The 143,007-nt window shown below is 49.3% G+C and overlaps 1 protein-coding gene across 7 annotated transcripts; it reads right to left on the bottom strand.

Moving 5' to 3' along the window:
• Positions 1-27,039: 27,039 nt before the first annotated feature.
• On the bottom strand, positions 27,040-126,272 carry PAX7 (paired box 7). 7 transcript variants are annotated; one of them, XM_061367819.1, is made up of 11 exons: positions 126,159-126,272; positions 125,797-126,057; positions 123,734-123,969; positions 122,982-123,111; positions 121,846-121,980; positions 78,052-78,251; positions 63,971-64,136; positions 63,387-63,589; positions 38,794-38,859; positions 31,529-31,775; positions 27,040-27,564 (listed from the first exon to the last, which is right to left on the bottom strand). In XM_061367819.1, the coding sequence occupies exons 2-11, from the start codon at positions 125,879-125,881 to the stop codon at positions 27,449-27,451; spliced, it is 1,584 nt and encodes a 527-aa protein (XP_061223803.1). In that variant the 5' UTR covers positions 125,882-126,057; positions 126,159-126,272; the 3' UTR covers positions 27,040-27,448. The 7 variants fall into 7 exon arrangements, with proteins under 7 accessions (XP_061223803.1, XP_061223805.1, XP_061223804.1 ...); XM_061367821.1 differs by having other exon boundaries at positions 121,846-121,974; XM_061367820.1 differs by having other exon boundaries at positions 122,982-123,108.
• Between the last annotated feature and the right edge of the window lie 16,735 nt (positions 126,273-143,007).

The following is a 143,007-nucleotide window of genomic DNA, read 5'->3' as shown; positions in this document are numbered from 1 at the left end:
GTTGGAAAGGACATTAAAGCTCATCCAGCTCCCTGCCTCATATCCAACCTGAACCTCCCCTGTTCCAGTCTGAACCCATCACCCCTTGTCCTGTCCCTGCAGTCCCTCCGGAGCAGAGCACCCCCGTTCCCAGGGCATCCGGGGACACCGGGGCCCCATCCTGCGTGCCCCGGGTGCTCTGTGCTGGCCCGGGAGGTGCAGGAGCGGTGCGGGGAGCTCCGCAGCCCCGGCTCAGCCTTTCCCAGCTCACCCCAGGGAGCGCTTGTCTGGGAGCCGGAATTACCCCGGAGCCAGGCTGCTTGAGCACAGGAACAGGTGAAGGCTCCGCAGCCGAGCCCGGCTCCAGCCGCGGCTCCGGGGGACCCCGCGGGGCATCAATCACCCGCTGCTGTCTGACAGCCCCGCAGCAGCGCTGGCCCGGGGCCGCCTGGATGGGGATTAGGAGCCAACCCCTGCATCTGCCCAGAGGCGGCTCCGCAGCTGCAGGCTCCGATCCCCCCCCCCAGCACGGTCACATCGCCCCCCCCACCCCGGCACGGGCAGGGGCCGGGATGAGGCTCAGGTCTCCCTCCTCCATCCGGGCCGTTTGCATGGATCAGAGGAGAGGGCTCCCGGGTCCCCCCGTGCCCGTCAGACCGGTCCCAAGGCTGGTCCTTGCCCTCCCCGCCGTCCCTTGTCTTGCAGACAAGCAATATCCCCATGTCCAGCCGCTAAATGCCTCAGCATCCTCCTCCTCCTCACGCTCCAGCCCATGTCCACAGGGACGGATGGTTTTCCCTTTGAATTTCTTCACACCTAACTGCACCCCTGTCTACTGCAGGGGATTTATCCCCTAAATCCTTCTCCTGTCCCTACAAACTCCCATTCCTGCAGAGCCATCCACCCTCCCGTTTTCACAGCGCATCCCCCCTTCCCTGGCCCTGCGTTCGGGTGCTTAAGATGTATCTGCAGTACCATCTCAGCTGCTATTTTTCATCCTTCAGCGATAAGGCATCTGCATGTACACAGCACCCAGAAAATGACTTACAAACAGCAGCTCCCCCCTGCAGACCCCCCTCCCTCCTCGTACCAATTGCTATCATCACCACAGAGGCAGCCCCGCTGCTGCTGCTGCTGTTTTCAGTGAAGACCTTTCCCCCCATCCCACCCTTTGGTGGTTGTTTTACCCCCACCCCACGTCGTGATCACAGACTGGAGATCACAAACCTGACATTTGGGTGCCTGTTCCGCAGTGCCAGGCAGGCAGAGCTGCCGGGGACAATCGATTGGCCCCGCATCATCTACGGGTGCCGTCCAAAACACCGCATCCACCCGAGCGCAGCCCTTCCAGCAGCTCCCCGCTTGCTTTTCCCTTCCCAGCCTGGGGAAAGATGCAGTTCCCCAGAAATCAGGGGCACCATGAGCAGGGCTTGGGGCTGGGTGGGAGCATCCCTGCTCCGGGACGGTGGGAAAGATAAACCCATGCACACACTGTTGTCTGTGGGACCAGTCTTCTGCTTGTCCAGCATCACATCTGCAGCACAGGGAGGGTCAAACAGTGCAAGCGAAGTGGATCTCAGCCTGATGCCTACCTAAAAGAACATGGTGGGGTCTGCGGGCTGGTAGGGAACAGGGTTTGTTTGATTTTGGGATCCCAGATTTGCTGGATCAAAAGGTTCCTGAGTTTCAAGATGCTGCAGCCTGGTCCTTAGGCCATAGCTTGTGCTCTGATGAGGTCTCTCATCAGGCTGGATGCAGTGACTGCATCTATAGCTGGTTCCATATTCCCTTCCTGCAGGGAATCCCTTCTCACACAGGGATGTGTGGGCATAGAATCCCAGCTTGGTTTAGGTTAAAGGGAGCTTAAGGTTCCTCCAGCTCCAACCCCTGCCATGGGCAGGGACCCCTTCCACTGGAGCAGCTTGCTCCAAGCCCCTGTGTCCAACCTGGCCTTGAACACTGCCAGGGATGGGGCAGCCACAGCTTCTCTGGGCACCCTGTGCCAGCGCCTCAGCACCCTCACAGGGAAGAGCTTCTGCCTAAGAGCTCATCTCAGTCTCCCCTCGGGCAGGTTCAAGCCATTCCCCTTGGTGCATGGCGGTGCTGCCATCCCATTTAGTGGATGGGGATGCTGAGGCACAGCACTGAGAAACAGCAAAGCAGCAGCAGGCTTCCCACTTGTCTGCTCCCACCATTGGCCAGTGTTAGGCATCTGAGAGGGCTCTGAGAAGGGGGTAAAAGCCCAAAAGCTGGAGGGTGATAGCACTGATTGCACCCCCATTCCTCCTTTGCAGGTCCCTCTGCACCCAAACAAACTCCTCTTGGTCCCACGGTGGAACAAGTTCGGGGGGCTGAGGTACTGCTTGCAGGGGGCACATGGCTTCAACCCATGGGGATGCAGAGGCAGGAGGGCAGCGCCGCACTAACGCCCATTCCCCTGGAATGCGGGTCCCCCCCCGCTCCTCCCATCCTGCCTGGCCCTAATCCAGAGGTGGCAGCGGGATGTCTGGAGACAGCTGTGCCTGCCCCCCCGCCCTGACATCACCCCCTGGCTATGGAGCCGCTTGCCTTGGCCAAGGGCTCCTTCTCCAAGTGTTTGCAGAGGAAGGGGGGGTAAGAGACCCCCTGGGCCACCCTTAACCCTCTGCTTGCAGAGCAGATCCAGGCAGCGCTTGGCTCCCAAGGAGAAAAGGTTTCACACATGTGCAGAGCAGGGATGCTCCTGCATGCAGACCACTGCTGGGACACAGGCAGTGTGACACCACGCTGCTGCATCCACCCAGTGCTGCTGCATCCACCCAACGCTGCCGCAACCACCCAGTGCTGCTGCATCCACCCATTGCTGCTGCATCCACCCAGTGCTGCTGCAACCACCCAGTGCTGCTGCATCCACCCATTGCTGCTGCATCCACCCAGCGCTGCTGCAACCACCCAGTGCTGCTGCATCCACCCAGCGCTGCTGCAACCACCCAGCGCTGCTGCATCCACCCATTGCTGCTGCATCCACCCATTGCTGCTGCATCCACCCATTGCTGCTGCAACCACCCAGTGCTGCTGCATCCATCCAGTGCTGCTGCATCCACCCAGTGCTGCTGCAACCACCCAGTGCTGCTGCATCCACCCAGTGCTGCTGCATCCACCCAGTGCTGCTGCAACCACCCAGTGCTGCTGCAACCACCCAGTGCTGCTGCATCCACCCAGTGCTGCTGCATCCACCCAGTCCTGCTGCAACCACCCAGTGCTGCTGCATCCACCCAGTGCTGCTGCATCCATCCAGTGCTGCTGCATCCACCCAGTACTGCTGCAACCACCCAGTGCTGCTGCATCCACCCAGTGCTGCTGCATCCACCCAGTGCTGCTGCATCCACCCAGTGCTGCTGCAACCACCCAGTGCTGGTGCATCCACCCAGTGCTGCTGCATCCATCCAGTGCTGCTGCAACCACCCAGTGCTGTTGCATCCACCCAGTGCTGCTGCATCCACCCAGTCCTGCTGCAACCACCCAGTGCTGCTGCATCCATCCAGTGCTGCTGCATCCACCCAGTGCTGCTGCATCCACCCAGTGCTGCTGCAACCACCCAGTGCTGGTGCATCCACCCAGTGCTGCTGCATCCATCCAGTGCTGCTGCATCCACCCAGTGCTGGTGCATCCACCCAGTGCTGCTGCATCCATCCAGTGCTGCTGCATCCACCCAGTGCTGCTGCATCCACCCAGTGCTGCTGCAACCACCCAGTGCTGCTGCATCCACCCAGTGCTGCCATCCCTACACACACAAAGAAAAGGCCTCAGCCTACTGATGTCATGGAATAGCCCCAACGTTCCCCCCACAGAACCCAGCTGTGAGCTCTGTTTCCTCAGCCCCAAGTCTCTGCTGCTGGTGCCTCAAAGCAGGGAACTGAACTAAACGAACCTGAAGGAAGGGAGTATGCAAGCAAGGTGCAGCTGCTGCACCAGAGCAAGACCCAGAAATGGGCCTGCTGCCCCTGTCTCTGTTTCCTATGCAGCTCTTACCTCTGTGGCTGCTGCTGCTTAGGGGTTATGCATCAATATTGTGTGGTGAAAGGAGGCCAGGGTGGTCTGGATGTGCCTAAGGATGATACTGGCAGCAAGGGAGGTGTGCTAGCATCCTCTGCTTCATCTAATAGCCCCCTTGCTCCTGGTAACTCATATAGGTTTGTATGTCAGCATCTCTGCAGCTGGTTACAGTCAACTTTTCCCTGTACACTGGATGGGTTTGCTAGAAAGGGCTTTTTTAGACTATACACCACAGTGCAGCTACCCATAGAGATACTGGGACCACCACTGGGATGGTCCTGGGGTTAAATAGGAAGGCAGCTTTCCATAGCAGGCTGACTGGTACCCCAAATATGCTGCAACATAAGGAGGTTTCCTTTAGTATTTCCTATGAGGCAGGGCTGGACATCACAAAACCTTCCCCTAAGCTGCTGGCTCGAGGCTGCCCAGAAGAAACTCATGTGTGCATGATCTGCAAGCCCTAGAGAGATGCTGATTTGTCCTCTATCCCTGACTGGGTAACCAGTGAGGCAACCACAACTGGTCCCAGTTTGCTGCTGGGCCTGCAAAGGGGGATATAGGATGTCAGGTGGCTGCGCCCTTGAGAACGTGATCCCCTCTGGGCTGATCTGCCTGATGTGTTCACTGGAACCATCAATCAGTGCAGGAGACACGATCATGTTTTATAGCCAGGGCTGCCTGTGAAACTCAAGCTCACCATGGCAGCCACTGCTCTGGACCCAGCTTTAACCCCTTGTGATGGGTCCTTTGAGCTCAGCTCTGCAGCAGCCTCAGCTATTCTGCTTGTGTGGCTCTTTCCATCCTCTATCCTCAGCATCCGATGCTGCAGACGCAGCTCAGGGTGTTAACAAGACTGCAACCTCTCCTTATGCTCCTGAGAAGCTCTGCACAAGCAACAGACATGCAGGGAATCACAGATGCACAGAGATCCTCCTTCCCACACTATTTACAGCTACACATGCCCCTGAGTTGCTAACACCAGACAAGAGCATAAACCACAAGCAGGTCTGCCTATTCTCCTTGACTTCCATGGTACCCTGCCCTGCTTCAGGTCCCCATTTATCCCCAGTGCATTTACAGACTTGCAGCTACAATAGGTATCGCACAAGTTGCTCCTTCTTTGTGCACAAACACAAGCAATTCTCTACCCTGGAAAAGCTGCTCTGTGAAATTCCTACCAGGAATGCTGCTGGGATTGAGCTCAAATCAAAGCAACGCTCTGGCGGCAGAGCCCCGCTCCGGCTGGGCTGGAAGTTTATCCTGGTGTCCCAAACCCTTTGTTTCCCCTCTCCTTGGGGAGCTTGTTCCTGGCCATGGTCCCACTGTGCAAAGCTGTTCTCTGGGAATTGCTCTGGTGGCTTCGGTTACGCTTGCCCAGGAACAAAGCGGCTCTCCCCGACGGGCGAGCATCCTCCCCGCAGGGCAAGAGGAGCCTTGCTATTGAGACAGGGGCACTGGAGAGGCCTCGAGGATGTTTTTCCAGCCCAGCCATGCCAGGCTGATGGATTGATGATTGGAAATTACATTTCCAAAGCTGGAAGCAGTCATAAGAGTTGGAGAAACGACGGCTCCCACAGGGAATGAATGCAGCAAGGGCAGGACGTGGCTGAGCTGGAGACAGGTCACTGGGAATGATCGGGGACAGGCACATGTGGAGATGCTGCATGGTGCAGGGTCTCTGCATCCCGGAGGCAGAGGGATACAATAGTGATTGCTTGATCTTCTACACAGGGTTGTTTAGTGCAAGAACACAGAGCAGCTCCAGTGACCTTAAAGCAGAGCCCAAAGTACACACATCTGGAGAAGGCTCCTGAAGGGGAGACCTTAGAGCAGCTCCAGTGCCTAAAGGGGCTGCAGGAAAGCTGGAGAGGGGCTTGGGACAAGGGCCTGTAGGGACAGGCCAAGGGGAATGGCTTGAACCTGCCCGAGGGGAGACTGAGCTGAGCTCTTAGGCAGAAGCTCTTCCCTGTGAGGGTGCTGAGGCGCTGGCACAGGGTGCCCGGAGAAGCTGTGGCTGCCCCATCCCTGGCAGTGCTCAAGGCCAGGTTGGACACAGGGGCTTGGAGCAAGCTGCTCCAGTGGAAGGGGTCCCTGCCCGTGGCAGGGGTTGGAGCTGGATGGAGCTTCAAGGTCCCTTCCAACCCAAACCAGGCTGGGGTTCTGGGATCCTATGAGATACCCTCCCTGTAGCAAGAAAAGCCCCTTTTGGCTGTGTTCACCATGAGCTCTCCCCAGCAAACGGTGGATTAGGACTGAATCACTGTGTCAGAGGCAGCAGTGGAACGCACACCGCGGGGCCGAGCTGGAAGCTGTTTGCACGCTTTCAGAAATAGGAACTGATTAAATCAGGTCTGATTCCCGAGAAGCTGACTCCAGGACCCTGCAGCCTCGTGCCCAAACGTTCCATGGACTTGCAAAGGCACAAGCTTGTGGCTTGGGGAGCTGAGGTGTGAAGTGATTGGGAACCAGTTAAAGGACGGGGAAGCAGCTAAAACCCCAGCACCAACCAGTGCTGGCTCAGAGGAGCTGAGAACCAAGGGGTTTAGTTTACACCCACAATAAAATATTGCCACCTACATCCAAACTGCTGCTCTCTGCCTGCTCCATAGCCTTTGGGTGCCATCCTGCTTGCTGTGCCAGCTTGCACAGGGTTTAACATCAAGTGGGATGGCACTTGAAGCAGTTCCCTACTGAGGGGAAAAGACTGAATATAGGAGAAAAGAGGCAAGAAGGAGGCAAAATCATTGTCTTTTCCTTCTGCTTTGGTTAACTAAAATGGGAGCTGCCCGGCTGTTTTCCACAGCTGGTGTGTTTTGAGCCTCTCAAAGGACACCATTGCCTACCAAGCCCTTGAATCCCAAGTAGGACATGATCTATGTCAAGCACCACAGCTTGGGATCTGCTCCTTAAGCCCATTCCTGGACCTGCTGGCTCTGAGCATCCTCGTCCCCTAACGGCAGGGTAGCAGGGCTGATTTACTGCCGCGGGGAAGGCGCTAAGTCCCGGGGAACACCTGCATTTACAGCCCGGGGCTGCCTCCCCACTCAGCTCCCTTTACCCACTTGCCAGAGGCTCTGGCCGTTGCCTCCTCCCCAGGCTGGGCAATGTGGTGAGCAGCTGCCTGCGGGAAGGGGCTCATCTTTCTGCTCCAGCCAGGGAGAGCCCGGCCGTAACCTCCGCACCTCCCGTTTCCATTGGGAAGCACTAAGACTTTGGCACCATTTCAGAGCCTGCCTCCTGCCCCGGCTGAGGGGAAGGCAGCTGCGATGCCTCCTCGCAGCCTGGGAAAATAGCTGAGGGCTCTGCTTTTCCCCGAGAGCCCTGAAATCCAAGCGGCCCCCTCGCGCCTTTGCTTTTCCCTCCCCTCTCCTCGCGCTGACCTACACAGCCCTTGGGTCAAATCAAGCACTCTTCCTCCCTCATTACGGGGGGATCAGGCCACCCATCCCATCCCCTACAAGGAGCCTCAGCGCCCCATCCATCACACACCCATTGTCCCTAGGACCGTTAACCCATTCCTTCCCCATCCCTATATTTGGGGATGGGAATTCCAACCATGCCAAGATAGATGTTAAATTATACTCTCCTTTTCCCTCTCACTGCAGTCATTACCTGTATAGTGAGGTGGAGGACATCACTGCTGCTGGGCATATGTTTTTGTACCTCTTAGGGGTTGCAGCTCCCAGACAAAGGCCCCACATCTGTGAGCCTCTGGGGCCTCCCCATTACTCATTAAATCTATCAGTGCATCTCAGTCTTAAGTGTTACCATGCTGTTGCCCCATAACAGATGAAAGTTGGATTTATCCCTGTATTATAGATAAGGAATTAAGGAGCAAAAGGATTTCACAGTTTCCCAGTACAATAAAGTAGGGCCAGTGGCCACGAGCCTCATTCCTACAGCTACCCAGGACTGCTATTTCAGTGAGCTTATCCCTGTTTTGCCACTGAGGAACTCTACCAATGCATCACAGACAGTGATTTCTGTAGTTCAGGCATGAAACCATGGTGGAAAGCCACCTATTTCCCCAAAGGGGAGCCAAGGGACCCCCAGAGCTGCTGGTTTCAAACCGGATTCCCCAGTTCTGCAGATGTTTGGATGCTTGTGGCCAAAATAGGTCCTGAAATGGACTGAGCACACGGTAAAGACCTTTGGAATATCTGTCAGCACCTCCAGGCAATGCCCTTCTTTGTGTGGAGTAATACTTTAATGCTTCTTGGCAAACAAAGCCCCAGTTCTCTCCCAAGGCTATTGCTACTCCTGCAGAATGCCACCGGATCGGGGTTTAATGGTTTAGGCTCATTCTGTACTACAGAAAGCTGCAGCACAAGTTGCACTCAATAACCAGAGTATGGAAATGGAGCCTCCTCGTGCAGACACCACAGTAATTCCTGCCCAGGGTGCACTTCACATCAAGAAAGAAGGGTGGCTGCATCCCACCAGTCGGAACAGAGGGTACAGCTGGGGAAGGGAACACGAGTGTTAACACATGCTTTACTAAGATAACCCTCCTCTTCCTCAACCTGTGCTCCCCTTTTCTGTCCTACAAGAGGGAAAGAGCTGCTTGGGGGGCCAGAGGATCTCTCCAGGTCTGAACAAAGGTCAGTCCATCAGGGACTGCTGCTGGAAGCGTTGGATCCCAATCCTATGCAGTGGATGATCTGGATTAGTGATTTGTCACAACACCCTCAACTCATCGGGTTTCAAGGGTGGGAAAGGCACACAGATGTAAAGTCTCACTGGTGTGGCTTTGATTCGGGGTTGGATTGACAACCGCATGGAGCCTGGGGTTTGATTCAGGTTTAGGCACAGCTCAGAGCCGTTATCCCAGAATTGGGACCCCGAACAACCCATACGTTTGGTGGTGGGGACAGAAATGGGCAGACAGGTTTTCAGTCCAGGAAAGTGAGGATAAAGCCTGAGCTCCTCCGAGAGCCCCGTCTCCATTTGCCAACCGTTACTCAGACCAAATTCACCTGAAGTTTGGGCAGCAGAGATGCTGCAAGAGGCATGGTGCAGATGTTGCAGTGGAGCTGGATTCTGTTCTCTCCCCTGCCTGCACTCACAGGAGCCTCAGGGATTTGGGGGCTCTTGTGCCCCTTCCTCCAAAGGGAGGATGCCAACGCTTCCAAAGCACCCCGCCGGGGCTGGGTACCTCCTTCTCCCACCTCCTGGCAGGGCAGCAGGGGTGGTCCCTAGCCGGGATTCTGCCCTTCTGCCTCATCACTGCAGCAGGAGGAGGCAGCTTTAGGAGCTGTGGAATGCTGCAGGATGGGAGCAGCGATGCTCTCGCCAGCTCCCTTCTTCTGCCCCGACACAAGCTGTTGATTTATTCACTTCTCGCCTCACCTTCCTTCTGTCTGTCCAGTGCCAGGGAGAGGCAGAAAGGGGATCAGACCAAGGGGGCTGGATGCCACCAAACCACTCCAGAAAGGAGGAATCCACTTGCGGTGTTTGCCATGCTCAACACACAAAACCCATCTGACCCAGCTTATCCCCTCCTTTCCCTTCCACAACTTACTGTCTAGGGAGGCACGAAGAAGGTAGCAGGATGCTGTGAAGGCTGAGCTTGGCTTGGGAAAGGTGGGTTGGAGAAGGTTACAATACACACCATTTCATTTAACTGCATTCACATCACAGCAGCAGCAGCAGAGATGGAAGCAGCTGATCATGATCTGGAGCCCATCCCCTGCCCTTCTTAGAGGTCTTTATACTGGGCACAGGAGAAGGGATGGATTCCCCAGATAGGTCCTCAATGATGGAGATGATTTTTTCCCTTCCTTCTCCCTGCAGACAAGGGAGAGATGTCGGGTTAGACAAGGGAAGTTGCCAGTTTGGGGAGATAGAACCAAAGGGTCTCAGAGCAAGGGTCTCAGAGCAAATGTCCCTGGTTTTGGCTGGAAGGGGTTTCTAGACCCTTCCTTCAGCCAATGGCTTTCACCAGCTGAGTCCTGGTTGAGCACGCAGCTGCTCGTTTTGGGTTGACCTCCCAGACATAGAGGAACATGAACAGGGGGTTTAGCTCCCATGGAGACACCAAGAACATGGAGCAAGTTTGCTCTTAACAGTGAGACCTCAGGGTCCCATATTCCCCTCTTTTACACCCATTTCATTTCAGGCTGAGTCCATCACTATTAACCTCAAGGCAGGCAGAAATCAGGCCACCCTGCAGCCCTGTCCCTGTGTACCTGGGTGCAGCTTGGTCTCCCCATCCCAAGCAGCGCTTTCCCAGCCCTGTGCACCTGGAACAGGGAGGATGGAGTTAGGAGGCGATGGGAAAGATGACAAACAAAGCAGAACAGCACATCTGACACCCTGTGAATTAATCAGAGCAGGGCCAGCATGCTGGGCAAACAAGACCTGGAATTGCATCTCTAACCTTGATTAAATTAGAAAGCTCTCCAACTAATACAAACGCCCCTCGGTAAACAAGGGAGCGGGGGCTAATGAAGTGGATAAGAAGCAACTTGACAAGTGACGGGGCTGATGAGGCAGAGGCAGGGAGGGAGTGAGGCAGGGCCAGAGATTTAGAGAGGAGAAAGGGGAGGAGGAGGTACAGAGGGCCAGAAATGGGCAAAGGGAGGGATGGAGAGGAAAAAGGGAAGGTGATTTCCTCCAAAACCATTTTCCTAAGCCACACAGAATGTGTCTGTTTTCTGCTAGAAGAGACGCAGGCACTGAAGAGTCAAAATTCACCAGCAAAGGCACAGGATTATGGCACCATTGCTGCCCCTTCACCCTGTAGTAACACCCATTTAAAGGCACAAGAAAGCCTCAAGGCTGTGATACAGTCGGAATCCAAACCAGCTCTAGACTGACCTTTGTTTTAGCAGGGTCTAAGCCAGCACCAACAAACTGCACTTGACTGAGATGCTGATTCAAACTCAGGAGCTGCAATGGTGCAAACAGGCAGGTGGTTTTGTCCTGCCAATGCCAGGCTCCCCCGCATTGCACACCCCACTGATGGGCTCCTGCCACCCCATCCCTTATACCTATACCCTCCTTACGCCCTCTTTAAGCTGTGCATCCCATTCAGTTAATTTGTATAAAAATCATGGGACCAGCTCTGGGGTACCCCAGGAATGACCTGGCTGAAGGCACTGGAGATGCAGCAGCATCAAGGGATGCCAGAACAGAACCCAACAAGCAGCTTCTCCTTCCATTTTGAGGGCATTTACCCTCCGCATCCAGACTTAAGGAATAATACAAGCACTGTGGAGACCCTTGTCCCTCCCCACACCTCCCCAGGGGCCAGGTTAACCCATGGCTGAACAAGTACTGTGCAGCTATGATGAAACCTTGCAGAAAGCTCCCAAATAGAGCTGAGAATGGGAAAAGGAGCAGCCGGGATGGGGAATGAAGAGGCAAAGCAGTTTGGGATTAGCTTGGATCAAGTTTAGCTCCTTGCTGGGTGCATGGCAGAGGTCCTCTGAAGGGATGAGGAGTTTTCTATGGGTGATGCTGAAGCAACGTGGCTCCAAACACACATCACCAGCCACAGAGCACAGCCAACGCCGAGCAGGCATCCCATAAACTGGCTGGGAAAGGGATCTGGGGCAAGATAAGAGAATGCAGTTTCTTTCCTAGCACCTTGTCTAGAAGAACCAGTGCAGAGGCAGCATCCACAAGGGCTGTGAGCCGATGCGGAACTGTGTCCGCTCACACTTATCCCTGTCTCCCATCCCTTCTTGCTCCCGCATCCTCCACCGTTCCCTGCTGGCTGCTTGAAGAGAGCTCAGCCTTGGGGGGTTCCATTCTTTTCCTTCTTTCTTTCCCTGTTCCTTCAGTGGCAAAGCAGGAGGCAGAGCGCCACGGTTCCCAGCCCTCCCCACTCCGCTATGGCAGCGCATTCCCAATTTTCAGCTAATCTCAAGGTCGCGAGGAGCAGCGCAGAGGCCCTGGTAGGACATAATGGCAGGAGAATTGTAAATGTTGCTTTTAGTGAATGCAGAATGAGGAAGGGCCAAGGAGGGGAAATTTTCCATTCAGCGCCGGCCTCGCAGCAGCGAATACATTTTCTCCTCCAGTGTGTCGCATTAGATTTCCAGAGGTGCTCGGCACCAGGTACATGTCATTAGTAACAGTTTGCGTGGTAATGAATCCTTTTATTTCTCTTCCACACAGCTCATGAATACATAAAGAGGTTGGGTTTAGGCGCATCTGGTTTAGCTGCAGGAGCCTCACATAACTTAATTTCGCAGGCTCTTCAGGCCGGTTGCAAACCCAGCTGGGGCCAGCCTTAAAGGCACAGGGAGGATTTCCAAAAACCCAAGTGAAAGTCTGGGCTCGGAGGTGAGGGTTTGCTTGGAGATGCCTCAAAGCTTGCTCTGGTCCCTGGTGGCCTTCCTAGAGATGGAGCATCCTTTGTTTTAATGGAGAGGAAGGGATGAGCTTGAGTTCGGCTGAAAGTTTGCCTGTTTGGGGACATCATAGAAAGGTTTGGGATGAAGGGACCTTAAAGCTCCTCCAGCTCCAGCCCCTGCCACGGGCAGGGACCCCTTCCACTGGAGCAGCTTGCTCCAAGCCCCTGTGTCCAACCTGGCCTTGAGCACTGCCAGGGATGGGGCAGCCACAGCTTCTCTGGGCACCCTGTGCCAGCGCCTCAGCACCCTCACAAGGAAGAGCTTCTGCCTTATCTCCAACCTGAACTTCCCCTGTTTCAGTCTGAACCCATCACCCCTTGTCCTATCCCTACAGTCCCTGATGAAGAGCCCCTCCCCAGCATCCCTGTAGCCCCCTTCAGACACTGGAAGCTGCTCTGAGGTCTCCACGCAGCTTCCCTTCTCCAGGCTGAACAGCCCCAGTGTTCTCAGCCTGGCTCTGTACAGGAGGTGCTGCAGCCCCTGCTCATGGGAGGATGGAGGAGTTGCCATCACTGCAGGTCGCTGATTCCTTCCTGAAGTTAAGACTTGCAGCCAGGAACTACAGCAGCATCAACACCCTTGCTCTGCAGGCAAGGAGCTGCTGCCAGCACCCATCAGCGTCGCTGCTGTGCTTCCCCTTTTGGAGCGTTATCATTCTTAATTACCATTAATTGCTATGCCCTTTTAATAATAACAGTAATAATCCTCTCTTGCCTTTGGCTCCCTGTACCCTTCAGGGCCACGCTGCAGGAGCTGCTGGTGGTGGCAGCAAGGGAAGGATTCCCCAGCCAAGCAAAGGTGCCTGTGGAGCACGGCTGGAGAACAAATGGAGCCCAAAGCTCCTCAAGCACCCAGCAAACCCCCCGAGGCCAGACCTGCCCCATGTCTCACTCACAGAGAACCTCACTCAGCTTCTGCCAGCCCCCGATGACAACAGAGCTCAAGAGCATTGCTTTTAAGCTATTGGAGCAACCTGGTCTAGGGGAAGGTGTCCCTGTCTTTGGCTGGAGTTGGAACTGGAGGAGCTTTACTTTGTACCAAGAAACCTGCTTTATATGTGTGTTTTCTGTTGTTTTTTTTTGCCCAAATCAAGCCAACACATGTCTACAGATAGACATCCTGAGGAGCCCATGGGCACCTTGTGATGAGGATGCAGGAAAAGCAGGTCCGCATCCAGCTCCAGCTGTTGGCAGAAGCAGTAATTCATTACCAGAGATGCCATCATCCAGCTGGGCTTTCACACACCCAACCTGCATCTTGGCCCTACCCTGTCACAGACACCTCTGCAGAGCTCAGCTCTTGGTTTAAAGGCAACTTCCCAGGCAGCTCCAGAGACCAGCATGGGAGCTGCTCTCATTTTAGCCTTCACCTCCCTCTTGTTGTAGGTCCCTGGACATCTGAATGTCCAACATCACCCCAGCATCTTATTGGTATCTAGGAGTGCACCCACACTGCAGGCAGAACCTTGTGGGAGAAACAGAATCAGCTTCCCAGCTTTCCTGCTCAGCTCCACTGGAGCCAGGTATCGAGTGGTTTGGTTCTACCTGGACAGTTTATAGGAGCTCAGAACCTGCCTGCTCCCAATCCGTGAGGTGACAGACAAGGGGGTATTGTGGCTGGGATGCAGTGGTGATGAGCTGCTGGCATACAAACTCAGTCCAGTGGTGACCTCAGCAGGACAAACCCCAGCCCACAGGAGCTATTGCAAATGAGGTCCTCAGTGTAAAACAACAGGTCTAACTACTGTTAAAATGCTTTTCACCTAATTCAGAGTCATTTCTCAGCTGAAGTGATTGATGACATTAAAACCAATGCTCAGCACTCTTCTGCTTGGGGTAACAGCTTCTGATTTGGCCTTGGGCAACGTGGTCTAGTGGCAGACAACCCTGCCCATGGCAGGGGCTTGAAGCTGGGTGATCTGAAGGTCCTTTCCAACCCAACCCAATCTGGGTTTCTATACTAGGTATTTGTTATTAAATACAAAGAACTGCAGTTTTTCTAAAAGAAGATGAGAAAAGTAAAAGAATATATTAATAAAAAAAGAAATATTAGGATTAAAGTATTTATAATGGAGGCAGGGAATCATTTCCTGGCCAATTCTAGCATCACCACATTGCTCCTGCCAGATGTAACTGGGCAACAAGAACTCACAATTCTCCACTTCCCCTTATCCATGAGCACCCAAATCACCAAATACCCTATTTTCCTCATGGATAACTTACCACGATTCCAAACGCCGCCCAAATATCCCACTTGGATAATTCAGGAGCTGTTGGCTGTCTCAGATCGCCCGAGCCCCCCATGGTAGGACATGAGCAGCTACAGAGGATGCTCACTTCTGCCACCTGTGGCACTTGGAGACGTGGTTTAGCGTTGGATTTGGCTGTGCTAGGTTAATGGTTGGACTTGATGATCTCAAAGGTCATTTCCAACCTGAATGATTCTGTGATTCTTCGCCATAAAATCATTTGAGTTTACCAGTTGATAGGAGATTCTTGGACTTTATTCCCAGCTCCTTCCTTCCTGACATGCTGTTGTGCTGAACACCGATCACAGAGTGGGAATGTTCAATAAGCAACTGTTGTGCTTGTGATTTTGGGAGTAAAAATAGCTCAGGAATGCGAATCAAGGTCAAGAAACCTTGGAGCAACAAAGACTGGAACTATGGCAACAAGATCCCCATTGCCTATAGGGGTGCTGCAGCTGTGGAGAGAGGGAGGGGTAGATATTACAAATGAAAGTTACTCTATTACACCCAAAGCAATGGTTATGGGCTGCAGAGTGATCAGTGAGAAACCTGCCTGCCCCACAGCTTGGCTATGGGAAGCTGGTGGGACTGAGCAGGGGAGGACTGAGGAGGAAGGACTGGAGCCAGGCTGAGAGAGCTGGGCTGGGGCAGCCTGGAGAAGAGAAGGCTCCTGAAGGGGAGACCTTAGAGCAGCTTCAGGGCCTAAAGGGGCTGCAGGAAAGCTGGAGAGGGGCTTGGGACAAGGGCCTGTAGGGACAGGCCAAGGGGAATGGCTTGAACCTGCCCGAGGGGAGACTGAGCTGAGCTCTTAGGCAGAAGCTCTTCCCTGTGAGGGTGCTGAGGCGCTGGCACAGGGTGCCCAGAGAAGCTGTGGCTGCCCCATCCCTGGCAGTGCTCAAGGCCAGGTTGGACACAAGGGCTTGGAGCAAGCTGCTCCAGTGGAAGGGGTCCCTGCCCGTGGCATCATCCATTGGAGCTGGATGGGCTTTAAGGTCCCTTCCAACCCAAACCATTCTATGATTTCTAACACATTATGGGTGGACGGAATATAAATACCTGGCTGGATGAGGCAATGGAACATCATATTTCTTAAACTCCAGTCCACTACAAAACAGAACTAGAGAGTTAAGCCGCATACTCATTTATACCAGTGCACTCCTTTGCACCCGAACAGCCACCCAGCTCCTGCCAACTTCCCTGCTGTTATTCCTTCCCTTCTCCCTCCCCCTCCCACAGCAGGTCACCATTTCTCTGAGTTTTGCAGCTCCCACTATAAAAAAAAAAGAGAAAATAATGGCAAAATAATTAAAAAAATAAAAGAAAGGAATAAACCCCCCCTCATTTTAAGGGAGCGGGGGGGGGGGAGGTGCTGGTAGATAACCAGCAGATGTGATTTTTGCAGATAAGCGTAGTAATTTAGATAAATCTGGAGGCTTTGGAGCCTTTCGCTTGCGTCCCTTTTCTTTCTGTCTGATTCTTCTTTCAATTTTATCTCATGAGTCAAGAGCAAGGGGGGGGGAGCTTCATCTTTGGGTAGTTTCTCTTCTCTTTTTCATGTGTTTTCCCCCAGAAGGTGGGATGCAGCCCCCCCCATCCCCACACCCACCCGCGCGCGCGGAGGAGCCGGGTTTGTGTATTTGAAAAGCAGCGGCCCCAAAATCAAAATATTTGAAAATGTATTTCATGGTAATTATGTCATATTTCATGGCCTGATGCCACTACTGAAAGAGCGCCTCAATGCCTTAATTTGTATAGAAATTGTAATCATTTGTTCATTTCAAGGTGAAAATTGCATTTTTTAATTTAAATTGTATCCTGCGTGATAGTCTATTATCTAGTAAAATTGTCTCCATGTCTGAATGCCTCCTCTGCAGCTGCAATGCTTGTTACAAATCCACTTAGACTCATAAAAGCTTTGCCGATGTCTCGGGAAATGGGAACACTTTCTGTGGGCATCTTCTGGCTCTTTTCTCCCTTTTCCCCCCCTCTTCCCTCCCATTCCCATCCTCCCTCCCCTTCCTCCTCGCTCCTTTCTTTGCTCCCCAGTTGAAATAAACCCCGATCTGCCATTAATAATAATTAGCCTGGGTAGATACAAAAGACGTGCAGAAAGCAGGCAGGAGTCCGCCTTCTTTATGTCTTTGGGAGCGAGCCACCTCGAGGTTGCTTATTGCTGGGGAAGAAAGGATGAGGGAAGGGAAAGGACAAGATAAAGGAAGGGAGAGGTTTTGCGCTGCAGCTCCTGTAAATAAACCTCATCCCAAAGGATGGCATGGGCAGGGATGAGGACAGGCTGGCACTGACTGAGATTTAAGGCACTGGGTGCCAGAGGTACAAGGTCACTTTGCTTCCAGCCCCTGCTTTTGGGGTGTCCTGTCCTACAGTGAGTCGCAGCTTTGTCTCTTCTGTTACCTGCTTTGATCCCTGGTGTGATTTAGGGATGCCCGGAGTCTGCAGGAGGGGAAATAGAGTCCAAGAAGGTAACAATGGTGTCCAAGGTCTGGTAACAGCCCAGACCTCCTCACTTCCTGTCTTTTCCTGTGCTCACTGCGTATGGGAGCTCCCTTTGCAAGAGGGAACTTGGATGGAGGGAATCACAGCCACCCTCTGGGCAGCCCAGCTGCATCACACAGCCCTCCACGGCCAGCGATCCTTCCCCCTTGGGCTCCCTTTCCTGGGAAGGCAGAGATGGATGTGCCTGCATCCAGCCTCCTCACCTTCCACTCCTGCTTCAGCCCCGGAGCCGAGGACACCCCCAGCCCCCAGAAAGTCAGCTCGGAGGAGAAACGCTGGGAATACCGGCCCGAGGATGCGCAGCGTTAAGGGAGGACTGTCAGGAATGCCGCAGGAATGCGGGATGAGCTCGGTGCTCAGTGTAAATCAGCACAAGCAGTTAAAATTCCAGGCTGGTTCGCACCGGGTGAGGACGTGGCCTGCCCGGGACAGGATATTAATTACATTAATCCTTAAAAAAGAAAGAAATCGGCCTCTGAAGGAAATCCTTTTTTAGTCATTTAATTCCCTTTCATACACCTCTCCCTGCTCAGAATACCCTGATTTGATGCAGGTCCACAGCCCATTACCATAAACTCCTCTACACCTATTCTGAAAAGCAATTGCTCCTGAAGCTGGAGGCTGCTGAGCCAAATTCACCAGCACAGCCGCTGCCTGACAGGAGCTGTGGCCCCTGGGACCAGCAACAAGGGATCCAAACACAGGTCATGGGATGGGCCTGGCCTCCAGGGCAAGCAAACACCCCCCAAGGATTAAGACTTGGGAATGGGGGGAGCAGGATGCTGTTGGCACGGCAGGGATGCACGTGTGGGTGTCACAGGCTTTCTGCAGCTTGCTTTGTAATCTTCCCTGGTGCATCAGAGGGATTTAGTAGGTGTGAATACCTGGAATACCTGGGAATTCAATAGCTGGAATACAAGGTGGGCCCTCCATCCAAGGGGACATTGCAGGGCAGGAGGTATTGCCTGTGGTAAGGGATGGAACTGGGAAGAAGCAGGTATAACACAGAGCATGGAGGAATTATCCTCCCAAAAGAGATGTGTCAATGCACCCGCCGCCCTCTGCCTCGCTGTCCAACAGCTTGCCTCTGCTATACACAGGAATTCATTTCACCAGGGACTTGGATTTGGAAGGGAAAGGCTGATGTTTCCCAGTGATCCGGATTCCTGCCATAAGCAGGACCCAATGTGCACAGGATGGTACCAACCGTAGTTGAGCAAAAACCAGGAGCAGGTTCTAGGCCTTGGTGTGATGCTCAAAGAGCAGGGTCTGGTGCCTGGGAATATCTTCCAGGTTTCCCCTGGGGCTTTCCCAAACTAGGCTTCACCTGCACACTTCTATGGTCCCAGGACCATCCTTGCAGTGAGTTTTGAGAATCAATACAAACCAGAGTGGTAAACCCCATGGAAAGCTCTCCCAGCATTCCCACCTCGCAGGGCTCTTCTCTCATCTTTAGCACACCCCAGTTTTTATAAGAGGGACCTTTTCCCAATGATTGCAATTATTCCATTTCTAATACAGAGAAAGGAAGAAAATCTGCAGTTCTTTTCATTTCAGCTAAAAAAAAAAGGTTTAAATCTCTGTTTAGAAAGGTAAAAACGTTTTGTTTTGCATCCAGGTTGATCTCTTGTCCTTCACGCCTTTGAAAATGAAAAAGGGAAAAGCAGAAACAACCCCAACAGTTAAAACGTTTGGATCTATTTCTCGTATTTCCTCTGTGCAAAATATTGATGAGAAAGTCTGGAAAACAATGTAAATCCATCCAACTTCTTCTCTTTGGAGTAATTCAGAAGAAAAGGGTCAGTTATCATGCAAGGTGCTTCTGCTCTCCAAACCCACAGAGCACTGAGATATGTAGATACAGATCTGTCTATCAACGAACATAGGTTTTATAGATATGTATTATGCAGATAATAGATATATATTCTGTATAGACTGGATAGAGATGTAAATTATATTATATTGTATCTATATATTTAGATTTATATCTATATTTAGATTTATATATATGTAGGTATATAGACTTATGGATATGTAGATATGTGGATATATGGATATATAGATATGTGGATATATAGATATACAGATGTAGATGAAGATGAAGATGTAGAGGTAGATATATAGAGTGGGAATGGAGACAGAGATGATAAAGAGATAGAGATAAGAGATAGATACAGATACATGCTCTATGTCTCTGCTCACTTGGAGTCCCACTGGTGCTGTGCTTTCTCCAGCAGCTAACTGCAGAGCCCCAGAGGAAGATGCAGTGGGGGCTCAGGAGGGCTGCAGTAAGAGCGTGGGTGATGGTTTAGATGGCACTGGGCTGTGAGGGGTTTGCTGGAAGCCAGAGAGAGTAGGTGTGAAACCACAGTTAAAGAAATAAGCACCAAAGTGAAGAGCAGAGATGGAAACGTGCACATTAAACCCCACTGGGATGGAGGAGCAGCCCCTTCCTGCCAAGTGCAGGAGGCTGCGTCCAGCACCTCAGGTCAAGTTCAATGACATGGGACCGGCAGGGATGTGATGCAGCCACCGGGGTCAGCCCCAGCCTGCAGGATGCAGAAGTTAGCAGCTGGTGTTAGATTGACTTGAATTTGATTTATCACCTTCTTATCAGCAGATTAAAGCTGATGACAGCTTAGAGCCGTAATTGACCGGTGATGCTTGTAGCAGGAGCTCCATCAGGCTGAGCACCTCCCTCAAGGGCTTGCTTGCGCCCTTGATGTCTTTCAGAGGGCAACGGATCGGCTCTGGCAAGGCCTGGGAAATATCCTGCGCTCCTCAGATAAGGTCTGAGCCGTTAGGAGGGAGGCCGAGGAGCCCAGGGAACGGTTGAGGGCAGTGTTGAAACGCTTGCAACAGCGACAGAGCCTGGACGTGGCCGCTGCTGGAGCAAAGTCATTCCAGGAGGGCTGGTGGGGAAGCACAAAGCTGGTACCTTCCATCAGCGGGTTAGGATGCGTTTAAGAGCAGGGATGCGGCTGGGAATAGCGTTGTCCTGTTTTAGAGCTCCTGGAAAGTGATGGTCCCTTCCTCCAAAACCCCTCCACGTGTGAATGCGCTGAGGCTTGGCCACTATCAAACACACCGGCTCCGGGGTGAAAATCAGGTGCTGATGATGAGTGCAGGTCCAAGGTGGGATGGGGGGCTGCAGCGTGGGTTAAATTTGCAGATGCCCAATGTCATTCCCCCAGGACACAGCGAGGACACTGGGCTCACGCTGCTGCTCTGAGGGCTGCAGTCGGTTACAGCTCCTCCACAGAGAGAGACTCCCTATTCCACATAACTATCCATAGAATTCTCACCAAGAAAGGGGTTTCTGACAGCACAGTGCCCTTGGCATGATGTAGGAGCTGTGCATCCCAGCCTTTCCCTAATGCAGGAGCTGTGCATCCCAGCCTTTCCCTGATGCAGGAGCTGTGCATCCCAGCCTTTCCCTAATGCAGGAGCTGTGCTTCCCAACCTTTCCCTGATGCAGGAGCTGTGCATCCCAGCCCTTCCCTGATGCAGGAGCTGTGCATCCCAGCCCTTCCCTGATGAAGGAGCTGTGCTTCCCAGCCTTTCCCTGATGCAGGAGCTGTGCATCCCAGCCTTTCCCTAATGCAGGAGCTGTGCTTCCCAACCTTTCCCTGATGCAGGAGCTGTGCATCCCAGCCCTTCCCTGATGCAGGAGCTGTGCTTCCCAGCCTTTCCCTGATGTAGGAGCTGTGCTTCCCAGCCTTTCCCTGATGCAGGAGCTGTGCTTCCCAGCCTTTCCCTGATGCAGGAGCTGTGCTTCCCAGCCTTTCCCTGATGCAGGAGCTGTGCTTCCCAGCCTTTCCCTGATGCAGGAGCTGTGCTTCCCAGCCTTTCCCTGGTGCAGGAGCTGTGCTTCCCAGCCTTTCCCTGGTCAGGAGCTGTGCTTCCCAACCTTTCCCTGGTGCAGGAGCTGTGCTTCCCAGCCTTTCCCTGGTCAGAAGCTGTGCTTCCCAACCTTTCCCTGGTGCAGGAGCTGTGCTTCCCAACCTTTCCCTGGTCAGAAGCTGTGCTTCCCAGCCCTTCCCTGATGCAGGAGCTGTGCTTCCCGGCCTTTCCCTGATGCAGGAGCTGTGCTTCCCAGCCTTTCCCTGGTCAGGAGCTGTGCTTCCCAGCCTTTCCCTGGTCAGGAGCTGTGCTTCCCAGCCTTTCCCTGATGCAGGAGCTGTGCTTCCCGGCCTTTCCCTGATGCAGGAGCTGTGCTTCCCAGCCTTTCCCTGATGCAGGAGCTGTGCTTCCCAGCCTTTCCCCATCTGCAGAACTGGAACACTTCCTAGGGGCACCCCTCAGAGCAATCAAAGCTCCTGCCTGGGCTGCCCCTGCATGCCCAGAGCTGCCCCAGCCCTGAGCCAGGCCCCTGGCAGCGCCCGGCTGAACCTGAAGGCAGCTTTGATGGGCACTAAGAACGGCTTCTGAGTGCTGCTGGGCCCAGGGGACTGCAGAGGACACCGCACAACTTCCAGTGGAGGTCCCTGCCTAAACCCAGGCACTGGCTCAGGATTGCTTCAAATTCATAGAGCCAAGGGGAGCAGGGCAAACACGACAGGCTGAGAACACTGGGGCTGTTCAGCCTGGAGAAGGAAGCTGTGTGGAGACCTCAGAGGAGCTTCCAGTGTCTGAAGGGGGCTACAAGGTTGCTGGAGAAGGGCTCTTCATCAGGGACTGTAGGGATAGGACAAGGGGTGATGGGTTCAAACTGAAACAGGGGAAGTTCAGGTTGGAGATAAGGCAGAAGCTCTTCCCTGTGAGGGTGCTGAGGCGCTGGCACAGGGTGCCCAGAGAAGCTGTGGCTGCCCCATCCCTGGCAGTGCTCAAGGCCAGGTTGGACACAGGGGCTTGGAGCAAGCTGCTCCAGTGGAAGGGGTCCCTGTCTGTGGCAGGAGCTGGAGCCGGATAAGTTAAGGTGCTTTCCAACCCAAACGATTCTATGATTCTATGAAAGATCTCAGCCAGTGCTTGGTAAAGGCCTAACTCTGAAGCTCACCATGACCAGTGAGCTGGAATGAGCTGGAACACTGGAATGAGCAGAGTTTTAATGCCAAAGTCCCTGTACCCTGCTGAGCCTTTTTGTGCTGGTGGGATCCTTCAGGTGGACAGGATGCTGCCTCTTCTGCAGCAATGGGACATCATCTCATTGTGTGTCTTATCTAGGGGGGATCTCAGCTGGGTCTGGGCAGCTGGTTAGCTCCCATGGACCTGTTCCTCTGCTCAGAGGCAACCAGAAAAGGAAACCCCAGCATCTAATTTGTTTTTGCATGTGGATATTCATCCAGCACAGCTTGGCTGAAAATCAACTTATTTTACAGAGAGCCAAAACGTCTTCAGATGGGAACTTCAGCTTTTGAATTCAGGGCTTTGTTTCAAGGCAGAATGCTTTATTCCCGATCCCTGGAGCCCGGAGCCATGTATTCCTCTGTGGAGTTTCAAACCAGTTTGCCGTGCTCTGGCGTGTAACGAAAGCCAGGTGCCCGCCGAGCCGGAGTTACCGCGCGGTACCAGCCCGGCCCATGCATAAAGAACCAGTTGTGCTTGGAACAGGCCCGGAGATTGTTCTCCCCTTGTGAAAAGGCACGGGGAAACTGAATGTTGGGTTTATTCATGTGGCTTTTCCACGTTTTCGGTCGGGATTGGAGCACGCAGATTTGCTTCCTTAGCAAAACCATCTGTTGTTTGTATGTGCGTGTGAACAGTTTGGGTTTCCCGGCTCCCCCCCGTGCTCTTGGCACGCTGCAGAGCGAGTTAAAGCAAGCAAAGCACCCAAAGGCACTTTTAATCCTTTTTTTTTTCTTCTCTTTTAATGTGTAACAGTTATGCCTGAGTTACAGAGAGACACCTACAGGCAGCAGGTAGTTAAAGCAAAACCAGTTTCTCTTCCTACTAAGACTACTCCATATAGCTGAATAAATTATGGTGCGATTATATATATACACACGCACGCACGCAGGCACACACGCACAGGCTCACGCACAGGCATACACATGGAGCAAAATGGCTATGAGTCAAACACAGAAGCAACATATCCGCAGTTACTAGGAATAAGGAATGTCCTATAGTGCTATGTAGATACTCCCCAGGTGGGTATATGGAGGTGTTAGGGATGACGAGTTAGAAGCATTAAATACACAACGTCTCTGAGCGACAGGAGCCAATCTGCTGAGTTACTGGACACAGTGAGGAGATGTCCATTGGGCGGCCTCAGGATGGTGCTGAGAGGTGAGGGCAGGGGCACGGGGAGGTAAAAGGAACCCACTCGGAGCTTTCCCTGTCCCCCAAGGATGCCAGTTCTCATCTGCAGGCATGGAAGAAGTGTCAACCTGAGAGAAGGTCTCTGGAGCACGTCCCTTCCCTTGGTGGTTCTTTTGGATGAGGTGCAGAGGGTTCCCAGGCACCCTCAGAGGCACCCTCAGAGTCACCAGTAGTTGAGTATCTGCTCAGTCCCCATTTGGTCTGCTTTGCATCCACATGCTCTTCCGGGTCCTGCTGTCCAACACTTGTCCACTGCTGACTGCTACTTTTCCATGCATGGTTTTGTTTTGCCTTCAAGGCACCTCCCTCTGTTCTGTCCCCCCTCTCCCCATCCCACCCTACCCGCTGAGTTTGTCTCTTATCAGCAGAGCTGAGGCTGGCAATCCATAAACCAAACCAAACCCAATCGAAAAATACTTTGACTTTCATACATGAACGTACCTTAAAACAAAACAAAGAAACAACCAAAACCAAAGAATCCCCAAATCAAACCCATCCCACCCCAAAGACTCTGGAATGTATTTTGAAAACACACGATAGGCAAATTTCTACAGTTCCTCCCCTCCCTCCCCCTTATTTTTGTATCTTTTTTTTATAACTAGCACGGCACTCACTGTGGGGTTTAGTATAAAAAATGTCAACTTCCTATAAACATACAGCACATGACCAAAGTTCCAACTAATGTACAAAGTGCGACCACGAGGGAAAGGTCAGAGAACAGCTATTTGCGCTAGCACGGGGTGGTTTCCATAGTCCTCTAAGAACTCTTATTTACAGCAGTGCCCGGGTGGTCATGGACTTCCTGGTGAAGGTAACTGGCAAATAGGTTTCTACAGAGCTCCCTCTTTTTTAATGCTTTTTCACTTTTGGGGTCCTGTACTCAGCGCTGAGCTCAGCTCAAGCTCTCCTTGTCCACACGCTCGTGGTGCGGACCAGATATCTGCTGTTGAGGGATGCTTGGGAGATGTGTGTGCACGCAGAGGAGGATGGATGAGATACCAGCAGGGAGAAGAGAGCAGGAGCAGCAGATCAGCAGTTCTCATGACAAACTGAGCTTTCCTTCTAGTTTAGCAGGTAGCTGGGAATGCATTTGGTCAGAAGTTTCACTATGAAGAAGAGACTGCAACTGTCTGGGGTAGATACAGGGTCAACACTCACCATCTACAACCTCCATCTTCCAGTGGTAAGGGGGAATGTGGATCTGAAGGTGCTCCCAGATTATGGCCATTTGGCCTCTTAAATACTATTGAAAGTGGCACACAAGAAAATTGTGTGCTGCAGAATGAGACTGAGAGACAGGAGCAAATTCAAACAGGTACTTCAGTCATTAATCCTTAATCTCACTCTCAATCCCCCAGTTCAGGTGTGGCTGAAGGTTACTGGTATTGGGAATGACATTTAAGACAGTACTGGAATTCAACAGGGATTTCTTCCTTCGATCAGCTCTCGCTTGCTGAGATCTCAAACTGGCACAAAGCAGGGAGAGCTCTGCAGGGAATGTGACTGGTCTGAGGCACTCAGCCACCTCAAGAAATCAGTACCTTCAGCCTCACCCAGCTGTAGGTGCTACATACTGCCCTGAGAAAGGATGCGAAGAATCCAAGCTTCAAGTTCTCCAAAAGCTTCATGATCCAAGAAAAGTCTTTCACAACTAAAGAGTGAAGCTGTACCTGTGATAGAGCTGGGCAAGCAGAGGCTGAATTGGGATCTCTGGAGCATAAAGGATGGCAACACAGCCTCTAGATGCCCATGTTGCCCTGCACAGAGCTCCTGCACAGAAACATGTGAGAGGTCAAGCTGGTGTATTAGTACGTTTTAGGAATGTTGAGCAGGCTCTGTCACAGCCATAAAGCACAGCTGATGGAAGCCAGATGTGGCTCTGATAGGATGCTGAGCTACGTAAGCAGCAAACCTCTGCTTTGGTCAGAACAGGTACTTGCCCGTATGGCTCAAGGGAAAGTGGCTTGGTGGCTCACGATAAACGGTGCTGGGGAAAGGCAGGGGAGAGCTCCCCAGAAAAACGTTGTTGCAGCTGCAAAACCAAGGGGAGATTATATGAGAAGAACAGAAGAAGCAGCAGCAACAGAAGAGAGCACAAGGGAAGCATCTCCTTTAACAACCCAGGAACATACGCTAGACCGTAACACGTGGTCCCCCATTACCACCAGTGGACAAAAGCAGACATTCATTATCCTAAAGCAGACATATAAGTGTACTATAAACCCTTACAGTCTATAGATGACTTTAAGTACTGCCTGTTGCCACTGGACTTCACACATCAGATCCTGGCTGGCACAGATTCTCTGCATCAGGCTGTTACATCAGGGCACCTTTCTTTGACTTCTCCAGGTCACATTTTAGCATGTTCTTGAAGTCTCTCAACACAGGAAAGTGAGGAGGGAAAAGTCCGTATTAGACATCATCTGCTCAAGAATCATCAAGGATCATCACCACATGCAAAAGAGAAGCAATTTCAAAACTCATGTGGGTCAGGCCTTAGCAATAACCTCTTATTGTTGGCTGCTTTTATCTGAGCACTGTGCTGAGCAGACTTGTGAGGCGATACAAAAGCGAGAGCACCGGCTGCTACAAGAAAGTGGGGTGATAAATCCAGAGAACAACATCTGGCTTAGAGAGAGAGAGAAATGCTCCACCACCAAAGTGAAAAGCAGAAGGGAGAGTCTGAGTTGTATGGAATAGTACATGGAATGAGAGGGGTGGGGGAAGAACTGGGAGGATGGCCAGGGGCACACATTTCTCCTGCTGTTGGTACAGTAAATCCTTCCCTGCAGTACAGATAGGGGCAACGCTGCAGCTGAGAGCACCCTTCCCTCCTAGCTTGTGTTAGAAAGACTCATCAGACATCTCCCCTCTAGCTCCACAGCTACATCCATCCCCCAGTGAGAGGCAGCTGTGGAAAAGCACCTCGAGAACAAGCCCCATTTTCTTTTGGTTGGCCCTTTACTTGTAGAAGAACCTGGCTCTGTGCACTGACCCCTCCAAGCAGGCAGCTAACAAACACCTCTGACTCTTCCCTCTCGTCTTTGCTCTCATGGCCAGCTTCTCTCCTGCTGAGTGAAGGAGGGGCCACTGACAGTCCCTGCCCTTCCCAACTGGATGGGCAGAAGCTCCAAAGTGATCGGGTGTATCTGATGCCCTTCCTCTGTGTGTGCAAGGCCAGCGTCCGCTGTCACATCCCCTGCTGCTATCTGATGCCCGTGTCTTTTCAGTGATAGTCATAAATTGGTCCCTAAAAGGAAAAGTAAATGTTGTCTCGTGCCTGTGCCCATAATCTCCAGTCCTCATGCAGCAATTTACATTTACACTTTCCGAAGGTCCCAGGCTGGAGGGACTTACACCCTGCCCCTGTGTAGCAGCAATCTGGCCTTCTTTAGCCCTGCTTTGGGAAGCCATCAGTGAGAACAGAAGGGTAGAGTTGGAAGGGGGGAATTTGCTGTCACTTTAACATATGTTTTATGGTTTTCATTTGTTTTTGTGGTGTTTTGTTTTGTTTTTAAACAAGTTCTTATGTTTGGTCCATAGGTCTTCTGTGGTCCCGAACTACATCACCCTTAATGATCAGCTTGGTTATTCTTTCCTATACAACATTCACCAAATTTACAGCAATGGAAAGAAAAGGAAACAAAAGGAAACATTTCATTTTTACAAAGAAAAAAAGATCATTTTGGCTTTGACTATGCCAACTACCTAGATCAATGGAAAGTCCTTAAGCATGGACAAAATGCCATGGCCAGGTAGGTTAGAGGGAGGGTATGAACTTGGGGTTAATAAATGTACCCAGCCCATTGTCTCTGGCCATAGGAGGAGTCAGGTCACAGAGGCCAGGCTTGCCTCTGGAATGAGGAGGAGCTGGAGACTTGGAGAGCCTTTCCCCTCTTTCCCGTCTCCTTCACAGCTGAAGCTGGTGCAAGGTGGAAGGGAATTGGGAAGGAGCAGGGTCTGGGTACAGGTAGATCCCTGGAAGGCTGGTGGTGTTTCTCCAGTGCTACCAAGTTGCTGGAGTGGGTTGTTGGCACAGTCGGACTCTTCAGTAAGCTTGGCCTGTCTCTACTGGTAGGAGGCCCAGAACAGCTGAATGTTCTCCCAGCTTCATCCTGCGCTGTGTGGACAGACTCACGTTCTTGGCCAAATAATCAACAGCAGCTGAAGAGGAGGAGAAAAAAGAGGAGGGTGAGAAAACAGCACAACGGTAGCATGCAGTGGACAGAGGCTTTCAGCATCCAAGGGTGTGTAACCAACAGAGCTCGCAAACAGACTCATACGAAGAGGCTCAGTGCAGTGGTTGTCACAGACATGAGGGTCCTGCAAATGGGTGATGGTCCTGCCAGAAATACCTGATGGGACAGATGCTGCTGGGGTTAAGCTGATGTGCAGTGTTTTCTGTGTGTGCTACTGCAGCCCCTCGAATCGCTCCATGAAAAGAGCTAAAACTCTACTTCTGCCATTGAAATGGTGTTTCCAAGGCAGTTGCCTGAAGATGAGCCTGAGCAGAAAGCCAGTGGGATAAGCCCTCCAGCCTCACCTCCCTGTATCATCTCACAGTGGCAAAGCCAACTCCTGCACTCGGTGTAAATGACTCCAGAGATTCCAGTGGAAACTCAGCAAGGCTGGTCAAGGCTTGAATCTGACTCACTGCTGTGTGCTGACTCATCTCTGCAAGCTCTGCTGCCTGCCTCCATCCACCCTTCCTAAGAGAAAGTGCATTGCTTATCTCCATCTGGGTGAGAAACAGCAGCCGTGATGCTTAACCTGTACCCCAGCTCGCCTGACTGCCCCCTGGTCTGAGGGGGAAGAGGACCAGGGGCAGGATGGTGACATTGTTCATTAGCTGAGCTTCAGTCAAAGTCTTTCCCTTTCACTAGCTTTAATGTCTCAAATTAGATTAATAAGGAGCTGGCAGGAGATGTACAATCGGTGCCAATGAGTAAACAAATTTCAGCCATCAACGTCTTGTCAGGCGCCTGCCCCAGAGGAGGTCCCTTCCAGACACAAATTCTTATTAGACTTGTCATATCTATTAGAATTCCTTTCACGCTTCTGCGTTCCATCACCGGCATCATTAACACAGCTCCGGCCTTTGGGAACTGAGAGGACCACATTAATCTGGCATCCCTGCTCCTCACCGGCTGGGACAGCGCAGGCTCGGCTCAGGGTGAGTTCTGTGGGGCTGAAGGGAGGTGGGCTGGGGAGCTTCTGCAGGCAGTAGGGTCTGGAAGGAGCTCAGTGAGGCAAGTGGAGCTGGTTGTAGCTGGGGTAGCTCAACTTGGGTGCTGGGCTCTGTGATGTTGCGTTATAGTGCTTCCAGCTTCAGGGGTGGGGTGTACACAGGACTAGACCCCCAAACTATGGTTCTCATCCAGACCTTGGTCCCCTGATACGTCAGGAAACCCCATTAAATATATCTTTGAAAAGATGCAGGTAAAGAGGAAATTCACTCCTCAGCCACACCATCGGTGGGGTTGGGCCTCTGTTGCTGTTGTCACCCGTGCTCTGGCTGAATTCAGATGGGTGCTTGGGAAGGGAAGGAAGTAAACAGACAGAGCCCTGGGAAAATGGGAATTTGATGGCAATCCCACCCTTCTATAACAAACCTGCTAACCTCCCAGTAATTGCTTTTTGTGGGAAGAGCTCCAAGGCACCAGGGTATCCCCTGCCAGAAGTCAAAATACAGTTTGTTGGTTTAATACAGTGGAAGCCAAAATAAAACCAGAAATCCACCAGAAGTACTCTGGGTGTTTATTTGCTTATGTGAGAGAGAAAGCGTGTCTGGGTTCGGGTTTCTAAAGCAGAGAATGAGGCGAGAAGTAGGGGGAGAGACTCCCTGCAGGTCAGTTCCAAAGCCTATCAAAGCTACAGAGCTCTTATTTACCAGCCCTGGTTAGTCCCCTGTCATACAGAGCCTAGCCCAAATTATAGTATCCCCCCATTTTTATTGTATCAGCATTCATTAAAAAGAGTTCTGATACTTCTTCGCTGCATCATAAAAGGAAGAAATATATGATTTGAACTGAACATCAATAAATGGTTTTGTGGAGGTCAGCATTTGAAAAGAAGCAGACAATTAAAAAGCAGGAAGAACTGAAGTATCTGCTGAACACAACATGCACCAAGACAAGGAAAAGTGTTGCTATATCAAGGGCATCTTCATGTAAGTGATTGCTCTGACAGGACTCATTACCAATGAAAACTGTTTCCACACACAGAGATTATTGTAAATGGGGCTCATTATAAGAAAGTTTATAGAGGAACAGACTTACATATTGCCCTTGCAGAGTTGTAAATGCAAATATCTATAGGCAGATGTGTTCACATGTGGGATTTCACAATAATCTAGTTCTCACCTTAGAACAAGCACTGCTGGCTTGTGCTGCACCTGCAGTGCAGTGTTGCTCTGGCTTTGGCCACTGTGCTGGGGAGGACCCCAGCTCCTGGCACTGGGAAGCACTGGCACCATGAATGGTGTGTGATGGTTTCTCACCTACCTTCCTTGCCCCAGCAGGAAGAACTCCTTCATCACTAGCGACCTGCATGTCTCTAAGCACGGGACATGGCTGGACTAACACTGTCAACCACACAAAGCTTGCTGCTGGGCTCTCCTGACTATTAATAGGAAAACATTCCTGTTCCAAACTGAACCTGGTGGGTTCTGAACTGGACTAGCAAATAGAACGGTGTCCAGCAGAAAAAAGGGAGCACTGGGACAGCAATCAGGAAAGCGGGGCAAATAGCACCGTAAATAGGGCTGCTGAACAGTTGTTCATCAGTACAAGGAGAGGCCCAAGTGAAAATTCCTGCAGCAAAGCAAGACAAACCCTTCTTTCTCTTTCCTCCTCCTTTGCTGGAGAAGGAAAACGTCGCTCGTCCTCCTTACTTTATTTTTTACACACATGGGTGTGACTAACGTCTTGCCCAGGGGAATCTTTATTGGAAATCCATGGTATTGGAATTTGTTTAAGATTTTTATCAATAGCACGTGTGTCCAGCCTCACATCCAGAAGCGAGGGGAAGGTCAAGGGGTCACAGATCAAACTCCCGAAAAGCAAAAAGAGGGGGGCTGTGGGGAAGCAGCTATTGATCCCGTCTGCCGCCACAGCCGGTTCTCATTTAGCTGGAGAAGTTAAAGACATTAAAGGGCTGTGACGGAGAGGGGAATAAAAAGCCACAGCCAAATGGAAGGAAAGGTCACTGAGGACAAGCTATGGGCAAAGCAGGAGTGCTCCCGGAGGAAGAGGATGCACCTTTAACCCTCCGCGGATCACTCTCTCACACCACCACACTTATTATTAGTTTAACACCAGCAGGTGAGCCCTTTGCCAGGCTCACTGGTGTTTGTGTGACCCAAGCATTGGGGAGCAGAAACAGACCCTCCCCAGGTCCCTCTGCCTTTCAGGGCTGAGGTTTAGCTTCAGGATTACAATTCCAGGCTCACTTCAGCTTTTGCAGCAGCACAGCCCAGTTGACAGGCATTGCCTTGATGTGTTCTGGAGCAAAACCTTGGGGTACGGGCCCAGCCCTTGCCTGATGGAGGGCAGGGGAAGAAGAGATACATACACAAAGAAATGGCATTAAAATCCCAGCTTTCCTTTGGCTGAGCAGGGTGAACATGCTGTAGGGCTTTTGGAGAAGCAAGAACTGGAGATGGAAGGAGACAGGTCTGGAAGTTGTCTTTTTCTAATAGAAACACTGTACCTAAAATATTTCAGTGGGGACTTTTGAACTGGACTGTGAGGGTGCTGGGGAGGCTCTGTGGAGCAATCTCTATCTGTGTTTGACGAGCACATTCCCTTTTATTCTCCAGATGGACAGATTTCTGTACTGGTCTTTACTGTGAGGGTGAAGAGGCATTGGAACAGGCTGCCCAAAGAAGTGGTAAATGCTCCATCCCTCGCAGTGGTCAAGGCCAGGTTGGACAGGTTTAGTCTGAGGTGCCCCTGTCCATGGCAGGGGGTTCGAACTAGATGATCTTAAGGTCCTCTCCAAACCAAACCATTCTATGATTCTATGATTTCTATAGAAATCCCTTACAATACAATATCTATAACTTCTTACATTCCCCCCCTCTCTTCTCCTGCTCCCTGTGCAGGCGGAATGAAATCAGAGCACTTACTTTGTCCATACTGTCCATACTGGTAGCCAGCCACTGGATCCACGCTGTAGCTGGTGGTGCTGTAGGTGGGAGGACAGTAGGACTGGGAAGTCGGGAGGCTGTCCACGGACTTGATGGAGTCGCTCCGCTGGCTGCAGCTGGCAGAGATGGAGTTGGTGGTGTCCAAGCCACCGTGAAGGGGAGAGATGGAGAAGTCAGCCTGGGGCTGTGGAGGAACCCCGCTGGGGTTGCTCAGGATGCTCATCACCTGCAGAAACACAGGAGACAACATGTCAGTGGCTGGAGGAGAAAGGGGGGGTGTGCAGCTGCCTTCATGCATACTAGGGAGCAACAGTGCACAGACGATGGTGCTCTATCATTGTAAGAGACAATATCAAAATAGGTTTGGCCAGCCTGGAGAATGAACGTCTACTTCCACCAAAACCAACACATAGACCCCAGAGCTGGCTCTAACGCTTAGTCCTTAGGACTAATGAGAGTCCTTAATAGGGATAACTGAGAAGCTCCTTCAAAGTACACTCAATCTTTGGTCTTTCTTTGCTGACCTGACAACAATGTTAACTGTTGTGTTAGTCCTGTTACAGTGTTAGTGCTGTCCAGAATGAAGACTGGAGAAAGGAAGAAACTTGGGACAAACCTGTTTAGCAGATACTGCCATGAACTGAGGACAAGCATCCCTCCCTTTGTAAGCACTGCCCTCAGAGACACAAAAGACAGGGAGCAAAAAATCCCTATTTTCCAAAAGGGACACTGAAGACAGCTCCTTTCTTTGGAGGACTTTGTGCCTTGGTTTGTAAAGGTCCCCGATCAAACTAGATGCAATCCATTTCTGGCCTTGATGCGGATTCAGCTTTAGGAACTAAAAAGTCAAAGTTCTCTTTCCCCTCCAATGTTAAAGGAGAACAGGTCCTGGTTCGGCTCATTTCAGTGGAGTGCTTGCTTGGAAAATGTAATTAAATTTGCACACAAACGCTCTTCCTGCTTTGAGACCTAAAAACAGATGAACTTTTTTCCTCGTTTGCAACAAAAAATGCCAGATTTGTTCCTGCGGGTGACTTTGGGGTAAGCTGCTGCCCACTGGCCTTCACACAAGGACCCTGATCCGCCAGCGCTCTAATGCAATTGCCTTCTGCAATCAGCCAAATTACCCCCGGGCTGCCAAGTTAAAAGTGGAAAGAGTTTGCAGGAGCGGGGCCGTGGCGAGGGAAGGAAGGGAATTCCTGGTGCCTCTTGGTTGATCTTGCTGGAGTTGTGCTGGGGAAGGAGGGGGGAGCGGGGACAGGCCCTCACCTCAGGGGGCCAGGCCTGCACTCAGATGCCGAGCGGCTGAATCCCTCCGAATTGAGCATAACCTTATTGACATCAATTAAAGTGGCAAATTGGAAATATTTGGAGCCTGGCAAGTGGTAAAATGAGCCCTTTATCCCCCACCAGAGGCCTGGTGAGCTATTGTGCAGAGGATACATTCTCTGGAAGGACACAAGCGGGGTTGTATAGAGCCGCGTCTCCCCTTCCTGCTCACCCCGACACCTTCCCCATTCCCTCCTCCCTCACCTTCCTGCCGGAGTTGGGGCTTAGCCTGAATACCCAGCTACGTGCTGCCCTTTGCTTTCTAAAGCTTCTCCTCCCCCCGGAAGGACTCAGGAGCCCTGCAAAGATGCTTTCCCTTGATGTGATGCCACCTCCCGACTTGGCCGGCCTGAGATCCATCCCAGGCATTTGTCTGGGAGGGGAATTTGGGAGCAGGGGTGGCTGGACCCCTGTGGAGGGGGAGGCAGTGGGGAGGTTCTGGGGAGGGCATTAGTTGAAAAGCCTGGAAAATCAATCTAACGCTGACTGCTGGGGTTGTCTGCAACGTGGTACAGAGACACGGGAACAAGCTTTGCACCAGCAGCGCAGTGCCGGCAGCAGAGAGCTCAGAGGGCTCGTTTCACCTCTCCTCCTTCAGGGTTTTCAGCCTGCACTGAGCTCAGAGTTTGTTGCTGGTCCCCAGAAGTTAAAACTGGCTGAGCTGACTCTACCCTGCAGGGCAGATACGTTCCAGATAGAGCCTAAGCTACCTCCAGCTCTCCAGACCCTCTGGCACAGCTCCTTAATCACAGTGATTAAGCCTGGAGGTATCTAATGAAGCTGTTGAGCCATAACACTGTGCAAAACGTGCCCATGGAACTCCCTGCCCCATAACAGCCCAAAGACTGGAAGGGGTGAAGAAAGGGCATTGCATTTAAATATGCAAGACAGAGTGGATTAATATGAGAATAGGGGTGTCCTGCTTTTCTGTGGGTATGTAACACAAACCTCCCTGCCCCAAGGCTTATGCAGCAGGGCAACTATGGGAGTGCAGCCTGAAGGGGGGGTTTCCAGCTGCAGAGTTATTTGTAGCCTTCCACTCAAGCCAGGTCATGAACTTTGATCTGGGTCCACCATGCACCCCCTTGAATGCCCCTCAATCCCAGTGGCTGCAGACCTCAAAGCTTCAGCATCGTCTCAGCTGTAGGTGTTACACCCTGCACTGCTTTTCCTGATGGACAACCAGGACACTCACACATACAGCAGCCACAAGACATTATTGGATTTCAGTCACAAGCAGAATCAGATGTTTAAAACAATAAACATCCTTCTGGAAAACACAGACATACAAATGATGTGTTATTGTTGGAGAGGTCCAACTTGGGAAGCACAAAGGTTTCTCCTCTGCCTTCCAGAGCTGTCCAGGTCTGGCAGTGCTGCCTGACTGCGGATGGGCTGAAATAAATCCTGCTCTATCAAATGAAGGGCAACTGGAACCATTCACAGAGCAGAGGGGTTTCTAGTGCTCTCCCTCCTGGCTGTCTCCCCAAAAGAGTCAGCTGCTTTATATTACTCAAGGCAAAGAAAGGCTCTTAAAGCAAGCAGAAGTCATATTAACACTTCCGCTATGGCCCTGCTGAAAAGAACAGAGGATGTAAAGCAGCGTTGGTAAATGAAACCCAGATTCACACTCTGCAGATTCAGACAAGACGCTTGCACAAATCCTACTAAAGACAGTAATTGGCTTTAATCAGTCAGAATCAGGACTGATTTCTAATCCCAGCTCTGCCACTGACTCACCAGGGCTTGTGCAAGTCACTTAAGCTAGGACTCAACTCAACTAACCTTAGCCATGGGAAGTTAAGTTTCTGATCAGTGCTAATCCTTTAGAATCCCTCTATAGAGAGACTGACACCTCTGAAGGACAATTCAACCCATCCTAAGATCCATTTCTGGACAAGACAGGCTGAATTTCCCTCTCAAAGTTCATGGTGAAATACAAGGATGTCAGTCTTTCATCACCGCGATGCCATGATGAGGAATGGATACGGAACTGTACAGAGGTTGGAGAGGGGAGATGCTGGAAGGTGACTACAAGAGGAACATCCCTGCTGGATGCTCCCGTGGAAGTAGGGTGGAGGAGTCCTGCAGAGGAATCCTGAGGGCGGCTGTGGGGTTCCAAAATCACCATTCCCTCCAGCAACGCTGACCATGGGAATGCGTTTTCCAGGCACTGTAAGGCTGAGCCCTCCTGAGATGCTGTTTGCACAGGTTTATCAGAGGACAACATCTGCTCTTCCCCACCTCAGGACACGAAGGTGTTAGAAATAACAAGTGTGAACCAGAGATTTCTATCCCCCCTTCACTATTCAGCCACCCAGCACAGATCACCCTCCATGAGCCCTCCAGCCTCAGCGGGCCCTCTTGTTTCAGGTGGATAAACTCATTTTCCAGGCAACTTTTGAACTTAGTAAAGTCTGGAGCATCTGGAGAAATCCCTTCTTCAAGAATGCAAAGTCCTTTTACCTTTTCTTTTTGACCTTGCTTGCTTATAATTTATTACTTCTTGGTGCATTATCATCACTAACTAAAAATCAATAACCTCTTCACATCTGTAAGGTTTTATCTGGAGGGAAATCTGCTCCCTGTCCATCACAGTGATTGACAGCCTTCCCTTTCCCCTCCTTCTCATCACTTGTCTCTCTCCCTTTCCCTATCTCCTTTCCCTTTGCTGCTGTCCCAAATCAGTCACAGGCATGGCGTGGGCTTGCACTTTGGGCTAAGTCAATAACAGCCATGGTGCTGGAAGGAGCCTTTGGCCTTGTTTCTACCCTTTCCAGAGGTCATTTGTCATGGGGGAGAGGTCCTGGTGTGTTGGGGAGACCAAGGTTAATGCACAAAGACCCTCCTGGATGAAAGAACCACCCCCCCTCACCTCCTGCTGCTGCCTCCCTCCTCACCCTCATGTCTGCAGCTCCCCCCTGTGCCCCCCCGGGATGTTTCATCACTCTCTCCCATACTTTAAAAGAAGGGGAGTTAAAAAAATGTAATTAATTCCCTCCATTTCTGAGCTGGCCTCAGGGCCTCTGGCCATGGAAGCTGCAGCAGGGGAAATGTGCACCCTTTATGATAAACCAGTGTGGCTTTGGGAAGGGAAGTGCAATTAGGGCCTTCAATGTGGGCAATCAGGCCGTCAGATTTTCGGGTTGGGGGGGGTGGTTGGGGCTCAAGGGGCAGACAATTGATAGGGAGAGATATCGTAAGCTAGAAAAAAGGTTTGTGACAGAACCTTGTTCCAGCACTGATCTTTGTGGTCAGGAGCTCTATGGGAGATACCAGAGCAGCCCAGACCATGCCATACATCCTCAGAGTCCCTCCACCTCCTCAGCTTGCTTTAGGCTTCCTAAGATACCCAGCTGATAGAGACATCAGGCCCTGGCTGCAGCAGGCCTCATACCTACACTCAGTGATGCTCCAGGAGGACACTGAGGTGTTACAAGGAGATCAAACTCCAGCAAACAAAGCGATGGGGAGGCAGGAGCCTATGGATGACATTTTCCAGAGTGACCCCTGCTTCCGTGGTGTCTCCATTTGTGGACACTTGATTTGACACAGTACAAAGCGTCCAGAATCAGAGGCTGCCTTAGAGAAATGCTGCATTTAGAAACTGCTGAGCCTGGCTAAGTCCTGAACCGAGGGAAGCTGAAATGTTCTGCAGTAGCTGAAGGGTGTTAACTCCAGAGAAGCCGCTGTGTGGTCCCCAAAGAATGTAAAGGAAGGGTCTCCTGGCAGCAAGGAGCATTTCTGAGGCTGTGGTCCTGCTTTCCTAGAAATGGGCAGAGATCCTCTTGCTTTGGGAAAGGCTGCAAATGTGATAAGTTGGAATATTTGATATTTCATCAGGCTAAAAAGAACTAGGAAATTGTGTGTGAAGAGCATTTGTAGGCTGAAATCTCTTTGTTTCAGCTTTCTGTGGTGTTTTAACATTTACACTGCTTCCTAGGGAATGGGAAGTCTGCCAGGGGCCTGATGGCCATGCTGGGAAACATGCTGGATCTTATGGATTTATTCACAGCATGGACCAAGTTAGTGATTCCCTCCGAGTTCCTCCATGAGGACTTGGTCTCTGCCATTTGTGCTTGATTCAGCTTCATGCTCCAAGACTTTTCTTACCTACTTGGTGGGGGGACACAGCTTAATCTTTTCCATCTTTATTGTGCAGCCTGTTCAGCTAATCTTTCCTTTCTGTCTTGCAGAAGGCAACCCTTCCTTATGTTAATGCTTTTTGATCTCTGTGGATTCATTTACACTTCGTGGGAAGAGGAAGAGTTGATTATTCTATACATACATTAAATGGAAACAAAATGAAGAGGTGACTGTAGGACTACTGAAAGCCAAAGAGAGTTAGGAGGAGATAAATATGGTTTCCCCAAAGATCTCCACTTGAAAGGAGGATAAATATATGCAAATATGCCCCTAGGTAGGACTGAAGTGACTTATGTAGCAATCACTAACACTGCACTCCCAAAACCAAGCAATTAATTTTGAATATGTTCTAAATCATTCCATGCAGCTGAGTTGTATTCCAATATACCAAACCAATGCAGTACATCCATCCATCTGATCTGATCCTGCAATCAGGCCAAGGATCCAGACAGTGCTTCACACTTCTTGCACACTTCTGAGCCAGGTAACAGCAGTTCCTTCCATCTAAAGTCATTTCGAACTACGTTTTGGGGCCCAGAGAGCAAACTTCACATTAGCTTTCCACAAGGGTAACTTCCCTGACTCCCAGAATAGTCTGAATTCACACTGGTATAAATGAATATGCGGCTTAACTCTCTAGTTCTGTTTTGTAGTGGACTGGAGTTTAAGAAATATGATGTTCCATTGCCTCATCCAGCCAGGTATTTATATTCCATCCACCCATAATGTGTTAGAAATCATAGAATGGTTTGGGTTGGAAGGGACCTTAAAGCCCATCCAGCTCCAACCCCTGCCACGGACAGGGACCCCTTCCACTGGAGCAGCTTGCTCCAAGCCCCTGTGTCCAACCTGGCCTTGAAAACTGCCAGGGATGGGGCAGCCACAGCTTCTCTGGGCACCCAGCGCCTCAGCACCCTCACAGGGAAGAGCTTCTGCCTTATCTCCAACCTGAACTTCCCCTGTTTCAGTCTGAACCAATCACCCCTTGTCCTATCCCTACAGTCCCTGATGAAGAGTCCCTCTCCAGCATCCTTGCAGCCCTTCAGACACACTGGAAGCTGCTCTGACATCTCCACGCAGCTTCTCTTCCCTGAACAGCCCCAGTGTTCTTGGCCTGTCTTTTTATTAGAGCTGCTCCAGCATCATCCTTGTGGCCTCCTCTGACTTGTTCCAACAGTTCCATGAGCTATAGGAGCTAACACAATCCCTTCCTCAGCAGGAAGGACTCTAGGGCTGATGTGGCTGCTGCTGCTCCATTGCTGGAATGTCTCATTTTCCTGACCTTCACCATTTCCTGGGAAAACATGTGGATGCCAGTGAAGAGCCTTTCCAAAGTGTGTCAGAAGCACAGCTAGGAGCAGAACACCATGTGCCTGAATGCCTTCCGGTTTGTATGGGACAGATCATATGAGATCCCTTCAAAGTGGTCACAGTTACTGTAGGCCTGTGCCTGAACAGCTTGACAGTCACCAATCAACACAGAAATATTATCAATGCCTTTCAATGACTTCAAACACCTGAAGGATGTTTAAGCGCCATAGGGAAGTGGTCTAGGACACAGCAGGTGAAATGGAGGTGAGCATCTGTATCCTATAATGAACCTGTTCACTTAATAGATGAGAAACTGCCACACACTTATGATGGAGAGGGCTTGGGGAGGTGCTGGGGATGCGATGGAGCTGGAGATGCAATGGTGAGCTGCAGCAAAGCAGACCAATGCAGGCTGCACGAGGGGAGGATTAGCAAAAAAGTCGATGGGAAGTTATTACCTGATTGTTCAAGGCTATGGTGAGGTTCCACCTGGAGCACTGCATCTTGTTTTGGGCACCCTGCTTCTGTAGAGATGTACAAATTATAGAGAAGGTCTAAAGAAAAGTTTCTAAGCTATACAAAAGAATGGGAAGGTCTTAGCTATAAGTGTAAGAGAAATGGCTTAAGTCTGGATAGTCTGGGAAAGAGGAGTGGGCTCTTCTTGCAGTGAAAATATCATCAGGAAATCAGAAGCACCACGGGGTTACACATCCAATCAGGGCCATGAGATATCCTGCAGGAGACGTGTAATTTGGAGGGGAAGGGCAGAGGCATCACTGGGAATGGGAATTACTATGTTAAAAGCTGCTTGATCTAGAAACACGAGCTACCATTCCTGGCATTAGGGCCCCCAACTCTGCTGTCACTTAGATAAAAGCAGATGGCAAAGGTTTTAACAGTCTGGATAACTAGAGAGGAAACCAAAAGACATGCTGTGCTAGTATGGGCTGCTAGAGGCAAAGGGCGGCCCAGTTCTATAGGCATCAGTGTCACCAACAAGCAAAATTGAGCCAGAATGGGAGAGACTCAAGCCAAAAGGCTAACTAGCACCTCGCCATCCAAACTGTCCAAAGGGGCTGATTTTCATGCACTGCTGAGTATCTCCCCTCTGAAAACAGGCAGTTTGCACTTTCCTAACCGTCAATATTGTTATTCATCTTGTGTTAACCAAGCCTGAAGTGTTTTTTTCCTGATTAAATTGGAATTGCTAAGACATTTTGTATAGAATAGCCAAAAGAAGGTCAATGCTTCCCAAACGTGCTGGTCAGCAAACTGAGCCACTCCCTCCTCACTTCTAGGCAGTAATCGGCCTTAACAGAAGCCACCACAAGCAAACCCTATGCTGATGCTGTTTTCCCTCTGAATATGCTTCTCTGTGAAAATCAAGTGAATACACTGGAAAGGAAACTCTCCAAGGGAAAATCCCTTTGTGGAGGTACGAAGCATCTCTGAGCAACTTTACACCTAATTGTAGGAATACATATCTTGCTTGTGGCATTTTGGAACTCACTAGGTCACCTGGGATGAGAAAGCAGAAAGGCACAACCATGGAAAACTGGAATTCCTAAACACTTCCAAACTGGCAGAAGGACTCAGGTTAGGTCTGGCTTTGGAAATGGACTGGGCTTGTATCTTCTACACCTACTTGGTCATTGTTGGGTTAAGTGGGGAACAAAAAGCTTTTGGGGCTTGGTGAGAGATTCAGAATACCTAGAAAGAAATAAAACCATGCTCAATCGGCCCTAAATCTATGGCTGTGCATCTGCCTGATGTGGATAATGGCAGAGTGGGGCGATCACACAGCAAACCCAAGTCCCAGCGAATTCACACTGGTTGATAAACTTGTGTTATTCCTCTTTCCAACAGCCTCCTGCTGACAGAGCCTAACAAAGACAACCCCAAATTCACAGAAAGGCCTTTCCTTCCCCTCCTCCCTTTTCATTTCTCTCTCTCATTTGATTATTTCTCTCTTTTTTCCCCATTTCTCAGCTAAGCTCCTCTGTGCTCGCTCACTATCGCAACCCCCCGCGGACACTGGTAATGGAGTGCGGGTGCTGACTTACTGCTTCCAAACAAGATTTCCTGAGATCCTTTGAGTCTGCTCCATGCCCCCCCCTTCTCCTGCTTTTCTCTCTGTGTCTCTCTCTTTTTGGAGAGTGGAGGGGAGCCTCTATAAATGTGAAAGGAGCTGCACTACAAAGAGTCCCCAGAGTGGCATATCCCAGCCCCAGGCGAAGCTGCTTGGTGCACTGATAGTCCTGGATCTGCTCTAGGACTCCTCTTTCTCTTCCCCTCCCTCTTTTCTCTGATCAATCACGGGCTGTAATCAGTTAAGGTCCAGCTTAACTGCAGTGTAAGATACACCAGTTAAGCAAAGCCAATGCCTCCAGGGTTCCCATGGTAAATACAGAGAGGTCATGGGGAGATGAAATAACCCTGATAGTTCAGCAGGGCTGGCTGGGCTCGCACCAAACACTTCATAACTTGGGCAGCAAAAGAATGGAAGAAAGGGAAAAGCAGAAGCATTTCCCGTTGCCAGCTCCTCTGCTGCTTGTTTCCCTGCTCCCTCAGTTCCCTGCACTCCTGGGGGAGCTTGGAGCATTCTTTAAGGTGAGGGGTTTTCTTTCCAACTCACCCTAATGAATGAACAACACAGACCCCAGTCCTGTCTGGGTCCTGTTTGGATCTTCTGAGGCTACCACAGGGATGAATTTTAAAGACAGGATCTCTTTTTCCCTCACCCAAAGGAAAATGGCAGCTCCTGAATCCCAGGAAATGCTTTCTGCAGCCCTATAAAGCACCATGTGCTCTTCCTTCGGACTTCTCTCTGCTGCTAGGGAGCACTGTGGTATTTTCAAAGACAGGGTGCTGCTTGCTTTGGCCAAACATGAAGCAAAACCCTCATAGGATCTGAACTTCGGGATAAGGGTGCTGCATCCACCCAGGTGCAGCGTCTGTGTAAACAAATAGTAGTAAAGAGAAGAGAAGAAAGTGTGGATCTGTGCTGAAAACACATTACCCTTATAGCTGAGGTGTTCTGGCTCAGCAGCCTCTGCCCCTGCTTTTCCACACTAAAGCTTCGCCCCTCTCTCCAGAAATGTCCATTCTCAGAGATGGTCCAGGGAAAAATAAGCCTTTTGTGGTCATTATTTGTGATCACCTTTACACTGAGTTCATGCTGTGCTGGATCCAAACAGATCACTTGCAGTTTCATAATGCACTTCTTGAAGAGGAGGCTTGGGACTGTCGAGGGGACTTTCATGTGCAGGACAAGCTCCTGTCTACTGCCATTCCTGAAACCCCAGAGCTCCTTTCTGCCCTTCAGATATGAGAACTCTGGCAGTATTTGGTCCCCTTAAATCCACCCCCAAATTCTACCCAGTCTTAATCCCAAGCTCCTGATCCTAACTGAACACAATGTGAGACTGGGATCCAAACACCACTGCATCCGCTCCTTCCTAATTGGACACTGGCCCATTAGACATTAGAGATGGGGGGAAAACATACAGGATTTATTAAAAATGGTGAAGACACATAAAGAGCAGCACAAAATCTGTCACCAGAAGTGATAAAGCCCTAAAGGATTTGAGTTTCCATAAGTATCCCTCTTAGAGTCCTCCAGCTCTTTGAAAGCTATTTGGAGTGGAGATACCCTGTGGTGCTATAGACGCTTACTTAAGCAGGGGATGACATGAATTCTTCCCTGGGTATTTTAGTACTCCTGAACCCTGGGGTGTGCTGAGGAACCTCAGTATGTTTGTGATGATGATCTGAGTGGACAACACAAACAGGTGAAGTCTTTGAAGTGAAGTGTAGAAGCAGAAGCTCCTGGTCCAGTAACAGTGCTTCCTTCTTACTTGTCCAGCACGGTTTGATTTTGGCTAAGTCTGAAGGTAAAACACTTTCTAGATATATCATATGAAGCCACCAAGAAGTGATCTCGAGCACAGGAGCAACAAATTGCATGGATTTCAAACCTTGCTTGCTTATGAACACCATTTACTGCCTTGAACTAAGTGATTTTTAAGAGGAATAAGATGCACTGATGAAAGGGAACTGTCTGTTGGCAAAGCCGTGTCTGTGCCAAAGGTAAGGGTCTTACCTCATTCAATTCCCAAGGGAAACAGCACTACATTTACTAAGTGGGGATGGAAACCAGCACATGGCTGTACAAATGCAAGCAGAGAACTTCAGCCATTAACTTCCCAACTCCTGGCTGAGCTACAAGCTCTCTTTTATGAAGATACCTTCAAACCCTCTAACTTGCTGCATAGGGCTGTATCCCCCTCGCTGCAATGTGAAGGTGTCATCACACCCCTGTAGGACTCGAGCACAGTTTTTCTGGCATCTCCTGCATGCAAGAAGTTTAAAAGCATACAAGTCACTGCTGATCCTGAGATAACTGGCGGAAAAGGGATTAGAGCTCCTTAGCAGAGGAGAGGGAAGGCTCAGGAAGGGCTGATTCTTTTCAAGATATGACTATTTAAAGATAATGATTGCATAAATTTAATTAATGCATTTTCATGCTGCAAATGGCCGTTTTGTAATTAATGTATCTGGCCTCGCTAAGCATGGGAGATCACATCTCCCAGCCCCCCCTGCCTCCTCAATCCCCCCCCCCCGCCTCTCCTTTAATGAAAGACAGAAAGCAGATGACAGAAACAATTTGTCACCAGTACGGGTGTCAGATGCCTAATTGGTTGCGCTGAGTTAGTGGAAAGTAAAAGGGGGAGAGGGTCGAGGCTGGGGGGGGGGTTCTTCCCTCTTTATCCCAGGCTGCAGGGTGGGTGTCTGTATTGGGAAGGGGGGTGAAAGTGTTTCTTGTTAATTGATGGAGATTAGGACACAGATTGGCTGTGGCAGGGACTGGGCAGTGACAAGAAGGGGACAGGAGAGGCTGGTTAACACCCGTGCAAACAAGCTGCCATATCTCACAATCTGTTAAGTCCCTGCAGCGTTGACAACAGCAGTGGTTATCTCCTGCACACTCCCCCTGCTCTCACTGCACTCCAGCACCCCCAGACAGGACTGCTGGGGGAAGAGCTTAGTGCATGGATCTGCAGCCCTGGGCACAGATCTCCACTGGGTTTGCACCCTCCAGCTTAGAGAGGAATTGGGACCTCAGTTTAAAGCTTGGGACCCTTGGGACCCAGGGTGCTGGGCTGAGGCCATCCACAGGCAAAGCAGAAAGACTGAAGTCTCAACCCAAGAGCACTGCCTGGGTCTTACATGCCCTAAGCCTTGTCCTGGGTTCAGAGCAGTATTTCAGTGTTAGCACCTAAGAGATCCTTCTTAAGTCTGCACATCCACTACAACACTGTCTTAGGAACTGCAAGATGGAGCAAAACTGGAGTTAATGTATGTACCAGCTGGTCCCTGAGCTTTGGGGGTGCATTTGGGTCACTGGTAATAAAGCCCCCATCATAATTAATTCTTCCCTGGTCATTATATGGAGAAGAAAACCTCCTGTCCATGTAAAAAAGGCCTGGGAGTCTGGAGCTTTCTGTATCAGGGAGCCAACCCCCTGAACTCCAGCAAGAGCTGAGCATCCCAACCTTCCAGAGACCCCGCGGGGAAGCAGCAGGACAGAACGCATGCACCCCAAAGTCCCACCTATGTAGAAAGCACAAAGCTGCCTTATTTCTGCAATGTTCTTCTTTCAAAGCTTTCTGTGCTCTGCTCTAATGTATTTATCATCAGCACTAGGCAGAGCAGCGCTGCCATCTCTCACCTTACAAGTGGAAAACTGAGCCCTATAAAGGTTTACACTCGAGATGGTGCCAAAGTTTATGGGGCAGGAGGAATCTGACCATCCCAAAGCCAAGATCAATGGCCTCATTCCAGACATTAAGCACAGCAGTGAGGGGAACTTCAAAACATTGGTGCTCTATGATGCTGTTTAATGTATATAAGCATATCCCTGGAAGACGTAAGTTTTACAAAGGTGGGAACAGTTTTATCAGCTCTGTTTCACTGCCACACACACAAAAAGGTGATGGGGAGAGAAGCATGGGGGGAAAGAGCTCTAAGAATAGAAACTGTTGAATTTCTATGCTGGGCTCTGATCACATCTAAACACGCAGCCTGCAGTAATGAAAACACCACTGAGCTGTTGCACTGTGTTACAGGTCCCTCTCAGAAAGTTTTACAAAGGTGATGTGTAACTGGTATGAAAAGAGAAACAACATCTTCTCTTAGAAATAAAGTTTTCCTAACAGGGTAAATGCAAAACTGGAAGGAAATGGGTGAGGGATGCAAGTGTAAATACAACCTCCTGAGTGAAAGATCAAAATGAAGTAAAAACCTGCTATTTGTGACAAAAAGGTACTGAAACCATTCTACTCCTCCCAAAATGTCCCAGCAACCTGTCCCCTGTCCCCTCATCCATGGTGATCTCAGTTGTCCCTTCCACACGTGATGGATAACGAAGCTGTTTCTACCGCTATTTATTTGTGTTCAAATGACAAAGACGTGCTGCAGTCAAGGAGAGTGTCCCACTGCAAGAGACCCTGTGCCAGGAAAAGTAACACAACCCAGAAGGCCCCAGATACTGGATGCTTCAGGCTTGGGGTCTGGTTGTCTTCCCTTGGGCCTGGCTCTTCCTACTCCCATCCCAAGAAAGCAAACCAGGAAAGCAAGAGGGGGAAAACACCAGATTCCCAAATCCCTTTCCCTGCAAAGTGAAGAGAGTAGAAGTCAAGCCTGGTCCAACTCTAAGAATGAAGACAAGGGCTGAGGGTACTGCAGATAAAATGGAGGAATGGGAATTACTCATTCATTCCTTGCAAAAATTCACCACACACAGGCACTGAAGATGAGCTTTAAGGTTCCTTCCCAAGCCAAAACTTGTCAGGTTCTATGAACCATGTGGTTCTATGATCTGACTCCTTCCATAAACACAACCCAGTGGCATAGTCCTTCAGACTCTCATACCCGCCTCACTTTTTCCTTCTGCTTTATGAAACCCAAGTGTGTGTCACCGAGTGGTGCAGCTTTGTCAGGAGGAATATGGTCTATTGTGGAGGAAACAAATGCTAAATGATGACAAGCACCCTACTGGCTGAGGAGCAAAGCAGGCTGCGGTGAGTTGTGCCTGTCACATCACTGCTCCTGCTTGGCAAATAAGTTCTAATGCACAATTGGTATTTATTAAATGACATACACCAACTGTCTCATTAAATCAGGCCTTGAGCATAGGCCGGAAGTCTTAATCTAAAGTGTCACCATCTATTGAAATCAGATGGTTTAGGCAGGAGCAGAGTGAAGGGAGGGAAAGAAATAGGGCCTAAAGCAGTAGGAAACAGTCATTGGTCCCAACCCACCTTTTGGGTTGAGATTTTGATGCTGGTGTGGGCACTGCTTGGAAAACTATTGTTCTGCATTTGCTTTCTGTGTGTGCACTTTGCAACTCTCCCCCTAACAAACGGCTGGGCAGGTTTCAGTGTGTTTGAAATGCAGCGTCGAAAACAAAGGTTAATGCTGGAGATTGCACTGAATTGAAAACGCGGCCACCGGTAAATTTGGTTTGTTTAGAGTGGAAATGCTTCAACTGCTGGTAGATGGGTGGTGGGGCTGAGAGCATGGGGAGAGGGGAGGTGGGAGCTGCTCCTCTCTGCCCACAATGAGATTTCCAAGTTTAATGAGTTGGGAAGAGCGCTGGATTAAAAAGCCCAAAGTGAAGCAGTGAGATGGAGAGAGAAGGGGAAAAAAATCCCACCAAAGCCCAACCGTCAGGGAGCAGAGCAAGTGAAAAATGTCAGGGCAAATTGCTCTTGACAGTGTTAATATCTGCACCTCATAGCAATAATTACATGTAAATAAATAGTGAAATAGCTCTCAGCTGGAGTCTGCACTCTGAGTGCAGATGCCACTAACAGCCAGCTGGGGACCTTTCGCTCTTCCACTGCTGCTTTCCCCCCTTGCTTCCCTTCCTCCCCCCTGTTTCATCTATGCCAGAGCTGAACAGCAATTGCTGGAGACCACAGATCTGTTCCCAGCCCTCCCCTCTTCCTCATGGCACCACGTTTGCTCCCTCTTCCTATCACCCTCCCAGCCAGGGGCTGCTCTCGGGGTGCTTTCAGCCCCTTGCCAGGGGAAAACAAGCTTTACTGGAGTCACATGTGGCTGTTGCATGAGTAAAGCTGAGGGGATGGGAATGGCGTGGCTGGCTATCCTTCCAGCTCTGTGGGCTCCTAACAAATGTCATGAGGGATGGAGCTATCTGTTTCAAGCACTGGGATTATGTTCTTCTTATCACCAAGGTTGTCTGTATTTCAAAAGGACACCCGAGAACATATGGATTGGCATCAGGATGCAAAATGCTTAATTTCCACAGGAGACACATCTCCCACTGCTATCAGTAGCATCCACAGAGGGTTATAAGCCTGAGCAGTGCCTCCAATCCTTGCTCAAGCACAAAATGCACTTCTACAAACCCATGTCATTCTTTCCAAGGGTATCACTACAACACAACTGCTCTGGCCCAAGCATGGTGGGCAAAAAAGCCACCTCACCAGCAGCATTGCTTGTGAAGGTGGGCTGGAATCCATCAGCACCTCTCCTGGTGCCCCAGGCAGTGGGGATTTGATGGCAGTCTAAGAAATCACAGATAACATGGAGCGGCTGACTGTTAACTTGACTATTCCCCATCACTTCCAGAAGGAGGCCTTGGATGAAGGTAGGAAGGATGAAATAGGAAGCAATGAAGCAGTGCTTCACTCCATGGAGTCAACCTGTGGGACTCCTTGCCACAAGAAGCAGTGGATGTGAAGCTCTGTGGATGGAAGAGGAGCCTGGATAAGTATTTGGAAGAAATATGCACTGAGGATTACTGGACAAAAAGGACATCCTCTGAGCTGAAAACAGGAGAGCTCCCTGTTCTTGATCCTCATGAGGAGTCTGCCTATGGTCACTACTGGAGACCATAAGCTCAGCCCCAAGCACAGTCATTGTCACCAAGCTCCCTGCAGCTTCAAGAGAAAAATCATCTCCCAGGCACTTGGCTGATAGGGCAAAGGGAGGACTCTAAAGGACTGATATGAACATACAATGCACAGAAATAAAGAGTTACTGAATAAGAAGCACTGTTACAGAGAAGGCATTTGAGGCCAGCAAAGGGCCTTGGCAAAGCCTTAGGTTCCTACCTTACATTTAAGCAGGATAAAATCTCTGTGCCTCCATTCTTGGCCTTGGAGATAACAACCTTCCCCATGGTACCATGAGGAGAAACACATCCCAGGATGATGAGATGCTCAGATACAGCAATGAAAGTCTCAGATAAAGTTAAGCTCATTATTTTAGCCTTCTTCTCTTCCACTGGCTCAACTGATCTCTGTGTGCCCTCAATTTAGCTCCCAGCCCTACAAGTCCAGGTCTAACAGTGAGCCATGGGGCTCTGATAGAAGTCTAGCTGAGATGTGATGCTTAAACCTGAGGGAAGCTGGTGGCTACCCAGCCCCACTGCCAAAAGATGCCATGTTCATGCTGACACCGCATTAGCCACTGCCTAATCTGCATCACTCCTTGGCCAAACTATTAGAATAAAAATAATGATAATAATAATGATGATAAATGATAATGATGATTATGATGATGATAATAATAATAGCAACAACAACAACAACCTGCCACTAATAGGAGGGAGATGTTCCTACTGAACCCCAGCCTTATATAAGGGAGAAAAGCTTTGAGGCCTTTCCTTTTGGCTAATGAAATGCACAACAACACCCCACACTGCACTGAGCAACAAACACAGCTCCATTCTTTGGAAAACAAATATGTTCTTTAGAGCTTCCTGGTTGTCAAACACCTTTTTGTTTAGCTCAACAACTAATCCACTTATCAGAGGATAAAGCTGCCAGTGAATCACCACGATGATAAAAGCATGCACAAAATTAGCAAGAATTTGCCTATGGCTCCTGCACATTTAACAAACAGCAGCTAAGAGAAAAAAATGATTCCTTTTTTTTTTTAATAACTGAGATCCCCAGGAGAGATCCTGTCAGATAACAGCTTTTATTTGGCTTGCAGGTTTTTATTCCACTCTCTCTTCCCACATAACCCAAGCACTGAGGCTGCGAGATGCTGGGAGCTGATATGAAGCCACGGAAATTGGCACTGTTTGAATAAGCAAGAGATGGAACCAGGCAACATTTTAATAAGTTGGAAGGGGGGGGGGTTAAGGAAGAAAAAGTAGTGTTGAGGCACTGGCTGCTTCCTGAGGAGCTCAGCACTGCTGATGCTTTGCTGCTTGTGAGCTTGTAACACCTGAAGTGTCCTGGATTTGTCCTTCCCTGCTCTTCAGTGTGTTTTGCAGCTCTTTGTGACTGTAGCCTCTCTGCATTCCTGCATGGAGGATCCATGCTAACCTTCCCTGTTCCACGGACAGGAAAACCACAGAAGACAAAAGCAGCGCCCAGGGTTGGGCAACCAAGTTAACAGCAGGGGACATGGGTCTCACAACTTCCAGTTCTCTGCTACTCCAAACAGAGAATCAGAGACTGGTTTGTGTTGGAAAGGACTTTAAGATCATCCAGTTCCACGGGCAGGGACACCTTCCACTGGAGCATCTTGCTCCAAGCCCCTGTGTCCAACCTGGCCTTGAACACTGCCAGGGATTAAATCACTTTCCTTCTCTTGCGCTCTTCCACTGACACCTTTGGCACGTCCTTGCAGCATTAATGCAGCATTAGCTGGGTAAATGGGATTTACCTACTGTCTGAAATTCACTCAGCCATTTAAACCTTGGGAATTTCCTCAGCTTGGATGCTTGCAGAGATGTTCTGGTGAGATTTCTGGACACTGATACACACCTGCGTGTGTGAAAAAGGGAATGAGGAAGAAGGAAGGAGAACTCCTTGGGTCTGGACTCTCGCAAAAGACTTGTTCCAATAAGGACGAAATAAATGCCTCCATGATCCATGGTGTCAACAGAGAGTGATTCAGTTTGTCTGAGGCCTGTCTCTGCACTTGTCACATGGAGCATGTCAGGTGACTGAGCTCTTAATGGAATGAATTTGGGTGATGTTCTCTCTTTAAATGACAACCGTCTGAAAGGGAGAATCACCACAGTGTGACTGTGCTGCCTTGAGGATTACCAATATCATGCTACCATAGCCATTACTGGTCAGGAACCAGCACAAGCCAACTGAGGCACTTGCCAGCAGCCAGACCTTACACCACACAGAGCTCACAAACCTCTTCAGCGCCCACCTCAAAAGGCTCAATTCAGCTCAGATGATGAAGAAGCTCCCTTGATCCCAAATCCTTATTTTCCTGGACCATATCAATCTCAGCTGGACATTTAGCTGTAGATTAGCAAGAAGACAGAGCTCAGAACTACAGCATAGAAGCCAAACTGGGAGAACTGGGGGTTTTGAAGGTTTCTGGCTGTACTTTCCAAGCACACACCTTTATTCAAGACTACTGTCAGCACCATGAGTGCTGGAGGTGAAGATCTGCAACTGTTTCAGGCCACGCTCCCATTGCAAGAGAATGGAGAGAACTTAATGCCTCCCACTCTTCTCCTTTTTCCTGCCTTCACTGTGCCTAGGCTTGAACAGGACCACAACACATGATGATGGGAGCATTTAGGGGAGCTGGGAATTAATCAAGAGGCACCCACCTGTCAGGCTGGTATCTGGAACTAAACAGAAACACTTGCTAGTGCTTGACCTCTCGCCCTCCAGACAAGCCTGCGGCTCTCCAGTGGTTTGGGAAAGCCTCTTGCAGGAACTGCAGCTCAGAGACCCCAGGAGGAATAAAGCACAGGCAGGGAGAGCCACAGGAGCTGGGTTAGGAAGGGAAGGAGGAAGAGGCTGTAGCTGGTGGGGATGGTGGGAGGACTGGCAATCTCCTGGCAGGGCTGGGAGAAGGTGGCTGGAGAGCTGGTGTCATGACATGGATGCGATGGGAAACAGACCAAGAGCAAGAGCTGGCTGAGGCTCAGTGCTGCAGGTAGAAGAGGCTGGATAGAAAAAGACACTGAAGATATTTACAGGTAAATCTGGCACAGGTTGCCCAAAGAAGTGGTGAATGCCCCATCCCTGGCAGGGTTCAAGGCCAGGCTGGACAGAGCCTTGAGCAACATGGTCTAGTGTGAGGCATCCCTGCCCATGGCAGGGGGTTGGAACTGGATGATCTTAAGGTCCTTTCCAACCCAAGCCATCCTGTGTTCCCATGACTTTCTATACATCCCCTGGATGGGGTTTGTGTTGGGTGAGATATATTTGATACATCAGTGTGTGCTGATTAGCAGTCCAGCACGTTTCAGTGTTAAATCAGCCTTTTTTGTTAATGGAGGCCAAAACTCTGTGCTGATGCCTGCTCAAACAGTAAAACCTAAGGCAGTGCTCACTCTGCTGAACAGCAGAAGAAAGCCCTGCATGCATGCCAAGGGGTTTTGAAATACCAGTCTCAAAGGATGGGATTAAGATCTTAATTTGTAAAGAGATGTGGGGCACTTTAAAATGCATGAACAGATTCTCAGGTGATGGAAAATGGCTCGGCCACTCTGGTGGCACTGACCTCAGACCCAGCTGATGTGACCAGAAAGAAGCAACCCTAATTCTGACTTTCATATGTTCAGATTCAGGATTTTTGGGGTGTCTGTGTAAGAAGGTAAAGGACAAATACTTCAGGAAAACCACCCCCCTGCACCTGCCTGAATACTGAGAATGGTACAGAACAAGGTCTGAACCAACAGTGCAAAGGGGTTGGGACATCCTATGCCAGCAGCAGCATCCTGTAAGCTCCCATATTTAACAAGTGAAAGTCAGTCTGCCCGTAGGAAAGAATCTGATGTTTCCAACAGGTATCTGTAACCCCTGCTTTCTCCTCATCTGAACTAGAACCATCTCCTTTCCTTGGTGCCAGAAGTCACTCAAGCACTGAAGTTACTGAGAGCAGTCAGCATTGCCTGTGATAAAGCTGAATACTGGGGGTTCAGTTCCATCAATGGCCCTTGGATCTATAAAGTACGGCTTTTACCCTAGAAACCTGCTGAAGCTGGAACACAGACCCTAAAATTCTTTGTACGAAAGATTCCGCTTTATAGATGGGTGTAGAAATGAGGTAGAGAAAGGGGAATAGGCATTCATGGGGGCTGGGCAAAGACTAAGAGCTAAGGAAGAAGCTCAGAGTGAGGAATTTGGTTGCTGTGTTTTGAGCCTGTGGCCTCTCAATGGGACACAACTGGTTGCACAGAACCTAAGCAAACATTTTCTGCACCTAGTCCCTGCTTTTTCTTCTTCACTGCTCCAAGCAGCAATGACTAAAAGCTCCAGGGAGAGCTCAAAGCCTCTGGTGCTGTGCAAAAATGGGGCTGAACCACATTCCCGTGGGATAAAAACCTGGTGCTACAGACTGTGCAATAAGCAATGCTTTTATGGAGTCTTAGGTAGGGAACAGAGCATGGATCTCGCCAGGGACGCAAAAATGTCTGAGATACAGCAGGTAGCTAAGCTGAATGCCTGAGGAATACTCACCCCGTCTGGCACTGAAACCACCTTGCTCCTGGGAGAGCAGGAAGCACTGTGAAACCACATCATGAACCAAGACATGGTTCCTTCCTTTAGAGGCAGGTAGAACCACGTCCCTTTTCCACTGCAGGACAAGTGACCACCTCCAGCCTCTCTCTGCTGCATCCCTCACCTGCTCTCCCCACTGCTGCTCAGTCTCAGGGTGCCCTGTGCTCCCTCAAAGAGCAGTTCAGCCTCCGCACCAACTCCTTGCTGCAGCATGAGTCCCATGGCAGGAGTTGATGCCCACTGAGGTGGCTGCTGCCCTGGAGCAGGGCACAGAGATCCTATTAGCAGCGTGCGTGGCCCAGAGCTTCATTAGAGCTGATGGACCCACACTCCCGACAGAGCTGCTGAATCAAGTGTTGGTTTTTAGGGTCGGGAAGACCTCATGTGGCTCCTAATTTGGGGCTGGATTTGTGCTCAGCTGCACACTCTAATCGCTAATGAAAGGTTTTGCCATCATCCTGCAGCAGCTGTTGGTGTCCTACAGGTCCATCCCCAAAGCAACATTGTGCAGAGGCAGAGCTGCCGTTTGGAAAGTCCATTGGATGGGCAGCATCCAACCCCCTCCCCAATACACCCGGGGGCTTCTTTCCTCCTCAACACCACACAAAGCTCTGCTTTGCACCACCTCTTCTTCTCCCCTCCTTGCAGTCAGCCCCCAAAGATTGGGTTGGGGTTTTTTTTGCCTTTTCTCCTCTTTTTGCTTGCTTTTCTTCCTTTCTGTTGAACAAAACCCTGTGATTCCGTGCCTCCTGAGCCTCGGCGCCTGGGCTCGGCGTCAGGATCAGCTGGAGCAGCTTAGGAGCCTCGTCTCCTCGGATTTAGACTGAAATTTTGATTTTCTGCCCTGCTCAGATAATGTGGAAATCCTGTTCCCCGATATTTACTGTTTATCAGCACAGCACAGCGCGGTTCTGGGGGGGAAGGGAATCTCTCCCTCTCCCCGGGTCCCCCCTCGATCCTCTCCACCCCCCAGCCTGCATGCTAATGGAGCTGGATTTGGGAGCAAAGCCACCACAATAGCTTAATTACAGGGAGTGGAGGGAAGAACAACTCCTTGGCAAAGAGGCTGGGATGAACTCTGATCGCTGTCCTCATCACCTGGGCCAGACAAAGCACAGGGCTGATCCCTCATCCTAAGCCACCAACCCCTCTCTAGACCCACTCCTAAGCCAAGCTTTGTCACCACAGGCAGACCCCAAGTCCCCTCCAGCTTTACAAAGCTAAGGATGGGAAAGTGCAGGAGCACACTGAGCCATGCCACATCTGCCTTCCCCCTGCTCCTCACCTGAATGAAGTGGTCCAAGTATCTCCAAGCCTGGTTCCCTCAGCATCACAGTCTATGAGGCCACCTCCCTGTCCCTTCTGCATTGTCCTGTTTGTGCCTGGGGACCCTCCTGACAGCCCAGCTGCAAACGCAGTCCCCTTCCAAGGTGTGTATCCTGCTCCTCCATGCACCAACACACATACCAAGTCTTGCCTCTTCCAGTGAGGATTAGTGCTGCTGAGCCCTTGCAAACTCATACCCACAAGCAACCCAAAGGCAAGAAGGGAAAGGGGCAGGACACTTCCCTGTGTGACATGAACTAGGCAAGAGAATAAAACAATAATAAGACAATCTGGGGCTCAGCAGCAGGGGAACAGCTCTAAGGACCACGTAAGTGCATAATGCCCTGCTATTAATGAAGCCTGCTGCAAGGATTGGTTGTTGTCAGATAACACACGGTGCTTTCTCTCCCCACCAGCCCCTCGTGGGGAAGGAAGGCATCTCCCTGTGCTTGGGATTGAGCTGAATAATGTCCCAGCCACCTGCAAATGCACCAGGCTTTCTTCTCTGCAACTGCATAATTCGAGGCAGCATTGGGGTAAGGTGGGAGCATGGAGAGAGGAGAGAAAGGAAAATGGGGAAAAGATGGTTTTTAAGGCAAAAAAGAGGGGGGAGAAGAATGGAAAGGGAGACAGGAAACATGATAAAGCTCAGGCAGGCGCTCTCTGCTCGGCTGTTCTCTGTGCAGCTTGGCTGTTGGCTGGCTCCTCTGGTTTAAAGTGACTCGGCTTCTTATGGAAACGGAGAGGCGGTATTAAAAAGGGGGAAAAAAAAGAAAACCAAGACACAGAGCGCTTCCTTATCTCATGGAGACAGTTGTCAGGAATCACTTTGACTGAGTCGTTTTGTCTCCATGCTTTTTTTCGCTGTCAAGCAGGCCTCAGGACATGGATCAAAGGAGAGGCGCCGAGCGCTCGCTGCAACTTCTGATCCCTTCTCGGTACAGACGCGCGAGTGGCAGACAGCTCTCCTCCACATCAAATGGAAGGAGAGAGGAGAGGGAGAACGAAGGGAAGGGAGAGGGAGAAGCAAAGCTGGGAGGGACACACAGAGAGAGGAGCTCTCACTGCTGCTCCACATCTCAGGGGAAAGACAGAGACCAGCAGCTTTTACTCTCCCTCTTCCCCAGTCCCCATCAGGAGCATCCCTGCAAAGGGAGGTGTGGGGCATGCAGCACTGCAGGTATCTCCCCCAGTCTTGCAGGCAAAGGACCTGCCTCAATCCAGGCTTGGCCCCACACCTCAGTGGGTCCCAGACCAAGCAGTGCACTGAAGCAAGAGACATGGTGAGAGCTCGCACTGCGTAGGCCACTCTGAAATCCCTGTTTCAGCTCTGCACTGGCTTGGTGGGTAAATTTCACCCCAAACCCCTCCATGTCAGTCTTGCCTCTTCCCCTTCAATCTCTCAAAGCAGCCCTTGTGATTTTCCTGTACGTGCTTGGCAAGCAGCTCCCCACCCTTTCCCCTATATGGCTCACGACTCCCTTTCAGGTACTTATTCCCTGAAATAAGATCCCCCTCATCTCCAAACTGGATAGGCTTAAGGGCTGACTCCAGCTTACTGCGGCAAGCTAAGACCCTCTGCACCTTTGATCAATTTACTGCTCACCCAGCCCAGACCCTGCCAGGATTTCTGATCTTCAGCCCCTGCTGTAAATTGATCTTGTGCACGCCTGTCTGATGGAGGCAGGAACCAGCACCCTGCAGCAGGAGGAACCTCAGTGTGCGAGGTGGAAACCCCCACACAGCACGCACCCCATAACCTGATAGCTCCCCATTATTCATCTGTTGCACACACAGTTCTATCTCCTATTCTTCGCACTTTCCACTCTCCCCATACACTACATGTGATGGGGGGTGTTTGCTCATCAAAGTGAGTAACACTACAGAAGCCCCTGCACAGCTCTGTAACCCCACTCTGCCAAAGCACCTATAGCAAAGTCATGTACTGCTCCCCCTCTCACACCTGGACAACCAGCAAGATGATCGCACTGCAAGCTGAAGCAATACCCCAACACCTATCTCACACATCTCTTTAGGGTATGTTTCCATCATAAACCTCTTCTGGTGCTTCAGGACATAAAAGACCTTGTGGACAGCCCTCCAGGATGCTCCACAGCCCCCAAAGTCCTCCTTGTCCTCTCAGCCCCAAATGTGCTGCTTGCAACCTTTGCCCCAAGATGCTGTGACCCATCTGCCAGTAATCCCAGTGGCTGGGTGGCTTTGGGATGGGAGCAGTGTGGGTTTCCTGCATTGTTAGCACCCATAGATGGTAAAAGCAAACAGAAAATAAGCCATATTAAATAATGACCCCTTTCAAAATTGTATCTGTCAGCTCTGAAGGTCACAGCATTTCCCCTTGGCATGGCACTAACACACAGTCCTGCATCCATCTTCAGTGTGTAGTGTTTCCTGAGCTGGGACAGGTTTGAGGCTCACAAGGAGACCAGTGGACCTGTGTACACCTGCAATACCACCTCGTGTCCCAGCATAGCATCTCTGCTGTTCTGTCACACCCACTGAAGTGAACACTCATTCCACAACCCCTCTTTGTGGAACAAAAGAGGGGGGCAGGTTTGGGTTAGTGCCTGATCCAACGCCAAGTATGTTGCTGTAGATTTTTCCTACCAGAGATGGCTTTTCCCAGCCAGGGCACAGCTGGAGCACAGCTGTTCCACCCTTGCTAGATGTTAATAGGCACACACAATGCATGGGCACACACACTGGTGTGCACACACAGAATGTGCACGCAGGACACCGATGCCCTTGTGCACACAGGCGTGCGAGAGCATGCGCATGCCCCTGCCTCTGAGTCCTAATTATTCCTTTCATTGCATTCCTTCCTTTTAAGCTTCCCCTCTATCTCACATCCCTCATTCCAGGGCTTTCCCTGCTGTGGTCCCTTGATTCCTCTTGCAGCTCAGCACCAGCTCCCTGGGTTATTGCAGCTCCTCAAGCCAGGCAGCAGAACACTGACTGCCAGCGGTGGCTCAGCAGTGCCCGTCGCCAGGCTGGCTGCTGGCTCTCCTCTGCTCTATCTGCCCTGCCTGCCTTGTCTCGAGTTCCCTTCTTAATCATAAAGCATTTGAAATCCTGCATTTGAATTCTCCAAATCTCCTGGCCAAGTCCTTACCATCCCTGGTGTGGAAAAGAGACAGGACCCAGGGGAGAGGTGTTTCAGCAGAGCTGAAAGCTGCACCAGTCCTGTCTGGATTTCCATAGGAAAGACATTCCCTGCCATGCCTGTTCTATCCACCCTGCTCTGGCTGTGCTCCCACCACTCTGGGAGCAGGGTAGTGAGGTCTGGGAAGAGATATTTGAAGATTTATGGGTACAGATTTCTATGTCTTAGCCCTGGATGTCTTAAATACCTGCTCCTGCCCCAATGTCTGGGGGCTTATCAAGCACTCTCACACCTCCCTGCATTTCTTCTTCCTGCTGTCACTGGTTTTGTCATTCTCCTTAGCTTTTTGCCTCTATCTCTTCTCCTACTTTCTCTTTATTCCCTTTTCTCCCAGTACTTCTGATACCTGAGTTTACAAACAGCCACAGTTTACAGTGCCATAGGGGCAGATCCTGGACCCACTGAAGGTGATGACAAAGTCCCTATCGAATTCAAGGTTCAGGAACCAACTCTTTGCTCTGAAGTCCTTCAGTGTTTCTAATATTTTAATCCACACAGAGAAGAATGCGTGGAGTGGAAATCATGTGGGAATCAACACAGTCAATGCCACCCAGAGCATAAGAGTTTGGGTTAAAGAAATAAGATGCTGCCTTGTTGGCTTCTAATCAGCCTTCAGTGGGACCAGAGCACCAAAATCAATCAAGGAAGCTCATGAAACCTCAAGAATGACATCGAGCGAGGTGGCCCCTCAGATATGAATTTCCCCCTTCCCACCCTACAGAACAGAAACAATCATTAGGAATCAGGCAAATAAATACGTATCTCTTTTCACACGAGAAAAATGCTCCGTTCTCCCCTTTTCCCCTTGCTGGGAGCAGAGGCGTGTAACTGACAAGAGCAGATGGGCTTTGTTTGGTTAAACAGGGGGAAAAAAAAAGGAAGAAATTTAGTGGAAAAAAACAACCAGCTTTCCTGGGACACACGTAGGTTAAAAGTTGAGAGAGATGGAGCTGCATTTGACACCCAGCTAAGGGAAAATGCCAACGCAGCCGCAGCAGAGCCAGTTGCTCCCAGAGAGAAACCTGGAGCTCCCATGCCCCCACTCCATCCCCCTGGCAAAGAAGGGGCATGGATTTTAGCATGTGTTTACCTCCTTCTTCAAAAATCCTGCCTGGAATCTGCCCCAAGGTCGTGGGGAGGCTGAAGAGAAAAGGAACAGGGATAAATGTGACTTGGAAAAGGGACATCAGCCGCTTTCTGAAGGGCAGACACTTCACTTGGGGGAATCGTGGTCCTCTAGAGAGATGGGGCTGCAGGGGGGATGTGGAGGAGTCAGCAGTGGGGGAAGAGGGCAGAGACCACATGGAAAAAACCTACAGTGGAAAAGGAGGGTAGGAGAAAGGGGAAGGAGTGATGGAAAAGGGAGGAAGAAGAACCCAGGAGACAAGGTTAAAGAAAACCCCTCGTGTGAGGTGGCACCCGAGAGCATCAGGGGTTAAAGAACATTAGAAGAACATGTTCCTACACAAAGATAAGCTGGAGAAATGAATCCTTATCCATCCAAACCCAACCCTTTCGAATCTGTGTGAGAGAAGGGTCTCCTTTCAGGGAAACAGGGAATCCTTAATGCTTCCTCCCTCAGCAACTGTAATGCCAGGATGTTCCCAATCTGCTTTGAGGGATGGAAAGATTAAGAATAATAAAAAAATTGCAATAAAATATGTGTGAACGAGGGGGTAATTGTGGACAAATGCAGCATTCAAATTCATTTTTCAGCTCTTTTACACACCATTTCAATCTTATTTTCTGCTTGTTAATGAGATCTTGTTGGTTGGGGTGGGCACGGCTGCCCAGTATCGCTTGGGTAATTGCACATAATTTTCTCTCTACTAGTGATTTGCATCAGATTCCTTTTTTTTTCCCCCTAATTCTTTGCTATTTAAACCCCCTCCTCCTTTTCTCTCTCCTTTCCCCCCACCCTCCAAATCTCATCCTCTCTCTCCTCCTCCTTTCTTCCCCTCCCCTTCTCCTGGCCCAGCAAGACTCATTTTGAATGCTTATTATAGGCACAGTGTCTCCAACGAGAAAAAAAGGGAAGAAAAGGAAGCAGACAGAATGGATCCATGTCACTGAAGGAGGAAGCGCTGTCTCACTGGAGCCAGGCATCGGGATGCTGCTCCCCTCTCGCCAGCTAACATTGTGTCCTTCCCAAGTGCCAGCTTTCCCCCCCAAAACCAGGGCTCAGCTGGCTCTTCTGCTCCTGCCAGGATCCGTGTGCTCCTGACAGGGATTCAGATGATCTCCAATCCCAGCTCAATGAGGCTGAGGAAAACATTAGCCTGGACAGTGGAGGGATGATGTCAGGAGAAGCAAAACTGTGCTGTGGCTATGCAGCGTATGAAGGTCCCTGAGTATAGAGTGGGAATTCGTGGGCAGAGCCTGGCCTGTGCCTCAAGTGTTGCTCCAGCAACAAGGCCAAGAAATGGTGATAAACCCAGAGACGGTTTAAACTCTGACCTCAGCTACTGCCATTACACTGGGAATGAATTTGCTGAAGGAGCAAAAAAGCCACTGAAAGCCCTAAAAAAATTAAAGCAACAAATATGAGATGGTGAACAAGTTTCTCTTGGCTTTTCCTATCCCTGGAATTGTCTTAATCTCTGGGTGATCCTGTGGGTTTGTTAAAAGATTCAGAAGTCCCAGAAATAACATGTTCTGAGAGTACAGGAAACTCCTGACTCTTAACTACACTTCAATGTGTTCTCCAGCCACACAGGGGCCATCTGCAACAAAATAAGGATCTTTTCCTTTTGAATGACCCCCTGTACGACCCCAACATGCTGCAGTGAGTGGTCAGATATGCTTAAGATACAGACCTGGATCTAAAAGGGCAGCAGAAATTTGAGGAGGCAAAAAGTGGACAACATCTTACGGACATGAAGGTATTTTAAAAGGCAGAAGAGACGTGCTTAGATAGGAAAACAGAATGCACTGTGGCCCTACTTCCTTCCTCTTTGGAAAGCACCCAGGGAATCTCCCATCACTGTAATGGCAGAGAAGCAGTCTTATGTGGCCCTCACTTACGGCTTAATTTCCTCCCACCTCATCCCAAGCTGTAGCATCTACATTCCTTGAGATGCTGATCAAGATGTTACTGGGCTTGATACTGAGTTTACCATTACACTGAGCTATTTGTCACCAGTCTTATCCCAGCCATGGTGAAGGGTGATACTCAGCTAGCACAGGTCTGAACTTCATAAATGGATGCAGACTTTGCTCTCTCTGCTAGTGGGAAGCATGACCTGGCTAAGGACATCTTGGTGCCTGGCCTTGTTCTAGTTGAGGCTGATAGGTGTTCTCAGATAAATGGAAGATGATTCCTCTGTGGGATGAAAATGACTTGAAAACATTTACAACGGATTTATGAAATCCCACACTCTTGGGTTATAACCCACTCTTGTGAGCAATGATGAGACAGAAGCTCCAAGGCCAGAAATCACCTCTGTATGACTGCTAACTGGTTACTCACTCTTCAGATTTAACTTCACTTTGGGTCTCTATATCTTTGCTAAGCCTTGGCACAGGCATTAACACCAGTCTGGAGGCAGTTACAAGCCACTGAGTCAGCCCAGCTGAATCTGTGACAGCTGCTGCTAACCCACACAGCCTTGGAGAGCGATGGGGACCTCGCTGCTGCATGTTCTGGTACCAACCCACTTGCTGATGATCCATGACTGCTGCAGCCACCCAGAGCATCCTGACAGATGGAAGGTGACTCATCTGGCTGCAGCTGGCCAGCCTGGGAAGCTGGCTGTCTCCAACAGGCAATGCTTAGAGCAAGATTTCTATCTTACAAAGGCTCTCCCAGCACAAAACCAGCACTAATCAGGGCTTGGGTCACCCTGAGGGCTCTCACTGAGGTCTAGGAAGGAGTATGACATGAGAGATCATGGTTGATAGTGGTTTAAGCACATAGGACTATCCTTTGCATGGCCAAGTCGGTGTCCTCATATGAAGCATCACAAAAACCATCATCATGGGATGAAGCAACTAGAGGACAAAAGCTCCCTGTTTCCCTCTCCCTCCTTGACAGTCTCAGGTCTGGAACAGAGGCAGAACGGCCTCTACACTAGGGAAACTGCATGGGAATTGTTTTGGGGACCCAGCAGCAGAGCTGGAGAGGCACAAGGCTTTGTGTGCACCAGGCTGGAACCCAAGCAAGAAATGTGGCCCTTTCCCACGCGAAGGCTGGGCACAACTTGCAGGAATCTGTCAGGAGGGGGGGCACTGAAGTGTGTGTGTGCGTGGGGGGACAGAGCCCACAGTGGCCAAACGTAATCCCCTTCTCTCTGTTGTGAGAATGGAAATACCACGCTTCTCCTCTAGAATTTCAGCTGCCAGCACCGAGCCTGTCTGGTGCTTTCTGGCTGGGACACCCAATCCGCGGTAACTGGATAGCGAGCGGCAGCAAATGCTGGGAGCTCTGGGCCAGGCTGGCCCCCACCTCCTTGTCTAAACTGCAATGAAATGTCCCTCCTGCTGCTGCTGAGGGCTGAAACCAGAGAACTGTCTGTTTGCAGCTCAGACAAATTGCCATCATTTTGAGTTGCCAATTGTTGTCTATCTCCTGAGCTCCCTCCTTCCCTGTAGTTAACATTTACCCCTGCAGAGAGCAACCAGATGCCACCGATAGCTGCACAGGAGGATGAGAGGGTTGAGGCACAAGAGGGTTTACCTGTAATGCTGTGGGATAGCTGAATTATGCACAGAGCAAGCTGCTCTAGTGGAAGGTGTCCATGCCCATGGCAGGGGTTGGGACTGGATGAGCTTTAAGGTCCCTTCAAACCCAAACCAGTCTGGGGTTCTGTGATAAATCACACAGAGCACCCCATATTGAAACCTCACTAAGCTTTTACCCACCCTGCTCCATATAAGAGGACATTTCTCTGAGTTCTCATTCATGCTGTTTGGAGTATTTCTTGCATCCTTCCACTAGGAACAGTAGAGGACTTAGGCAGGAAGGGAGCAGGTAAGTAAATATAAAGCAGTCATAAAATAACCTGGGTTAGCCTTTCTATGCACAAAAGAAATGGAAGAATTTATATGCTGATGTCTTGGCCCTCCCATGATTAAATGCATTAGGAAAATGGGAATCTCCTCTTCTGGGGGGGGGGGGGGTGGTGGTGGTGCAAAGCTTTCTTTTCTTCAGGACTGCCAGATAATGTATCCTCTCTTTCCCATACAAAGGGCTTATTGGCTCAGGACTCATCTTCCCCTAGCCTGAGCCTGGGGCAGGGTAATTTGGGATAGGGATAAGCATAGATACAGCATTGGTTTGGCCATTTCAATGAGCCTCTGATTTAGTGAGCAGGACTAGTAAGAAGATGATGAAGCTACAGAAATGGAAATTGCATGATAGACCTGTGTATGTCTAATGCTTGTGCAGTTTATCACATGGATCTCATCCTTATTCTGTGGTGCTAAATTCACTTGTGAGAATCTGAATTAATCACATGCCCTGGACCATCTAACCTGCCACCTGCCTTTGAATTCTATACTGTCTGCTCCTCTCCTCAACCCAGTGCTATTAGAAAGCCCTTGTCAGAAAGATGTTCCCCTATTTCCCACACAAATGATGCTGGTTGAGGCAACATTCAGCCTCATGCCAGTCACCCTTTTATATTTTCCATCTCATGAGCATTCAAAGCTAAAAGTGGGGGGTTTATACCATTTCAGAGAAGCTGCAAAATTTCCCTCTTTCCATTGACACTCAATGTCTGTTTTCACACTCGAGAGATTAGAAGTTATTGGACCTTAAAATCTATCTACCTCTCTGATGTCCCCATTTATTGGACTCCTCTCTCAGCAGTTGTAGGCTTTTCATTTCAGATGCCTACCTAATTTCTCCTTGTAGCTTCATATTATTTTGCCCTTCCTGTCTTAAACAGTGTTACTGGCCACACTGAAACAACTGCTATAGTGCACTTCACATGTCTGTATTTCACAAGTGACTGAGGACAAAAGTGAAATGTATTTGGTACCTCTCCAGGATAGCAGGCATCACGTGAATGCAAGTCCTGGCTGTTAATTTTCAGGATACAGATTACAGTAAGTAAAGCAGAGAGAAGGGTAAAGGCTCTATCTAATGAGGTGACAGAAAGCTGTTATATCCTGGGATCTCCACTGACTTCAGTGCAGCTCACAAGCTGAGAATGGAAGTCTGCTTCCACAGCACACACATCGCACAAGCTCTGCTCTCTCTAGACCAGCTGGTGATGGAGGCTTTAACCTCTCTACACTGCTGAGGTGTGCTTCTCTGTCACACCAGCTCTGAAAAGCCACAGAGATACCTGGCAGAAGGCAGATCAAATCTGGGACTGGGCACTTCAAGAGGTGGCTGCACTGAGGCTTGGAGCACAGAGCCCAGAGTCAGCTCATGGGTGCTCCATTCTGAGCTCAGGCAGGGGTTTTAAAATCAAGGATGTGCTTTATCTTTCCTCCTTTAAAGCTTACCTACACCTCTTACTGTGACCTTGTGGAAAGCAGAACTGTTTGCATGGCAGTTAGTTTATCAAGGCTAAATCCCAGATCTCCATCCCTGTGTTTTGAGTAAGCTCAGATGCATAGAGCTTTCATGTTCCAACCAGACTTGGACAAGCTGGATTCAGCTAATCTCTAAATCAGTCACCCACAAATCATTGACTACTTCTAAAGAGAGCCTGAAGAAAGTAGCTAAGAACAGCAAGGCTAAAACCCCACCATGGAAGAGCCCACACCTGCACTGGGTTTTTCTGGAACACCAATCAGTGCTCTTAGTCCTGGTGTTTGTGATTCCAGTGTGTTAACTTGAATATGGGAGCTAACAGGATACAAGTGCTCTGGCAGTGCAGTGCTGAGCTCAGGATAGACACTGCAACAAACTCCTTGATTTAAACAGGCTGCCTCCACGAGTTCATGACAATAACTGCCTTGTTAATCATAATACACTGTGATAGCCTGAAGCCTGTCCTGCTCTCAGAGGATCTGAACCAGCCAAATACTGTCAGCCAAAGAAAGAGAATGGAACTGTGTCACATACCTGTGGAGAGAGGCCATTGCTAACAGGATTCATGTGGTTGGCAGGAGCTGCAGCATTCATGAAGCTGTCTGAGTAGCTGGAGAAGCTGTGTCGGGCCCCATAGGCAGAGCTGGTGTCGGCGGCAGCGGCAGCTGCAGCAAGTCCTCCCTGGTGCATGGTGGATGGTGGCAGGGGCTGGGGTCTGTGTACTGTGCTTCCCCCATCTGCAGAGAGAAGGGGAGAAGAAGCTGTAAATTCTTTTACAAAGGCCAAAGCCAACTGGAATCAGCAATACTCCTTCCACTGAACCCCAGTATGGAGATTTACCCAGAACAAGGGATTGCCTACGTGATACTTTCCAGTGATGTGCTCATCATTTCAAAGCTGAGCAGAACAACTACAGTCATGAGCCACACTGATACAGCAGAAACGGCCATGAGGTAGAGGAGAAAACTGTTGACTTGAGGAAAAACCTGCCCATCTCAACTCGAGGAAAACCATCTGTGTATTACAAGAGCCTCAATGGGATGCCATGAATCAGGGAAGGGATGATGGGATTATCTAGGGCTAGAGAAGAGGAGCAATGCAGGCAAATAGGTGCTCACCTTGGGAAATGGTGGTTGTTGGGTAGGTGGAGTCTGGCAGCTGGTACGGAGGGAGGGTCGGCATTCCTGTCGGTGGGAATCCCCCTGGCAGCAGGTGGTTGAAAGCTGCAAGCTGGTTTGCTCCTGCCTGCTTGCGCCATCTCGCTCTCCGGTTGCTGAACCACACCTGATGGGGAGAGGAAAGGCCACGTGTGACTCGCTCTGAGCTGCTGTCCCACCTCACCTGCACTGCTGATGGAAACACAGCCTGAGTAACAGCACTGGCCAAAACCAGCTTCAAGTTCCTGCCTGACAAAGACATTGTAAGAACTCATCTCTGATCCTCAGCTTCCTTCCTCCCAGATGAAGGCTGAGAACACTGGGGCTGTTCAGCCTGGAGAAGGAAGCTGCGTGGAGACCTCAGAGCAGCTTCCAGTGTCTGAAGGGGGCTATAGGGATGCTGGAGAGGGGCTCTTCATCAGGGACTGGAGCAATAGTACAAGGGGTGATGGGTTCAAACTGAAACAGGGGAAGTTCAGGTTGGAGATAAGGCAGAAGCTCTTCCCTGTGAGAGTGCTGAGGCGCTGGCACAGAGTGCCCAGAGAAGCTGTGGCTGCCCCATCTCTGGCAGTGTTCAAGGCCAGGTTGGACACAGGGGCTTGGAGCAAGCTGCTCCAGTGGAAGGGGTCCCTGCCCGTGGCAGGGGGTTGGAATTGGATGATCTTAAGGTCCCTTCGAACCCAAACCATCCTGTTATTCTATGACAACGCTACCACCACCCTGTCTCCTTGGTGAGGATACTTGCATTTAGTATTGTTAAAGATACTCCTCAGAGTGTGGAAGCATGTATCAGCAGCAGGGTGAGATGAAGAGGAATATTTTAGCTTGTGTATTATTCCAAGAGAGTCCATAGCAAATAGATGCACTGCTACCACCTGGCCATTCTGCCTTGTTATCTGACAACTATGTGAATTATGCTGAAGGATTAAGTACCATAATAGCAACACGGCTGCACTGTTAGAAGGGATAAATAGACAGATTAGCATCATGGTTTCAGTGTTAGACAAGCTAAATAGATAGAACCAGACCGGAGGGAATACAGGGGTTTCTCAGCTTCTCTGTACTGCAGCAAATCACTGTTGTCTGTATGCTAAGACATGCTCTCCTTGCAAGAGGCACTGCAGTGTGCGCTAGGATTGTACTGCAGCCAAATTCAATCTCTGTGCCTTAAAATAAACCCAGTATTAATGCATAATAAACCCAGGATTAATGCATAAGAAAGCCAGTATTAATGCACATGCAAAGCTGGGTTCACGTTTCCTACAGTGCTAGTTTACCTGGAAAACTCAAGGGGAGATTTTCCTAAATGCATTTGTCTGCCCTGATGTGTTTTATCATGGGCAATCTGCTTTCTGCATCGTGGAAAGGGCTTCTCAAGCTGTCTCTTGGCCTTGGTTTACTTCATTTAATCAGAGAGGCTCTCAGGCCCCATCCCTGTTTGGGGTTCAGAAGTATGCGGATAAGCTTTCAAGCCAGATGAGAATGCAGCTGCTGGACTTTGTGAGGCCTAAAGGTCTAGAAAACACGATTAAATTTCACAGCAACAAGAAAAAATGGAGCAAAAAGCAAGAGTGTAAAGCATTCGGGGGGGAAAAATCCTCCATCAGGCTTCCAAGCTGTTCAGTGTCAGATCAGAAGCTGGGGTTACAAGGGTTTGAGTCCAAACTGCCCCCACATCTTGTGAACCAAAGCAAAGCTCCATTCCCTAGATAGAGCAGAACCTTAGTCCAATGTGCCTTGCACTTCAGACGTGATCCCCATCTCAAAAGTGGGTACCTCTGACCTTTAAATTGAGTCCCCCTGCAGATGTCACTTATTGGTTTGCCTTTTTCTTACTGGCACTTGTGGGTACATCTAATTCACGAGGCAGCATGTGTTCATTGAAAGCTGCTTATTTAACTGAGTGCTGGCTCTTGGTCCACATGCACTGCAGTGGCTCTTGCTGCAAAACCAGACACTGAGTTCACACACAGATTTCTGTGAGGCTCTTCAGTCTATTATTGCTCTTTCTCCTCATCTACATGGAAACAGTTTGATTAAAAGCTGCTAATGATCACTGTGTGTGAGCTGGTGCTGGCTAGGAAGGACCTAGTCCTTCACTTCATGCTGTTATTTACATCCATTCATTGTACAGTGAAAACCCAGTTTTCTTTGGAAGAGTTGGTCTAAAATAAGCCCCCTGAAATGTAGACAGTGCTGATGTCAGGTCCTTGGCACCAAATGTGTCGTTTTGCAGACCTGTTCCTATTGCACTGCACTACTGGCTGAAGCAGCAGAACCTCTTAGCACCTTCCAAAAGGTTGACAGAAATGGGTCAGCTTACATCCGATCTGCACTGATCAACAAAGTCCATGCAGGTCAGAATCCCTGTGTCCATTTTTGGCACCAGAAGTCGCTAGCAAAATCTAGGACAGAGTTAAGGACAGAGAAATGAATGAACATTAAGGGCTGTAGCACTTCACCACCCTTTATATAGTCCAATCCATGGCAGAGTGTCTAGGAGTAATAGCAATGGATAAATAACCTTTTGTTTATCCCGATCATGCAAACAGGACCTGTCTTTTCCTCCTGCATGTATGTATAATCCATGTCTTGAATTAAGGGCTCCTCTTTGCTTCCACTTTTGCAGATGGGGCATAAACTCCTAATATTGCTGTTAGCTGAACACAAGGAGAGAAATAAACCTTCTCTCTGCAGAGAAAGAGGCCTGGTCCCAGGCTGGAAGAGCTTCCACTCCAAAAAAGAGATCCCAGGGCTAAGAATAGCCTAGAAAAAGCAGAATACCTGAAGGGCAGACATAAACAAGCAGCTCTGAATGCAGGCAGGGAAAGGGAAACCCAACTCCAAAATGTAAAAGCCACTCAGTGATTGCTGACACTTTCCCAACATCACAAAGGGTGGGAAAGTTCCTTTTTTATAACCAAGAGCCAGATGCTGGCAAATCCACTCAGAATTAGAAGTTCAGAAGCAGCATGTGGAGTGAGATGGGCTGGTATAGGACACGCTTCTCTGACACCATCCCCACCATGTCCGTGGTGGTTTGTCAGTTGGCTTGGCTAACACACGATCAAAACACAGCTTGGCAAAGGTTTGTGATGTCCTATGTTACACCACATGAGGTTAGTGATGTCCATGCACCAACACACGTTTTCAGTCGCTGGTCAGAACCTGTGCGTTCAACTCCTTCTGTCTTGCTTCTTCACAACCAGTGAAGGGGGACTTAGTTCCTCTGGTTTTTAAAGGGGATAAAAGGATACCCTGGATCCCTTTACAACAGAGTAGAGTCAACAAAAGAGGCCTGTGAATGGGCTGTTCTTGGGGTGTCTTGCTTACTTTGGTCTACAATGGGCTTTGAAGAAAGCTAACTTTCAGAAGAATGGACTATCAACGAAGTCAGTTCTTATCTATGCTACAGGCTCCTTCTAGGACTTGGGGATTGCTTTTCTCATTTGAAACCAGTGGAAATGTTGCTGCATTCAACACATTTGGGTCCTTAAACAAGCCATGCATCAGATCACCACCTCTAAATTGAAGATAAAACCTGTATTTTCTTAACATCTCAGTTTATTTCAACAACCAGCCACCTGAGATAGAGGCTCTTTCTAACTGCCAGTAGGCACCATACCTGGCACAGCAAGAGCTCTTTCTTAGCTGAAGCACCAGAGCAAAACAAATAAGGAATGATAACAATAGTAAATACACACGCACCAAATGAGATTCCCAACTACATGCTTAAAAGTAGTGCTTCCTACCAGAGCCTGCCTGAAGAATCCAGCCACAAAGACACTGAAACCTTCCACAAAGCAATTGATGGGATTTCTCTTCCCATGCAGAGGGAAGGGACATTTCATGGCCCGAACAGGTTGATTCTGCCCCTTATTTCTAACACACAGAAAAAAACAGTTGATCCATTGCAGCAAATGACGTTAGCAATTCTTTCCCTTTCCCTGCCTTAAAGGTAGCTCAGGCCTTTATGCTTATAAATCATTTTATTGGTAGTTAAAATAGAGAGGCTGGAGCATGGAGCTGAAATGCGAGGTGCACTTCAAAGGGAACCTGCTTTCATTTCCCAACAGTTAAGGTTTTATCAGCCACTAAAGATTCCCCCTGCCAGAGGATCCTGTTACACCATGTTAAGCCTGGAGTGAAGGCTACGGCTGCTAAACCCACACTGGTGGGAAGAAGAAGAGGAGGAAGATTTGAAGCTGCTGGTCTGTCTGTGGAGACATTCTAGAGGCTGCTGGGGCTGCACTGCACAACTGGAGTTCTATGCTGGGACAAATGTAGGAAAAAGGGTTGTGTGAAGAACCCAAGAGCATTAAAAACAACGTGTCAGAAACCTGTTTCCTCCCAAAAGGACAAGTTCTTGGTGATCATCTGTGCATTGCAAACAGCTCCTGCACTGTGTGAAGATGCTGCTTTCCAAGGGCATGGAAGTATAATGTAGGCCACTGAAGACAACACTTAGTGCCTGCTAGAGATGTTTGGGGCTTTTGTCCCTGTGAATCATCTTCCAAAGGATGTACTCATTAGACAGGAAATGCTACAGAAACTGCTGCAGGAGAAGCAGAGAGATACAGGAATGTCCTCATGGAAAATAACTTGAAAGATGTCCAAGCAGGTTCTTCGTGTCATGCCCAAGGTCCAGGCAAGATCAGAGTCCCTCACTGTGATATATACACCTTGTGCAGTAAGTGAATATGCTGCTCCTGAACGCTAGATGCTCACTGCAGGGTATCACTCAATCTATTACCTTCACAGATGGGAGAGGAAGGCACAACGGGACTAAGAAACCTCTCCAATCCATCACTGTCTGCCTTGCAGAACCAGCTGATCTCACAAGAGCTCATCATCCCAGCCAGATTGGGTTTGGGGCAAAGGTTAGAACTGGTTCTTATTTAACCTGAACGCCTGCACCGAACCCTGCCAGGCCCGAGATGCCCCAACCACTTGTTGTCAACCAGTGGAGAAGGGCTGCAAAGGCAGCTGCCTGCCAGGATGGAGCTGGACTGAATTATCTCTGCAGCCGCCCAGATATGGGTCAGCTCCCACAATTTGTCAGACAAGGAGAGGAAAGGAAGGTCAAAAGAGGCTCCTGTGGGAAAGAAAGCCTGTTGTGTTCCTGCTCAGCCTAATCAGGACTTGATGTTGGAGAAAGATAGATGGGATAAATGAGCTCCTAAATGGAAACAGGGATGGAAAAGCCAAGTTGTGCTTTTGCTCTCCAGTAGAATGGAGAGATGCAGCATGTGTTTGCTTTCACAGGCCCAAGAGGTTGTGGGGGAACTTTCCACTTAGGTGGAAAAGTGTCATGTGAGCATTTATGGCCCAAGCACACCAACAAAATTCCACCTAAGTCAGATAAGGTCCCTTTCCAGGTTGGACAGAGGTGACTCTACTGGACCTGCTCCTCCTCTGAACAGGTACAGATCCCTGCAGTGCCTTGCCTTGCCCAAAGCTTCTCTGGGCACCCTGTGCCAGGGAATCAACACCCTCACAGGGAAGAACTTCTTCCTTATCTCTAACCTGAACTTCCCCTGTTTCAGTTTGAACCCATCACCCCTTGTGCTATTGCTGCAAACCCTGATGAAGAGGCATCGTTGAGGCTACTGAGATAATTCTTTACAGAACAACCATAAAAGCCCAGAAGAGTGCAGAGATTTTAGGCACACAGATTTTTGTCTGTGTGTAGGGATGCATCTGTATCTAGTGACACTTCGGTTCAGTGCCTAAAATGCTGAGCCTCTGTCACTTGTGGGCAAGATGGTTAAGATAAATATTAAACAAGGTTAGTGGAGCAGAACAAATGACTCTTCACAAATGAGATTATCCAATGAATTTAGCCTATATTTTTCCTGGCATAGCCCAGTTCCTGAAGGTGTTAGCTATTTATAACAATCTATTTAGGCTGGATATAAGGCAGAAGCTCTTCCCTGTGAGGGTGCTGAGGCGCTGGCACAGGGTGCCCAGAGAAGCTGTGGCTGCCCCATCCCTGGCAGTGTTCAAGGCCAGGTTGGACACAGGGGCTTGGAGCAAGCTGCTCCAGTGGAAGGGGTCCCTGCCCGTGGCAGGGGTTGGAGCTGGAGGGGCTTTAAGGTCCCTTCCAGCACAGACCAGGCTGGGATTCTATTGAAGAATTTCAATAAACAGTTTGTGGTATGTGGATTTTTTATACAAAAAAAAAAAAAAACCTTTTGGTTTTGTTTTTAAAGAAGCCCTTGCTAGCAGTGAAAGATTTCCTTGTGACATTGATCACTTTACTCTTGCAATATTCTTTCTAATCTTGGCATTAATGCCACAAACACTTCCTCAACCAAAAGGTCATTTCTACCTTTAAGCAGTCATCACAGCATGAACACTTTGTTACTATGAATTTCATACTCTGGTCAGGGAAGCAGGAGAAATGGGACAGATCTGTTCACTGTCACACTGAGACATCCGAAGGCCAGGTTTGACCTCATGGCTTCACAGCTCCAAGCCCAACTCTGCCCAGTGACGCTTCACCTCTTACCTATAAACTAAAAATTATTATCACTGAATGAAATTACTGTTGATACTGAATGTTTGCAAATGTGTTTTCCAGCTCTGCATTTTGCAAACTGTGTTTCTCAGTGATTCTTTGAGTTGTCAGAGGATAAATTCTGTTAAATTCAAATTTAAAACAAACCTTCTGTTTTACTTAATCCGTATACCTCTTTATACACCCTGTGTCGGAGGACGAGTGAGGCTTGTGGAAGCTGAAGGACATGAGGATCTGTTCACTGCTGTCAGAAAGCAGCTGTATTTTATGAAGTGCTTTCTCTCCACTTGACCGCTTGCTTTTTAGAAGGCCAAATCTTAACGGTGTTCAAGTTGCATGTAAACATCTCAGAACAGGCTTTGATGTCCACACCTCACGGAGGTGAATAAGATGTTGGAGAGTAGGTTTCCTGCTGCTATTGTTTAGCTAGAGATAGGCCAGGCTTAAGAGCAAACCAGCAGCACATGATTCCCACTATCAAGATTTTCTTTGCAAAAGTAAAAGCTGTGAGCTTTTTAAAACAGCTTAAGCACTATGGAAAGTGGCTCAAAGATTAAAACACCCTGGTAAACCCTCCTCCTGGTTCTTATAAATCTTCTCCATTGTTGGCCAAACAGGATCTCTTTAATTGGTGTCCCAGTAAACAGAAGCCTCCTTAGCTGGGGAGACGGAGAATAGGCCAGTGCCACGTGTGCTGGCTGCTCACTTACCGGGCACACACAGAAGCAGAGGTTCAGCACAGGGCATGTGAGCAAAGTGTATGAGAAATATTTAGGTCCATACTCTTGTCGGACTGGAAATTTTGTGATAAAGGTTCTCCTCATAAAGCCTTTGGGAGGCCCTGTTTGTTTTGAAAACAATGGGACAGACACTGCACCGCTATAAATCAGTGCAACTTCACTGACTTCCATTTAGGCCAGCTGAGTGCGCAGTGTTCCACACAAGTGCTCCAGCCCAGGAGCTGGGATCTGGTTCATTGCTTTGGCCTCTGGGCCCTTTATCCTTTGTAAGAAAATCCAATCGTTAGCACATTGTTTAGGGGATGCCTTTTTCAGGCTGGGAGCATGAGGCTGCAGTTCTGCTCCTGGTTCCAAAGCAGAATATAACAAATAATCAAAAATCAGTTCCAGGGTTTACGTCTCAACACAAAAATTCACAACTTTAACTAACAACCAGGGCTTACTGAGCAGAAAGGATTCCTCCAGCTGCAGAACCCAACAAGTTGGAAGGAGCACTCTCTGCCATGAATTTCTCCCTTTGTTTCATAGATTCCCTGCCCTACACATACAAACCAAGCTGCTCTTGTCAAATTATGCTGCATGTTCTAAAGTTGATATTCATTCCTGTTGATTTGCACCAATGCTTTGCCAGAAGGACTGCAAGATTAGGCTTATCATTTTCATCTGCACTGAAGTATAATATACTTAGCGGAATAGCGCTGAGTCTCTCCAGCAGGATGCCCTCAGGCCTACAGAGCTGGGACTGTGTCCTCTGTCAGTGGGACATTTCTATTTCCAAGGCAGCTGGTTACTGTAATTCTACTACGAATACCAAAAGTGCTGATGCTCTTCTAAACCATCCCTTAGACACAGACATAGGACGTGCTTGCAATTTTAAGAGATCATCTCTCTCTTTTCCGAAGTTCAGGTGGAAAAAGGCTTGCTGCTATAATTTGGATACCTGATGGTTAGCTTTACGGTTTGGTTTTGTTAATTTTTATGTGACTTGTAGGTGGAATGAGGGCTTATTTGGAGCATATTAGTTGAGGTATTGGCTGCTTGTGTGGAAACCTGTATCCAAGGTCTATTTCTGGTGTGCAAATGTCTCAGTGATTTGAGACCATGGTGCTGCCCTGAGGATAGTCTGGGTGCATGCACTGCTTTGTTTTACCTTATATTCCTTTCTGTTGGTACTGTTCAAGTAAAAAGCAGGAAATCTTTAACCCAATTGCATTTATGTTTCTAATTCAGGTTGGAGAGAAGTGAAAGAACAGCAGCAAGGCCGTGAGACATCAAGCATTCACTAAGCAAACAGAAAGTAACGTTACAAGACTGCAGCCGGCCGACCTCGCTCATTAGCACCCTTCTCCAGCCAGATCCCCATGAGACATGAGCGGGAAGCAGCTGGACCCGCCTCGGCTGCATCCAGCCCTCGCTGGCATTACCTTGCAGCGCCGCTTCTTTAAAGCCCGGAGCCGGCCGCTGCTCGGCACCGCACCGCACCGCACCGCCCCGCACGGCGGCTGCCCCGACGTGCCTGGGCACACGCAGCGGCAGCACCGCGGCGGGTCTCAGGGGCTGGTAGTGCCAGGGGCTCTTCTTGCCTTGGGCTCTCTATGTGGAGGCTCCGGTGTGCGAGAGCGCGGCTGGCCCCGCGCCGTGGAACACCAGCGTGCCAAGCCAGGCTCTGCCAACGGGAGCCCCGGCTCCTCCGCACAGCCCCTCGGTGCTGCCAGAACCCCAGGGCAGCTGTCGTGTCCTAACCTCCTCGCAGCCCTCTGCACGGGAAATGTAAACCAGTGGGACCCTCGGGAAGAAAGAAAACATTCTCAGCTGACCTTTGAGGGAGGGGGATTGCCTCAGAAAAGCCAGTTTGGATACACCTCAAAGAGTCTGTGAAGCAGAACACCAAGCAAACACCATCAGGTTCCAACAGCTTTGCATGGCTCCACTTAATGCCCGGAGCTGGGGAGACCTGCTAACCACTGCATTGTCCCTCCCTATAATACCTTCAACAAGCACCAAACCAAGGAACGGGACAGAGTTTTGAGCACAATGACAGAGCACTATGGTCACCACTAGCACACAGCACAGGGTGGAGAAGTTCCTGAAGAAATCCATGTGTTTCTGGAACCTAGAGTGCAGAGTGCTGCTGTAAACGGTGCTTTTCAGCTGCTTTGCACTAAGAACAGAATTGCTTTGTGAGAAATCTCAAGGAAAATGGAATGGAATTTCTTTGCTGGTGCTCCATTTGGCATGTCTGATCTAGAATATGGCTGTTTGTTTACTACAGTTTGAAACTGTGTCAGAAAATACAGATTATCTGAGGAGCCTAGAAATGCACCGAGGTTTCAGAGCCAGAATCGCTTTGAGGCTTTTTATTAAATGAAACAGCCATTTTCTCCCAGGGAGAAATCACAATGGTATCCATCATAAAAATGATCAATAAAGCACTGGCTTGCGACTCGTGCTGTCTGGTTTAATTCTGTTATTGAAATAAAGGTTTCTCAGTGCATGGAATTTCCTGGGGATTAATAATAACACACATCAGCATCACAACACACCCACCTCTCTGAGCTTCTGATTTCTTTCCATAGAGCACCCACTGCCCAGTCCATAGGAACCAGGATTTGTGTACTTGCTGGTGGTACTCACGCCTGTGGTACAACCATCTGAATCATCTCTAAGTGATGCTGAGAAGCAAAAGCTGCCATCTCTTTTCTTGGCAATGACTTTGGTACATTTTTAGGAAAGCCTTTTGAGATGATACTTTGGAGCCTGTCACATCTGACTCATTACAGCAGCAGGAAAAAGGGAGATTGGCTGCTCAACCTGCAACTAAGGTCTATTTGTGGTGTGCAAATGTCTCAGTGATTTGAGATTACGGTGCTGACCTGAAGGTAGTTTGGGTGTATGCACTGCTCTGTTTTACCTTCTATTTCTGTCAGCACTGCTCAAGTAAAAACCAGGAATAAACACACAGGTTTGTTGTATCTAGCCTTAAAAATGCAACACATTTGTGCAAAAAGATCCACAAACGGGCTTGTTTAGGAAAAGGGTTAGTTCTGACTCCCTAAACCCCTGACTGATGTACCTGGTGTCTCTTTTGACATTAGCATTGCTTTGAGCAGTAATTTCTACACCTAGACAAGAGTTCCCAGGCAAACCTATTCCATTATTGAAAAACACTGTACTGACAAAGCTAAACTGATTGTGAGAAAAGGGTTATTCTGGGAAACATTTCTTCTCAAGGAATGCCAGGGAAGAAAGGCAGAATTATCACGGAATCCCACTTAGGGGTATGTTCCCATATCAAAACTTTGACATCATCAGTTAGATAATTGCAAAACCTGGTGTAAAACCCCAAAATACATTCAAGATCAAAGGCAATGCTTCCACTAAATTAGCTGAATGAATTGTTTAGCTGTTAGACTTCATTTTTAAATCCATGAACACTTGACATTCAGAAGCTTGTTTTCTGAGAGGGTGGAAAAGGGAACTTGTGGATGGGCAAGAATTTGTTCAGTGCTGGACAATTAGTGTGGACACATGAGTCAAGACATTGCCTTGCACAAAAACAAGGCAGTGGGAATTTCCACCTGTGGCCTCTCTGGGCATGGGTTTGGCACCACAATCCTGATCCACCCGGAAGCCTCGGCCCTGTTTATGCTCAATTTGGGATTAACCTTTTCATGGCTCATACCTTTGGGTGTGTTGAAGTCTGAGTGTTGGAATCCTGTGTCACAACCACACAACCACTGCAGTGACCTTGCAAAAATACTGCTTGCCATCCTGTGATCTTCCTAGCAGATGAGAAAGCGGAGCCTGGAGCTGCTTCCCACCACCACCCCTTCTTGTTCTGCAGCTTGGGAATTTTATTAGCTGTCAAGGTGTCAAACTTCCACTTAGCTGGGCAGCTGCATGAGCAGCCAGCCTCTGAGGCCTGCCAGTAAAGTTTAACAGAGCTATCAGCCTTTCACATGGAAATGATTATGGTACGTGAATGTTCAGGTATCAGAGAGAAGGAATGAGACTGAGGTAAGTTCACCTTTCATGTGGTAGAGCAAAGAGAGGTAAGGAGGAGAAAAAGGCCTGCTTGTTTTTGTTCAGTGCTTGTACAGTGACTATCAAAATGGGATTCAAGTGCAGGGATGCTGTGTATACAATCATAGAATCATAGATTGGTTTGGATTGGAAAGGACCTCAAAATAATCTAGTTCTATCCTCCTGCCGTAGGCAGGGACACCTCACCCTAGACCACATCACCCTAGGCTCTGTCCAATGTGTCCTTGAACACCACCAGGGATGGAACATTTACCATCCCTCTGGGTAATCTGTTCCAGTGCCTCACCACCCTATATAGTAAGAAAGGATACAGTAAGATGGCCCAATAGCAACACGTGAACTGTGATTTGGAGACCTGGATGTGATCTGGGGATTGTCCAGCCATGGGTGCACAACAGAGAGGGTGCACTGAAATCTAGAAGCTGGATGAAGCAATGACCGGACTCTGAGGGCTGCTCTTGAGTCTCTTTTGTAACACTTATCATGTGTCTGCCTCCCATTTTACAAGTTAACATGATAAGCTTTTGGGGATGGGATAGATGGGGAGATGCTGGCATGGCCCTTAACACCCAGACACATCTCAGCTGGCCCTACTGTTATTACAGCCATCCTTAATCCAAAGCACGTCTCTTGGCCTTAAAAACTCCACTGAGACACGAGGAAGACTATAAGGTGGCAGAAGATTCCCTGCTGGATGGCTACATGTGTGGATGTGTGTGTGGGGAGGCCTTTTTCTCTTTTTCCACAAGGACTTGATTGACTCATGTTTGTAGATCCTGAGAGCCAGTAAAAGATCTGCTCTGATATCCAGAAAATTTTACAAGGGGCGGCAGGCTTAAAAGTGGTGGGAAGAAGCTGACTCTGCCAGGATGTTGGAATGAGAAAGCCATCAGGAATGTGCCTCGGAGAACAGCTGCTACTAGAGCCCTGGCAGGAACCTCCACGCAAGCTGCCTGGGAGCAAGTAGGGGGATTCGAGGATCACAGCTTGAGACAAGGGAAAGGTTCTCTTTATTTACTGATTTAGTTTTCCCTTGCTCTGCTTTCACCTCCCTCCTTTCTCCCAGCCTTGTCACAGTGAGGTCACAGTGCCCTGGAACAGAGAACCTGCCTCTGGTTTGTGCACACCCTGGCAATTCAGGGCTTTTCACTCCTCCCCAGCATGCCCTTATCAATGCAGGTTTCTCTCACCCCATAAAAAGGTCTTACCTAAACTCTGTTCTCCTTTGGAAACTCCTTCGGGTTTTTTCTGTTTGCCACAGAAACATCTACCTTTATCCTTCCTCCTTAACATCTTATGTCCATCTACACAAGTAAGATCAACTAGAAACAGAATATGCAAACAAAAATGGGGAATTCATACATTCCAACTTTTGGTAACTTAGTCACCTCAATTAGTTCCTTTACCAGGCTCCATCTATCTATGGACCTCCCTGGCTAGCAAATTAACACTCTTAGTGCTGAACACTCTGACATGGTCTTCTGGCTGAGATCAAAACCAGAATCAGTTTAAAGTCTGCTAGATTTCCTTTTGGCAGTCTCCATAGCTAAATCTTGAGGGATGCTGGAGTCAGGTACATCCAGTACCTTTCAAGAGAAAGCTGGAGGGAGGTGAGTGAGCACCCACTGCAGTGCTGTGACTTCTTTGGGAAAGAAGACTAATGGGAAAAGCCTTTAACCAGTGAACATCCCAGGTGTGGAGAGCGAAACAGCCATTCCTGAATAGCAGGGAGGAAAGCAACAACTTTTAGTGGCTTTGGAGCAAGCACATCAAGCTCATTACCTTGAGAAGCACAGAAGGAAAACCAGCCTGCTTTGTTTTGGAGGAGCTGGTTAGTGATCGACTGTTGTCCTGTCACAGACCTCTTTCTCTCCTCTGCCAGTGCCCACCGTTCAACCCTCTGCTGCCTGCACAGAGACCCTGTGCTTAGCCTGAAACCCAATCACTCTGGCCACACGGAGGACGGACTGCTGGGGTCTCCATTTCACTTCTTTAACCCAGCACAATCCCCAGTCCCTCCCCCTTTCCTTCCCTTTCCCCAAGGGACTCTATTATACCCCCCGATCTGTTCACACTACTTATCCCTCTGCGTGTTTGCACACACTGCTGACCCAGCCTTTATCTGGAAGACATAAGGGTCTCTGTGTGGAGTTCCCACAAGGGCTATTAATCGTGTAGATGTCAGAGTCCCCTGGCTCCAAACCCTCCCTTCCTGCTCCTCCCCTCTTCTTCCCTCTCTCCCCCCACCCTTTTTGTGCTCTCTGGAGATCAAGGAGGGGGGAAAAGAAGTTTGATGAAAATTCACACACACAACTTGCAAACTTTGCAAAATCTGAGCTGCTCCCCTGGGCAAGGCTGGAAAATGGTGTGATTTCTCCTAAAACACCAAACATTCACACACACTGCTTCCTCCTAGGCAAATGGAGAGATTTCCTCCAACAGAAAACAGAGAGCTCAACACCTTGCCAAACAAGGGAAAGTTTGGCTCCTGGTCCCAATCTGGATGGAAACCCTCCAGCTGGTACCTCTGCAACAGGCCAAATCCAAATGGCATATCTGCAAGTCCATGTGAACGTGGGAATGTGCAGAATTGGATTTAAGTCTCAGATCCTTGTGGACGTGGCTCTAGAGAAGAAGTGTGTCCACGTTATCACCTTTCAACACCCTCAGCACTACCACCTCCTTCCCCGAGGTAAACAAGAAGCTGTGCCACCAGGCAGACTTGCTCTAGGCCTTACCTGAACTCGGGCCTCGGTGAGCTTGGTTCTCTGAGCTAGCTCCTCCCGTGTGTAGATGTCTGGGTAATGGGTTCTCTCAAAGGCCTTCTCCAGCTCCTCCAGCTGCTCAGCGGTGAAAGTGGTTCGGCTGCGGCGTTGCTTGCGCTTCAAAGGCAGGTCTGGTTCGGATTCAACATCAGAGCCTTCATCCAGCCTGTTACCTGGGGTGGGAAAGAAGCAGGAGATGAGGTTTGCATGCATAAAAGCCACGTGGAGAAAGGCTGTTGGAAGAGCTAAGCACCCCAGCAAAGTAATCTCAGTTCTACTGCGGTGGTGTCCATCAAAGAAAATACTCTGGCCTGTGCAACACATCTACAAGCTTTATGCTAATTCTGTAGGTTCCTACTATTATTTTTCCCCTACATTGTAAAAAGACAACCTATGAAAATCAGAACTGAATAGCTATAGCTAGGATAAGTAAGCCCAGTTTTGCTCTATTTTTGCTTGTTTCTGGAGATAAAGGCACCCCATTGGTATTCACCAAGTCTACAGTCAGACCCAGTGGATTTGAGAGGGGCCACACCGAGACCAGTGTTAGCTGGGACTTCAGTGTTTGCCTGGGGCCTCTTATGGAGCAAAGCTTGGGTTTCAAAGATGTGAGGCTCTTGGCTCCCTGCTGTGCAGATGTTGATCTATGGAGGATCTCAGCCAGGCCAAAACTTTAGGTCTGCCTTCAGGACAGTGAAAAATGTGCCACCGGTTCATGGCAGAGAAGGAAGAATGTGATACATGAAGTGTTTCAGCTAGGTGAGATGTGGCCTCGGTCACCTTTTCCTTCTCTCTCATGAAAATAGGAGACTCATTAAATGCGCACTTACTTCTTTTCCCTACCAGGCTTGACTGTGTCTTTCAGAGCCAGACCAAGAGCCAGAATGCGGTTAAACACTGTGCTCACAGAGAAGTCAGCTTTCCTTTGGGATAAATATTTGCTAATTCAGGATTGAAGCCAGGTTTGTAAGCTCTTCTTGATGAACAACTTTCCTAAAGTTACTAATAGGGTTTTCAGCCCTCTCTTTTGTATTTCTCTATACTATCATCATCCAAAAATCTGCCTTTCTCTCTTCAGAGCTGGGAACAGCAGCTGTGACTTCCCCAACAGCTGCTCCGGAGCAGCAGCAGTTTGAGGAGGCTGAGGCAAATATCCCATTGGAGCTCACTTGTTTATCCTGAGATCCCCACAAAATGCCATCGCCTTCAGCTCACTGCAGCACAGAAATGCTTTTATGGCTTGGGGCTTCATGGGGAGGATGCAGTGGCAGGATTCTGATAACTACAGTAGAGCTAGAGACAGAAACTGCTGCGGAGTTGCTTGTTTTGGGGGAAATACATCATCTTAAGAGGTTTTCCCTTCTACCTCTGGCTTAACAATACACAGGGTCTTTACACATGTTCATCTTTTCAGATGAAGAACCTTTTGTCTCTCACTAAAGTCAGTGAGAAAGTCACTGTTGACTTCAAAGCAGCAACACCTGTCCCATGGTTTAAAGACAGGTTTACTCTACATAGCAGAAATCTGTTCCTACACCAGCTTCTGGGTCACATCCATTTTCAGGGAAGGTCCAGAGTCCCAAGTGGTGTAAAAGGAACATCTGCACTTGAAAACATCAGCTCTCCACATCTGGGTCCCAGATGATTCAGGGCAGGTAGAAGCACATCTGGACCTTCGAGTCCCATGCTGTGCAAAAGCACATCTGGAAACCTATAGCATACAGTAAATTTCTTTAAGTTAATCACTTCAGTCACTATTAGTGGTTTAATTACTAGTTTGTCTGGAAATGCTTGATATGAACAGAAGTAAGGAGAGCAGTGGGTTCAGGTCACGATGGGAAAAGGCCGGTATGAAGAAGGGGAAGGAAAATACACTACGTTAAATGTAATTTAACTACAGCTGAGCATGTTTCTTTCTGGATAACACACATTTCATGTAGTTAGTATGAATGCTTAGCAGCAACTTTCAGCCTGTGAGCTCCTTAGCAAGGGAACTGTCCTTTATGGCATTTTACACCTCATGCAACAAAGCCTCAAACTGCTTGGCAAGTCCCATTGTGACAGCGATGTCAAAATGACCAAGATCTCACCCCTTCTGGCCACCTGATAGCAATGGTGTAACATCTACCAATCAGGAGCTCATCTGCTCCTTTGGTGCAACTGCTCACACAGCAAGCCTGGGATCCACCACCTCCCCAAGTGAAGAAAAGTCTAGATAAGGATCTATAACATGTTTTATCTCCCACACTTCACTTCTTTGCTGCAAAGGTCTGGAAGGGAAAACAGCCAAACTTTCTTCAGTAGCTTTATGCTCTTAACTAAAGATCCCTGATTTAGCCACGAAGTTCTGGAAGAGGACAACTGATTCTCATGAGCAACAACCCTTCCTACTCACAGCAGCACTGGTAACTGTGCTGGCTACAGGGTTAAAAGGGTAGAGAGCCAAAACTTGCAATGAAAACTTCTCTATCCAGACAGTTCCCAACTGGCATTATCTCCATTTCACAACCGTGGCAGGGATGGAGGAAGTCACCCACCTACGGTCACCCTGTGAGTCAGGAGCAAAGCTGGGAAAAGCAGCCACAGCTCCTCGTGCCAAGTCCAAGGCTCCAAGAACCCGACAACAAAGACGAAACCAAGAGAGCAAGCAAAATCCCAGGGTATGTGTGGACCCAGCTGGTCTCAGTACAGTGCAGCTGCTGCTGTCAGACACAGATTCATTAAATAGAGAAAGCCTTTCAGCTGAGACATGCTGAAGTATGAGCCTATTATCTAACACATCCCCTACTATCAGGGGACAGTCTCTCTTACCTACCTATGATGCAACCCAAGGATCTAACAGGTCTTTTCCATCCCTAAACAGCTGAAATCTGCTGGACAAACCATTGCCATCATCGCCACAGAGTTTCTGTGCAACTGGAAGGTTCACAAAGCTGCAGCAGTAACTCAAGGAGACTCCTTCACTAGGCAAATCCAAGGGGATTCAGCCACTTCAGTTTTTGCCACACATCCCTGTGTGAAAAACTGCCCTCAGCACGAGCAGGGGGTGAATCCCAGTTTGGAGCCTCTGACACAACAGGACTATGCTATAGAAATAATCATTAGCATGAGCTGGTAGTGTTTTACACTGACTCGGCACGGACAGCAACAAACACCCTGTAAATAGGAAGGTGAAGAAATAGCTAGCAGCAGCTTCTTGTGTGGCTTACCAACCCCTAATTGTGATGAAGGATGGGAAACAGCTCCCCTAGGATATGAAACTGGCTAAAGACTGACAGAAAAGAACAGAATGGAGAGGTGAATGGAAGGGAAAATCTCATGGCAGGACAAGAAGGGGGAAAGGAAGAACTAAGAGAAAAGCGTATTACAGGACCTGTGCACTGATCTCACTACATTTTGTTTCTTTTAGAGCAATTCCATCTTTATTATTTAGTGTAACTGCTCTGTAGCTCAGAAAGCAACCCCCGAAGTGCTCAGATCTCTTTGCAATACTCTTAAAAACAGAGATGAAAGCTTCATTATGGGAATGAAAGCAAAGCTGCCAGTGTGAAAATCCATAAGCTCTTCCCTCTGTTTGGGGGGGGGGCTATTCAAATGTACAGACACCTTCTTGGAGCAGAGATACAGTGCAGCTTGTGCAAGGGGTAAGAGACAACGGTGTGAAGAGACTTGCTGAAGGTTTGCATGGATCAGTGTCAAGTCCCACATCTCCAGTGAGGATGAGCTGGGGAAAACTGAATAAAGCAAAGTTTCTTTTCTCTGCATGGAAACGAATACAGGCAGAGCACGCGCGCAGGATGGCATAGGAGAGGTGACAACTATGAGCCCAGGCTTGTCCTGGGACCCATTATAGCATGAGGAAATGTGTAAATTATGGCCCACAAACTCACATTCCTGGATAATGCTCCCAGTTCAGATGGGGGTACAATTAGCAAGAGCTGGGCAGCGCTCTCTGGAGGGGTTTGAAAGAAATATAAGCAGACTGGAGCTTGAGGAGAGGACAAGAAAAACTCTCCCTAATTATGGCCTGGACGTGTCGTGCCTCTCCTCATTCCCTTCACTCCTCTATCTCCCTTCCTCCCCCTCTGCCTTTCTCCTCTCCACCTCCATTCAGTGCTTCTGGGCGCCTCTTAGCCCTGGAGTTAAATTAATCAACAGGATTAGGTGGAATCGGCCACAAGAAGCCCCTCCAGGCTCAGACTGAGCCCTTGATGCTCTACAAGGACCTGCTGCCTTGTCTTGAAGCACCTTGGTGCCGTCTAGAAGGATTGGCAGACAGGACCAGACATGAAAACGCATTCATTAAAGTGGGGCTTGGATTTTGTCAGAGGCTAAAGGGGAGCTGCACGTTCTCTCCTTCAGTATTTCTCATCTCATTTCCTCTCTCTCTTTCTCTCTTGCTTCCAGCTGCACCATCCTAAAAATTAAATGTGTGTTGGAGGGGAGACATGAAGAAGGGGAAGGGAATAGTTTTGAGAATGGCTTTGACAGAAGTGCACCTTTTGTACTGCAACTGGCTCTAGCAAACTTACCCATATACTGCTGGAGCAACAGAAACCAGATCTGGAGGTGACTGGCTGGGGAGTTAATACAGGCCCAGGGGAGCTTGGATTTAATGGCATGAGAGAAGTTAGACTCACTTTGAAGGTACCAGCAAGATCTGAGCCACAGTACAGCCCCACACCAGGTCCTTCCTGCTTCACAACACTCTCCCTCCACCAAAGCTGTCCTGCTTGGTGGGCCCAACATGCACATATGTGTGCATGTTTTGCCAGTCCCATGTCTACATGAACTTCAAGTAGACAAAATAACTTCAAGTTACTTTATGCTGAAGGATAATTAAAGACCACAGAAAGGGCAGGATTCACCTGCCATGGGACACTTTTGCTGCCTGACATTGCCTTAATAAAAGGAGCCACATAGCATGAGGCAGTGAGGAGGTACCCATCTTGCAGGGGAAAGTATCTCCTGACTGTGGGTGCCTTATAAGATATTAAGATCTATTAGAGGTGAGATTCTTGCCACTGGCCTCAGCTATAGTACATGTGTGGAGCAGGAAGGGTGGGACTGCACACCTCACAGTTCCTAGTCCCTTTGGAAGCATGTGAGATGAACAAGGATCACCAAGACACAGCCATTTATTCACAGCTCATGTCTCCTGTGCTGGACCTGGCAGTTAGCAGCTTCAGAAGCAAAAGCTGAAACTCTCCCTCACTTCTTAGTATGTGCCTTTCCCTCTGGCAGAGAGCAAACAAAACCCATCAAAATGCAAACAAGACTGTGAGAAGGGTGATGCGGTGGCAGTGTTGCAGGCACAGAATTGCATTCCCTTGATTTTGCTTCCCACCAGGAAAACCAGAACACTCTTTTCCATCCTTTTTGGAACAGGATGAAGCCCTGACTTCACAATGAGAAGGGTGCAGGGGTGTGTGCAGAATAACCCCCGCTCCCCACCAAACCTATTCAACAGCAGGTAGGACTGCAAAGGGGACCAAGTGTTTCAGATTCATCTTATGTCCCCTTCCCCCCACCATCCAAGCACATTCCCAGCCACAAGAAAACCAATAATCGACCCAGCACATAGCATAAAGCTTGCATTTCCCCCCCCTCCCCTTTCCAACCTGTAAACTCCCCATTCTCCAGCATTTGCTCGTGCCCGCGCAGCTGTATTACAGTTTAACATAGTTTAGAGGGCCATGGTGTGGAGCAGCAGCAGAAATCCAATCCCATAATAGTTGATATGCGTTTTAATCAAGTAATTCGGGCCAAGCAGAATGATAGTGCCTGTTGGTGGGGTGCCCTTGAATACCAAACAGACCAGGCAGCAGGCCTAGGAAAATGAAAAAGTCATTTACAGCTCAGCTGGGGACTGCAGTGTTCAGCAAAGCATTAGTGTGAGGCCAAGAGAAAGGTTTGGGGGGGGTTCTATTGTATCTGGGTTTATTCAGGCACTGAACTGGCCAGCTGTAACCAAAGGCCTGGCTGAGATAATGTCCACTATGGGCTGTACAACCTGGGAATAATACTCACAGTGGATCTGATGCTCTTGATAAGGGAGGAAGTGACAGTGTGTGTGTCTGTCTGAGGTGGATACAGAAAGGGGAGGGGGGGGTGTCAAAGAGAGAAGTGTTTCACAGCTGGGTAATTCCCTCATGGCAAGATCTTTCCCAAATGAGCAGGATCATATGTGGAAGGAGAAGCTGCAGGAGGACGGGGAGAAAGGAAAGTCAGAAGTTTTAAGGGATGAAAAGGGAGTGAATGTAAAAGGTATGGAAGCATGTGTGATGGGACATGGCCGGCTGACAGGATGACCACAGTGAGAACCACTAAACTTGTTCTAGCTTGGAATGAGGAAGCCAGGGATTTCTCCATGTCTGAATCCCAAAGGTTGACCCAGAGAGAGGCCCACCTTCACATGCTGGGCTTGAAGACTCAAAGGTGGTGCAACATGTTAGGTTTTACCTGCTTCTGGTTGTCCTACTTGTCTGAGTGCTCACCCAAAACCTTCCCTCCCAGCTCTGCCAGAATTTGCTTCATAACTCATGGACTGGGTTGAGGCTTTTAAGAATATTCTTATACAGGAGTATCTCACCTGGCACTTGGTCATGAAATGCATATATATGCCTCTAAACAAAAGAGTATCAATTCCTCTTTGGTTTGAGTGCCAGTTTGGATGCACAGAGCTCCAAAATTCTCCTTCATTTCTCACTATAAAGATCCCTACATCTTCTTGGACAAGTACTTTACCCTTTTGGGCTCAGTTCTCACCAGGCCCATCGGCATAACCACAAGTGGAGCACTGCAAGATTTTGGAAAGAAAAAGCTGTTTTCGTTGGAACAGTCATCCATCAGCAAAGCCTCTTGCCAATATGAGGACTTGTACTGAGTGAAGACATATCCAACAGCACGCTCTGCATTCCTCTCTATATCAACTGCAGCCATTCCAGGTAACTGTTCAGGCTGGGAACATACCTCTGCCTTGAAGCTGAAAGCTAAACGTGATGAAGGCTTTCCCAAACCCACAAAGAAGGAGGAACTGCATCCCTAACCAGATGCTCTTTCATAATCCATGCATATAGACCAAGGAAACTCCTTTGCTGACACACACCAGTGCAGGTCTGGTAAAAGCCAAGAAGCTGGATTCATTTATCTTGGTGGAAGGATCTGGCTCCAGAGGCTCCATCTACTCTGCATGTGAAAGTAGTAAGAGACATCAGGGCCCCAGCAAATCCTAACGCAAATCAGGGTCTGGCAGTGTAGGTACCAGCTGCAGTGCCCCCACGCAAAGACACATGGTCACAAAAAACACAACATATTCTGTTCCTTGCGAGGAGTGAACAAAACCAAATCATCCAGAACATTTGGAGGAAGATAGGGAGGGAGGGAGAGCAAAAGAGAGCCTATGTCTCCAACAGCCTTTGTTAATTCCCAGCACTGGCCTGAACATAAACAGATGGAATATCCATCAACTCCAGTCCTCTTTTCTTTTCTTTCAACTTTTTTCTAGTTCTCGCCTCCCTGCCCCCTCCACCCCTCACACTCTTTCTTCTGGCTTTTGTTTGGCCTTTTAAAGAACCCCGAGGTAATGAGGCCTGCCCCAACTCCCCAGCACATCTGTGAAGTCCATAAAAGGCCCCTTTTTCACTTCAATATTCATAGCCGCGTGCTTGTGGCAGGCGCAGGATCCAGCAGAGGCCTGCACGAGAGGGACCGCAGGGGCTTGCTGGCTCCTCTACTTGAATGGAAACGATGGCGTTAGAGAGGCATCAATAGTGCTCCCAAAACTGGGAAGCAAAGGGAGACCAGCTGGGATACACAGGGGGATAAAGATGCAGGGAGAAGGTCTGTTTAGTTTCCCTTTTTTGCTTTCTGCCCTTTTCAGCTTCACCTCTCCAGTTCCCTTAAAGAAATTTCTCATAGACACAAGAAAGTTGATGGAGCAATATAAACTCATCCCACTCAAGGGTATGAGCTGTGCAGGAGAACTGGGCATAAGTATATACAGTAGAGTACATAAGTAAGTATAATACCCAGGATGCTGGAAGCCTGATGGCCTTAAAGGTGGGGAATCTCATCCTTTGGTAACCTCCTTGATTGAAAAGTTAAAGAAGCAGGTAAAGCCAAGACAGATTTCCTGGCCTGCAATGTACAAAGCCAGGCCTTTACCTAGGTAAGAAGGAGGAGTGGAGGCTGTAAAAAACAGCTGGTGACTGACCAAAGGGAAAAATCAAATGTACATGTTTAGCTCTGTGTTTGGTTTCAGCACTGTTCCTGGCAGAGGTACTTAGTACTTGCAGTGATAAGGCACAGCCCAAACTCAGCAAGCAGCCTCTCAGCTCAAGTCCCTGACCCTCAACCACTGAGTTCATGCCATTCATTGACCAGGTTGAAGAACCAGCAAGGAGGTGCAAGGAAACCCTGATGATGCCTAGCTTGCCGTAATCCCACTCTGTGCTTCAGCCATGCCCATTTTCCCCCAGCACAAGAGTACATAACATCATAGTACGGCTGCTATAGTAAGATGAACCTCCAGGAGCCCGTTACACCAGTTTGCCTCCTCATTCTGAGCACAATACAATATCTAACTGCTCCCCATGTGCATTACGACCACCCTCTGAGGGTGCCTGGAGGTACCAGTACCATAATAGAAAAGACATTGTACTATTCACACACCTTTGTGCAAACAACACTCAAATCCACAAGAGAGATGCTCGGAAGTTTCCCTGGCCAGATTACAGGCACCTCTGGGCAGTTTTATCCTTATACATCAGTTCCCATCCTGAGAAACATGTAGGCTTCTATCCCAGACCCAATCCTCCATCCCTAATCTATTCCAGTACTTAGAAAGCTGACTGAGCAGACGCACCATAGCAGTGTCTCAGATGCTGGTGATACCTACGCAAAAGTTACCTTTCTCTTGGTACACCGTGTTCCTTGGCACATCATGCGTGCACAGACATGTCACCTCAGATGTCTAGCATCCTAGCAAGGCACACAAATCCAGGTTTCACAGTTTCTCATTGTGACAACCTCTGCTCCCCCTGGCTTTGTCCCAGCACAGCTCTACTCATGTACTTGAAGTACTGCCACCCCTTCTGTTGCAGTTCTGGGCCCCACACGCTTTGCCAGCACATCTCAATCTTGGCCGATAGCTGCCTTGCTATTCTTACCCTGGGGTCCCTGCACAGCTCTATCACTGCTCCTCCATCCCAATTTGCAACACCCTCTTTTATTTTCATCCTAAACCCCTATATAGCTCTGCCAATGGCCCTTAATCTTGTCCTGTAGATGCTCTGCTGTTCCAGCCCAGGGCCTCCCTGGCTGGATACATCAAGTTAAAGACCTTTCAATATAAGACTCTTTCAGGAAAGATAAACAAATTTAACCTCATAAACCTTTCCCAATCCTGCAAAACCAGCCCGTGAGAATGAGGCACCAGAGACCACTTAACCACACATGAGAAACACATTCCTCCTGCTGTTTGCAAGCCCTGCTTCATTTATCTGAATGTCAAACCGACTGCCTGAAGCCGAGAGGTGTGTAAGGGTGGGCACGAGCAGCCACTTTGCTTCCTTCACTTTGTCCTCTACCATGTGTGTGAAAACAGAGGGATGCAGCAAAAGACATTAAGGCAGCTGTCCTTGGAGAACATCTGATTCTTTTCTCCTCTTCTGCTTCCTTCCTTTTCCTGTTTATGCTTTTTTTACTTACGTGTATACACACACACACCATATATGTGTGTATATGCAACCCCTTCTGTTTCACTGCTACTTCCATTTTTTCCTGCTCTACTGCCCTTCTGCCAGATCCTCCAACTTTCTCTTCCTGTTTGCACCCTTATCCTATGTACTTTTTCCCCCAACACACTCACAGCTTTACATTCATTTCAGCCCACAGAGAAAACACCAAAGTACATGACTGTAAACAGCTCTAGGAGAAAGGACTCACAAGCAGAGAGTGCCCCTCATCAAGCTGGCCAGCAGCAACTCCGGCTGCAGCTGAAAATGTGTTGAGAAGCTGGACTGTGACATTCGCCTGCAATTGAACCCCTCTGCTTGTCTCTGCTGCTCTCTGCTAACCAAGCCGGGAGAAGAAAGAGAAGAAAGAAAAGTATAGGGAGGAGAGAATGCAAGTGACAGAAAGAAGGATTGAATGAAGGAGTGAAAAGAAAGAAAGATATCCCTACGCCGCTTGGTCCTTTATCAGCCCTGTCATCTGGTGCAGGGCCCTGTTCACATTGTCTCACCTTGGACAAAACAAAAAGGCGTTTTTGTGCAGATTCCTTTAGAGCTGCCAGAGCCCGCACCTTAGGGGGTCGCTCAAGGCTGAATGTGCAGCTGACAGCCCTCCGCAGCCCGATGTGATATCAATAAACTCCGACATGTCAACTCTTCAGCACAGCTCATGTGGAAGGTACGGCTTGAATATTAAAACCTCCAGCGGCCAGGGAATAAGCTGGGGCTGGAGAGGGGGGAGGAGGTGGCTCAGAGCAAGATGAGGTCGACAGGCGAGGGGGCTGCGCTAGCACAAGTGAGGGGCAAAGCAGCCAAACCAAGAGCCACCGTTAAGGATCTGCTACCTGCTGTCTCAGTAACTGTTCAGTGCCCTTTTGATTTTATTCTTGACCACCAGCAAGGACAAGAAGCATACAGGTTTATGTGACAACTTCTGCTACAGGGCCTGGGATACCTGCTCGGTACTCCATTCTGCCTCCTGCTTGATGGACATAGTATATGCGCAAGTGAGCAAACAGACCACCTCTTCACACACTGCTGTTCATTGTATGATAGTGCTCAAAGTTGTCCATCAGTGACAGAGCCTCAGCTGTGCTGCCAGCAAAACTTCCAGGCCAGGGGGACAAGCCAGGCACCAGAAGTGCCTCCATTGCTGATGGGACACTGAAGCCCAGTAGCAATTTCTCTGCCACTTCAGACACTCTAACAAGGTGCTTTCCCAGAGGAGTAAGCACAGCACCATGACAAGCACTGGTCATCTTCCATGCCTGTTAGCATTGGCTACAACTTGTTTTCCTCTGCTGACACATCACTAGGTTCCAGAGTGAACATGCCCAGCTGAAATAGAAGAGGCAGCTCGCTCCACGAGAGCTGAGCTGTGTTAAACTCAGATCCAAGCTCAAGCTCTGTGAAGGCTACATGCTGTCCACAGCCTCCATTTCCACTCAGATCACAGCTCTGAAGTATTATCTTTCTGGTAGACTAGAACCTATTTTGTTGGAGTCCCAGATGCCAGTTCCTCTGAAGGGGCAGGGTGGAACAATGCCACCACCAGAACAGAAGTGCTGAGTATGTCCTTCACCCTGATGAAGGCAGGACACAAGTGTCCCGTGAGGCCACAATCAGGACAGAAGTAAGCCTCAAAGTCTCCAGCCCTGTAGAGTTTTTCAGGAGGTGGACAGCTATAGATTCATTACTGTCTGTGGGATTATGTGCCAAGTGTTTCTCAGGACACATGACTTCATGCTTTAGGTATTTTACAGCGTAACAAGGGATCTTTCAGGAGGTTGTGATGATCTCTTTCCCTCTTGGATTGTGTTCCTATGAGGTAACTGTGCCCGGACAGACACACAGTAGAAGCTGAAATGTTTCACAACTACTTCTTGCTTGGGAATTCAACATGAGGAGCAAAGTCAACATTTCCTACCATCATTCAACGAGAAGGATGTGTGAAACAGAGCTCTGCTTCACAGATGGACAGACTGAGTACATGTCAGTCACAGGCAGGAACAGGTACTTCTGCCACTCGATCTACGGTGGTCAGAACTGTGCAGATCTTGAGTTTTCCAGTTTGAATCTCAACTCCCCCAGATGCAGGGAGGTGAGAGCATTTCAGGATAATCCTAACTAATTTCTGTATGACTGGAGTGTTTCACTGGGGTTTTTTTAAAGAGAGAATCAAAAGATTTTAATCTAAGGGAGTAGAAACATGTCACTGACCTGACAAGAAATTGTTTTGTTTTCATATTATTTCATTAGATTTTCTTCCTCCATTAGGAAGCAGCTTCATTTCAACACGAAACTGTGATTTGAGAAGACACTGAAAACCCCTTGTATTTTTTGGCTCCCTTTCAAAGGTGCTGGGATCCTTGCTGAGGCCTCTCTCTTGCTCTAGTTTGGTTTTGACCACACACCCTTTGCCAGTTGCAGAAACCAAGAGTGAGGAGTTGGTACTGTGGTGCTTGCTTAGGGACACGATGTCTCTAACACGAAGCTGTTGCTTCCCAATGACTACTGCAGTGCAAAAGGGAGAGGATTTGTGTGCCTGGCGCTGGAACCTGCAGACACACGCAAACTTCTGTGGTATGAGCTCATTTCTGGCAGGCAGGCCAGCAAGGTGGCAAGCGCTTGAAATCTAGCCCATGAGCCACACACAGAACTGACATTGGCAAGTAACAAAACCAGGTTCTGAGCAAAATCAGCAAGTAAAATAGGTATCAATGACTCTTATTCAAATAAGAAAGGACAGAAACCCAAAGAAACCTGAAAACCAAGCAGTGAAGTATTACAAGAAGAAAATTCTCACCCTCAGCTTAAACAGACAGAACAAGTGCACAAAGTGTCACAGGAAAAATATTTTTCCAGCTACTGATGAGCCCACATGAGAATCCCTCACCCTTCAAGGGGCCCGGTAATATGGAAGTTAGTTCCACACCACATCCAGTTTTGAAAGCTGAGCACTGACCATGCAAAAGCCTAACCCCTTTCATCCACCCCTTATTCCCCACCAAATTTTACAGACCAGAGAAAATTAGCTGGAATGTTTAATGAACCTTTTGATATTCATACTTCTTCAGCTGGTAAATAATTTCATTCTGCATGCTGAGGACATTCAGGGTGCAAGCATGGAGATTTTCCTCTTGGGAGAGGGGAAGCTGGTTTAGTAAAATCAAGAAATTACCTCCCCCTGAAATCTGAAGCACTTCAAAAACGCAGTTGTCTGAATTGTCCAAATTCTCTGTGTTCAGAGTGTGAAACAGTGTTAACTGTTATTTGTATTTCTGTAGTTCCTACAGACCATAACTAGGCTTAGGTGGGGGGTTTGCACCGTACCAAAGCAAACATGGACAGACGATGGCACAAGGAACTAGATGATGCAAATTCACTTCTGCTGGTCTGAGTCAATACTGGAAATCAAATGTGGATGTCCTGACTGCCAGGTGGCTGCTGGGTCACTGCTTGATTCCTTTTATGATTATAATGCCAAAAGTAAATCATGACTTGGTCTGACTCCTTGCACTTTATCAGATGTACTGCATAACTCCTGTGTCAAGTCCCAGACTCCAGGCTAGGTGAAAACGTACCTTTTGCAAGACACCACACTGCTGAGTATCACCTGCAGCTCTAACACATTATTCAGGTAATTGATTAGCCTGCCCTTCTTACTCCAACACTTTCCTCCATGCCTAAAGATTCCCATTTCATGCTTCAAAAATCCCAGAGAGAACAAGCTCTTGTGTTGTACGAATCTGCTGGACAATGTTGGAGTTGTTAGCTTCAGTACAAAGCAGACCCCTCTACTAACCAGCAAGCAGAGCATCCAGATGCCACCTAGCAAATCCAACAGGTCAGCAAAAGCTTGAAATGGAAAGTGCCCTTTCCAAACTAGAGTGTTTATTTGTTCTAATGGATGTTTCTTAATAGCAGAACAGACAAGCCAACATCAGAACAACCTGCTCCACAACACAAAATAAACTCTGCATTGGGACGCCCAGCAGAGTAAGCAGCAGACCCAGACTTGAAATCTCAGCAAAACCCAAGTCAAAGAGCTGTATGTGCTCCTTGGATATTAATTTCAACCCTGGGTGTGCTGTGGTCTCGGTGGGGAGAAACCCCACCGGGATATTCAAGCATTGGGCTCCAGTTGGCTCAGCAGGAGCTGAGCCCCTTTCTGGGAATGGCAGGGCTGCCCCAGGTCACGTAGCCACCATTCCACTCCCCACTGTGAGGGGCCCCAGCGCTGGATATTTGCAACCGGCTTTAGCGTCACAGTGGGAGCTGGAGAGGACTTACCAGCCCTTTGTGCTGGATACGCTTTTCGGTCCAATGCTGCCAGCGCTATCACTATTAGAAATGCCACCAGAATACAGGCTAGATTTTCCACTCCCTTCTCATCCATTATCTTATCTGTCTGTATTGTCCCCTGTTTGGTATTGGGCTCGGGGACAGCTGACACACACAGACACAACTCAAGAAGTTCCAGTAAGCCTTGAACCTTGTCGCGCAGGCCACGACTGGGTCTTTTAAAGGCTGCTTTGCACACTGTGTCTCTGCAATCTAGGGGAGATGCTGATAGTTCTGGGAAAAACTGCATGCCCTGCACCTACTTAGCATTAGGTGGAGGCACCCATCACAAACCAGAGGAGATCAAGTGCTCCCTTTGTACCCCTTGCCTTGATTATTAAAGATTTTCCCTCACGCCGCTGCCTCCATGGAGCTTTGTCACAGTAGGTGCTGTACAGAGCCCTGAAAACATGCGTAGTACCTGGTCCACCAGCAAATACCAGCAAAATCCAGTGTTACACATTTCAACAGCTGGGACAAAAACGTTCACACTTAGTTTTAGTTAAGTTCATAACAACCATCCATATGGGTCTTAAAAACCCCATAGGATAGGCACAGATGTTTCCTGACAATCTAACGTTTGTATTATTTTATATTCCTGGAGAATTTCACTTGGATCAATTTCATTCCCAGAGGGCAGAAGAGTTTCTCTCCCAAAACCCTTGAAATTTCCATCAAAAACATTTACAAACTTCTATCAGGTGCATCATTTTAGATATTAAAATAATTAAATGGGATTTCTAAAACAAAATAAATTAGGCACTGAAATAATTCTGTTTAGATTTAAAACACTTTTTAGCCCATAGCAATGGTACATTAAAATAATTCCTTATAACGCATCACCAATTTTCACCACATCTCACTTACTCATTTTAAATTTTAATCCATTTTAACACTGGGACTCCCAAGTTTTTGTTGATGGCACTCCAGATATTTCCCAAACCTGCACAATGTCACCCTCTGCTGACGCATTCAAAGAGAAGTTTTTATAACAAGAGAGATAAACAGTCAATTTAATCCAGTCTCCTGCCCCTGACAGCTTACAATGCTGGATCCTTCCCAACGGAGCCATTGGCTGCTCTGTAATTCTCTCCTGCACCATTACTTCTGTTGAGTGCAGAGTAATCTTCCCCGTGCAATTAATTCATGGCTGACTTGTGCAAAAACATGGGTTCCTTTTTTCATTACAAATAGTTATTCGATACATAGGATCAAACTGGGGCAGTACCCAAAAGTTCTGCTGCTAAGACAACCTGAGCCTGAAAACCTGCGCTGGAGAAAGTCTCCCAAGAACACAGAGAAGTCAGTATTTGATAGACATTGACCTAAATAAAGAGATGGGGACACCCCACAAACAGTTCATTATTTGCCAGCAAAACTCTGCTATGAAACCTGAAAGCCTGAGAGGAGTTAGAGACTCTCTAAGTAAGGTCATGAAGAGCCATTCTTTATTAGAAAAGCTTTCATATTCATGAAACAAGGCCTTAGTCTCCCTACTGACCTTCATCCCTGGTCACTCACTGTGTGAAGATGCTTATTGAATTGTTTTGTCTTTAAAAAGCACTCTTTCAGCACTAGCCTCTAAGCCCTGTTCCACAAGCAAATTATGAGATGTGTCATGGTTTAATGCAGGACAGAATGGAAATTGTATTCAAATGCTTTCATTTGGTACTCAGTGAGTCCAAACAGACAGGTAAATTTAAATATAGCAATACGTATGTCTTACTAGCAAAGGCACACACCTAAAGACAGTGAAAAGCATGGTGAAGACTAATGAACTATATACAATGAATACATGGACATTTTTATGTGCTTACATACTCTGTACCTAAAGATCTGGTAACACAGAGAACAGGACTGGAGTAAGTAACAAAAGGGATAAGTCAAAATAGCACATTTATTTTTACGTGTTCTGTGACTTCTAAGTGCCATTGACAGTGCCATTTATAGCACTCATCTTGTGTCACAGCACTGAGCCAGTGGGCTCTGCTGATGTCTGGTAACAAGTGGGATTTATCCTAGTAAATGCTCAGGAGTTAGAAAGCCTTGCTCCAAGGTAGCTGTCACTTATCAGGTGTGAGTGTAGGCAGAAAGAGAGATAGAGGGGGCTGCATGCATGGTGGGTTGACAAACGACGGGAGAGTTTCCTTCTTAACCTAAAAATTGTCACTAGATGGAGAAGAGAGGAAGTGGGAATGACTAAAGGCAAGAAGTGTACTTTCAGCAATATGCTAGGAACTTGAAATGAAAAAGGAGGGGAAAAAACAGGGGGAAAAGGCAAGAGAAGTCTGAAAGTCCTTGGGGATGAGAACATCTGTCAGCACAGGCCAGCACTGACATTGTGAAGTAACTGATCAGGATTGTCTGCAGGGGTGACTACAAGTCAGTGACATTGATCCACATGTCCATCTGGATGAAAACCTGTTTGTGGGCAGATCCTTCTTCGAGTGAAAAGTGCCTCCTCCTATGGCTCCTTCTGCCCATCAGTCAGAGATGGGTAAGTCCAGAGCTCAGTAAGAAGGGGCCGTTTTTCCTTACCCTTCAGCTTCCTCTGAAACAAACCCAACAACAACTCAGCTGCTCTTCTACTATTTTTGTTGGATGGACTGCCCCAGCCTCTCCCTCCCCATGGATCTGCTGCTGTAAGAGTCGTGTAAGTTTGTTGTGCACCTGCCAAATTTTGAGATGGGACCAGGAGCCAGCTCGTGTGGTGGCCATTTTTCCTGGACAAGAAAGCCTGAAAGGACAAGCAGGAATGTGGCGGCACCTGAATGCTGGCACTGGAAAACAGGCCAACAGCTGCCCTGCCCCACTATGGTGGGTGAGGGAGCGAGAGTGAAAGGGATGGAGAAGGATGGAAGAGCACATGAGTATCAGCACTCAGTGAGGCATGCCCTTGGAGAGCATTAAAAAGCAAACCCAGTCCCTGTGATGTGCTTTGGGGATAGAAGTAGAGGCTGAACCCAATGTAGTATTTACTGTGCACTGCTTTTATTGCAAAGCACAAACGTTGGGCTGCAGTACTGCCTGGGGCTGTAGAGATATGTGAGCACAGCAGCACATGAAAGGAAGGAAAGGACAGAAAGGGCTAAACCAACGCACCAACAAACCCAGGCACCTCAGGGAGCACTGCTTGGAGACAGGCAACTATTTCAGCACAGGCTGCAAAGAAGGGCTCTGACCTTGGCGAGGCTGTAGCAGGCCACTGGGTCCCCGCAAGCTGCTGGAGTAGCACCACACCGCATCTCATCTGCTTTGCTGTCCACACCACTGGACCAGAGAGCTCTGTGTGAGCTGACCACAATGACTCACACCACCACAGCCACGCTGACTGATTAATCACAGCTAACCCTAACACATGAACCACCAGCCATCCATCCGCCCCACGCCATGGCTACACACGGACTAACCCTAGAGTGCAGCTCCACACCTGAGGCGGAAGTAGCTCTGCTCCCATTGGCTCCCTTCCCGGCCGGCCCGCCTCCTGCTGGTATCCCAGCCAACCAGGGCCCAGCAGGCCCCGGGGTGTGGTGGAAGGTGCCAGAACCAGGGGTACCAGAGATGCCCCGCAACCATGCCTGTTGCTTCGGGCACCTGCGGCCACGCTGGCCTGGAGAGGGGATGCGATGGTAGGAAAAAGTCCATTTCCCCTCAGGGGAAAGGCGGCAGGGCTCTGCTGTAGCTTCCCTCCAGCCCAAAAGCAGAAAGGGGATGGGAGCGCCTAAGGCGTCTTTGCTGTGAGGGAGCAGAGCAAGGAGCCCCCTCAGTGCACCTCACCTGGAGGGTGATGGTGAAGGGGCCCTGGCAGATTGGTTAAACACACATTATATCATCATATATGCGCTGTTTCACTGAGGGAGAGTTTGCCTTCTGTGCATAAATATCTGGCTGCTGTGTGCATTGCAGTGGGATGAGGGGATGCAGGCAGCCAGGAGGTGATGGCAGCTTGAGGGGGACACTCCGGTTAAAACAAGAAGAGTTTTGGGGCTTAAAGTCTGAGATTTGGGAAATGGTTCACAAGAGGTGAAAGAAGAGAGGAAAGAAGGGTGAAAGAGGCTGGGGGTGCAGCAGCAAGGACAGGCAGTTCTCATCGGGGTAGATTATACAGCTCCTTATGCAGGAAGAGCAGGATTCTGATGTGTCCCTGAAGAGAGGGATGCTCGCGTGAGGAGAAGGTGGGTTTTAGCAGAATAACTTGGAATAACCAAGAAGGCAAGGAGAGAGAAAACAGCAAATAAAACCCAGACTTAGAAGGTCACCTCCTGCACACGTCAGTCAGCACAAGGCTGTGCTTGCCAGGAGGAATTTTTCCTTCTCAAGTCGATAGTTCAGTTTAAGTCCTGACGCTCTCTCCAGTGTCCAAATGCCACAAGAGAGGGAAATCTGACTTCACCAACCGCTAAGTCTTAAAATCTTCTTTCTTTCCTCCCCGTCCCTATTCCTTTTGATTCAGACAAAACTCCCTCTGAAGTCGAGGGGACCAGATACGAGGGCATTTACTCAAAGCTCAATTCAGATGTCACTGGGGGTAAATCTCCATCATGCCAGCTGGCGCTTGCTTGAGTGAGCAGTCATTACTCTCTAAGCCGACTGCCCAGTAAACCCTGAACCTGGCCTGCAGGATGCAGTGGTAAAGGGACAAGCCTGATATTGAGGAAAAGAGACTTCTATTTAATTAAAGAACTGTTTAGCATCTGTGTTTGGGAGCGTGATCACAGCTGAATCCCCAGGGAAAGGCAGTTTGCAGATAGTGCAGAAATAAGGCCAAGCAAGCAGCTTTCTCCATAAATTATGCCAACTAAGACAACTCAGTTCATGTCTCAGCATCCCGATCTGCTCTGTTGAGTTGTCTGCAATCGTAATTTATGGAGACTAAGTGCCTAATAGGGAACGAGTTTAAAAATCACTGTGGAAATGAGCGGTCCACTGGTTTAGAATGGTTAAAAATATGTTTCGCAGCCTGCTAGGAACTGAGTGAGATGTCCTTGATCTTTTTTTTTTCTCCCACTCTGCAGGCAGGACCTCGTGGTTATTCCTTCCAGCTTAAACAGTATAGGACACATTAAAACAGAACAAAACAAAAAAGCCCGGACTGAAAACCTCGATGGTAGGAGGGGGGGAAAAGTTAGCGAGAACTCAATGAAGGCAACAGCCGTTTCTTCCCGCCTCAGGTCTGATTCAATCAGGTCTTTCAAAAGAAACTCCTGTCACCACAAACTGCCTTTTCATGCCAGATTCCTCCGGCTCCCCCTCTCTGCCCCATCCCAGCGACTTCCAACAGCACCGATCAATCTCCAGGCGACACCCTGCTCCCCCCTCTCCCAGCTGCCTCCAGCCACCGCCGTTCCCAAGCAAAAGGCAGCTTCACCCAGGAAGGTGGTGGAAAAAATGTGGACAAATTTCTGATTTGCAACACTCTGGGAATGGGTTTATTGCCATTGTTTGAGTGCAAATGTATAAATAAAGCAAAACGAAGATTCCAGGGTGAGTCCGATGAAAAGCAGAAAACAAGAAATTTTATGGCCATAAGTGGCGTGGGCTAATGGTGATTTTTGAGGCACTGGACCATGGTAGTTACTTAGCTAAATGATTGCTGTGAAACCGGGCAAGAGGCTTATTTCTTAATTACTGTTACATATTATGTCAAGCTGACACTTCAAGGCGTGCTCGGGCACTGATAAAGTTAGCCAACAAAAAAAAACCAGCCAACCCAACCAAAGCACCCTTACTGTTCTGAGAGGCTGTGTTTAAAGCGTGCTAGTGGGGGTCATGGCTGGTGCTGGGAAAAGGCAAGGCTGGCCCCCAAAAAGGGGTGCAGTGGGTTCATGCTCTCCTTACCTCTAGATCTGTAGGGCAGGAGGGAATAAGTCCCTGGGAGCCTTCCAGCTGGCTGAGCAGGAAAGCTACAGGGGACTGGAAGGAGCTGAGAGGACCAGTGGCACTGGGACAGTGGAAGAGGAGAGTCCCTGTTGTCTGGCTGTTTGAAAAGAGCAAGAGCTGGATTTTTCTCTTAGCCTCACCAAGCCAAACCACTGTTTTCAGAGCCAAAGGTTATAACTGGGAGCAGAATTCAGCTCCAGCAAGGGATGTACATGGAGTACAGCAAACCAACATATCGTCTGTCTCAGTACAGCTCCTCTGATTTCTAGTGGCTACAGAGCTGACCCGGCTTATGTGCAGAGCTCTTCAGAGTCCTGCCAGGACACCAACCCCTCCTTCCTCTGCAGGTCCAGGGATCTGAATTTCATTTCCCTGGGGCCACCTCTTTGCTGCTGTGCCCTGCGAGCAGTTGCTGGCAACCACTTCTCTTTCGATCACTTTGCCCTGACATAACATTGTGGGTAAGGTAGGGCATGAGCAATCAACCTGCTAATTCCCTACTCCCAAATCTATCTAGCTATCATCAATTACACGTACACTTTGATCGTGTGTAGTCTATACGTAAAAATCTCACTTGGAGGTATCTCAGGTGTGCAGTTCCTTATATATCACATAGGCTCAGAGTCCCACAGGTTGTAGTTTTGTTACTTCACATAATATATGTGTGTAGATTTGCCAGGATACTACCATCCTCTCCATTGCTCTCTGCCCAGAGCTGTACAAATCCTAACCCAAAGCATGGTATCTGCACTAAAATCTTACAACCTGAGCACATAGTTTTGTTGGTGTATTTTCTTCCCAGTCTAAACCAGTGCACTCCAGTAAAAGAGAGACAAATTTTGAGGCAATGCCTCAAAAGAATTGGCTCACCACTGGCAGGAGCTGGATATAAAAACCCATTGGAGATACTGAGCAAGGAGAGATGGACAGAGCAGCATCACATGTCCTACATGATAACTAGTTTTAATTTGATTTCGTTGGCCAAATCAACACCTCTATCTCCATGTGACCGTTCAATGTGTGGCATGCTAAATCCACACACTAGATTTACAGCCCGATCAGTTTTACCCTCCGTAAGCCGATTATACCCTACATTAAAAAAATCAACAAACCTCCCTGTGCAGGAATGCTAATGGCAAAAGATATTCACAGCTTATTTAATAACCCAAACTGCATCATTGCAACAAGTAGGCTCATCCCCAGGTGCTTAACTTAGATTTTGTGAGCAGAAAACTCTTCTCCCTGAAAAAAGAAAAGAATGGAAAATGAAAAGTCCTCAATGAGACTCCTCCTCGGAGTGAGGGATTTCATTCCCAGAATCAGTTTCTGTCTTCAAAACTCCTCTGAATAAATGTCATTATTTGTAAATCATGGGGTTTGCTTCACAGCTCGCTGGCCATGCTCCTGAAAAGGCACTGGATGCCCATTGATGGGGGAGAACAAATAAGGGCACTTTATCAAAACTTTGGGAAAAGGAAAGAAGAAAAAAACAAATACAAAAAGTCAAGCTTCTTTTTTTTCTGCTTTTCCTTTCAGCTCTTTGGAATAATTTGCCTTCAAGAAGCCTGGATTTGCTCCAGTGTTTTTGAGGTAGGAAACATGCAGAGCTTTAATTCTTTATTGACTCCATCAGGTTCAGGTTACATGTCAGGGGATGAAATTATAAACAAATGGACGGCATTTCCATTTCTGAAGTGTTTCCAGCCCCTTCACCCTCTTACCCCTCTGAAAGGGACATCACAGGCAGTGCCGCCTGGGTAAAGGGAGCCAGGTGGCTTCTCCAATACACAAGACATCCTTTCTACTGCCCTCTTCCTAGCAGTGAGCTGCTCTCTGCCTCGGGTCCCTGGCTCAGCTCCAGACTGAAATCCTACGTGCACCGAGCAGGTCAGGCTCAGGTGAGCCCTGAGGAAATCCAACTTAGGTCCTGAACCCAGAGGTCTGAGCAATTATCATTCTGTAGTCCCGGTAATGTGGAGAATAAGCTGTAAGTTCCCTGTTTTCATGGGCAGCTCTGCCTTAATTGGGATCAAAGAGAAGGTGTCAAGGAAATGGGACAGGCATATGCCCATCAATTTTTACTGCAGGTCCCTTGTGCCACTGCATTTTCTGGGGGAACATGGACTAAAATCAGTCTGGCCAACAGCACCAGAAGTGTGTTGTCCCTCTGTTGGAGCGCCATCACTTGCTCTGTTGTCGTATTTGTGACTGGGAAGTGAGGAAATGGAAATTGTAAGTCACAGAACTCTAATCGAGGCTTATAGTGCCTGGAGAGAGGAGGGACAAAGTGACACCGGCGCCAACGATGTCACTTCTTGTTCTAATGCGTTTCAAGTAGACAATCCTGCCCAACCCTCCAAGCCCCCCGCAAAGATCAGAGGCTTGAATGGAAAGAACATGCAAGCAACTGGAGGGAATGTTGGAATCAAAGCCAGCCAAGCCCTCTACAAATCACTGACAGCCCGTGTTTTCCCTTGATACCACTGTTTGTTGTCATTAGTCAGGAATGAAGCACTTCTCACCACGACATATAACCTTGATCGTGAAACGCACAACTTCACAATGAGTATCAACACACTCCTTGCACATCACCAAGTTGTACATCACCTTGTGAGCTGTAGCAAGGGCTCATTTGCAGATCCCAACTGCTATGTAACTAGTGCAAGAAGCAAGAAAAGGAGAGTCTGACTGCAGTAGGGCAGCTTCCCATGAGGAAGACTCTTCAACACCCAAAATGGCAACAGCCTAAATCTTCTAAGCAGGCCTAAGGGAGCAATAATTATTAAGGATGACCTCCTTGAAGCCTTGACATGTCATCTTCACTATTTCTAAGTCCCGAGCTGGTTCACGTTGACGTACTGAATTATCAGCAGCAGCTCTTGCAGCACTTAGAGGCTTCTTAGACATCCTTCAGCTTCAGGAAACATTTAGCTAAGCCAGAGCAGCAGTGTTCTCTGTTACTATCTCAAGAATGAGACAGCTTGGTCATGTTGGTTCCCCATTTGTGCTAGACATTGAATGAATGCGCAGTAAGAGACTACCCCTGGTCAGATGAGATAGGTAGCAACAGAAAGAGAGCCATGGAGAGGTGAAGCAGCTCAGTCAAAGGCAAACCAATCCGGTGGCAGAGCCAGATTTTAAGTCTTCAGAGCCATGGTTCAGTTCCATAGTCTTTCAACAAAACCAAAAGCACATGCAAAGCAGGACCAGGTCACATATCTGCACATGAACTAACTTGGTAGTGGTGAAATACTAATCAGATTTGTTCTTAAATCAGTATCTAGAATTAACAAATGAAGTTCCTTATTTGGTACAACCTAAAGTAGGTCCATCAAATTCACTGGTTTACACTGGTTTATGGTAGAATCTCTCCCTTAAACCTTGTGTGTGAGCACAACTCTGCTACAGCGAGTATATAGGGAGATCCATGTTCCAAAGAACGCTTACTGCTGAGGGAACCATCCCTTCTTTAGCTGTTCACTTTTATAGGAGGTGGTAGTGGAAGTATCTTCTTAATCGTGTCAGTATTTCATACCATGAGGGTACACACATGTATAAGATTAAATATAGACATAAGTAATTGCAGATTTGGGACATGAGACAATAAGGACTGAATTTTCAGGGGCTAAGCCTAGGCCTCCAAAACTGCATGCCTTAAATTGGGAGATGCGGTTATGAGTGATCACATTTTCATATGCCCCAGAGCTGTGAAATACATACAAACCTATTTTCATGCACCAACCTAAGTTCTGAGCAATGAAACCCAGACCAAAAAACGTATGGATATGGGGGGGAGACGGGGAGGGGAAGAAGACGACCCGTTCTCTACTCCAAAAGAAGAATCTCCTATGAATTACCCTGTTTTCTTTTCACATCACAACATATTTCTAGATCAGTCCTGGTGAGATTTCTGATGCGTCAGAATGGATGATTCTTACCAACACAGTTGGGCAGAGGGGGGAATCATTTGCCACATAATCAAAATGCTACACCTGGAAATGTATTAAAAAACATGAGATTCAGCACTTGTGGATCCCAGACCTCAGACACCAAAAGCCCTTCCTCAAATCCAAACCTCCATGAAGTGAAGCCATTTGAGAACTGGACCCATGAGTGGGCTGAGTCTCAGCATGGAAATGATTTGTGAAGATGGAGGAGGGAGTTCCACAAGACACAGTTCTGTTCCTTCTTTAACGCTGAATTCCCATCAAGTGACATACCTGTCCAGCCTGCACTTTAATTTCCTTACCTATCAAAACACAACCACATTGCCCTTCTGGTGTATGGTGACCCAAATTCCAGTAATGATGCACTTGTGGGTATATAACTTATGTGTTCCCAGATAGATTTTCCAGCTGGTCACATTTCACTGTGACCTTTTAAAACATGATTCTTGCTTCTTCAAAATACAAAATGCCTGTTACTGAGTGGAATAAACCAGTAAACATCTCTTTAGTGCTTGCTTGGAAATGAAAATAAAAGCAGCCACAACATTCAGAAGAGAGACAAGTGCTCACAGGAGCCTTTAAATATATATATTTTTGGTTAACTGTGATGTTGCCTGTAGCTCTTTATGGCACTTTTAAAGCATCAAAGCTCCGATTTGTTATATTGAACCTGGAAAGCTTCAAAAAGTTTGTGTAAATTAAATTATTTTCTTTAAAAAAAAAAAAGAAGAGAGAAGATACCAAAAGCTGTGAAGTGGGATTTTGCAGATGGGAATGTGCTTTGATTTCAATGGTTCATGCAAATAATACTCTTTCCTCCTCCTCCTTCCCCCTGCACCCCCAACAGAGTTTTCAGGGCTGCAGACAGAAGGTGGGGAAAAACAAATATGACATAAATTGTCTTGGTAAACAAGTAAATAGTGTCACTTAACTCTTCCCCCTAGGACTCCTTGCTGGAACTGGGAATTAGTTTATGGCAGGGCTCTGTCAAAAGGCCCCCCTCCCTAGAAACAGAGGTGACACCTCCAAAGCCATTGTCTCTTTAGTTAATTAATTAAGGTAATATTGAGGAGAGCTTTGCTTCTAAGTTCAAGGAACCCAGCTGGGGGCAGCAGCCTCTTGTTTGATGCCATGAATATGAAGGAATGAGCTCCAGGCCCTGCATTAAAACCCAAAATCATTTAAAACACACTGGGGAGGAGAGGATGTGGAGATGGACCTGCTGGGGGGGGGGGGGGCAGTTTAGGGAGCTTTACAGCAGGGTCCAGCCTTCTTCAAACAACTACAGGGGGTCACTTTGCATTTTACACCACTGCCAGAGAAGTGGTGGCCGATTCCTTCGTTCATGCCTCTTGTCTTTCAGGCAGAAGATGGGAGGAGGCTGGTGAAGTTTTGCAGAGCTGATTTCTTTCCCCACACAGCCTCCTTCAGCTGGGGAATGCTTCTTACCAGTGCCCAGCCCAATCCCTATAAATGTCATATTGGTCAATTTTGCTTACACGGGGAATCCTCTCACAGACATGGGATGGGATGACTCATTTGGATAAAGTCGCCCACAAACGTAAGCCTTTGCAGGCCTAAGCTGGAAATGTGTTTTATTTCCAAGGTGCATCTACTTGTTTGCTCTGTGAGCTGATTTGCCTCTTAAGAAAAAGCAAAAAGAAAAAGCCAAATCTCCAGGTCCATATTTAATCTTTGGGTAAAACTCCTGCAGATACCAGGGGAATTTTCCTGCATAAACCCACTAAGTTTTGAAGAAAAAAAGCTCTGGATGGGGCTCTGCTTAGTAATATTTACACCAGGTTCCAGTCTTGGATTTGCCACTGATAGACCTGGGCAAGCTGCTTCACTTTGGTTATCCCTGGCTCTTTCCTGCGCTGCGAGCTGGCTCTGGCTACACATTCCTACACCTCTGAACACCCACTGCAAACCTCAGTACTGACCCATAAAGCAAATAACAGTCATCCATGATGCCCTGCCTTGGTCCCTACCCTCACGCCAGATTCCCTGCACATAAACACAGATCTATTCCTTTTGCTTTTCCTCTCAAATGGGAGCTAACAATCCAGCAGGTGCAGGATTTAATGCTTGGTGATTGTACGATCTTTGTGGATTTGAACCTCTCTTTTTCCCCTCATATGCTGTGTATTAACGTCTGCTGCTGTGTTAAGTCTAATTTTGTTTGGTATCTTCTCAGGGGAGAGGTTGGCTCTCATCTGGACGTGGCTGCTGAGCGCCAGGCACACCAGTGCCACCGTATAAATAACAGTGGTCATAAATAGCTGACAACACCTGCTGGTTTTGAATCGGCAACAAGTGATAATCCTGCGAGCAGCTAAATGGGACTTTGGAATTGCAGGGATTGCCCTGGTTAACTGCCTCCTTGGTTTGATTATGTGTTTGTGTTTTCCCATTTCTTTTTTTTTTTGCCTTTGAAATGCCTCAGGGAGCCACTATAGGAACAGGAATGACCCAAAATCTGTTGGTCTTTCATCATGTCAGCTCCTCATCTGTTTCTTTTTTTCTTCTCCCTGGCCCCAGTTGTGATGCCTTGAGGCAAATGTACCTTAGGGTGCATTTTCCCCAAAGGAAATAATCCTAATATTCCAAAGGTGCAAAATCCTGGGCCCGTTGATAGGTTCATTGAAGCCAGCAGGGTTACTTGTAGCAGTAAAATCAAATACGTGCTTGCTTGAAGGGTCAGAGGCTTAATGCATGGGACCAAATTATCCTTCTTCCCTGAAAATGAGGGTTTGGCACTGGGTATATACATAGGTTTGTTCTGGAGCTGGTCTAAGGCAGTAAGATGCCATCAGTGCACCATCCCTTCATGAAAAGCATCACCACCACCAGCTGCAGCTGGAGACGGGGATGCTTGTCTGATGTTAATGTCCTCCTTGCAAGGAGTTAAACCCAAGACTGCCACTAAAACCGCTGGTTGGGTTCCTACAGTTCCCTACAAACCTCTGCTCTAGCTGATTAAGCAGGTATTTCCCTAACTGGGAAATCCTTCTGCTTTAGCTGTTATTTCTCCCTTTTCCTCAGTGTTTCTTCTCCCTGCTGCTCTTTTGGGGTTTGGTTTCGAGGGGTTTTTAACAGGTTGGTTTTGCCCTTGCGGCTCCATCTCCATTGAGGTCACCTCTCCAGGAGGACATCTCCTTTTGGGAGGCACTAAGTAAAGGTTAGGAGGGTCTTAAGTTGCATAACCCCCTGAGGGAAGCTTGGCTTTAGCCAGCCATGAAATAGCAACTCTTCTGCTGTGGAGGGGAAGGTGAGGCTGGGGAAAGGGGTGTAATTTTATTGTTATTATCGTCACTTGACCTCCCAACCCAGCGCTGGGAACTCTCTTGTTAAGGAGTGTGCAGACAGGCTCTGCAAGCACCAGGGATCAGGTAGACATGAGCTATCAGCCCCCTAAAATGCCCTCGCAGCCACTGCAGCAGTCAGGCTGAGACACTCCCACCTCGGAGGGATCCCCTTCATGTGACAGCAGAGACAGTGGGGACCCATGAATGTTCAGGGCTGGGATGTGAAGGCAAGGACCGAGGTGTTTAGGTGGGCTGGAAAAACCTCTGCATTCAAATTCACACCCTGCTTGGGCTATTTGTTGCAGTCTGCACCTCTAGACGTTATTTCAGCAGCAAAGTGAGGAGAAACTCGCTTCTTTCCCCATTTCTCTCACTGTCCAGGCAACAAAATTCCCCGAGATCTCAAAGCTAGAATGCCATCAACTGCAAATGCTCATTAGAGTCCTTCTCCTCTTCCAAAGCTTTGCAAAACTTCTCTGAATTAACCTTAACCAAGGTCGAAAACATCTGAAAGAGGCAAAGGGGGGGGAACTCATACACCTCCCTGATTCCATGGGAGAAACCAAAGCCGCTTGGTATTACCCAAATTTACCCAAGCACTGCAAACCCCATCCCCTTCTGGACTCTGGAGCTATTGGTGAAAGCGAGGGAACCACAACATTCATTCGGAGACTTTGCCAGGCACCCATTGCCAGGTTTGCCGTCCCAGCCCCTCTCCATAGGATGCTCGGGATGTTTCTCCCCAGCACCGTATCTCGATAGCACAAGGCTGATATCCCAGGGAAAGGGAAAATAAAATCAAATAAATCCATCAAAGCCTATTAGTGAAATTGCTCTGTGCAAACCTAATTGACCACGAGGGATCTCTTAGACAAGCAGGGCCGTAAATCGCGATTTGAACAGCGGCAGGGGGAAGGAAAGAGGAGATAAAGGGGAGGAAGAGAGAAAGAGGGAAGAAAGTTTGCGATTGCTGGGGATCATTTTAGGCGACTGCCTGGCTGGAGGCTGCGGAGAAAGCCCTGATCTGCAGCATATGGTGCAAAGAGCCGGTGCTGGGGGTGGAAGAATAAAAACCCCGAAGGCCGCAGATCCTAAGGAGCTATTTATTCCTCCCCCTGCAGATGTACATTAATGCAGGAGGAGTAGGGGGAGCAGATCTTTGGGTTGGAGAAAGAGAAACAGCGCTCCTTCCTTTTAACATGCTGTTGTCTGGCTTGATCTTGTCACTCCAAAGGGACCCATTCAGAGGTATTCATGCATCTGCCTCAGGGGGACAATGGGACCTTAGTTTATAAACTGTCTGTCCAGTTGCCTGCAGCCTTTAGTCCTTTTGTTTTCGCTTCTCTTAATAAACTTTTTGGGGGAGTTCATCAATACGCTTGAATAGCTGATGTTCTCATTCTCAGAGAGGGGAATAACAGAAGGTCTCGAAGGGTTTTTTTTGTTTTGGTTTTGTTTTTTAATAGGGGTGGGTTTTTCCCCCTTAAAGGCGAACCAAGACTTGAAAAGCATCAGAATAAACCCCTAAAAGAAATCTGAATCAACCCTAAACAAAACCTCTATTCAATAGAGACGGGGAAATGTGCAACGTTTAATTGCCCCACACACCCCTCCGAAAGCAATTTTCGTCTTGACGACAGAATTAAGACGATCTCCGACTAATTTTACAGCTCTCAAAATATTTGGGGTAGGGGGATTGGGAAGGAATTTCGGAGACCAGGCTCATTTCCAGGGGATTTAGGGCTGAAAGCTGGCTCTAACCTTTCCCCCTCCGTTCCCCCCCATTCCCCCTTCCCTCGGCAATTGCTGAAATCACAGCCCAGCAGATATATTTCCCCGCACACACTCTCAAATCCCAGGGAAGCGTCCCCAAGCCGGAGGCTCAGGCCCGGCCCCCCCCGCCCCGCAGCCCTCCGAACCCTCCCCTGCCCCGGCGCCTCTTTTGTAGCCGAGCCCGGAGGCGGGGGGTGCAGAGATGCCCCTATTTCCAAGGCACGGCCCCCTCCCCGTGCCGGTTCCCTCTCTCCTCCCTTGATTTCTCTTTTAAGGCGTTTATTTTCCTGGCAGCAGCCCCTTCCTCCCGCCCCGCAAAGCCGGGGGAGCCCGGCACAGAGGCGATGCTGGGCTGCTTCCCCCCTCACCTCTCCTCTCCTTCCCGAGGCAGCCCCCCACCAACCGCTCTCCCCAGTGACTCCAGTTCAGCGTTTTAAGGCCCTAATGAGTGTTGACAAGTTTAATGAGTTTGTTTTAAAGAGGAAAAAACTGGTCAAGTCGAGATTTCCGAGTCAAATCCATTAGGGGATCCCATTCAACCCTCTCCTGACAGCTCAGCCGCTCTCACACTTCACCAGCCAGCGCTGGGCCGGGCTGCTGTGTGAGCCCGAGCCTCTGCCCCATAGCAGGGCCCCCCCTTGGTCCTCCTAACTGGGATACGGCGAACCGAGAGAGGGGTTTGGCCGGGAAGAGCAGCCCATCCCCGGCACCTCTTGCAGGGACGAAAACCGGGATGGAGAACGCCCCCCACCCCCCGAGGAAAGGGCGAACCTCGGGGATGCCCCTAAAGAGGATAGCCGGGGCTCACTCCCCCACGGGTGGATAAGGAACCCCCGAAACCCACCCTACGGGACAAGAGAGCACTCGGCGGCCAGATAGGAGCGTCCAGCCACGCCACGACCTCGCGGTGCTGTAGGAAAGTTCATTACACTGCCCATTATCCCCCCTTTTTTCCCCTCTATTTCCCCCCCTTTCCCTCTTTCTGCCTCCCCCCGACCTTCATATAAGCAAACAGGCCCGCGAAGCCGAGGTGGAGGTCACGTTAAGTCATGCCGTCTGACTTGGTGAACTTTGAGCTGGGTGATTAGGAGGGGGGTTCTCCTTTTTCAATTTCTCCACTTCCTAGGTCTCTCCATTGTTCCAATTCCAAACAGCTGCTGGTGCTAATCTTTCGGTTATTTGCAATCAGGAGGAAGAAATACCCACACCCTAGAGTGCTCCGATATTAGCCCTAAAGACAGCCCTGGAAGCTGGGGAGATGGAGGAAAACAAAACAGACTCAAGTTATTGAACTCAGTTTGACTCTGAGCCTTTCAGGTACCTCTCAATCCCAAATCCGCCGGCAGAAAGCCATGGAAATCAGGCTTACAGGTACCACCGCATCACTTAAAGCCAGATCTCGTTTTATTTGTAGTTTTTCCAAAGGTTAAACTCCTCCAGCCACTCGAAGTCTGGCCAGGGCTAGAGGGGAGGGAGGACAAATACCAACGGAGGGCGAGCTGGGAGGAAAAGAAACGGCGACAAAAGCCCAGTTGGAGGCAAACCTGGAGAGCTACGCCCAGGAGGGTTTTGGTCGAGCTGGCTCTGAAGGCTTGTAATTTTTTCCCTAAGCTATTATTAAGAAGGGATGGAAAAACTAAAGGGTTGAAGGAACCTGGAGTTTCCCTTGCGTAAAGGAAGCCGTCCTACTTACACCTGTGGAAGTGGTGATAGACAGGAGTGCTGTGCCCCGCGCGGGTGGGTTCGGGATCCCATTTAACTCACGTATTCCCCTAATAAATAGGGGGAATAAATGAGGAAATGGGAAAAAATAGATGGACGCCGGGTAAGGAGAGGTGCGGGTAAGGATGGGTGTCTACCTAGAGGCACCCCGAAGGAGAGAAAGGAATCACCCCTCGCTTCCCAGGCAGCAGAAGCATCACTAACGATTCAAACCTGTGCCAAAAGCCTTAAAAACCGGGCTCCTACACTTGCTGGGGTGCCCCCCGAGGCGTCCCCACTGTTTCTGGCGGGGAGGAACATAACACATTAGACCTCGATAGTCTTACACAGCCCCGCCACCCTCTCAACCAGCAACGCGGAGCTTTATTGGTTTACTTGGGTGTTAATCCCTTAACAATCAAGTTGTCTGACCACCGAGCCCCGTCTCTATTCTTGTTTACATCTAATTACGGGGCTGAAATGCCACTTCCCTTCCCACCCCACACCCCCCCTCAAGCCTTCATCCCAACTTTCATTTCACCCCTTTTAGGCAGGTAAAGCCCCTTCTCCCGGGGAAGCGATTGAAGATAATTACAGCGGTGGCTCAGCAGCAGCTTGTCCGGGCCCAGATGGATGGGAAAAAGGGAGCCTGGAAGTGTCTGGGCACCAAAAAAAACCCTGTTATCCCCACTCCAGCCCACCTTTGGAGATGGTGTGGCCCTTCTTTCCTGCACCCACTACCCCCGGGGGCGGATGGTCCGCTCCCTGAGATGTACGGATGAAAGGAAACGCTCTCCCATCCCGCTGTCCCGAGCATCTCAGAGCTTCCCTTAATTCAATTAAAGCTCAGAACTCCAGGAAACCAGCGGAGATCCACCCAAGCAAGCCAGCAGCAGGACCTAACAAAGGATCTTTCTTTCCAGAGGCCGTGAGGACCCCGGTGGCCCCTTGGCCACCCGAACCGGGCACTCCGGGGTTAACGGCGGCGAGCTGGGGCTGCCGCCTGGCTCGGAGCGCGCCTGGGGCCAGTCCTGGAAATCAATTTTCAAAACAATCAGTTTAGGGGCTTTTAATTAAGCTTTAAACCAGTGGTTAAAAATAGCAGTTTACTTCTTTGGGATGCAAACTAGGCTAGCGTAAAAATAAATCACACAGACGGGCCCGCTGCCTTTTGGGATTCAGGGAGACGTAGATTATATACGTCCCAAGATTACGAGGATTTTTTTCTTTCTTTCTTCTAACACTTATTCTCTCCCCCAGCAGCTGCTCTTTCCCTGCCAGGCACTGAACTGTCCATAGGACCGCAAAGCCGTGCAGCTTTCCCAAAGCAAAGCAACGTGTCGGCGAGGAAATCTCAGCACCCCGGCCCTAGGTCAGCATCCCGCTGCCAACAGCAGGCTCACCGCCTGCCTTTAGATATCAGAAAGGGAGGGAACAAGGAAAATAACCTCAAATAAACTGTTCGGCTGGGTTTATTGAAAGGAGAAAAATAGCCCATTCCGGGGTTTGGAGCACCGCAAACCCATACCATTGTCCCCAAATATGAATTTTGCTCCAAAGCTGAATTTAGGCTCCTTTTGTGCCTTTGTAAACTACAAAGCAGATCCTCCAGGTCCTTCCCACCTCCCCGCCGCCCTCTTCCTTTGTTTAATACTTCTGTTCACGCAGCAAAAGGGATGCTCGCAGGGCCCGGCCCGAAACATACACTCCGCACCTTTAAACCCCTTAAACTGGAGCCGGGTTTTGGCTCCTCGGCTGGGAAGCAGATGCTTAACCGGAGCTTTTGCACCCAAAGCAGCTCTTTAAAGGGACTGCAGTGTTAGGTTGATCAAACAGTAATTAAGGCCAATGGAACTCCTTTGGTACCGCTTCTAGGACTCCCCTCACCCGGAGGATTCCTCCCTAAGTGTCTCAAATAAATTACAGATAGGGCTGGCATAACTTTAATCCGCGACTGGCCGGGATGAGCCGGGACTGCAAACCCCGCTCTGCAGCGGCTGCTGCGGCGGTTCGTGCGAACCGCGGGGCAGCCAAGCCTGGAAAGCAGCGATGGGAACGGGGGCAGACACACGGACACGACACTTCTCCCCCCTGCCAGAGCCAGGAGGGCTTGGCAGGCGGTTTATTTGCCTTCCTCCCCATCCCTCGCAGCCCCTAATTCTCAGCCCTTCCGCGGGGCCGAGCCTAGGGAGCAACGCGGCTCCTCGGCCAAACGCGCAGCCGAGACCTTGACCCAGTTTATTCCCAGTTTGGGGAGAAAAGCAGACTTCGGCCGCCGCTTCCGAAGGCAGCGGGAGGGTGTTCCTCATGCCCCCCAGATCGGGGGGGTGACAAGATATCGGGATACCGTTAACCCGGGGAGGATGCGCAGCTCGGCTGCGTGGGGACCCCGCACCCTCCATTCCTACCCCCCAGAAGCAGGACTTGTGATTACCTCCTTTTTTTTTTTCCTCTGTCAGCGAAAGGAAAGACCCCAATTCCCCATTGGAAAGGTGGATAAGGGCTTTAAAAAGGAATTAAATCTCACCACGAGGGAAGACAAGGACGGGGATGGGAATAACGGGGTTGGAATGGGAGCTTTCCCCAGTCAACCTGCTCTTGGGTCGGGGGGAGGGGGGGCTGCAAAACCTTTCCACAGCTGGATTAATCCCCCCCCCAAAACTCTCTCCTTCCCCTTCCGCGCTACTTTCAAGGACTTGCTGCTGCTGCTTTCCCTCCGTTCCTTCCCTGAGCATCTCCCCCCCTCCCAGCGGCTTCCCCCCTTTTAGATCTCAGCGTGTTTGCTCTTGACTTCATCCACTAAGTCAATAGTTTGGAGATGCCCTCATCCTCAGAGGCCCGAGCCCCCTTGTCCCCTCCCTGTTTTCTCCTGCGGATAATGGCAGCCTTTTGTCGTGTAATCAAGCTCCCGAGGGGTTGGGAGACAGATATAGATTCTTGGCATTTGTCGGTGAAAATGAAAGCTGGATTAGGCAGAGGCGGCTGCACACTCCATGGTAAAGGACAACAACTATTCCCCCATTGAAAGTCCCATTCTGGTTTGGTTATTTTATCTTTAAAAGTTGTTTGTATTTCTAAAGTGGCTATTGATGCACTTAGAAAGTGTAGCAAGCTGTAAAGCCTCGCTTCAAATGAAAGGCGGACAAAAAAAAAGGGGGGGGGTGAAGAAGAGGGGAAAAAAAAAGGAGGTTAAGGGGAGAAAACAGAGCGAGGCAAAAAAAAATAACCGCAGAAAAGGAGGGGAAAAAGAGAATGGGGTGGCAAAGGAGTCAAAAAAGATCAAATTCAGCCTGGGTAAAGTTTAAAATCGGAGCAAAAACCCGCAAATCACAGCAGCCGGGTGGGGAGCGGGGGGTTCGGCTCCGCTTTTCCCCTTCTCTGCCTCGAATGGGGAAAAGTCCTGCACTATTCAGGTTTTCTGCTGCCGGGGGTAGGTTTTGCTCCGCGGGGGACACTTGACTCTTTGCAAGTGAACTCTCAACCCACCCGGCTTTCTGCTTCGCGCTGGAGTTAGTTGATTCCTCAGCCATGGATCACAAGCACCACCTTATTTTGCTCCTTGACGGAGATTTGCTCTTGCCAAGCAGAAACAGGGAAGATTGTCCATCTCCGCACTATTAACCCCTGAGCATTTTCCCTTGAGGAGCACGGAGATTTTGACTTTATATATCTAATTTCCCCCCTAAACATCACTTGGATTTAATCATCCTGGTTCCCCTCGTCCTTTAGATGCGTCTTAATCTGGGGTTGTAGCGTCTTTCCCTCTTGACAACCCCCTCTCTGCTGAAGAGAGGGTGGCAAGAACTGCGTTGTTTGTTTAAAAATAAACCCCATTTGTTACCCCCCCCCCCCAAAAGGAAAACTTTTCTCCTCCTTTTGCTGCACTTTCAGGAATGGAAATCGCCGTTTACCCGCTGCGAGCACATTCAGCCGCACGCACAAGGGAGGGTTTGTGGCTGGAAGGAGATTAAGGGGAAAACTCCAGGAAAAAAGAAACAAGAGCAACAAGGTACAACCCGAATATTCCCATTCTCAAACAACAACAACCGAAAGAAGAGGCTTCAAATAGCTCAATTTGCTGCTATTTAGCATCAAACAGGCATCTTCCTGAGAAGTGGGGGATGAATTTCAAAATCATTAAGTTACTGCACAGGAAAAGAGCGAATCCCACTGGAAAACTCAAGCTTTTTGCTACAGGCGCGCGTCTATGTGGGTATATATGTATTTATATATCCATATACTACTTTAAAATCCCCAGCTCCGGCTCTGTACCCTCTCCTGGATAATTTCCACCATACAAAAGGTGGGGGCTATTAATCCCGTCCCCCTCAGCCCCCATTCCCATTCATGTCAATGTTTCTTTCTCTTTTTTTCCCGAGCAATCAAATGTGCCGGAGACAATTGTAGCGAATTTAAACATGACTGTCCCCTGAATATCCCTCGACATCGCAGTGTCCTTTGTACCTTCACCCTCTGCTTTTAAATACGCTTATACATTTAAAAATGCGAAGTAAAGCAGCCGGTGGATGCTTATTAAAACATATAAAGCATATAAAGTAAGGCTTGGGCTGATTCTCACAAGGAAAAAGAAACCATCATCATCTTTACGGAGTTGTTTAACAGTGGGAAGTTTCACGGGCGATTTAAAGCCCCTTCGAACTTTAAGGTAGGCGAAAAGCCCCCGGGTGTTTATAACTCTACTTGGAGGGGAGTTGCTCGAAAGCAGCAATCCTGTCGAGGCAACTTTCCTCACTCGCCTTTAATTCCCAATGAGAATGCAAATCAATTCGTCCCCATAATGGGAACGAAAGAAAAATTCTATATGTACTATATGTGTATATATATACACATATATATACACACATATATACATATTAGAGGCTTGTGGGTGCTCCAGACATTCCCCTCCAGTCCAGGCCTGGACACCGAGGGAAATGGCAGCGAAGCAGGGGCACATTTTCCCCATTCCCTTGGGAAATAGGAAAATAACACTTTTTTTTGGCCTTCCCCTCTTCCTTCCCTTGGATTCGGGCAGTTTCCTAACTTCCTCCCCCCTCTCCTCCTCGCCCTCTTTTAAAGATGCCACCAGGTCACTTTGATCCGCGGGCTTTAGGGTCTCCGGACAAAGGCAGCACTGAAGGCTGCGGGCTGTACCCCCCCTCTTCTCCTGCCCGCACCCCCCCGGGGGGGGGCCCCGCCGCGGTCCTGCCCTCGCCCCCTCCCCAGGGTCAGGCAGAGTGCTGCCTTCCAATTTTAGCAACAACCGAAAAAAACCCACCTAAAAACAAGCAGCAAGAGCCGAGTGAAAACCAAGAAGGGTTTTTCCTCCCTCTTCCAAAGAGAAGGAGCGAGCCCAGGGCAAGGACAGGCACCCTGAAGGGGACAGCGGGTGTAAAAATAGTTCGTGCTTCCCCTGCTTCCTCTGAGCGCCCCCGCTCCGGGGTGCGAGTATCCTCCATGGAGTGCAGAGCATCCTCCGAGTCCGCCCGTGCCCCCCAGCCCACCTCCAACGGGGGGGGAGGGGGGGGGGCACCAGCCATAGGAAAAGCAACACACCCCCCCTTTTGAACCCCATCTTTTTTCTTCCCAAAAAAGACTTTTTCACCCTTTTCCACGTTGGCAGGTGGAGATGAGAGGGGAGCATCCCGCGGGATGCTGAGGGAAGGGAAACCCTCCTCTTCCAGCGCGACCTCCTCGCCTCATTCGCCTTCACATCAGGAAGACTTGGCTGGTCTTTTTTCCTTCTTTTTTGATTCTATTTCCCCTCGTTTCAAGCGCAAACCCCCCCGGGAGCCCCCGACCAGCGCAGCCTGGCCGGGACCTGCAGCCACGCACAAAATGGATGAGCTAAAATGTGTCCTCAGCTGCAGGCTTCATGAATGAGCAACCCCTTCCCATCTCCGGCTATAGATTGATAGATATAGATATATTTCATGAATGAAGCGAGGGTCCTCCCCGCCTCCCCCCTGCCTCGGCCGTCCCTGCAGAGCCTATAAACAGCACCGGCCCTGCACAACAATTCATCACAGGACCCAGAGCCATCCAAGCAAGTAATGTGTAGCCTCAGATCTGGTATGTCCCACAAGACAGAGCGCCTGCTAATTAATAGACAGTGATTCCTGCAAGCAGCCCTAGCAGTCTGTAATATGATGAACTTCCTTTGTACCGGTGTCACCACAAATGTTTCTGATAAGGAAAAGCATCCAAGGATCAAAGACTATAAGCTTCTCAATTTCCTCAAGCTGCCTCTACTTTTCCTCACCTACTTTTTCTTTCTCTCTCTCTTTTTTTTCCTCCCCTCCTTCTCTCTTTCCCAGCCTCTCCATGGAGTCGCAATCCCCCTCCAAGGAGTTACAACCCCTCTCCAAGGAGTTGTAATCCCCCCTTCTCCCTTCCGACAGCCCTGAGGTCCGCTCAAGTGCAAGGGTCAGTGCCAGACCGTGCCCCCAAAATATCATCACCACTTGCACCTTCATATTCTGCCTTGAGAGCAGCTCCGGCTCTCGCCCCCCTCAGCTCTTCCCCACTTCTCTCCCAACTCCACATGACAAATGTCTTTATAAACAGGCATTAGCTGACATCTAATTTCTTTTGTGGCGAGATGATGCCAAGTGCGAGCCCTCCCCGGTGGGTACCAGCCCCGGGTGGGGATGAGCTGGGAAAGAGGAGGGTTTTTTGGGAAGATGGGGAGATGCCGGGAGTGGGGAGGGACGCAGCAAACCTCCCACCCCCGGGAACGCCGCAAAGCCGTGTCCCCATCCCAACCTCTCCTCCCTCCGTGAGCTGCACCTGCTCTTCCCAACCCCTTAATTCTTCTTTTTCCTGGGTTGATAGGGGAGATGGGGACGAGGAGCCCCCCAAAATCCAGCCCCCGAGGACTCTGGATGCTCCATCTGCATCTTCCGCGCTAGGGAGGTGGAAGCGGTGCCCAGGGGGCAGGAGCAGCTCCCACCCGGGAACGCGAGGATCCCTCTTCCCATCCCCATCCGCTGCTTCCAGGCCTGGGACCCACCCCCTATCATCTTCTCTCCCCCAGTAAAACCCCACCAGAGCCTAAATCAGATTGAAGTTCAGGTTAAATAATAACCATTTTAAAAGGCAAAACCCGCTGGTGACGAGAAGTAATGTGGCAGTGAAACGGGCTTTTTCTTCTTCTTTTTTAATAGGCTCTATAAATATATAGTATCTGCAAAGCTCAGGTCTTAAGAGGGTCCCTTATTTGCTTATTTCTTTTGTAGCAAACGTAATTTTTAGAAAGATACTCCCCCCCCCGCCGCCTTACCCTAATGCTCGAGTAAGAACCTTACAGCTTTAAGGCCAGTGTTATATGTGCTTTAAAATCCTGCCATGTAAATTCCCCTGAAAAATTTGGAAAGCTTCTTGGAATGGGGGGGGGGGGGCTTTGGTATGGGGTGGGGGGAAGTAACTGGGAGAAGGGGAGGGGGAGAAAGGGGAGGTTAATCCGGGTTTAATGCTATGATGCAGTCACAGGACCAGGGCTAGGCTGATTGTGTTATCTCTTCCCAACATTTGGGTCTCCCATATTTCACCCAGCCAAATAGCTGCGAGAAAAAAGTGCGTATGGAGGCACTCCTGACGCCTCAGGAAAATATGTTATTAATATCTAAATAACTTCCCAATACTGTCTCTAAATCTCCCCTTCACCACTCCAGATGATGAATTCGTTTGAAGTGTTCTCCCGTCTCATCTTTTCAGTGTCTCTCTCTCTCTCTCTCTCCCCCTTCTTTTTCATAACCAGGCTTATTTCAAACTGGTAAATATCTAATTCCTTTAACCACACTGCAGACACGTCTCTCCCCTCTTATATACAATTCTCATTTGGAGAGAGCCATATATACATGGCTTTATAAAAGAGAATAAGCCCCAACATAGCCTTAAACTATTTCTTTACATTATTTGGGGGTTAAGAGAGGGGTTCTTTGGGGGGGGGGGGGCGGTCTGTTTGTTTCCGAATAACCCCCGCACACACCTGGATCACACGTTCCCCTCACAGCCTTTCCTGCCGCTTAATTCAATCTCTGCCTTCTCTCTCCTACCCAATTACGGGCGAAACCTCGGATTAGAGCTAGACCCTTACGGCTTCCTTCCTCTGCGCCCCTATCACGGCATCCATCTCTCCAGCATCGCCAAATGTCTGCTTCCTACCCCTCCCAGGGCAATGTAATCTCCCGTCCACCTTCGAATTGGAGATTATAACGTCCCGAACACATTTCCTTTCCCATCCGAGCTGAACCCCGGGCACCCCACTTGCCAGCCAGAGCTTCCGATACCAGCATTCCCCCTTTCCTATTCCCCGGTCTATGATTGAGCCGATTCTTTTCCCCCAAAGCAAAGGGGGGAGGGGGGGGTGTGAATGATGTAGGAAAAGAAAAAAACCTCAAACAAACCCTGGATCACAAACATCTCCCTTATATTATTTCACTCCCTACTGTATAATTGAACCTCTCTCCCCGCATCCTTGTCTTAAGTTTGTTTTTTAAAACGTCTTGTATTAGATTATACTCGTTTATTCCCCCTTCCAACCTTATCTCTCCTCCTCTCTTCTCTCCTTCCCGTCACACTTGATTTAGGAAGGAGTTTATCTTGCAAACATTTGCCTACTTTGTTTATGTAGACCAGGTTCTGCAGCTACTTGTTCCCAAAAGCCACTGTTTGCCTTTGTAATTGTTATCTGTGTTTATTGTTGTACCTCATTTGTCTCAGCTTTTTTTGTGCCATGTAAGCTCCGTGTGTGCTCACATCCACCCCCCTTCCTTCTCCCTCTCCCTGCCTCTTTTTTCCCTTTTTTTTTTCCTCCTTTTCCCTCTTCTCACTGAAATATGCACAGAATAACTCAGCCTAAAGCCAATGAATTGCTTGACACTACCCTATCTCTTTCCTGCCCCCCATTATTAGAGCTGATCCCACTCGCAACACTCACAAATCCCGCCTGGGCTCTGTTTGATTAGATTGCCAACCTTTCGTAATCCCTTGATTTGATGAAGTGTCTCTTTCCCCCCCCGCCCGCCCCCCCCCAGCTCCCTTCTAAACATACATTTACAGAGACAGCGCTTGTTGGTTTTAAATCAATGCAGATTGTTTGCTGATAAACTGACTCCGCATCTCCCCCCATCCCAGCTAGGGAAGCAAAACGCCTTTCCGGAGGCGGGTTCCCCACTTTCTCCTTCTCCCTTTGCCCCTAATTCAATTTGTAGGACCTTGTATAGCCAGTCCAGCCTCCTCCTGTTTCCATCCCCCCCCCCCCCCACCAAGTATCAATGACCGCTACGAAATTAAATTATCACCTCCAAATGTCCACATATCGCCCCCTTCAAGTTGTTGTTCACACTTGAACGCCGTTCCCATCCTCAATAAAAATCCCCCCTCCCGGTTTTCCCACTCGGGATTCCCCATCCCGCGGGTGGGGAACGAAGCAACGATCGGTGGAAACCACTCCGCGTCGGAAAGCGGAGTTTGGCGAAATGAAGAAGAGAAGGAAATGAATGAAAACTCCCTGAATTCAGCCCAGGTATCACCCAACGGGCCCCCTCCACCCCGCACCCTGCACCGCCGGAACCCTCAGCATCCTCCGCGGGCATCGTGCCCCACATCCCGCCGCGGTACAGGGGGACCAGGACCGGCTGCCCTACGCGTGACCGTGGGGTGACACATCGAGGCGAGGGGGGGACACGGCACATTTCTGAACTACCCTCTCCTCCCGCATAACCCCAGCTCCCCCCTTTCATCCGCGTCTGGTTGCAATTAATACGCCGCCAGGATCAGCCCCCTCCTTGCTCCTCTCGCACTGAAGGCTGAGCACCTTCCCCAGCACCCCCTGAGATTTGGGGGTGCTCAAATCTCCCCTTTTCCTCCTCCATCCCCATCGAGCAGCACGGAAGAGCAGCTCATCACCCACGCGTGACCCTCCCTAATAACCCCCCCCCCAGTCATAATAAATAACAACAGCCCCAAATAATAATAACTCGGTTTTAACAAGGATATGGGGGGGGGGGGGGAATAAATAAATAATAAAATAAGGGGAAAAAAAATAAAGTGAAGACTCATGAATATATGCCCAGGGCGAGCTGGAGTGAGCCGTTTAAAGATGAAAGTGCAAAGAAATAAAGGCTCAATTTAATCTGCCTTAAAACCCTTCAACTTAACGTTTGTGCTGGGAACTCAGAGAGTGAGTACTGATTGGGGATAAATACATTTCTTAGCATGCCTTGGAGCTATTACACCCTTCTCCAACACAGCTCCCTATTCAACAGCCACAGTTTTCATTACCAGCTCTAATAAGTCTTAACATTATTAAATGCCAAGCAGACGATAGAAAGAAACAGGCGCAGGGTGGAAGCTTTCTTTAACACTTAAAAAGAGAGAGCATTTAGGGCTGTCTTCCTCCGGCTCCCCGCAAGGAGAACCCGCAAATGGAGCAAAGGCGTTTGTCAAGAGGAAAAAGGCCAAAACAAAGTTTCCCCCCTCTCCCCCCATCCAGGAGAATAATACAAATGCGTTTAAACGCACCCCCCCCCTCCAACCCAACCCAAAGCCGAGCAGGAAAAGTGGAGCTGGAGAACAAGTGGCAGGAGCGCGGTTGTGTTTTATTTTCCCAAGGAAAATGGATGGGGAGGGACCCGCATCTCTAAACAATATGATCATTTTTGAGCCAAAACTAAAAGTCAAACCCGAGCCCACATTCACCGCCCCTGAGTATCTGACAAGTTAAATCACCCGTTCGCCTAATCGGGGCCATTGCAACCTTTCCGGACGTGAAAACACGCATCGACGGCGTTTAATTTGAGTTTAGTTTTCATGATTATCAGTTTCTAAGGGTTAGTTTTTAATCGCGTTGGCTCTTGCTGCGATCGCGGCAGCGCTCGGCCGCCGCCGGCTCCATCCAGCTGCCGCGGTTGATGCTCCCATCCCCCGTGCCCCCAAACCGGAGCTTCTTGGGGGTAAATTTCCCATAAGAAGAATCAGGACGCGATGGAAAAAGAGGGGAAAAAGGATTGAAAATATTAGGGATAAAGCGGGGTTTATCGGAAGGGCCGCGAGGGGAGCGCGGCTGCGGAGGTACCGCGGCGCTCCGCGGGCTCCGGCGTCAGGAATTTGCCCTGGATTCAGAGCTGGTTTCACACAGAACTGAGGGACCGTGATTTATTTGTCCGCGATATTACCCATGAAGGAAGAAGAGAGCGTTTCGTTTTGCTTATTGACACGCACTTCTGCCTGGTCTTACGGAATCAAAAGCCTCCAGCTCCATCCCTGCGCGTTTGATTTTTGGGGGTGGTGATGGGGAAAACGCGCACGGACAAGAAAGTAAATCAATTATCTTAAAAATGGCAATTATTTTTCAAGTGATGAGGCTCGAATAAAATTAATCTCGAACCCCCAAATCCCCCCCCCCCAATATATAAAGTGACCCCGAAGTGATGGGGGGGAGCTTTTAGCGGACACAATAGCCCCGATTTGCAAATGAGCATCGCCTGTTTCCAAATCACAAGCAACATTTTGCAACGTCCAACGGCTCCCCTTTTTCCAACAGACGGTCCTATAATATTACAAAACTATCTAACAGCAGGGAGTTTTGAATAATTTATCTCCCTTTCTTCCCTTCCTCGGCCCTTTGTCCAAACTTTTTCTCCTCCTTGCCGAATTTTGAATGAGAATAGACAAGCCCTCCCTCCCCCATCCCTTTACTCCCGTTTTAAGGCAGCCCAGGGTTTTCCCCCCTTTCCCCCCCTCCCCTTTTTTCCCCCTTTTTCTCTTCTTCTACTGTTTGCTTTTGTGGTCAGGAATCTTTTACTTATAAAGCTTCAATAGACTTGAAGGTCTTTGTAAGTGAAGTTCATCTTCAAGGTTGGAAAAAAAAGGGGGATCGGATCCTTAAATAAACCCCTTTTGTGCACCTTCATTTAAAACTCTCAGGAACGTTTGATGGCGACACGGAGAAGCTTTTCTTTTTGTGCCCTCCCGATATTTCCCTACTCACCCGCATTGTCCCCAAATAGGGAAAACTTTGCGGCTAGGGAGAAACTTTGGAAGCGATTCCCCCGCTGCTTCCCACACCCGGATTGGGGATGTGGAAAATACCTCTCATCCCGGAACTCCGACCGCCATCGCTATTTTACCATCAATGTGGGAGGAAAGCAGCCAACCCCAATTTCCTGAAGCCCATCCCCAAGACTTGGATAATTGCTGTTTCTCCCCAAAAAAGCGCTGAGCTCTGCGACACAAGGGAATCATTTTCTGCTTAAACCGATGCTCCAGCTCCTCCCTCCCGCTGCTCCAAACTTCCCTCATCGATAAACCTCAAAGATGCCCCCTAAAACCAATGCCTCTCCCTCTTTTTTGGGGGGCGAAGGGGAGTCATCACCCCCACCGAGCTCGCCAAAAAGCAGATGACAAGTGCCACGTTGCCGCGCCTCATCCCTCACATTTACAGCCTTTAAAGAGTTCCATTTTTCCTCCCACAAGGTAAGTGCCAAACATGGGAGGTGACAACAGCGAGATTTCCCCTCACGCCAGCCTGGCCTCGTGCCTTTCATCAGGAACGCCACATTTATTGTCCCTGATTGGATTTAGGGGTTCAGACCCGTGTTCCCCCCGATCCGAGAACTCCCCATCTCCCCTCCGCTCTTCCCTAGCGCCGGCGGCTCTGCGGCAGCGCCGATCCCGGCTCCTCTAATTGATATTGATTGGCCAAATCGGTCAACTGTCAGTTGGAGTTTCAGGGGACCACTTAGAGAGCAGGAGAGAAATCTGTTTAACAAATTCATTTAGGAATCAGAGATGCCTCCCACCCCCCCAGCATCTCCTTTCCCTTCTTATATATAATTAATACAGAGCAAACCACCAGCAACTCTTCCTCCTGGGGGAGCATCCGCAGCCCGAGGGGCTGGGTACCACCATCCCCTCCAGGGCCCTGCATCGCACCCTCGACTCTGCTTGCAGACAGGACAAATAGAAGAGGCTCTGAAGCCATCATCCCGTCTTACTCTTGATAGGGGGGGACATGTCCCCTCTCCTCAATGTCCCCCCGAAGCCAAGCGCTGGGACACGCGCGGCAGCTTTTACCTTTGTCGCCCAGGATGCCGTCTATGCTGTGCTTGGCCTTCTTCTCCCCGTCTTCCTCCTTCTTGTCGCAGTCCTCCTCTTCCTCTTTCTTCCCGAATTTGATGCGTAGCACACGGCTAATCGAACTCACTAAACCTCAGACAGTCAAAGACAAAAAGGCAAGTATAAGCTGCCTGGGAATGCGAAGTGGCAGCCGGCTGGGAAAACCCAAGCTGGGGCTGCAGGACTTGGCCAGGAGGCCTTGTGCACATGCAAAGGGCATCCATACCCCCTTTTCCCAGGGGTAAACACATGCCTGGTCCTCTGTGCCCTCCAAAACACTCCTGAGGTCACCGAGCTCCTAAAGTGGACACCCAAAGTTGGATGCGCTCATCACTATCCCCCTGAGACACCCGGCGTGAGCAGCACTTGCTTGTGCATGATACCCCCAGAGCATCACAGCCAGTGCAATATCCTGAGGCACGCACCCCCTGGACTACAACCTACCTTGTGACAGGGAAAAGGTCCCCAATACCCAGCTTCCACCCCAGCCCCAAATAGGACCCCGAAAGCTGGGTTCAGACCTGGGCCCTGTCCTGCTTTGGGGAAGATGTGCCCTACAGAGAAGGCTCACCCCCCAAAAAAAATAGAGGGGAACTCACAGACAGGACCTAAAGAGCTCATCAGACCCCAAGCACATCCCTGCAGGCCCAATATTGGGGTACAAGGTCGCTTTCCCTGGGCGATGGGGATCCCTTGCTGATGAAGATGCTGCTCTGCAACCCCCACTGTGTAAGCAGATCCCAACAGGACAACCGGGATGCCTGTAACCCTGGATTTGGGGGCTGCATCCAGGCAGGCTCCCTCAGCACCGGCGCATCCCTCCCTGCTTTCATGGGCGTTGGGATAAGTTGGGAAAACCGTTGTGTTTGTGTTTGTTTTCCCAGCAGACCGCAGCGTGGCCGGGGCTCAACCCCCCTGATGTTTATTTGCTGCTGTGGCTTTGCTTGGGGTGATTTATTTCCCCCTCTCCTCTATCAAAGCAAAGGCCGAGAAGATGTTTATAGCCCCTGGAAACATTTTGTGGTGGCAATCCTCAATTCCCTCCATCTTCCTATGGGAATAGGGCTGTCCTTCTTGCCAAGCTGCCTTCTCACCTGAGGGCACAGTGCTCCGGTCGCAGTGCCCGTCTTTCAGGAGCCTGTCTCGGATCTCCCAGCTAAACATCCCGGGGTTTTCCCGCTTGTATTCCTCGATTTTCTTCTCCACGTCAGGAGTTGCAACCTGCTTTTGTGATCAAGGGACACCGGTGCGTGCCCGCGTGTGCAGAGAGAGGGAAAGGGGAGAGAAGAAGCGCTTTTAATTGAAAAGAGAAGCTGTTCAGCTCGGTTCAATCCTCCTTACCCTGGCTGCTAGTCTGGGGGGACTGAAAATAGGGATCTGAACGGGGGGAAAGAGGAAAAGAAAGCAGGGAAAAGGCCAAATGTTGGCCACCCTTAGAGTAGAGTCCCTGGGGAGCACAGAGACCAGCCAGGATGGGTTTATCCTGCGCCTTATGGGAGAAGGAAGGGAGGGGGTGCAGGGGATGCTTTATGTACACCCAGGGATTTATTATTCTCTAAACCATCAGCTCTCCTACTGCCCACAACCCCGGGGCCGAAGCAAATGCTTGAACTCACACCACTTGTTGCACATGGAGGGGGATAAGGAATCACTTTAAGTTATTCATAGCCTTCAACTCGGCACCAGTTTCTACCCATCGGAGCCTGCAAATCGCAGCTTTATTAAAGCCCTTTCCTCTCCTCCCTCTTTTCCCTGCGTATCCACCTGAGAAACTTCTATCCCCCTGAAGAAACCTTCATTGTAACCTAAGGCGAGCGGTTCAGCTCGGCCCCAGCATTACACTCACCCTGGGCTTGCTGCCTCCGATGGCTCCGGGACGGATGGATCCCGTCTCCTGGTACCTACAGAGGATTTTGGAGACGCAGCCGTGGGAGACCCGCAGCTGCCGGGAGATCACGCAGGGCCGGATCCCGTGGTGGGCCATCTCCACGATTTTATGACGGATGTGGTTGGGCAGCGGTCGGCCGTTGATGAACACCCCTCCGAGCTGGTTCACCCGGCCCTGGCCCAGCGGGGTGGAAACTGGAGAGCAAAAAGGGGAGGAAAAAAACATCCCAACAATTGAGAGGGAAAAAGTTAAAAGAGGGGAAAATCCGCCAAAACGGGGCACATCCCTCCCCGCACCTTCAGCTTCTCTCGTGGGGGCTGAAGCTTGCAAAGAAGGGAGAAACCTCTCGCCCATCCCCTGGCCTCCGCATTTATCATGGGGAAAGACTTTTCCCGTTGATAGAGGGGAAATTGGACCAGCCCGTAGCCCACCACGCCGCTGAGCCCGTGTCTCCCTCTCTGTATAATTCCTGTCATTCCACACCTCTGATTTAAACGCTTTAACGTTTGAAATAAGGAACGATTGAAACCCGTATAGAAACCCCCTAAAGAAACTTCCCATTCCCCCCAAAAACCCCACTTTTTGCTCCGAATTACAGCTGCTTCCAAGCAAACTTTTGGGAGATAACCTCTGGAAACACCCTCGAGGGGCTTTTCTCCCTTCTGATTTTTCCTGTGGTTTTGGAGGGGTTTGGTTAAGGCGGAACAAGCGCGGTACAAGCGCGGCTCCCCGACACCTTGTTCAGCGCATCCCCATCCGGAGCGGCGGCTCCTTAATCCCTCTCCCCAATGTATTTAATATCTCGCAATGGAGATCTTGCAGATTAAGACGATTTCACAGGCTGGAAAATACGGGAAGGGGGGGAAAAAAAAAGAAGGAAAACATAGGGGAAAAAAAAAGGGGGAGCGAACTCAGCTGGGTAATTTGCGGGCAGGCTGGAGGGGGCGAGGGACTGTTCTTTATACAAAGAAAAGTCGATTCCAGAAATTGCCTCGCGATTTAACAAGAATCATGCACCACTAATTCCAAGTCACTCGGCCAGCACTCCCTGGATATATCATTATCGACAGATAACACTCGAGTGGCCAATTTTACATTCAAGAGGTACTAAAACCGCCGGCCGCTCTCTCTTTTCATTATTCCCAGTCATGTTGTGCAAATATTGTTGTAATCCTTTGATCCTTTCCCTTGCCGTCTGTTTTACTTCATTTGCTACAGAAAAGCACTTCACCAAATCCCCCCAGCTTGTGTGTTTTGCAGCCTGCGTGGTTTTGCCCAGGTTTGAGTTTCGCCACTTGATCACGGTCAGGAGGAAATTTCCCTGTTTAATAAATGCGGGGAGAAGGGTCCCGCTTGGATTTTGCCCTTTTTTTTAGATATATGTAATTCCCGGTGTATGCCTGGAAATAATAACCCATAACGCAGGGAAAATATAATAAAGGAAAGCAGATGATGGGGAAGTGGATGCGCTGCGAGGTTGGGATGACACTTGGCGAGGTGACAGCTACAAAGTCTCCCCCTGTCCCCTCGCCAGCCCCGGCCAAAGAGACCCTGGCTACAGTGTACTTTAAGGGCGGGTTTTTTCCGCCCTTATTTTCCCCTTGGAAAAGTGGAACACGACCAGTTTGGTTGGTTTTCCCCATCTTTGCGGGATGGTGGAAGCGTTGGGACATTTGCGGGTTGAAAGGGAAAAGGGAGGAAAGAGAGGGGAAAACAAAGAAGAAAAGAAAACAAAAAGAAGGGGGAAAAGGAGGGGAAAAAGAAGGAGAAAAAAGAAAAGGAAAAACTAACCCGTGGGAACCTGCCCCCCTAAATCTGCGGGATGCCTGAAACTACTATATAAATAGGGGGGGGGGGGATAAAGCAAATCCCGGTAATTTCGCAGGGATGGACCGTTTACAGCGGGAAGGAGCTGAATATTGGGGAGAAGTTGGAAGCTGAGGCCGGGACCCCCCCTTCCCCCTGGTCCCCCCGAGGTGCTGGGGAAGGAGCAGTTCAAGGAGGCGCTTTCCCGGACCTACCTTCCAGCGGGAAGCCGGTCCGAGGGTAGTTTTGCCCTGGAGCCGGGCGCATCATCCGAGGCACCGTCCCGGGCAGAGCTGCCATGGTGTTGGGGAGGGGGGGGGATCGGGGCGGCGGAGAGGGTCCGGTTCAAACCGGGGAGGGGAGAGGGGAAGGGGGAGGGTACCCCTGAGCCCCCGGAGAGCCGAGAGAGCCGGGGCAGGGGGGGGATGCTGGGATGCGTCTCCTCGGAGCCGAAGTGCTTCTCTTCCAGCCTGCGGCTGCAAAACAAGGGAGAAATCTTTGCTCCAAAAGGGGGTCCAAAATGAAAAATATATGGAATAACGGGGGGGGAGGTGTGGGTGGGAAGGGGGGCACCCACCAGCGAGTCTTCGTAAAGTTTTAGGGCTATGTCACGCCCGGCCTGAGCGGGCGCTCCGCAGGAATGTAAACCCGACTGCCGGGAGAGGCAGGCGCGGCCCAAGTTGCCTCGGAGCTGGGCTGGGCTTGGGGGGGGGGGAAGGGGGAGCGAGTCCCCCCTTATTTTGTTGTTGGCTTCTTTTTTTCCTTAAGTGGTTGGTGCTGTCGCTTAAAGGATGCTGGTATGGGGGGGGGAGGGGAGGAGGAAGAGAGGGGGAGAATGTCAGATGGAGGGTTTAGAAGTTGTTAAAGCGCCGAAGTTGGGGCGGTGAAGGGGGGGGGGAGCGGGCGGCGATAGGCTCCGGCTCCTTTCCTTTATCCACGGCCGGGGAAGGGGGTACCAATAAGAGGCAGGAGCTTCCCAGCGCGCAGGGAAAGCCACGGGCTCGCCTTCGGTTGGATCGCTTTATTTATTAGCATCACTTTTAAAGATATTGTTATGTATAATTAGGCTCGGCTTCCCTTGGGTGGGAAGCTGGGGGGGGGGGGGCTCCCCCGGTTTGGAAATATATTGGGGTGAAAGAAGCGAGGAGAAAGTTCAGGGAAGTGGGAGTGGGGGGTGTTCATTTTTCTATTTTATTTTGTTTATTTCTTTACGTAAATTGATTGGTTTTTTTGGTGCCTAAAAAAGTTGGAACATTAGTGCGGGTCCCAACGGGGGGAGACCCGCCCGGGGGGAGGGGTGGGTTATAATATCATATATAATAGCATGGGTAATAATAAATCTATAAATATTAAATTAAAACCTATAACGAACAAATAAACAATATCGTAAATAAATAACATACTAAAATTTAATACAATAAAAAACCTCCCCCCCTCCAGCTTTTCCCCCGAGCCCGGCACCCACCACCTCACAGTTCGCTCCCCCCTAGGCGATATGGGACCCGCTTCCACCCCATTCCCTGCCGTGGTTTGGAAGCCGGCTCGTCCTGTCCCGCTCCAACCCGGGCTCAGAGCATCTTCTCCCCACCCCAACCGGGTCCGGGAGCAGCCCCCTCCACCTCCTCCGCCCAGCCCCAGGTATCTCCCTGAGTGCTTCCTTCATTAACATCGCATCTTTAATTAAGAGACAGGCTCCGAGCTGCTCAGCTGGTACCATAGGGGGGGGTTAGGGGGGAAGCTCCGGTGCTCCCCGCGGTTCTCCCGCTCGCTGCCCGCTCGCTCGCCGGGCCGAGCTGAACAAATAGCCAATGTTTTCCCCCCAAAACAGGAGCGGGGCAGGAATCCTCCTCGCAGCGGGGCATGACGCCAGGGCTCACGGCCCCTTTTGTTTGCAGCTGTAAAAGGACTCGCCGTGCAAACCGCTGGAAACTTCCCCCCCCCGCTCCCTTAAAACCATCCCGGGGGATAAAGGAGGGGGGGGGATAAAGCAGCCACCGAAGCTTCTGACCCGGCTGGACCCAAAATGCAGTCCCTAAACCCCCTCCCTGTCCCCCCTTCGAGGGCATCACCCCCCCTAATCCGTCCCCCTCCCTTCACCAGGGCTGGGTTTTGCTTTGAAATCAAAGCCCTGCCTGAACCCCTCCCAGTCCGGCCACATCTTCATCCCTCACCCTCTTCCTCCGCAACCGCCAAGCTCAGCCTAACCCCGGCTGCGTGGCCCTGAGTTGGTTTTCTCCCGTTTTCACGCCTAAAATTCATCCAAACTCCCCCCCCAAAAAAAAAAGAAACCGGACGGGACAGAGGGAAAACAGCCCAAAATCCCGGCAATACTGGAATTCTTTCCAAGGTGTCAAGTTGCTCCCAAAGTCTCCGCAGCCCCGGCGCTGCCCCGACTTCGGGGCTCCGGCGAACGAAAAGAACGCCTCTCTCTTCCCCAAAACCTCGGCATTCCCGAAGTTTTCGGCAGGAAAATCGCGGGTGGAGCCGCGCGGGACCGTAGCGGAGCCCCTCGGCCGGCGCCGTCCTCCAGCGCCGCTGTAATTCAATTATTTGCTCGGATGAAACGGGGGGAAAAGCCTGGGAATAAAGTTGGGAATTGAACGTTTCTGCTCTCCCAGCACCGGGGGAAGATTAAACCACAGAACCCGGGGCCGGTGCCTGCCTTCCCCCATCAAACAGAGCAGTTGTTTCCCTCCCCAAACTGGGGTAAGATTTGACACTTTCAGGCAAACCCCTTCACTTTCTCCTCCAGCCACCATGCAAAGAGCTACTTCGATTTTTGTCATTTCTTTGGTGTTGCTTTGAATTCCAAGGATGCGCTGGCGTGCGGCAACAGCCCCGAATGTGGCTTCGGGGGGCATCGCGGGGTGACCGGGGCTGCCACCGAGGGGGACGGAGGGGACACACGCACCCTCCTGCTGGAAAGCAATTTCACAAATCATTTTTCTAACAATTAAGGAGTGTGCAGGGGTGAAATGGCGATTTCACATGCGGATCGGGGGGCCGGGTGGTACCTGCGCACCCAAGCAGCCAGCAGAGAAACAGGGAACCCCTCTTTTAGCCTATCTTTAACATTCCCCCTCTTTTTTCCCCTTTCCCCCCGTGCTCTGCTTCATTACCCATGTTCACAAAAGAGAGACCCCTTCTTTTCTCTCCTGGGAGCAGCGAGCAATAGATTAAAACAAGCATCAATCAGGAAAGGAGCAAGTAACTGCTTAAAGGAACAGGGGCAGAATTCCTCCCCGCTTTCCCCCTTTCCCTGCCCATCTCCATGGTTTCCTAAGGTATGTTTCTGGTTGATAAATGCCGTACATCGCTATTCCCTTTGGAGAAACGGCTTGTGAAGCAGCCGCTGAAAGCCAACTCATAAACAGAAGGGAATGGGCTTGGCTTGATTTTTTTAGGAGCATCTCTCACCCCAGCATCCATCCCTGCATCCTCCGCGGGAGGAAGGGGCTCCTCACGTTGGATACCTCCTCAGAGGGGACTGACAGCACCAGGTGGGTGGGGGGAAAAGGGGCTCTAGGGGCAATTTTTGACTTGAGAAAGATACACACAGGTTGGCTAAACCTGCCCCTAAAATCGCCGGAGCATCAGCGCTATGCCCGCGGCGAGCAGCCCCAACCACCCATGACTGTTCCTCCTCATTCTCCTCAAGAGAAAGTCACACTCTTCTTTTTTCGGGATGCCATCCCATTTCCAGAGCCGTGCGGATCCGGGAATATGAAATCTCCTTAGAAGTCAAACGCGTCTCATCTGGGGGACTAAAACCTGCGGGTTTTGATCCCGATTTTCCTCTCCTCCCCTCCACAAGTAGGATGCAAAAGGAAAACCGCCCGGGGATGAATGATTTAATGAAAAGTTGCTACTTTCTGCAATTACAAGCAGATTACTAATGTGGGAAGGTTTTCCATTTGAGATCCCGGAGTAATAAGCATTATTTTTTTAAGCGATTATCCAATAAATCTCTCTTTAAAGGGCGATAAATCCACCTTGAAAACCGTGGATTTAAAAAAAATATCTGTTTAGGATAATATTTAGGAGGGAATTCTGCATTTTTTTTAGATGACCATTGAACAGATCGTGAGAGGAAAAGCACCACATTGAGCCTCAAGTGTTTGGGGGTTCTTTTCAGGAAACGCACAAGGGAGCAAAGGAATATTTGCAGGCTCAGGAAAAACGGGCTGCTTGGTTAAAAAGGTGGCTCCAGGACCGGGAAAGACAAATCCAAAGGAATGAATTTTCCTCCTTCCCATTAAAGCCCAGACACGAAGCAGATGGGATCTGGGTGCAGACAGTTGGTGCCTGATCCCACTCAAGCCTCTTGGAGCATCCCCGACCCGCTGCTGCAGACGAGCCCTCCCATGTTCCGGGTCCCAGAAGACTCCAGATGTGTCCTGGGGTAAAAACGAACCATGTTCATCGCCAAGAGCTGCTGTTGGTTGCAGGTGGGCTCGAAGAAGCAAAGACAGAGAAGGGAGATTTAAGGTCTTTGCCTGGCTCCCCAGCTCCAAGCACGGCCCTCAGGTTGGATGCTTGCCTGCAATTCTCCTTCCTTCTCCTCCTTAGGGGAGCAAGGCTCTGCTTATTTGCCAGAGATGCTCTTAACTTCACTGCTGAAGGAGGAAAAAAGTCCCTTTCTGAAGCCCTGGAGCAGGAACAGAGCAGTTTCCACTCCCAGGACTATTTCCAAAGGAAAAGTTCGCACTTCTCCCCCAATGCAGGGCGCTCCTGGGCCATCAACACTGACCCTACAACTCCGCAAGGATCTGGGTTAACCCTGCTCTTAATTCGTGCACGTAAGAGGAATTCAGGTCTCTTTTATCCAGGGAAGGCAAGACCCAAATCCAAGACTAAAACTCCCCCAGTCCCTCTCCCCATCAGGGTGCTGAACAAAAGGCTGAGTGTCACAACACCACCGGGCTCCTTGGATCTGCCTCTCCACTGGGTCAGGTTTAATTTGCCCAGGGTGCAGCATTACTAGGATGTAAGCTGCACCCTTGAACAATTACCTTATCAAAGCATAACATCTATGGAATGAGCAGAGTATTTTCATTAAACAAATCAAAATAATCAGGCTGGCAATGGCCTTGTTCCTTCTTTGAACCTCTAAGTGGCTTTAGAGATATTCAACAGTCCCGCACCAACTTCTGTTCCACTGGTAGTCCCTGCTTAGTTTCTCTAAAGAAGATTAACTACTCCTTGCTAAAAGGCTCAGTTCTACTTTTGTCAGGGTGCACACACTAATTGGGTTTTCCCTGCATACAACGGGATTCCTATGCTCCTGCTCCCGGCCTCGCTTCCCATTTCGTGTGCGTTTTCAAGACAAGGGGAACCCTTCTCTCCATGTATTTGATTTGTTCAGTGTTAGAAATAACACCCTGGAACAGGACCTGGCCACAGTGAGAGCTGCTGCTGGGGCACAATGACGATGCAAAAGGGGATTTGCAAATGATGTATTTCAAGGGAATGGGCTGTTGGAGGAGGTGGGAAGGACACAGCTCATTCCAGGGGGAAAACTGAGCCTGGGCACCCAGGGACCAACATGCTGTAAGAGGAAAGAGGACAGGGTGGGAATAAGGGGGTATCATGATTTTAAGGTGCCTTTCAAAACCCCCAGCTTCAGGCACACTAAAGATGGATTGACAAAAGAGAGCACAGCACCTGCCCTCAAATAACTCAAGCTGCCTCCACACTGGATGTGCAGCCAAATCCCCTGTTATCTGGCTCATAACTCACCTGTTCCCGGATTAGTCCCACTCCAGTACTAAGGGCCAGAACATTTCTCACCCCCATAAAGACATCACTCTTCCTTCCTTGCACTGGGGGGTAAGGAAAGCACAGAGAGATGCCTGGATCTAACAGCAGAGCCACTCTCAGTGCTTCCACAGCTGTCTGGCTTTTCTGGGAGCTGAATCCACTGTAAAGACAGCCCTTTATGTAGGCAAGGGGGACATCAAGCTTGGAGAACCGGGTTAACCAGAACCCAGGGCTTGTATCTCACAGCCTCATCTAGCCCCTGGATGCTGCCATTGCAGCAGCAAGAAGTCCTTGGAAGAAGTGGTGAGCACAGAGGGGAGAAAACACAAAGGGTTTGGTTTGGTCTTTCCTGAAGTGGAAGGAATCAGATGGAGCCAAGCTGCATATTTGTCTGGGTGAATTAAAAGCACAATCCTCTCTTCCCAGAGGGAGCGGTTGCTTCATATTTATACATTTAGTTTTACAGGTGTAAAATAGCTTCCCTTTATGCCTATATAATAATTTTTTCATTTGAATTTCAAGGCTTTATTCCCTTCTTTGGATTCCGGTCTCCTACCTGAGCCTGATTCTCCGTATTGCCATTAATTCCTTCATCACAGCAATGAATTCCATTTAATTCTCTATAGCAGTTGTTAAGGTAGATCAAAAAGTGCATTTGCAAAGGTTTCTTTCCCTTCTCCCTTATAGTTCCCAGCTCACCTGTGTCCTGAAAGGACTTGGATTGGAAGCCACTGCACTATTCACCACCAGCTCCTATTACTGCAGAGGAGAAAGGGATGGGCAGGAGAAGCCCTTTTTGTCCTGCTCCGGTTCACAGCTGGGGTATTTCACCCTGACTGGGAGCAATAAGGTTAAGTATTGATCCCAGCTGCAGATACAATTCACCTCTTTCACCAGGTGATGTATATTTAGGTAAGACCTGGCCTCTGTTGCATTGGAAAGCTGAGACAGCAGCAGAACGTTGGATTTCCATGAGGAAGGCAAAGAAATGGCAGGATTTTAAGGCATAGCTTCACTAAACATACAGATTTTAGCAACACCAGTTGCTCAGAGGCACCAGACTTCCCTGAGTGTATCAGATGCTTCCCTTTCTGATGCAAAAAGGCTTTCCTTCAGAGGAATTAATACACAGGCTGATTCAGACAGGTAGTGAATAAAGGAAGCAGTTCAGGGCTGTGTTTTCTCACATCTCTATGTAATGCAGAAGGTGATTATAACCATGTGGTACTCTGAAACCAGCCCATCTTTACCCGATGCTCTATGGAAACAGCAGGAACAACTCAGCTAACCCACATATTGATAGAAATCAAGCAATAACAATAACACAGGACTCACACAGACCATATCAGCCTTCAGGAAACGTTACATGATTCTATCAGGCTTGCTGCTTGCTGGGTTGTAACCCCAACGTTATTCAGACTGCTTAGAACCTTCTCATTTAAAGCCTTTCATTTAAAATCATTTAGTATCTGAGGGCAGTATCTGCTTTTCAGTATCTTTAGTATCTGCTTTTTCTTCCTATTTCAGTTGAGGTCAGGTATTTAGCTGTAGTATTGTGTAAGCGGAGCTGCTTTGTTGCCAACTATAACATTGCATAAATGCATTTATCATAGCAATATAAAGGAAAAAATAGGAGAGCTGGAAACATTTTCCTAGTGCTTAATTATAGCACTGAGACTTAAAATGCCCATAATATACCTTCGCTATAGGCAAAACCCCCCCAGATTACACATAGCAACCCAATGTAGTAATATTGTTTTACTTAAATAACTGAGGTTGGAAGATAAAAACACATACCAGGGACTGCTAGCCAGGATGCTTCCAAGGAATAAAGAAGGGAAAGTGAGGAACCATTGGCTTTTATAGGGCTGGAGCCCTCTCTGGACCCCATGTTATAGGAGGGAGCACAACACATTTTGGTTATGTGAGCTCCATGTGGGATTATTCATGGAGCTGATTAGAGTGAGTTTCAGGTGCTTTGTCCTTCATAAGGAGCACAAGTAGGTGAAGAAAACTCTTAGAGAATGCTAATATAGTCCTTAAATTTAGTTGTAAAGCTGTTAGAGAACTTAAAGCAAGGTGTATGTAAAGGAATAGAAGGGATCAAATCTCACAGGTTCTGGAAAGCTTCATTTTGTTTTTGCATTGGCTTTTTCAGCATCAAGGTAGGTGCTATGTAGTTTGTTGTAGGGGGTTATGAGATGGATGGTGGGAGGTTCGTGCTGATAGGGCAGCAGAGGTGAAGGAATATGCTGTGTGAAGTGACTTGACAGTGAGTAAGGCAGTAGTAAGTAAGGTTAAGTCTCTACAAGTGGACTTAGGGAGGCTGAAAGGGCCTTTTCTGCTCTGAGCCCTGTGCTAGGGGGGAATATGGGGTGTTCCATCAGCACTGCAGATAAAGATGTGGATGTAGGAATAGACTGAGTTCCTTGGGGATGTTTCATACATCAGTTCTATATTAATCAAAACATCCCTGGGTGAGAAGTCTGAGCCTGAAACAAGGTGGTTTTAAACCAATACAAGCTGTTATTACTAAGCATGATTTACTCCTAAGGAGGCTGGTTTGCAAACTTCAGTTGCAGTGGTAGACGATGAACTCCTGGTTGAATGACTTGGCTTTAGCCTTAAAATAACTGGTTTAATTCTTACTTTTCCTCTCTTAATTTAACTTTGGTGGGACCTTTTAGTAAAAGCAGGGTGATAATTCTGTTCTCTCCTTGCTGTCTTATGCACAAGCTCTGTAGAATATTGATGGTTCTGTGATTTCCCTGCTATGATTTGCACGAGGTTGATGCATCTCTTCCTGAATGCCGGTTTCAATGTGGGATGCTTCCAGCCTTAAGGAAAGAGAGAAACGACAAGCCCGGGGGAAGAAAAGGTTAAATCCCACTGAGCAAGCCTCCAATTCCCCTCTTTCATTCCCACCAGGTAGCTTCTAATTACTCCAAGAGGAAAAAGGTCAGGAGGTGGGAGGAGGCTGCCACAATAGGGTGGAAAATGTTTGATTAGCTACTAAGTTAAGGGCTGCCACCCCCTGCCCGGGCTACCCCTGCACCCTGCTACTCTCTGCATGCTTAAGACTCTCAGCAATGCTGAGCTGTTCCTTGTAGGTGATACCTTTGAAGGCCAGGTATTATCTTAAAGTGGAAAAAGTCCCCATATTGGTTTGGTTTATAGGGCTTTAATGCGAGGTTGTGATTTCCATTTCAATTCGGCTCAATGCAATGCCATGAGCTTGGGTGGTGCTGTGTGGAGAAGAGCAGATCCCTACTTTAGAGCTCTTGGAGCTGTGTTTGGTTGTATTGTTGGTACACATCATGCCTGAAAACTGTCTCCGTCTCTTCCCACAAGTGCTTGGGATGAGGGTTCTTTTCTTCCCATACATCCTGCTTCTGTAAGATGCTTTCTCTAATACTATTGTAAGACCTTGCTAAACTGAGATGGAGCTGTTTGCTTTTCTAGTGTGAGACTAGTGGTTTGTCTCCCTTTTAATACGTACATTCCCAGCCTTTCTTTTCTCATCCTGTAGTAGTGGTTACACCAATTCACAGTGAGACAAAACATTAAAAGAGGGGAGGTAAAAACCCTGCTCTGAGAAATGCATATTCCCTGAGTGGGGTTTCCCCATCCCTGATGCAAAAACCTGGATCTGGAGCCCTGGTGGGGCTTGCATTGGTGTGAACTCTGCAGCTAATGGAGTCCATAGGAGCAATCTGCAGGATAAATCCTCTTAATCCAGATGGAGTCCATATATCTCAGGGGTTTGCTTGTGTGTAGCCAAACCTGGATGCCAGGTCTCTGAACATATAAGATGCTCTTAACTTCATTGAGTTTGGTGGTGAGATACCAAGTGTGTACAAAGCTCCTGAGGCCCTTTGCAGACTGGTTTAGATCTGAAGAAGTGTTGTGTTTATTGCATTGTAGTGATTATTTGTTGTATTTAACACTATGGAAGCAAAGGGTGGATGTTGGCTCAGAGGAGCCCCTTTGGTGTGCGGCCTGTGGGGGCTTGCTTGAAATTGATGCTGACTTTTAAACATGATTTCTTTTAGTCAAGACCAGTGCAGGGGCCTGAGATGAAAGACAATCTGGTCACTAATGCCCTGTAAAGTAGGGGGAAAATATCCTCTGACAAATGCAGCAAAAGAAGCAGGAGGGTATTTCTTTCCAAGAGTCAATTCTCATTTCCTGAATTTCCATTAGGAAGGAGGGGAGAGGGTTTCTTCTTCCCTCTTAGTTCCTCTCCATAATCAATTGTTTTGCTTTAATACTTGACATAGGTGACAAGCTGTTGAAAGAAGGTAATTTAACTGTTTTGCTTTCAATCTGCTCAAGTATTTGAGGAGCAGTCTCCTGTTCCTGGCATTGTTGCAGCCTGTGATGCCCATTGCTACAACGGGAGAAGGGACGTGCCCATGTAAAAGAGGGCATGGTGATGGTAATACCTGACTCCTTGGGCAGCAGTGGGGCAGGATCAGGTCCCCATAATGTAAACACAGGAGGAGATTTTGATCTGAATTATTTTGGCCCGAATCCAAAGTAACCCATTGACTTCAGTGCAGTTATTGGGGCTGGATGGATGCCCGGTGTAATGGAAAGCAGTGCTGGGGGCCCTCTCCTAAAAGCAGATATTTAACATTCACAACTTCTCAACATTAGGGAAAACAAATTAACATCCCTTCAAAAGGCTTTTCTTTTTTTTCTCCTGGAATGGTGAAATTGCTGTTTCTTTTCACTTTTTTTCCCTTAAACCTAAAATAGTTCTGTCTTCAGGACACTTCTTTTTTTTGGGACTTGGATTTTCTTGAAGCCATTACCTGGCCAATTTTTTAAGCCCATGGTTACATTAGCCTTGGATGATGCGGTATCTGTAAAAGAAAGGTCTTTTGCTCTAACGTGCTGGCTGCACTTGACTGTTTCCTATTGATAGGAGATAGAGCAGCATGGAAAATAGCCTGCGCCAGGCTGGGTAAAGGGAGGGAAGTTGCAAGGCTGCTCAGCATATAAAACCACCCTTTCCCTTATCATAATCCATGGCCTCACTTTCCTAACATCACCTCTGCTCCTGTGGGCAGAGGCAGAGCTATCTTCCCAGGCTGGAGAGAGCCAGATAGCCGCGGAGCCGCACACTTATCGCCCGGCGCAGCGGGCGTAATGGGAACTGCAAATTGCTCTAAACTGAAGTTGCTGGGGAATTAACTTCTAAAGGGTGGAAATCCTCGGAGGAGAAGGCTTCGGGATCTGCACAGAATGGAAATCAGCCTCATGCTTGGTCTTGCTTTGCTCCTGGGGGGGTTGAAAGCCTCAGGTTGGCCAAGTTGTTTCCCCTTACCTCAAGCCTTCAAGCTCTGATGGATCAGACCTTAGAAACACACTGCAAAGGTGATGCCAATCTGTATCATGACCCTTGGCTGCTTGGAGCATGTCTTTGGGCTGACCTTGATGGGTTGTGCCACTGCCATAAGCACCCAGCACCTTGCTGTGTTCCTCTTTGCTATAGAGCAAGCCTGAAACCAGGGTGCAGCTTTAAGCCTCCTGGGCTTTGCTAAACCCACATAGACCTTGCATGGGCACCGGAGACCCCTGCCAAGAGCCCTGCCTTCTCCCAGTGCTGGCTCAGCAGAACACTGGGTCTCTGTCCCGGCTCACTCAGCAGTTGTGGATGCCTCCAGGGTGTCCTCTGAAATCCAGCAGGATTAAAGCTGTGCTTAAAGCGGTTGGAACCCAGCAGTGGAGGGAGCCCACTGGAGGTAGGGATGCTGTGGCTGCAGGGCATGAAGGAGAGTGAGGGGAGGGCAGCCATGGAGGCAGGCATGGCATCCCGCTGCTCCCTGTCCATCCATTTGTTTCCCAAGTTTTTAAATCTAGAAGGCAGGATTGCTTTGTTATCAGCTGTTTTGGCTCTATTGCAGTCAGAAGGTGACTTAGCCCAGTATTTTATCTGCTCTCCTTCCCAGCATCAGGCTTGGGAATACATGTAGAAAAGCACTCTGAAATGAAGGCTTAATTCACCCAACCTCCCTGGAAAGATGCTTTCCCGAATGGGACAAGGCCTATTGGGTCAAAGAACAACACTGAGCAAAAGAAGTGTATTTACTATATTGGAAACCTGCACTTGGAAGTGTATTTACTATATTGTAACTCAAAAAGGTCTGTGGATAGAGCTGGTTTCAGCCTGGGAGGGGCTGCAATGCTCCTTTCTCCTGTGGCAGGATTCGCCCTGCCCCAGTGAAGCCAAAAGAGATTATTCCAAGCAACGCATTGAGAGTGGAATAGGAAATCAATTGCTAATAAACACTGTGGGGGATGCCATGAGAATGGGGCCTGGCATCTGTTCTGATGGACTTCAGTGGCATTGCACCGTGTTGTCCTCACACTTGCTTTTGGTGATAAAACACAGTGCATTTCTGACAGGGTGGAGGGATTAAGCTCAGACGTGTTATTAAGATCTCTCCCAAATGTCACATTGCCTTGATGTTTAAAGATCTCCATTATGCAATGAGCACAGCATTGTGGTGAGCAGCAGGCAGGGGAAGCATGTGGAGGGGGAGAATTGGCAGCTCCCCTCTTGCTCTTGACTCGGGGGTCACAATCCCCTGGTATCCTCAAGAAGAGGGGTGATGGGATGAGCAATGGGGTGAAGTCTGCTGGTCCATCCAGTTGTCTCCTGTGCCAACTCAATCACCTTCAGGTATACCCACTGACCTCATCAGTGGTGGGTTGCAGCCTCTCATTGACTGTACCCATCATCTCCAGCCTGATGGCCTTTCACTGTCCCACACCACTACCTGAGGGATGCGCATACCTGGAGCTGTGGCTCATATAGGATCAACAAGTGGTCTGAGAGCTGTGAGCTTGGACACAGCTCTCCATCAAGGGATGGAGGAGTGTTTGAGAGCCTCCTTGAGCCTCCTGCCCCTAGGCCACCCCTTTGCAGTGCTGGCACAATTGTAGGCTGCCATATCCTTGCTGCTCCTCATGGACCACTGAAGATGGGGCTCCAGTTCAAGTCCCTCTGTAGCATTAAGAGTAGAGCAGTGATCTTTTAATGGTACAAGCATGTGGTGAAGCATCTGGGTACACCAGGAGCTTGGCAGCAAACTGTGTCCGAAAGGGCCATACAGGGAGCAGAGGAGATGGGTGGCTTGGTGCCCTCCTGGCCATGGTGCCTTTGCCCACCTGCAGCAGGATGGGGTTTGGGAGCCCTTAGAAGGGAAAGGATGTCATTAGTGTGCTCCCTTCATCCTGCAAAAGCCACCAGCTTTGCCTTGGCACCGCTGGACCTGCCCTGGGATGCTTGGCTTCCCCCGGGGAAGGGCCTTCACTGTCCTCTGCCCCGTTTATCGGAGCAGGAGCGAGCTGCTCCTCGTTCCCCAGCGCTGGGGATGCCCGGCAGGAGCTGGGGCCGCTCTCCATCAGCAGATGCCTGCTGCCACCCCGTGGCCTCTGCCGGGAAGCTTCGCGGAGCGGTGCCCTTCTGCCTTCCTCCCATTCACCCTCCTCCTCCCGGCTGCACCGGGTTAGGTGTGACCCCACCGCTGGGACCTGGAGCTCTGGGGGTGCTGGCTCTGCCCTCTTCCTTCTGTGTCCGCCTTGTTTGTCTCCACTTGCAGCCTTTCCATGTATTTGATGGGTTCTTCGGGGTGGCAATGCATTGAATTGCGCCCTGAGCAGGTCTTGGGGGAAAGGGAATTTAGGCTGAATACCTGTGGGATAGGGATGCAACTGCGTTTGGGTTAGGCCATTGTAATAAAGATGTGTGGATAGCCTGGTGACAAGGGGTTCTCCTTCCCCAAGCATTTTAGGGCTTTCTGTCCTCTTCTGTACTATGGTTTTTAATCCCAGCCTGGTTTGGGTTGGAAGGGGCCTTAAAGCTCCTCCAGCTCCAACTCCTGCCACAGGCAGGGACCCCTTCCACTGGAGCAGCTTGCTCCAAGCCCCTGTGTCCAACCTGGCCTTGAGCACTGCCAGGGATGGGGCAGCCACAGCTTCTCTGGGCACCCTGTGCCAGCGCCTCAGCACCCTCACAGGGAAGAGCTTCTGCCTAAGAGCTCAGCTCAGTCTCCCCTCGGGCAGGTTCAAGCCATTCCCCTTGGCCTGTCCCTACAGGCCCTTGTCCCAAGCCCCTCTCCAGCTTTCCTGCAGCCCCTTTAGGCACTGGAGCTGCTCTCAGGTCTCCCCTTCAGGAGCCTTCTCTTCTCCAGGCTGCCCCAGCCCAGCTCTCTCAGCCTGGCTCCAGAGCAGAGCTGCTCCAGCCCTCGCAGCATCTCCATGGCCCTAAAATGGGCCCTTTAGAGGAGCTTCAGCAGAGGGTGACTACCAGTTTCCTTTAAAAGAAGGTGCTTGTGTCTCACCAAATTCCATCTTGACTTGAATCTGACAGAAGAACCTGAGTTTGACGCAATGAACTCAATACAGTGCTACAGAACGGGGAATGGGAGGACCAGGACCTTCCCTGGTCCTGATGCCTCTCCCATCACCTACCTAAATCAGCTTAGAGGGGCTCTGTGTGTGCTGGGTGCTGTGGCACAGGGCTGTCTCCCTCCTCTGCACCTCAGCTCATCAATCAGGAGTGTGCTGAGCTGCGAGCTTGGCTCATGTGCTGTGGGAACTCACTCGCTTCCTGCCCTGGGCTGAAAGTGAAGCTGCTCTTTGACAAGCTCAATTAGCCACGAAGCTGGGTCATAACCACTGCTGTGCCTCCCCTTGTCATGGTTGGGCTCCATGGGGGTGGAAAATCAGACCCATACAATGAGAGTTTTGAGGAGCTCGTGTTAATCTTGGAGAATGAATGAATTCCCCCTCTGCTGGTGATGATGCCCTCAGGAAAGGAAGAGAAAGGGGTCTCTTGGCCATGTTTTTAAAGCCTTTTCCTCTGAAGCACTGGTGGTTTATGGAGGGAAGCTCTTGCCTCCTGGGTTCACCCAGGAGGCTCCTGGATGGGATGCCTGGGGCTGTCGAGGCTTTGCTTGCCCAGGGCAATACAGTGGAGCCAAATGCAGGTTATTTAACCCTGCCTCATCCCTTGGCAGCCCAGAAGTGCTGTGTTTGTGAGCGGTGGGCATGATACAGGATGGTTTGGGCAAGCTTTTGGCTTGGGGTCAAGGTCAGCAGTTTCCTGCACAGCCTGAAGCTTGCTGGAGCCTGTGCTGTGATTCCTGTTTGGATCCCACTGGCTTTAAGCTCTCTTTTCCCCTCTTCTGGCATCTTGCAAAGTATGGGGCATTTTCCTTGCAGCCAGGAGTTTGTTGGCCAACCTGAGGACTTGCTGAGTTTGTTCTGGTCTAGGAGGGAATGGTCATGACTGTAACAGGGTGGATTTCTAAGGTAACTTGGTCATTGACTTGCTTCTCACCTTATTCTTAGCCTATCTCTTGCTGCACTTGAATCTGAAGCTCTTGGAGACCAAAAGCAGGAACTTGAGGTCACTGATTCCTTCATGGTGTGGGGATGTGGCCCCTCTTGCACTCTGCAGTGTCCTTGATACTGCAGCTGGGTACTGCTCATTGATGGCCTGGGGTGTTAAAACCCACTCCCTGTTGCTCAGACCCTTCCTGGAATGGATGATTTGATCCCCGTGTGCAGTGGAGATGGGCTGGGGCTGCTTTGCAGACTGTGGGTTTAGGTGTGCAGGAAGGATGGCTCTGCCCTCTCTAATATTCATTAGGGGAATATCTGATTGCAGGACGTGATGGTGTGGAAAGATCCTTGAGCATGCATTCAATACTCTTGGTAACCTTAGGTATATGTGAAAGCCCTGAGAAGGGCTGTCTTGGGTTAAGGGCTTTGAATTTGGTGTATGAGAGAGCCTCAGATCCTTCTCAGAGCATAAAGCTCCTGCCTTTGATGGGCTGAATGCTGCTGAAGTCCTCGGACCTTTTAGCATCCGAGTTTAGGGACCTGGCCAGTGTTTTGTGTGGTCTTGACTTGTCACTGACCCTGTGTCTAGGTCATGAAGCCTTGATACTGAAGCAGATGAGGCATTACTGGGTGCTGAGCATGGTTGTGGCCTCTAGCAGGAGCTCCAAGCAGAGCTTGAATGCACGTCGGTGTCTGTACTTGCAGTGCAGAAGGGAGCTGAGCCTGGAAGGACCCTGCTCTGTTAATGGGTGATTTGGCAAAACGGACCCAGTTCTTGCTCGGGCCCTTTGCAGAGGCAGAAGGAGGCAAAGCGTGATGCATGAGCATGCTTTTATTCCCCTTTCCCCAGCCCTCATCTTAAACCCCCTTAACCAAGTTATTTCTGGAGCTTGTGCCTCCTTTAGCTGCTCTAAAGCTTTGCTTATACAACAAGAGCAGTTAAAACAACAGTAGAAGCTGCATTCATTCCAACCCCAATCGTTCCATGGAAGGCTTCAGCAGCAGTGAGAAGAGCCCTGCAGTGATTCAGAGCTGAAAGCCTTTGTGCCTTGCTGCTGAAGGTGAATGAGGCAGATAGAGGGAGGATGTCTCATTGCATTTCTCAGTTATTGGCTTACCCTGCCCTGGGCATGCTGCCATCCCTGCCTGCAACATCCAGCTCATGTTCCCTCTGCCTCCAGAGCCATCAAGCTACTGTGAGCGCGTCCTGCCTGCCCTTAGGTCATTCTGGGTCAGGTTTGGGTCAAGGTTATGTTTGAAACTTCCAGGTTTGTGGAAGCTCTGCGAGCTCAGGTGTTGCTCGAGGCAAAGTCTGGATGCTGAAAGGTGAAATGGTGCTGGCACAGCGTGGACCTCCTTCAGTGGGTCCATAGGAGGCCATGGAGATGCTGCGAGGGCTGGAGCAGCTCTGCTCTGGAGTCAGGCTGAGAGAGCTGGGCTGGGGCAGCCTGGAGAAGAGAAGGCTCCTGAAGGGGAGACCTTAGAGCAGCTCCAGTGCCTAAAGGGGCTGCAGGAAAGCTGGAGAGGGGCTTGGGACAAGGGCCTGTAGGGACAGGCCAAGGGGAATGGCTTGAAGCTGCCTGAGGGGAGATTGCCAAGTTCTGGGTATGGTCACCTGGCTTCAGGAGGTCTCGGAGCAGGCTTTCCGGTTGTTTTAGAGGGAGATTATAGTACACAGGAAATGGGAATTAACCTCATCTAGGGGGGCCTTTTCCCATATTAAGGTATAGGAAAATTAAAGGGAGTTAAAGGGGCGACATCTTTTGCCTAAGCTCCCAATGTCAGTAGCAGAGTAGGAGCCATCTCATTGTGGTAAGTGTTAAGAATGGAAACAGAATAAATGTCCATTTACTGCTTGCTCTGTGGCATAAAAGCTCCAATCCAGGTAGAACTTTGGTCTGAAGTTTGGTCCATGTGAGCACTCTGGGCAGTAGTTTGGGAAGAGAAACGTAAGGAATAGTAATGAGATGGGACTGGCTTCCAAGGGCAAAGCTCCTTCTGAATGATGCCTTGTATGTGCATCTCCTTGCCTGCCTGGTCTTGCTAAAAGCCTTGCTTCCGAGTAGGTGCTGTGCATTCAAATGATGACTTTGTCTTCTCAAATCATCTAAAGAAATGCCCTAAACAGAGGGGAGAGATGTCAAAGGCTGAAGCTTCCCCCCACACCCCTTCCCCACAATGACTTCAAGCCCTTCTCCTCGATGGTCACAAGATGATAATCGATTTCAACCCTTCATTCCCACTTGACCTTTGAACAAAAGCCAAATCATGAGTCCCTGCTGTGTGTCCATGCTTGTAGACCAACA

This window comes from Neopsephotus bourkii, unplaced genomic scaffold (genome assembly GCF_033783945.1).
Source record: "Neopsephotus bourkii isolate Nb327-2 ecotype Australia unplaced genomic scaffold, CSIRO-AGI_Nbou_v1 NB_1399, whole genome shotgun sequence".
Lineage (NCBI taxonomy): Eukaryota > Metazoa > Chordata > Aves > Psittaciformes > Psittacidae > Neopsephotus > Neopsephotus bourkii.
The sequence above is the reverse complement of the archived record's forward strand: the minus strand, read 5'-3'. Positions and strand labels throughout refer to the sequence as shown.

Bases quoted from the DNA above. Each gene is read 5' to 3' on its own strand.
- PAX7 (XM_061367819.1), bottom strand. From the start codon at position 125,881: ATGGCAGCTCTGCCCGGGACGGTGCCTCGGATGATGCGCCCGGCTCCA. The intron at 123,970-125,796 runs GTAGGTCCGGGA...TTTGCTCTCCAG, and splicing joins GACCGGCTTCCCGCTGGAAG to TTTCCACCCCGCTGGGCCAG. The intron at 121,981-122,981 runs GTGAGAAGGCAG...TGACTGTCTGAG, and splicing joins CCGGAGCACTGTGCCCTCAG to GTTTAGTGAGTTCGATTAGC.